The sequence below is a fragment of the Haemaphysalis longicornis genome, unplaced genomic scaffold, assembly GCF_048455015.1.
Source record: "Haemaphysalis longicornis isolate Haplotype H1 unplaced genomic scaffold, Haemaphysalis longicornis Haplotype H1 scaffold_4, whole genome shotgun sequence".
In the NCBI taxonomy this organism is placed as follows: domain Eukaryota; kingdom Metazoa; phylum Arthropoda; class Arachnida; order Ixodida; family Ixodidae; genus Haemaphysalis; species Haemaphysalis longicornis.
Genome location: NW_027526361.1, coordinates 134,493,351 through 134,637,529, shown reverse-complemented (window position 1 = coordinate 134,637,529; position 144,179 = coordinate 134,493,351). Strand labels below are relative to the sequence as shown.

Here is a 144,179-nt window from a genome sequence, read left to right as displayed (position 1 = left end):
TTTCTCAAGCTTACAAAATATTTCATACGCGGGTTTTAAACGCGGGAGCTACACTTGAGATACGAGGAGCACGTAGTAGAGGCTCGGGATTAATTTTAACAGCTCGGGCATCTTTAGCATGCGCCAAAATATCGACATATGACCGTTATCATTTTTCGCTTCCCTCTGAAAAGCGGCCCATGCTGCCGTGAATCGATCTCGCGTTCCTCGGCTCAGTAGCCTATCGGCTTAGCGGCTGAGACACACCGAAGGATTTTACTAGTACAGTCGAACCCCGCTGATACGTCCCCCGGACTTACGATGACCCGCTTCTTTAATTTATTCTAAGCGCTGTTCTCATTGGTTATATTCACCACCCAGGTTCGTACCTTGGAAGTGTAACGGTTAATTTAAGGGACTACTGTTGGAATATGTAGCAATCTCTCAGACACGCAGAATCGGCAACCATTCCGAAAGGTCATCATTCGCAAACGATGCGAGAACGGACAAGGATTTTTTATTGTGACAAAATCTGGTTACACAGTTTAAAGTTCACTAACTTCAAGTTGTGTGCTTAAATGCAAGCGTCTGATCTTTGTAACCTTCTTTGCAGCACAATGCTTAACTCTTTGCAAAAGTCAGGAACAATACAGGATTCGCTACTGGATAACTTACTTTCCGGTAATCTCGCTTTGGCATTCGGCACTCTTAGGATGGCACCATTGCTGCGTTCGAAAAGCGCAAGGCATCACTCTCCACACTTCAAAAGATTACAATTTCTTCAACCACCACAGGGCTAGACGTAATGCTTGTTCAGACAGAAAGGATATTTCTGTTATGAATAAATAATCTCACTTTTGTGTACGACCAGCCAACAACGATCACCTGCCATAACAATGTCACATTACAGCAGCAGCGTGAATAATATTACATAAATAGCATAAATACGTCGTTTTGGTGCACAATATCACTAGTGAAGTTTTACTTGGCAGCACAGAGACTGTAGCTGCATTCAAAAAGTCTAACTATTCCTCTGGGCCGTACCAGCAAAAGTAATTTAAAGACCGAACACCGGAGTGCCCAGCCTTCGGGCCATGAAGCGAATAGCGAGCTCCTGCGGCCGCCTCTGCCATTCGGCCACGACATGCTTGGGTGTATCGACCTGGTCTCCTTTAGTCCTGTCCAGGATGGTGGCGCACAGCACAGCACCTGCGTTGTAAATACATAGGAACGCCCATTTCTGGTACAGAACTTTAGAGCTATGAGCGTCACAAAACAAAAACTTTTCCATTCTGCAAGTAGTTACACCAAAAGGTGAACAAAGCTGTTATAAGCATATTCACGCCGGCCATTATTACGATACCCAATAAAGGCCCCGCAACCTTTAGCCCATAGGGAATATGAACACTATATACATTATTTTCGAGGAACTAGCCTCTCAGAATACATTGACAGAGATTTCGATTCCAAAGCCAGTTTTAATAAAAAATATATGTAGGATAGGGATTTCGTAGTACGATCTACACGACGTCAGAAGTGACAATAAAAGAAATATAAAACACAGTTACAAAAAGGTAAAATACACCTCAGCTTTCATGTGGTACAGCAAAACGAAAAAACAGACACGGCTACAAGAGCATAGCCTTGTTTTTGGGTGGCAGCTTTCATCGGGTGGGACCAATCGCGCTAATCGGTTCCAGTGACGCCAAAGGTACACGCCGACCCAGTGGCTGCTGAATCGACATTCTTTCATCTGTTTTCGGTCCTGATATGCAGCGTAGTTTTCAAAGTTGTGTTCAAATTTGCGTCAATTTATTGGGACAAGAACTCCCATGTAGTTTTTTAGGCGGAGTTTCGCAACTATCTACGTCGAAGATCTCTGGGTTTCCGCCGGCCAATGGAGCAGTTAACAATATGGAGGAGGCCGCGCGAAAGCATTAGCGCATAAGGAAGTGCTTCAACGTGTTCTTGGCACGTGGTTTGAATCTGTAACATTAAAAAGAAGGCATAAAACACTAACCTGAAATGAATGTGTGCCGCGCTATCAGCTGAGCACCCACACAAGCGAGACTTAGTACTTGTGCGACGAAAAAATCTGGTGAAAATGCTTTCTAGAAGACGTACTGCAACGTCGGTACGCGCAGCTGGCAAGAAAATGTGACATTATTTAACGTTCCCTGCGACACTAGACGAATCGAATGCGTGCTCTGCAGCAGTCCCCAACAGCAAATGATAGTGCTTGCAGTCAGCATTTCTGTGAGAGTGGGGGTGAGCGAAACGGTACTTTTCGAGCTTGGAGGGACAGTACTACTGAACGTCGAAGAGGTGCGCGCTGGGAAACGATGCAGTGCCGTCGATTTTACCATTGGCTACAGCACCCCAGCTAGTCCTACTAGCAGCGGCCAATAGGAAACGTCCCTGGCAGTACAGCACCACGAAATACAAGCAAGGTACCTGAGTTGCTGGAATGGATTACACTATAACGGCGAATACGCAGATGTTTCATCGCCGTCAATGACATTGCACAACTCGGGTAAGTCCACACACAAAGAAGCCGAGACGAAGCGATGTTGTCCAAGTCGCTGCGGTGCCCGATGATCAGGGGTTCTTCGGCGCGGGTCTAAACGAACTTATAACGATCGTACTCTCGCAGCTGTTTTAAGAGTGCAGGAAATCACGCGTTATGATCGCGTTGTGCGAGCTCGCACGGTGAGCTCCACAAACACCGTTGATTTGTCTACATGCCGCGGGTGCCTGCGAACTCCTCGTTTCGGACAGCTGTTGGTGCATGACGCCACCTGAATCCTAGGACGCTGCGAAGCTCAGTTATTAGTTCTGCTGTCCTTTCAATTAATGTTCTACGCGCGGCACCACCGACTTGATTTCACAGCTTTTTGGGCCGCTGTGTCCACATATAAAAGTACATCTTACACCGTGGCAAAAACCAACGAGAGCCGAGGACTTGAAAAATATTTACATTCACCATCTTTCTTTGGGTGATAGCCAACGCAAATGTCGGCAAGTGTTGGCGCGTGTGGCAGATTCGCCCCCAGTGATGTCTGGTAACATCGGGGAATGATGCCACTCAAAAGGAAATTGGCTCCAGTGGCCCCTAAAAGTGACAGATTAGTACTAAGTCGCTTCACTTTGCCTCACCAGCAGCTTTCCTTTGGTTGATTGCCAATACACCGCAGAACTTGCCAGCTGTAATACTAAACGAAGTAGCGGCTGGTCAGTATACATCACAGCAAAATCAAATCAGCCTATCGGCCAGCAACCAGATGACGCTCTGTACGCAGGACTGCGAGTGATACGGACCAGAGCGGACGCGTTCCCTCTGGGCATCTGGAAACCGAGTAAGTCGACAAAACATTGGCGCCTACAGAGCCAGCACAGGACAGTGAATGCGGAGGTTACACCTGCGCGCGTCTTTATTTGCGGTTCAGCTCTTGAGTCGGGGTGAAGATGCTTAGCAAGCTGCCCGGTGTATTGACTGTCCACGGCAAACACACGCAAAGCAGCTTACGCAAGATAACGGACAGAAATATCCAGGCATACGCTGTCTGTGCTTAGCTCTGCCTGGCAAATGCATGATATAAATGGATTGTTAGTAAGCTGGTAGGAGTAAGCTGGCAGGAGACGTGAAGACAACGGTATTTATCAAAGCAGACCATTTCAAGGCGTATCGGTGATAGTTGAAGCAAGCTAAGCAAAACCTAGGCGAACTTGTCTTTATATGAATGTAGAGAGAAAAGTAATTTCTATGAAAAATGACAAGCCCCCCCTTCTGGACGAAAAAAGTGATGTAATGCGGGCTTCTCTAGGGACCGCAGTTGCTACTCTTATGTGAGGAATAGAGGCAAGCCAAGCAGGTCGCAGGGCAGGTATTCAGGAACGTTTTGCATGTGGCAGATAGAGTTTCAATTCCATGGGACTCAAGCATCGCCAAGCGCAGTGTAGCTGCAATAAAAAATGTTTTAAAATTAGTGATGCCAATGTAGAATTGTCTCCTACCTTCTGTACCTTGGTAGTACGAGAAGGGTATCTATCGTATGAGACCGTTTAATAAATAAGTTTAAAGGTGTAGGTATAGATGGCGAAAAGGAGAGCGCAACTGGCCGTGTCGAGCCAAGGTTTAAAGCCTTCTGGTATTAGATGTTGGGGTGGCTTAAGTTGGACGTGAGCGCTTATTAAGGATAAGCAGAGGAATGTATAACGCGAAACATTCGCCACCTGTTATTCACACTGAAATATATTTGAGCCTGGCACTAACAGCAGAGTTAAAGTTTGAAAAGAAATGTTATGCAGATGCATCAGTTTCATCGGGGAGATGACCACTGCCATCACCCTGATACAAAGCAGAAACAAAATCGATCCGCCTCACCATTTTCGGCGCTGCACACTAGCTGGAAAGGTGTGCAAGCAGATTTACTCGAACTTGGTGGACGTACTCCGTTCCTCCATTTACATAACGCATAAAATGCATGTTACATGCGTCAAAGCTACACAAAGGCTATGAGGCGCGCTGTAGTGGAGAGCTCCGGGCTACTTCTGATCCCCTGATAATATTTTGAGATACCCCGAAATCTCCCCGTATCGGTGTTTTTACTTTTCATTTCAACCAGAAAATCGTCCGCAGCGTTTGGAATCGAACGGGCGTGCTTTGCAATTGGGCGATCTGCGCAACGCCTTAACCACGAAACTGTCTTGGTGGGTCACAATTTACCTCGGTCTACTCCGGTTAAGGCGCCTTATCACCTAAAGAAATAGATTATTTTCACTTGTATCAGGACAACTGGCGGAGGTGTGTACTGCAGCGTGAAAATCTCAAATCTACCTCACCAGTACTCATTAAAGATGTCTCTTTCTCTCCATTTTGGGGAACAGCGCGAACTAACAGGGGCACAATAAGAAAGAAGTGGACAGGACTAGGGCTGCTCTGCCAAATAAAATGTTGCTACTGAGACATCATAATTTCAAATACTATGTACAACTCATTTTGCAAAATATGTATCATGTTCTTGAAAACAATGCTGACTCACTAATTACACCTTTAGACAAACACGATACAAAGGACGGTAGGAGTGCAATAAGCATTGTCGTACGCTCCTAGCTGTTTTGGCTTAACCATTCTTCAAGCCGAATTTTGATCGTTGGAAATATGGAGCTAAAGTTCGCGTCTTTTTATTTACCACGTAGTTTCGACTGTCTTAACTTTTGATGTAGGAAAGCTAGAAGCCGGAAATATCTCTTATTGCACTGATTATTCTTCCAGATAATTGTACCATAAATATTATAACCACCAATTGTCAGTTCAAAACTTTTGCTGAAACCTTTAAGATGAAACTCTTCACAGAATCCAAGCTATCTTCCCTACATAAAATGTTACTTTATATATCTAATGGGCACACCACACACGATTCATATTTTCTTTACAATTTAAACTGTAAAAAGCTTTCACAAGCAGTTTCTAGTGTGTCTTAGCTGTGTTAAAAGTCTGCATTCTGATTCCGATAGTTGTTACTACATATTGCAGAAGCACCGTTCTTACCATCACTGGCGCCCAGGTGCTTATACAGCACGAGCTACCATTTCTAATAGTGGTAAAAATTTATATCTTGCACCAATAAAAATTTGCTGATTTAATATGATGCGCTTTCTTCCCACTAATTGCAATTACAAAGGACCAGTGTTGCAACCAATTCATGTAATTACAACCTGTCGCAAGTAAATCGTCTCAGTAAATATAAAGCATCTGCATTAAAATATGCAACCCTTGAGGAATAGGGAATCACTTCTCTCACGGCCTGCTATAGAGCGCGCCCCTGCCAATTGTTATTATGGTAGTTGAACTTCTCTCCATAACACACTATGAAAAATCAAAATACAAATCTACAAACCAATTATATTTAGATGGCTCATATACATTCCTTTCAAGCGGCAGTATGCTCCACGCCAACTGCAGTACGGAACGCACTTACCTAGAGCAACGAATTGTAGTTCAGCTGGATGCATGATATCATTTCTTTCGCAAACGCTCTAAAACAAATATAAGGGACCGGCGGAGCTATCTTGGAATTCAGAGAGATGCTCTGGTCATTTATAAATTACTGTAAATAAGGTTATTGGAATGGCGGGCACACTAATACTTGCGGTCGGCGAAAGCGGGTTGTCCACTGGACGTAATAATTCACAGTCCATTCTTTTTTTACACACGAGCCCGCCTTCACTCTTGACAAGATGCAAAAGGCAGGCTAACCTTTCACTCCAGCGTGCTGGCACATAGCTGCAAACTGCGATGACTCCATCTCTATGTTCACCACCCCCGCGGCCCGGAGTTTCTCGAGGAACTCGAACTTCTGCTCCTCTGTGTAGTCGCAAAACGCACCATCCAGCCTTCCTTGCCCTTCGTGAACAAGCAGTGGGGAAAGAACGGTTTAGTTTGTATCATGCAAGTATAAAAAATACAAATCAAATATATCTGGGAAACAGTTAGAGATATATTCGAAACCGGTGAAAGAATATATTGTGGAAACCGTCCTGCTACATCCACTGTCCTTGGGACCTCCGTATAAAGATACTTGTATAATTTCTAGAAACTAATAAAATGGTTCGGTCGGTCGGTCGGTCGGTCGGTCGGTCGGTCGGTCGGTCGGTCGGTCGGTCGGTCGATCGATCGATCGATCGATTGATTGATTGATTGATTGATTGATTGATTGATTGATTGATTGATTGATTGATTGATTGATTGATTGATTGATTGATTGATTGATTGATTGATTGATTGATTGATTGATTGATTGATTGATTGATTGATTGATTGATCGATCGATCGATCAGTTCGGACTTTCAAGTTTGAACTGGCACCCCCACACAGTGTTTTCAAAGCACACTGTTCTCTTTATTTCTTTGATCAATGCACAAAACATTACTATCAAGGCATTGATGGCTAACTGCTTCTACACAAGACCACATGGGCGTTGATTTTTTACGCATGAAAGTTGCCACGTAACACTATATTTGGCAAAACAGTTCGCCAGAACACCGTTCTAGTGTAATTATTATTGCGTCAAGTCGGTACGATAAAAGCCCTTACAGCCGCAGCATGCGTTAGCGAAAACGTGCTGCCAAACCGAAACCCAAAGTTGCGTTGAAGTACCCTCCTTTCCAAAATTGTAACAATTTTGTACGATGAATACGTTGACGTGGTGACCACTATGTTACTGAATATATTGGCGGTCAGATGTTTGAGTGACGCCCCCTGGCTCTGACGTCGGCTTAGGGACTCACGCCGCTGTCGTCTGCTACACCCCGCTTGTGAGGGGCAGCAGTGCCTGTGCTAGAAATCACCCGCTTTGGTGCATAAGTGCATTATTTCTAGTAATTCAGTTATGTTTGCCAGCTTCTGACACATCTGAATAATGTCAAGCTGTATCCCCCACAAGTTTGAAACACACGAGGAGAGAGAACATCTTTCTTCAGAGAATCGGTCAGAAGGTGGTGTGTAACTCGTTTTTTCTAGCTTATTCGTGAGGTTCGGCGCTCAGACCTCTTCGATAAGTATTCACAATGCGTTGGCTTTCATACAGTATTTTTTGCTCTTACGAAGACTCAACAGTCTAGTGTATAAGTACCAAGCAGCGGGTACCAAACACCAAACACGCACAGCAAACAGCAAACACCAAATACGTACCAAACACGCGCATTGCACAGCAGCAACTAAAGCGGCTTTCTTCTATTTATTTCGTTGTTCTTGAGTTGTATCAGATGAATGTTTGTTCATTTCTTATTTCTGTGCCCAACGCACTAATTTTTCTGCGCGGCCACAGACGTCTTATTAGTAGGTTTGGGGCTGTTTGGGAGACTCACAAAGATAGTGTGAATATTTTGCTGTGTGGCATAGATTCCCTTCTTCACAAATTGGCTTTCGTCATGGCTGCGTGCAAGAAGGTGCATATCCGCAGCGTATATTGTTTATTCACATGCAAATACAATGAGACTGTTTGTGCTGCGTCACAGCGATCGTGCCCCAGACAACGCTGTCCAGAGTACTCGAAGGCGGGTTTTGTGCTCCGAATTTCTATCGTAACCATCGTTATCATAAACAACTGACTCTCAACCAAAACAATTATGACATGATTACGGTGTTGAAGGTGTGATATACTCGCTAAAGAACGCTATAAATAGTGCACGTGCATATATTACAAGAATTGAAACCGATTTATATTACCGAGGAGCTATTTATTGTTTAACAACCTTTCCAGCCCTAAAGAACAAATCCTGGTCTACTCGGATGGCGTTCTATGAACTGATGAAAATTGTTCTCACTCTCTTGTCCTGGACTGAGGACCAGGCCCGCTTACCAGATTGATTTTACCGTTAAATAAAATTCTCTGTTCCTCCTGTTACTCCTCCTTTTGGGTGCAGTTTTACTGTAACCCACATCTGATTATTGGGAATATATGCCTGTCGGAAATGTACCCAATTTCCCTCCAGGTCTGAACAAACATAGTGTTACTCTATCTTTATCTTAGATGTCCCTCGTTTTTCTCAATAAACCTCTATACTGGTTAGAAGCCTGGCATAAAACCAGCGTGCGCCTATACACACAGGGGGTTATTTGGAGCTCAACCTACAGTTTTTGCTGCCCATAATACATGTCGGCATACGTTCATGCCATGACAGCGTAAAGTGATGTTATACAATACTTTCGATTGATCGGCAAGTTTGAAAAAAACTGTTTTACCTTACATATGATTACAGGGAATCGTAATGCCTCCTGCCAAAGCCGACAGCTCCGAAGGCCTGGTATTTTTTGACACGGCACTCCAGCTGTTGTCGGTTATTAGCAGCTGACTGCTCCCTTTGTCCTAAGATAGCTGAACACAGAAGCTGATGCTTACTCCGACTCTTCGCGCTGCCCACAGGAGCGACTTCGGAAGAATTGGGGCGACGCTGGCCATGTTTCTTCCGGAGCGGTATCGAAAATTATACTTTAAATCATGCATTTAGCTAGGGTATGCTATTTTAAGTGTTTTATTGTGCTAAAAAAGTTACGCACACGCCAATTCTGGTGCGGACAAGCATCAGACGTCAATCGAGCGCGATGAAACAGCAGGGAGAGGGAGCCCGAGTGAAGCAGACGACAAATGCGAGAGTCCTTAAGCCCACGTCACAGAGGCGCGCTTCGCAGCGCCGCCCATGGTCGCGCTCACCGCCAATACTTCACTTTGCTAAATGGAGCGGTTACGTCGTTTACGTAGTTATGTTGACGAGACCCAGTGCAGTCAGGTTGCTATAACAGTTTTGTATGAAAAATGAGCTACGATACGCAGTGAGACTGATGAAACACACCACTTGTCACCCAAAAAGGCACGCTATTGCAACCTGCTTCATCGCCCTCTTACGCCATGAACGGTACTGCCAGAAAGCATATGCAAGTCTGCACTTCAGTATCCCTTGTAAAGCGGCAGCCTAATTAGGAGGTTACAGAAGCGAATGAACCAGTGTAGGCCCACTGACCACTGTACTTCTTTTTCCACATGTCGGCTCGGTTTCCATTTTTGCGATCTATTTTTATCAATACAGCGTCCAACTTCATACCAATCAAAACTGAGAGCTTCCCAGCGCATACCCAAAGCTGGTCAAACATTCGAACGGTCATAGCGATGCAAACCAGGAACGTGTACTAACGATAATTCCGAATATGTCTAACAGCAAAACAATGGCAGATAAAGTGCAAAGATTTCGTCTGAAGCGGGTAAGGGGGTTATCATAACAAATGAGAGTTACTAAATTGCATTTCAATGAAAGAAGACCACCGCACTCACCTTCGTAAAAATCGTTGGTGCTTAGCGTTTTTCCTGCGACGACTTTGCATTCAGGCAGGCACTCACGTCCCACCTCCACTATCTCTTCTGCCAGCTGTGCGTCCAGCACGCACGGTCGCTGAACAACTTTGCCCAAGATGTGCTGCAGTCAAAAGAAGAATTTTGTTGAAGTACAGGCGCGACACGTTAGACAACCATTCCAACAATTATTGAATCCGATGGCCGTCGTGTTGAGCATTGATGTACTAACTCTGTCCCTATCCGTAACCTTCAATTTTGACAGCTCTCCAACTCCACGGTGTTGATGAAACGTCAACACAATGAATAAAGCCCATGAAGTCGCTCCGTTGAGAGCTGCTGTCTCGGGGCACAGCTAAACAATAAACAAAGCGAAAGTCCAAAAAAGTAAAATAATTTCTGAACACTTCTACATTTAAACAAAGTAGCACACCTCCATTTACCTTATCACACCATAGAACACACAGCCGCCGTGTTGTTTGTGGATGAAAGCGAATATAGTAGTGCCTAAACATAAATTCTTCATTGTAATATTGACCTAACTAATTAGAATTTTAGTTTTTGTAAAGGTTTAGCCGCTCTGTTTGTTCCGTTACATTAATTCTTATTAAGTATATCTTCTATAATACCACGTGGCGTTAGTGCATATCTGTCAGATTCGGTGGTCCTAAATGGTTTGAATTGGGATCTGCTGTCAGATTCTGTGATCCTAAATGGTTTGAATTGGGATCTGCAGCAGTAATCATTGCAGCAGATATCTGCGACTAGCAATGAACACGCATCATGGTTTTCATAGTAAGAGTGCGGCCGTCCAATTCAAACAATCATCTCCATTTAGTACATTTGGAAACTTCGGCAAACCATATAGCATTAAAGTGCAGCCTGCTTCCGTAGTGAAATTGCTGGAAATAACCAGTGCTAGCCCTACTTGTACTTTCGCATGTTTGCGCCCGTTGCCGTTGCTGCGCTTGTGCTGTCTTCACGTGTTCTTGTCCCCGTTAATTTGCGCGCACTTGGTTTTTTTTAAATTGATCATTACCAAATCGCCCAACTTTCAACCCTTTTACACTCCAAGAAAAGTATCAATCAATCGAATATTCAATCAATCTATCGATTAATCAAACAATCAATAAATCAATTAAGAAATCAATCAAACAATCAAACTGCTTTATGTTTAGCGTATACTTTCCCAGAAGTGAAAAAAGACAACGAAACCGCTGTATCGATGCAGCTTGACAGGACATCACTTGCTGACGTAATAAGAAGACGCTGCAATAAAAACCTTCATATAAAAAGCGTAGAAAGACCTTGATGTACTGGGGCGATAAGAACTACAACACTTTGAATGACACACGTAATAGGTGGCTATATAAGTGGTAAGGCCAACAAAGACATTTTGCCTCCGGACGGCAGAATATAAACATTGATTAGGCCCGTAGGCAATTTGCTATACTAAGATAACGGGGGTGTAAGTACCCGTAAAGTACGAGTTCGAACACTGACTCGATAGGATACTAACGAGCGCAATCTTAATGAGAACACACATAAGGGACCAACTGCATGTTCCTGCTTTGGGCACGGCGAAGTCGCGAAACAGTTTCCCGTGAGACAGACAGACTTAATGCACTGCTACCGCATAAAAGGGAATTGCGCAGAGGTGCACCGAATGTGTCACGTTTCCTTAAAGCTTAAATGCAAGGGAGAAAGTTCATGTTTCGGTACTTGTCAGCTCCGGTTCTCTTAAGCCCCTGCGACCAGAGCACTCTCTTATTTGTGCATAAGGCAATTGGAAGAACATAGCCGGCGCGTTGCACCATGTGGAATGCTAATGCCGACAATCTCTATGCCAACGGTGTGCCGACAATCCCTACGCCAAACCATTGGTGCTCACACATGTTAGGTTTCTTGCTAGGTAAACAAGCGTACTCCTTGGACGGAACGGTTTCTCTTCCTTTTCACCTTACTTCCACTAAGAAAACTGTGACCCTACGTTATGGCATGAACATACACTAAGTGATTAGTCTTTCACTCCTGATTGACTTGCTAAGAGAGAGAGAGCCAAAGTACTGCTAAGAGACGGAGTGGAGGTAAGCAGTCTACCACATTTGCCCTGCGCAGTTTGCCGCCCGATAATTTAGTGACCAGGGGTTTAACGCACTCCGTAATCTTGTTGCAGCCCAGTTCCTGGAAAAGTTTGACATAATGTTGTGCCCGCTGCAGACATGACAAATCATGGCGGTGATTAGGATGCAATAGGCAACGAACACCGGCTTCGACTGAGGTCGACAAAAGGCAGCCTAGCGGATGCTGACAGAACTAACCTCAAATAACTTATTATACTAAATGTGTTCGCGGCTGTATACGCTTTTATTGAACGTTTTGCGCATTTTATGGGGCCGTTTTCAAATTGTAAAAGGAGCGATATCAGAGCATGGAGAATCACGTGCTATTTAAACAAGGTGATGTTCTTCGACGGTAACAAAGTGGTTGACCATACATTCTTTATTTTCGTTAGACAGATTACCTTGGCGGTAGGGTCGCTAAGGCAGCACTAACGATTGCTCGCCTGCCGCGAAGCGCTAAAATGAGGCATCTCATAGTGTTTACCTGATCAAAGACATGGGAGCACGGCTTTGGAATACTGCGGCCACAGGTAACGAGGAATTCCTCTCTTCGAAGCATGGCATGTCGCGCAGCGAAGGCGCTCTTAACATCCCTCCGGAACACTGGACTTGACAGTGTGCCATGAACTCTCGGGCAAATGACTATATCCGCTGATTGTGTATGGGCTTTCAGTGTGCGTTTCGTGTTTGAGCATTCACGTCTGAGAGATCTTTTCGTACGTTTTCATCGCCCTTTCACCACCTTTTGGTGTAGCAAGTCGGGCGCCTAGCCTGGCTGGCCTCGCCTGCCTATTAAAGAGGCTTCTATCTCTCTCATCATCATCAGCCTGGTTGTGTGCACAGCAGCACGAAAGCCTCTCCCAAATATCTCCAGCCGCGCCTATCGAGTGGTAGCTGACTCAGTGCTTTTCCCCCGAATTATCGCATCTCATCTTTCGATCGAGTCCTCGGCCGACCCCTATTGCCTTTAAGGTCTTTTGGGAGCCACTCTGTGAGACGGATGGACGGGCAAGTACACATCTATTATTGATAAAATAAAAGCCGTCCGGATGAAACTTTCTCGCAATGAATCCAAGTTCGACTTCCAAAGTCCCGCGCTGCAACACCACTCGCCGTACCGATGGCAGCTACAACCAAAGATGGATTTCCTAGCACGAATGTCACCTGCGCACTGCGGCTCACATCGTTTATGGTTACCTATGTAGCATATACTGGTTCTTGAAAAAAAGTTCATTACGAGCTTAAACTGCATGTACCCATTCCAGTTCCTGCACCACGAAATGTTAAAGTGCCATTCTGGAGACGTTTTTTCTGAGTGTCGAGCTGTGAAGTAGACTTACGATTTCGACTTCTTCTTTCAGAAGACCATTAACAGCTGACGTACTGACGACTACGGACCCGGGAGGAAGGCCTGCAATGAAAAGAATGTTTCGCCTGCCTCAGATCACTGGCAAGTTTGATGTAGGACAGTGCGATAAATTTTACTATAACCATTGTTACCACACGTCCGATGTGTGCACGAGAAAGGTCTCCCCCAACAATTTCCATTTGCCCCTATCCCGTGCCGAAAAACTGATTTTATTGTTATCGGGTATTTTCAGCTCATCAACAAGCACTGGACTTCGTATGTTGCTCGTACCGCCGTGCGGTGTCTATTCAATAAGTCTGTCGACCATCTGTTGTTCCATCTCACATTGTAGTGTTTGCTCAACATAATTATTTTTCTTACGGCATAATGTGAGACAGCGTAGAGCCTTGTTTCAAATATTTCGGCGGTTGTTATCAGACAGCAATGACCTCTTTCCGGAAAGCGTAAACGTAGGCGAAATGAAGGGAATTCACTGATCCGTTTGAATTTGGAAATTCCAATTTATAAATGAGCCCTTCCTCAACCGTAATATGGTCATATAATGTTACAGCGACAGTCCAAAAGGGCATTCTACATGCTGCTCTGATGCTATCTACATGTACACCACGCTGTAACATCTGTGTTTGAACCAAGATAACCAAGTAGAATGGGTGGAGCGGATCTCGCTTTTTTTTTTTTTGTACAATTAACTCTGACTTGTGAGGGGAGGGCGGTTCGCCGTGGCGGTGCGAGCGCTCTCCGAAAGTGTGCGGTGGGGGAGAGGGGGCAGTACGCTGTGCCCGCACGACACGCTCGTGTGCGCGACGCTAGAGACAACGTGAGGCGGGCGTGCGCGTGACGATGGTGTGCGTTCCCCGCCCAAGGCGCGGCGTGGCCTCCGCGATCGGCTACGGCGGCGCGCCGCCGGCAGCAAATCGCGGAGGCCACGGGCGCGGGGGCGCACTTCGCGCCGCCGCCGCAGAGGCTCATCATCGCTGCCGTCGAGAACCGACGAGTTCTGCCCATGGAGGAAGGTTCTGCCCCAGCTCACAGCTGCTGTGTCCAAATATCGCATTAGGGAGTATCATAATCACCAGCGAAATTTATCCCCCAACCTTTGTCAGCATTAAGTAACCCGTTTGAGAAGCTCGCAAGTGTGTCTCCCAACATTCGGTCATGTAAGTGTAATGATCATCTCTACCTTATACGCCTCGAGCGCGGCCTGTAGGGGCGCCACTGAAATCCCCCTAGCGGCCCGTTTCGAAAGCAGGCGCGGGAGTCCCCGGCCCGCTCCCCCCTGTCGCCGTTGCTTTTGGGGCTCGTTCAAGACAGCGATTTACCGTTTGTCCGCGTTCGAAATACCGAATAACGTGGAGCAGGCACTCTGTTTGCAAGCGTGGTATGTTCACGAGCGTATAAACGTTTATGACGCGATCTTAGTGAGATCTATATGAGCGCCGGGCGTGTGTCACAGGCCGGCGTCCCGAAGCCAGCATTTGCATGCAGCTGATTGCAATTCCGCTGCCCTGAAATTTAGTGACTGTGTCTCCGTAAGCAGTGTTTCCTCCGATGGTCATGTTGCGGCCATACACACTATGATGTAAATCGACTTTGTACACTTACAAAATCTAGCGGAGCACTCATACCTGACAGCACGCAAGTTACGCCTGCCAATATCACATATCAGATATTGATCAGTTCCATGAACAAGCCAATGCTGCATAAATTTCGCAAACATTGTACCAAAGAAGTACGATGAATAATGCAAAATTACACTCTGGAGTCAGCACACGACGACAAATTTAATGCTGGGTCGTCTTGTCCCGAGGTGAGCGCTCGCAAAGATTCATCTGTTACATTTATCCTCCACGAGAAGCGCGAAGATGGGCTTATACAGTAATCCGCGTCCGTGACCAAACTCTTCTTCGAAACACCGTCATATGAGTCATGACACAGGGAGACTGCAGAATCTAGCATAAACCGAAATCGGAGACCCTTATCAGATACGACACTCTTCCAACGAGCCTGTGTGTACGAGATTTCGGCGCGCGTTAAGGCTCTAGGTGGCCAAAATTAATCCGGAGCCCTCCACTACGGCGTGCCTCATCGTCTCCGTTGCGTCAGCGCGTTAAACCCTGCAATCAATCAATCAACTCTTCCAACGACACTTCGTATCGCTTGTGAACTGCCTACCCTGTATTCTTCAAAAAATGCGTTCGCCGAGTGATCAGCCGTTCCTTGAAGGCAAAAAACAAACGAAAAGTGAACACGCAGCTTGTGTGTGTGATTACTAAAACGTTCAGTCGTTGATTTCGCTCCGCATTTGTAAACAAGGATAGTTGAGCGTCCTCCTCCTCAGCCCCCCCCCCCCCCCCATGTCTACCGAAATATCAGTGCATTTCGCATCTAGTTGGTCTGGTGAATCCCACCTTGCTCAAACAAACGTCTTTAGCACTTCAGAAGCTGCACTCGTTTTTTTTTTTTTTTCATTCCCGTACGACTATTCTATTTATTCCTTACTTGCAGATGATTCATTTTCCCGTGGTTTCATTAACATATACCTTGGTTCTTACTATAAGGCATGAGTGGGCACATACCTGACTTAACATTTTCTTTTCTGTACTTAACATTTTCGCGTGGCTTATATTCCCATAAAAGGCACAAGTTTTTGTCAGCTATTGGGTTATCACGTCCCTGAAACATTTTTCTACGACGTACATATTCGAAATAAAGCCGCATTTGTTGTCTGCGCTGCAAAACGAACCAACCTCTTACAGTGCCAATATCAGGTCTAAACGAGGCGACAAAAAATATAATTCACTTGTGCTGACGTGTTCGATGCTGCTGCCATCGCAGACGCCCGCAAGAGCGGCCAAGAAGCGCACAGAACCGCCTCCCCGGGTAGCTCTTGTTGGCGTGAGAGCGCTCTACCAAGACGCAGCTGTTTTTTTTTAAGTGCCCTAAACGTGCAGTTAGCTTACAGACGTCACCATAACAAGTTGTTTAGAGCGCGGAAAGGCAAAGAGAAGCGAAAGAAAACCAAAACACTGCATGACCACCTATCAGCCACGCAGCGCTAATCCCGCAAACGCCGTGGAGAAGCGGCGGCAGGCGGCGCAGCGATCGCGAATCTCGAGGCGTATAATGGTCATCGCGAAGCCGCAATCCTGCTGTGAGCGCATCGTCAATGCGCGGCTTCAAGGCGTGTGCCAGGCTTTAGGGGCTCGCTAACTGGATCCCGTTTCAACGGGCTGTGCCCTCTGGGAACACGTAGACACACCAGTTGTCAGGCGTATCCGCTCTCCGACCTCAGGGGGCGCCGCCTCACTGAAGCCTGTTCGTTAATCGTATGGATTGAATTTCGCGGCCAGTTTCCTCATAAAACCTTGTTTATCAACACTTAGTGACACAGGGAGAGTGAGAAGAATGCGCGTTCGTCAGAGTTGTTGTTCAGCAAAATATTAAAAGTTCTATATAATGCAGCTCAATTCGATTCGCCGGGAAATTCAGGCCACTCATCGCTCTATCATCTGTTACAATGGTGAACCTAGCAGCTCTTGAATTCGGCTGTCTGATACGGCGTCGGTGCATACGAGTGCAAGACGGCTAAAACGTATTTCCTGCATTACGGTATAAAAAAGTGCAGAAAGAGATAGAAAAAGAGAGGTCAGGTTACACCTATTTTGCACGACGGAGTCGCCAGTACTTCGCAGCTGCAAACCGCTTCAGGACGTGCAGGCTCGAAAGAACCGCGTTACATCCTTCAGTACTTTACTACAGCTTAGGAAGGTGTTGTGAATTTCAAAGCGTCAAATGAGACAGAGCGGCTGACCAGAACCTGCATTGTTCGTTTCGGAGATATCATCAACATTACGAGAGGAACCACTCAGTTTAACGTCATCGCTGTTTTCTGCACTGCCGATAATAAGATAAGCATCGGTATTTTAACCATCTTCATGAAACGAAAGTGACCACGATGAAACCGTTATTTGTGGGGTTGCCGGGCAATCTATGCATGCATCGTCGCCACCAGACACCACCTTTTCATTCAAAAACTGTGTTCCTGCCATAGGAAAAAAACAAAATCGTTAAGTGCTTCCATCTGGTAGGAGACCCGCAAAGGAACAGCCTACTCTGCAGGACAGGCTCTGCTCATCCAGAACAGTTTGGGAACGGCTTGATTAGAACGAGTTATGCTTGTCCTGAACATTTACCGGGTCAATAAACCTTTGCTCGGCGGTCGCACGTTTTTAAAGATGACAGTCTTTCTTGGGCTACTTAAACCCAGAAATTTTGGTCTGTCTGTATGTCTTTCTGTCTGTATGTCTGTCTGTCTGTCTGTCTGTAACTCGATTCAGCCGCCCGGCCGAAGTACAATTGATACTGCGGAACAGTCTTATATACTCACAGCCAAATGTAAACGTCTAAGCCCGGTTTATATGTTCGTACTTGTCAACTTTGTTGAACAAGAACAAGACATTACGCAAAAATAAGACAGGAAATTAGTACACAAGGGATATTTACAGTGTTCCCTTATTAAAAATCCATGTATGCTTGGTTTTTCGATAACAAATGAAATTCTACAACTACTGCAGAAAACCGCCGCCTCCTGGCGGCGTATGAAAAATCACGCGGCAACAGCAAGGAAAGGTTCCACTAGCTAGGTTCCGCGTTCTGCTTGCTACGCACGTTAGAGTGAACTAGAATACTTGCGTAGTGGAAAAAGCGGCCGCCGCCGAGTGAGGCACTTCGTGTCAACCCCGCGCGGTGGCGCTCGCGTGCCCCGCCCGAGCGCTTTTTCGCCTCGGGTAGCGGCGGGTAGGCGTGCGTTGGGGCATTCTCCCAGGGGCTACAGTTCTTTTTTCGTGTAAAAGCCGTTGATAATGCTATTAATGTACCAGGGTTTTTATGGGAAAGGTAGCTACGTCGTGTATTTACTGTTTGCTCATTTCTTCATCCCATTTAGCCAACCGAGCAGACCGCGCCGTGCTTTAGCGATCGAGCTCGTTATTATGCCGATATTTTTTCCTTCGTTGTTTGATGATTTCGCTATCGTATTGTGTCAACTGAGGAAATAGTGGCGTGCTTTAGGCTGGCCAGCATACGCCACTTCTGATTTTTTTTCTTTATTTTCTTGCTGATTATTCTATCAAGATCTGCATACCGAGCAAACTGCGGCGTGCGTACGCAAACGTTTCCCGATTTCCTTTTTTAAAATTTGACCCATGCAGCAGACATGACAGATGTCTTAAAACTTCAGTTAAGTCAACGGAAAGAGCACAAATCCAGGATTCGCAACCGCAATTCTCGGAAAAGCACCAAGTCACACGGCATAATTTTATTGCGTGATCATTTTATTTATTCAATAAACATAATTTTATTGCGCGTGCGTGTGCGCGCGCGTGTGTGCGTCCGTGCGTGCATGCGTGCTTGTATGTGTGTTCGCGTGTGTATGTGCATGTGTGCGCGCGTGTGTGTGCGTGTGTGTTCGCACGTGCGTGCGTGTACGTGCGTGCCTGCGTGTGTGTGTGTGCAAGTGTGCCTGCACACACACACACAAATTTAAATAAGCCTGAGCCCGCCAGACTGTTTCTAAATATCAGCCCGCGTCCGACAGAGTATGAGCCCGAAAAAAATTGGCCTTTTCAACCTAGAGCGAGTATATATACAGATATATCGCATTTAATTTTCTTAAACTTACAACACACAAACACACACACACACACACACACATATATATATATATATATATATATATATATATATATATATATATATATATATATATATATATATATATATATATATATATATATATATATATATATATATATATATATATATATATATATATATATACAGAAACATAGGTCGGCAGTCTACAACGCCAAAGGAGGCATAGGGGTGTTTGTTGTTAGGCTCTATTTTTTACTACGGTTAATGAGGTTAAGATTTTTTTGTTAATATAAGGAAGAAAGAAAAAAAAAACACGCGCCCAGAGTGGGGACCACTCTGGGCGCGTGTTTTTCTTTCTTTCTTTCTTCCTTATATTAAAAAAAAATCTTAACTTCATTAACCGTAGTAAAAAATAGAGCCTAACAGCACCCCTATGCCTCCTTTGGCGTTGTAGACTGCCGACCTATGTTTCTGTATTTCCTCAACGAGCCCCTCATTTCCTTACTATATATATATATATATATATATATATATATATATATATAGAAAATAAGGGTTGGCAGTCAAGAAAACCTCGGAAAGCAAAGGGGAGGTTGTGGTGGGTCATAGAAACAGATGAATTTTTTGAGTCACAAAGAAAGTGGTGAAAAAATGCCCGCCGGGTGGGATCCGAACCCACGACCTCTAGAATACCGGTCTGGTGCGCACCAGACCGGTATTCTGGAGGTCGTGGGTTTGGATCCCACCCGGCGGGCATTTTTTCCCCACTTTCTTACTGACTCAAAAAAATATATATATATATATATATATATATATATATATATATATATATATATATCCTGACATAGAAAATACTTTTTGAGTATAGTATCAGCGAAAGATATTTTTAACGGCGCCGCAGTGACCTCGCACTTTGATTTTTTTGTTTTGCATTTAAGCTAAATGATCAATGGGGAAACTTTTTGGCATCAACCATCACGAAGACACTGCATACATGCGCTCGGGCAAGCTCGTCCCAAAATATTTTTGTTGAAGCCCGAGCCTGGCCCGGGCCTGAGAAAATGCGTGCTACCTGGCCCGGGCCCTTGCAGTGCACTAATTCCCGCAACACACACGATACGTTTTAAAAACTTCACTCAAGTCAGCGAAAAGCATCAACATTCGCAACCGTACGTAGTTCTAAGAAAAGCAACACATGGCACACTTTATCGCGCGATCATTTTAAAAGTGCACAGTTCATTGGAACGCTGGTTACCCATTAACATAAAATAATTAGCGCTTTAGAAATGCACAAGTTCATGAAATGTACTGCCCACGTCTTGCAGACGTAAGATAATTATGCACAGTTAGGAACTCAACAAATAAAAGCAGGGTAAAACAAATTGCACATATAAAATATTTCTAGCAATCACATAAATTTATTAGGGGTGCAGTGCCACCCCACAATACTGCACAATCCTTTAAAACTGCATGAGCCATGGCCCTTCTGCAATTAGAGACCGTCGCACGCATAACACCCTGTGCGTATTACCAGAGTCCTTCAATGCTTTACAGGTCACGAAACTGCTCCGTAACTCAATGGGAGAGCTTCATATGCTGCGTTTGGCCGCCGCGCGGTGGCGACACCCTCTCACTGAGGTCACTTCTCGGGCGGCGATGCGCTGGCTCGAACGGCGGAGCCGCGGCGAGTTGTGTGTGTTTTGTGCGGGGGAAAAAAATGTAACGTGCATTTCGCGCTTTTGTGATGCGACTTAAGTAGTGCAACGACGATGCCGAACATGTGTTGCGTCCCGGGATGTCGTTCCTTACAACGATACCACAGAAAATGTTTCCTTGTTCTCTTGACCGAGCGACGGGCAGCTGCGTGAGAAATGGAGGCGCGCCATTCCAAAGCAAGCAATGGGAGATTTCAGCTTCGATTACAAATGTATGACAGTGTGAGGAAATGCACTGTGTGTGAGAATAGAAAAAGCAATGTACCCTTTTGAGAGCATCATGGACCTAGAATTGTAGAAGGCTAACTTAAAAGCGGATTTTTGTCATATCAGTCAGGTTGTAGCAGTGCTTTATTACCTGTTTGCAATCTTGTATTATGTAGGGCTCAGCTCGCGTGTAAAAAAGCTGTGGGCCGTCCTTGTGCTATTACTTTTCATATTTCCGTGAATTATCCCTTATGGTTCGTTTTGTTTGTTTTGTAACCGCGCGTGGCCGATTCCAGTTTTTCATCTGGCGTTTCAACCCGTTTGCTCTTTTTGTTGTACGTCCCGTCGGACAATATTGTTTGATATGGAAAGGGTGCCACCTTGTCGCTAACTTGATTTTTTGTTTCTTCGACAATATTCCCGATCTTATTTCCATGTATCTGAAATTAATAACGTTCTGAGAGTAATGCATGCATAGCAAACGCCGTGCAACTCGCTTTAGTTGACGTTCATCTGTGCACGTAACACTGCGGACTGCTTCTTCGACGTTTGTGTTTCATTCTAGTCTTCTGTAGAACAGGAGTTCGCTAGCTCGCTGCGTTCAGAAAAGCTTTGCGTCGTTCTTGGCTGCGTGGCAATATTCTGTTTCCTCCGTGTGCTCCACATCGCAGCGCGAAAAAATAAATTTTTGTACCCTGGACCACGCTCTTTTGTCTCCCTTCGTAACATTGAATTTTTGTTGCGTGTGGTAAAATCAGTTTTATTGTTCTTTTTTCGCTTCCTTTTTTTTTTCAAGGATTGCAAAGCGTGGAAGCGAAAAGGCACATGGTGCAACATATATCTCTTCGTGTTTTGATCTTTCGCGTTTCTGCAGCGTTTTTATATGTTCTCAAGTATGTACCGACTCATTGAGACGACAGTACTATTTGGCTATCTCTTTTAGTGTTCTGTGCATTCCAGAGAAATCAACGGATTCATTAAGCGTAGTCTGAACGACGCGTACTTGGTTTCTTTCAGTTTTTTTTATTGTATTATCGATAGGCCCGCAGCAGTCCGTGACTACGCAGCTACCGTATGTGTGGTATTTGCAAATTTTGTTTTAAGAAAAGAAGAAGTAGAGATTTAAAAAACATCCCCCTCGCGAGGGGCACGATCAAATGCAGAGCATTTCTGCGGGGGGGGGGGGCGCGCCTGCAAGTCGTATGGATTACGTATTGGTTGTTGTTGTTGTAATTGTTGTCTTCCAGCGTAGACATTGCCGATGAAGTCGATGGTGAAACGTGCCGTGAACCCCCTGCCGCGGCTATGACGCAACGTGGAGCGGCTATGACGCAACGTGGAGCGGCTATGACGCAACGTGGCGCGGCTATGACGCAACACAATCCAACACAATCCACTTTAATCCAATCCAATCCAAATCCAAGCCAATCCAAGCCAATCCAATCGAATCCAATCCAATGCCCCTCGCGAGAGAGTGTTATAGCGCCGAAATCGCCACCACGCGAACGCGTGATGCTGACGTCACGATCACGCCACAGATGTTAGCGACCGCAGCGCGCTTAAACGACATATGTGGTTTAAGCGCGAACCGACCGCGGCGAGAGAGCGCGATGCGAGCGCCGCACCTGTTCTTGCGCGCGAACCTAACGCGGCGAGAGAGGGTGTTGCGCACGTCCCCACCTGTTGTGCGCCCGAACCGAACGCGGTGAGAGAGGGCGTTGCGAGCGGAGAGAAGGCGAGGAGGACGCGGGGGAGAGGGCGCACCTCTGGCCGACGGTTGAATGAGTCAAGGATATAAGGCACGTTCGTAACCTTCTTGTTCTGTGTCGGCTTTGTGGCTCAGTTGGTAGAGTACCGTGCACCTTGCGTTCCGCCCGCAGAGTCGTAGGATCGAAACCTGGCGCCGGCAAGTATTATTTCTTTATATAGTGTAGGGGGAGCGATGCGGACGCGGACTACGGACGCCAACGCGGGTGACATCGTGAGTTACTGAAATGCTCTGCATTTAAAATCCGAAAACACGACGGCGCAGCACTTGTGCCAGAGCACGCAGAAGCCGTTGCCGTTCGCGGCCGAAGTCTACGGTAATTTACTACGAAAAATAAAACCCCATTGCAGGCAGGTGATGACTGGACTTATCATCGCTAACTACTACGAAAAAAAAAACACACTTAATCAGCGCGCAGACACCAAAAGCAGCGAGCGTTTGCACGCTAAGAGCCGGCCAATACGCCGCGAAAGCGGTGGCTGGATGACCTTCGTGGCGGTGGCGCCTGTAGTGGCGCGCGCGGTCCCTATATGAAACGAGCGCCGAAGTTTCGTGACCAGTAAAGCATTGAAGGACTCTGGTATTACCAATAAATGACAGAATCAAGAACACTTAAGGATCAGTGCAGTGCCTGCAAGGCTCCTCTTGTAATTACGCACAAAAAAGACCATGTGCAGCGGTTAAAAAACGTCAAAACACAGCGTGAATCGCCGAACAGCAGCATAGCGGCCCGTCGATCAACGCGCGCCGCTTCGGGATCTCCTCGGGCGGGGCACACCAGCGCCACGCGCGGCGGTTAACACGTTTGGCTTCAAGGGCGCCGTGGGGAGCAGCCGCCGCTTTTTCCACTACCCAAGTATTCTAGTTCACTCTACGCACGTGGAGCACGGCCACGCGGTTCTATAAACCTTGTAGTCGGCTGCCTCCATTCACGCTCGTCTCCGCCGTACCACAGCGCTGCCATCGAGGAACCCGGCCTGTAGCAGTGGAACGCGGTAAATTCAAATCGTCTTGCGCAAACCTTTAGTGTGTTTACCTCTGGATGAGCGCGACGGTACAGGAACAGTATGAGAGGTGAGCGGGAAAGCAAAGGGGGGCATTTCCTTTGCAAATGTCTACAAAGACTGTCGTCTTTTGACGACATTTGCAACGAAAGCAGCAGATACGCGGCCAATTTTTCTTAGTGATGAATATTACTCTCACCCGAGAAATGCAAGTGGTGGTCGAAATAGGAATAGAGCCAATGTAGAGTTAGTAAAAATAATTATATTTTGCGTGCTACCGGCGTTTCCCCGATTGTATTGAAGCCGTAATTTAATACTTCTGTGAAGCAAGCCGTTACCAATGAATCAAGTATTCTAGTTCCTATGCCACTTACGTACTGACATTTCTGAGTCGTTGTGAGTTATTAGAAGTTTGATAAAATCAAATTTCAAAGTACAGAAGCGTTTTCAAAAATGCGAAGCACCCAATTAGATCCAGGCCAATTATTTATTTATTTATTTATTTATTTATTTATTTATTTATTTTAAGATACTGTTCACCCTTACGGGAAAATAAATTATAAACGACACTCATACGCACAAGACCTGCACAAGCCACAGTGCTACGAAGAAGGACAAGAAAGTAACTCAGGCTAGTTTACAAATATTTCCAAGTATTTTACAAAGCTATCAGTGGTATTTGGCTCCACAAAAACTGGCGGGTCAAGGTTATTCCAGTCAACAATGGCTTTGACAAGAAAGGAATGCTTAAAAATATCAACCTTGGGGAAAAGGCACAACAGCATACGGGTGATTAAACCGGGCAGACACTCGTTTGGGAAATTGCAGATATAACTCAGTACGTAAGTTCAGTTTGCGGTTAAATGGTTCGTGAAAGAATTTAAGCCTTGCCATTTTTCTAAGCGAGCATAATAACGGAAGTTCAGCTTCGGCAAGTAAGGCAGCTACCGACTGCTTCGTGCGATATGCTCAATAAATAAACCTAGCAGCTTTTCGTTGAACTCACTCATGCTTATTCGTGTGATACTTCTGCTGCGGGTCTGAAATTCTACTTCCATATTCCAGAGTTGGTCCCACAAACGTTTTGTATGCGATTACCATAACTTCCACAGTTGCATCTCTGACCTTTCGTCCAAAAAAACTCAGCTTTATTCGGGCAGTACCACATATGTTATCAACGTGTTCATTCCAATTTAAATCAGTGACAATGGGGAGACCAAATGTATTTTAGCCTAACGCTTGGGATTGGGCTAGTTGGTTTGACATCTCAGGGGATAGAAACAGCGCATAGACGGGGACTAACGGACGAAAAGACAGTACAAGCGCTGACTAACAACTGGGGGTGCTTTATTGCGTTCTGCAATTTATACATGAGGAAAAAGTGACGTCACAACCCTAGGAAAGAAAAAGAACACGCTCAAATGATTTGCCCTGTGAGCGAACAATGAGTTTTTCAGAACCTGACAAGCGCTATCTGTCGATATACGCTATTTCTTTTTGAAGAAGTGCGACTGAAGCCTGACTGACACATTTCTTTCTTCCTTTTTTCGCTATTGAGTAGGCTTCGAAAATCTCGCGTGTGCGTGATTCCGTGTAGCGCTTTAGAACCTTGGTTCTATCTAAAAATGGGATGCACCCACATGCCTTGCAAGGAAGGTGGATTCGCAGTAGCCAGCGAGTCTGAGTACAAGGCAAGAGCAGACCAAGCCATATCGGGGAACTTCCGTGAAATCGTTAGAGCAAAGCCTGACCGGAAGGAAAAGGAAGCAATCGAGATGTGTGAGAGGTGGGGACTGTCAAAGTTAGCGTCAACACTCAAGAAGAGTAAGGGTGCCACCCTTCAAGTGTTCTTCTCAGCGAAGACTCACAAAGAAGGTTGCCCTTTTCGGGCGATTGTGACAGAAAGAGGCTCCTGGCAGCGCGCCCTCAGCCGCTTTCTTCAGGCCCCCCTTGCAAGGCTCGGCGTGGATGACCCGTTCCTTGTGCGATCCTCCTGCGAAGTCTCTGACTTCTTTCTCGAGTCACAGTCAGCAAAAACTCTGGACGCGTTTTCCATCGACATCAAAGACCTGTACTACAATCTCCCACGTGGCTCAGTACTGAAGGCGGTCAGCGATGCGGTGTACCAGTTCGGCAATGTAGGATTCCAAAGTGAGTGCGGAATCAGCACTGGCAAATTCCTAGAAGCCCTGAACTTCTATCTCGACTCCACGTATGTGGAATACAGTGGCAGCCTCTACCTGCAGAAGGAAGGTGTCTGCATAGGGTCGTCTCTTGCGCCGGTCTTAAGTGACCTCCTGCTGGCATCGTTGGACCGACAACTTCAGATGGCCTTGGAAGGGAAGAGCGTCGTGAAGACATTCCGTTATGTCGACGACTACCTCGTTGTCTTCAAAAAGAAATGTGGGGCAGAGGCGGAGCAAGTGGGTGAGCTACTCGATGTTTTTTCCTCAGTGCTGAATCCATTTTCACTCACCACGGAAGTGCCTGAGCGTGGAACCATACGTTTCCTGACATGAGCCTGACTTTCTGTGGCAACCATGTATGCTGGGAGTATGCCCCCAGAAGCCAGAAAGGTTTTCTGCCCTTCTCGTCCGCCCACACGAGGCTCGTTAAGTGAGGCATCGTGTGGGCAGCCCTGAAAAATTCTGTGCTTCGTTCAGTTCATGTCACCACAGAATGTTCCAGAGTCTGCAGGCGCAGGCCGAAAGGCTTCTCATCGCAGGCTACCCGCGGGCCATGCTGCTCACTGTCGCGGAGAGTGTGTTGAAGTCGACGACATCTAAGGAAGCACCTCAAACGCAGGAAACGAGGCGTGGGCGCATCAACGTCATCCCATATGTGCACAAAGTGTCGCACGGGCTCAAGAAGATAGCACAAAAGGCTGGAATAAGAACAGTGTTTTCCGCTCCAAACAAGCTAGGGAGAATGTGCAAAGCCGTGAATGACACGACACCACCTAAGGCGGACTGCAGCACTAATCATGCTACGCGCTTCGTCCATTGCCGCACCAACGTGGTCTACGAGATTCCTCTAGAGTGCGACGCTGTGTACGTTGGACAGACGGGAAGATGCATCAATGAACGCCTGCGCGAGCATGCGTATGCTCTACGTGTCGGCAGCGGGAGCCACCTTGTCTCGCATTGCAAGGCATGTGGGTGCATCCCATTTTTAGATAGAACCAAGGTTCTAAAGCGCTACACGGAATCACGCACACGCGAGATTTTCTAAGCCTACTCAATAGCGAAAAAAGGAAGAAAGAAATGTGTCAGTCAGGCTTCAGTCGCACTTCTTCAAAAAGAAATAGCGTATATCGACAGATAGCGCTTGTCAGGTTCTGAAAAACTCATTGTTCGCTCACAGTGCAAATCATTTCAGCGTGTTCTTTTCCTTTCCTAGGGTTGTGACGTCACTTTTTCCTCATGTGTAAATTGCAGAACGCAATAAAGCACCCCAGTTGTTAGTCAGCGCTTGTACTGTCTTTTCGTCCGTTAGTCCCCGTCTATGCGCTGTTTCTACCCCCTGAGATATTTTAGCCTAATCGATCGCTGCATTTCAGTGCCATTTATGAAATAGCTGAAATTCAAGGTGAACTTCTTCGGTTCAACTGTTACACAAACACTTTTTTCCATAATTTACGTGCGTATTCCACTGCACACACCAATAATGCCCAACTTTCAAAGAATCATTCAACAGATCCTGGTCCCGAACGCTCATGACGCGACAAAACAACAGTCGTCAGCGAACAATCATACTTCAATAGCTGGATATACAGAGTTTCCATTGTCATTGACGTGTAAACGAAACGAAATACGACCACAAACAGACCCTTAAGGTGTTCCGGATGTTGCGGGTAAATTGGATGACCGTTCGCAAGCAGTTTCAACACACTGTTGCCTGTCGCGTAAGTTGCCCTGAATCAGACGAATATTCCCCGGTTTAATTCCGAAATCATACAACTTACTGATAAGTTTAACATGACAAACTCGGTCAAAGGATTTTGAAAGATCAACCGAAACTGCGTCCATCTGCTCTTTCGAGTTGACGGCTTTGTGAAGCAATGCGAAATTTCGAATAATTGTGTTACAGTGTTGAGCCGCCTGCGATACCCATGCTGTTTCGCATAAAAACGTTTGCTGTTTCCAATGCATTCGACGAAACGTTTACTGATTATGGGCTCTAATATTTTCCACACTGCACGCCTAAACAAAATTGGGCGGTAATTTTCCACATGTAGTAGGTCTCCTGTTTTAAATATCGGCGCGATTCGCACCGGAAGCCATTCACTCGGCACAAGGGCTTTCTGCAATGACACAGCGAAAATTCTAACAAGAAAATGAGACACCTATTCACAATATCGCTTTAGAAATGCATTTGGTATCACATTAGGTCCGCATGATTTATTTACGACCAAGTTTACCAGCCACGCAAGGACACCTTCCTGCGACACTTAAATCTTTGGCTTGCTCCTCCGCGAAATTCATAGTTGCCTGCGCAGTTAAAACGGGCCCGAAAAATGTTTTGAAAGCCTGCCCAATGTCTTTCATCTGGCTACAGATGTTTCGGTTCACTAAAACTGCGTTTATTGAAGGTTTATTGCCAGATAGTTACCGCCAAAATTTCTGAGGCGAATCTTTCATATGCTTTGTGGATGTATTGCGAACTAATTGAGTTATAGCATCCTTTAACTCTTTTCGCACTACGGCACTAAGCTCAGCTATCAACGTATCATTTTTAGAAGTTTTTTTTTTTTTCGTACGAGCTTTAGCCTTCTCTTCATATGGATGAGATTTCGCCTGATACAGGGGTTCACTTTTTTAACACATTTACGTTTTAGGGGCACATATTCATTTCATTTCATTTTCATTTATTCAAGACAATCGTCATTACAAGTTTGTCTTGGGTGGCGTGGCTATAGGCAGAATTAAGGCCTGACGGGGCCATGACGCCCATTCAGGGCAGTGGCCAACGACAGATTTAAAATACGCCCAGAGCGAATTCCCATCATTTTCCTGCGGAATGCTGTCAAGAGCCAGGTCAAGATTGATATTTCATCAGCATTTTCGAGATCATAAACTTTCGCAAGGGAAGCTTTCGCTAATGATATTTCATCGGCATTTTCGAAATAATTAACTTTCGCAGTGGAAGCTTTCTCTTTCTTTTACTTTATGTATAATTCTGAGACCAGAAGCTTTTAATATGCTACCTACAATACAACCTGGCGCATCGGGCATGAGAAAAAAAAATGATCTTACAGCTACGCCAGCACAGAAAAAAAAGCGCGGAATCGCAGCAGTCAAACCCGCTATAAATAGCATCCTTAATAAGCCCACCTGCCGAAGTTTCGCACTTCTTGTAAACAATGACAGTGCTTACTCTGAACTGCCCGCAGAGTTAGAGGCCCAGAAGAATACGAACATGCCACAATTTTCTCCCAAACACGCGGCTAGCACCTGACGTGTGAATTCATATAGGGGGGGAAGAGTGAGCCACATGATAAAAAGTTTGTTACAGAAAACTTACCGATGCCACCGCTGGTCCCTATGCGAATCAGGACTACATCCTTGCAGCCAGCGTACTGGATGAGCTTGAGTATCTCGTGCATCAAAATCGACAGCGACGGTGCACCCATGCCGTGCTGCGGAAGCGCAGTGAATGGGGTCAGTCTCAGGTATTGGTTGGAAGTTGAGAATAGCAGCCAATCAGTAGAAACATAGCTATCTTTTTTCTTTCTGTCTATGTAGAAGAGCTGGTGGCCGAGAATGAAGACCAGACGTTGCATGAGAATTTAATATAGCCTCTATTTGCGAACAATTATACAGGCATGCCACAGGTCAAGGAAACAAGACGCCAAACAGGCGAAAACAATGTAAGAGGGGCGGATTGTACGCAGTTAGAAAAAAATCCATGAAAATGCTTCTTGCCTGGTTCACTACCCTCCTGCAGACCTGTCTTATCTCCGAAGCGTAAATATGCGCAGTTAGCAATGCGCGGCGAGAGAGAGAGAGAGGAAAGACAGAAAAAATCAACTTTGTCGGGCTTTCCAACTGTACTGCTTATTTGTCATCCGTGAGCCGTGACTCTGGCAGCGTCTTCCTCCAGCTGGACGGTCTAGGGTTGATCTTCCGGGTGGGAGCTGAGCAACACGATCTCCCTCTGCTCTCGGCGCTAGCGATTGTGTGGCCATTCGTGACCGCCTAAGGACATTACCATAAAATGTGCACTAGGTCAGCGTATTCTTGTCATCTATGAAATTCGGGTGAGTTGTGCCCTATAGCTATAGACAAGCGGGTTTGGGGGCGAGTGGGTCCGTTAAAGTCGCCGGACCACCGAATGACGCTTACTGAGGGATGGGTGCGCGGGTGGTATGTGGGCCGTGGCTAAATGATAATGACTCGGAATTTCACTTATGACACAGTCCCGTCCCTGCCCGACACGGGGACGAGGTCCGCGTCGGAGGTTCCATCCGTTTGGTCAGCAAAGCCTCGTGCGCAGTAGTGCGCGGACACGTTCCCTTCCTGGCTAGAGTGGGCTGGTGTACAATTTAAGTTGATCTTGCCCGTTCGGTTTTCGGGGTGGAGACCAGAGATTAGGATTGCCGACGCCTACCGCCATATTTGTCCTTGTGAGGAGTTGATAATTGTGAAATTTGTGCCGATAATGGTTGTTTTCGTTTTTCTGGAGGCAACCGTGTCTACAGCAATGGCTGCCACTTCTCCAACCGTCACCACACTGTGGTGGCTAAGTGGCTAAGCCAATCTGGTGCTGAGGGCACGGGCGCGGGTTCGATTTCCGGCCACAACGGCCGCTTTTCTGATGGAGGCGAAAAGCGAAAACTCCCTTGTGTTCGAGATTTCGGCGCACGGTAAAGATGCCCAGGTGGCCAAAATTAATCCGGAGCCCTTCACTACGGCGCGCCTCATCGCCTGTGAAGCGCTGGCGCGTTAATCCTCGTAATCAAACCAAATTCTCCGACCACCGGGTCTCTCGTGCTGATCGAGCGGGAGGCGATGGAGTTACCCCCGTTGTTGAACACCTCTATTGCCATTGCTTTGCGACCAGCGCAGTCGTACCCGTAAGCGTAGGCTTCATTCTCGTATATCGTATAGCGCTTTTGTAGGGCAGGGGCTCTGCCACTCGGCTCTCTTTGTTATGTATCGGATGCATGTTCCGCGGGAGCGGGGATATGTACAGGCTTTCCTTTATAGGTGACATGATCGTGAAACGGGTCAGCGCCCTCTAGGGGTGAGGGAGTCAACACAATGAGCAGAAGAAAATTTAATTTTGAGGAACTTCGTTTGCTTCTTCCGTGTGGGTGCGGAAGGCATGGGGGTGGTTTAGGGCAAAAGCCTTCAATCTCTCTACACACGATGTGCAGAAAAGCGTACAGAAAATCGGTGGTACAAGAAATAGAAACGCAAGCCGCGGAATGTGCGCAGCGCAACGGAAACAGCAACGTCTGATGAGGGGTTTGAGGAAGGGCGACCGGTATTATGACGTTCTAGACTCCCATGTGTACGCATGCGCGTGGGCTGAGAGCTTCCTTCCACATCGATATGTGTGGGCAGCAGGCCCCAGCAAGGGTGAGTCGCTGGCTGAGAAGGCCAAGAAATTACGCCGATGTGGAAGCGGCTAAGGCAGTTGTAAGTGCCCCTTGTAACCATGGTCGGCAGCGAGCCGACGAGAGCGAAAAGAAAGTTGAATTCCTTGATATACTTAAGCCTACGTACTTGCTTTGAAGACTAAAGCCTGGTGATACCTATTAGCTGCTTGCTGACTGCTACGTCGTGTTTTGTTTTTTTTGGGGGGTTTCGTTTCTTCGTCTTTTGGCGCTACGTCCTTCTACCGGTTTGCTGCACCGCCCTTGCGTCTCTTTCTTCGCCTTAGTTTCTTACGGCATGAATTACACCAGCAAACACCCTAGCACACGCCACAGCTTTCCTTGAAACAGGGTTCTGCGCAGCAGGCGTCCACCCATCCTACTTACGTGCAATTACGTTCAGGTGTCACGGTGCATGCACTGTTCTAGAACTTTTAAGTATCCAATACATAGTTTGTTAAGTATGTGAAGCAGGCGCATTGCCCCTCAAAGTTCCCGATGCCTGGCCAGTCCCCCAAGTGCGAATCAGCCACGAAGAAAGGAGCAACGTTTGTTTGGTATGTTTCACCAGTCATGTGTAAGACAGTTCTTTTCATATATTTTCACCGCACCGTCCCCCCATCTGGTGTAGCAGGTCGGGCGGCTAGCCTGGCTGATCTCGACAGCCCATTAACGGGTTCTCTCTCTCTCTCTCTCTCTCTCTCTTTCTCCCTCTGCCGATTGCACCCGCAGCCAGTACGGTATGTCACTCATTTCCACGAAATGCATCATTAGCGGCAGTAACACATTTAAACGTTATAATAGGCTAATGAATTATATAAAAATGCGAGTTCAAAGTGAACACTGAGAAAAATACTCCGAGGCTTTGAAATCACATACCTCGAACCTAATACAGTCATGCGTACCCAACTAGCCCAAAATCGAGCTTTAGTGCCTGCTCCAGGCCATGCACCTATTATATGAGTTTACAATTATTTTCGCCCGCTATACACGGATTCTTACCGAAATAAATGATCACCGCGGAATGACTGGGGCGAAACGTGAAAAGTACAACTTAAAACCCAAATTCAGAGCCACAAGAACACCTTTCATAATAATTTACATTATTAGGCAACTTATTCTAACTTTATGGCAGGACCAAGGCGTATAAAGGTTAACGAAAGGTTATAGGCGAACGGTATACATGCGTTGAGCGGTTCATTGATCAATGCGTCGGGAAATTTTGCTCAAGGCGTCATGAACTCCGACGAAAATATTGCACTAATAGATTGAATTTTTATTAAAACTTTACTGCAACGGCATGCCGCTACGATACTCAAGTAATATGAGTCGAAAATTTTATCTCGAAGATAGTATGGAAGTGATAACCGGGTTCCGTGTTGCTTCAAAAGATTTGGTTGAACACTTGGCCGAACATTCGGAATAACGTGGCCATATTTCAATCTACATTGTGTTAAACTTCATTCTGTCAATAGTGCAAAAAAAACAAAAATTGCAAATGAAAAAGGGACCGCGTGGTTGAAACACTCAATAGCGAAATACCGCACTGCAAAACTTACGCTGACAGAGATGACGGGGCCACACTTGTACATGGCGTAGCGGTACGACCGGTGGCTGATGTCGCACAGCTCTGCACCCGTCGGTAGCTGGACGTTGAGACGCAGTTTGACCAACTGCGCGAACTCTTGCATCCGTGCAGGAGTCCCACCCATGCACACGAACTGCGCCACCAAGAGAAGCACTCGTCTCTGTCGGGGGCGCCTGTGTCACTCAATTCAAGCTCTAACTCTAATAATAGCGACTGCTAATCACAGAGTTAAAATTTTGTCAAGAACAAGAATTTTCTGCTATGGGAAGTCAAATTAGCCAGTAATTGGGAGACGTACCTATGTTGTTCATAAGATTTTTGATAGTTCCAAGGCTGAATGGAGAAGAAAACTTGTGCCCTTCCACTCTGTGCACAAGGATGGGCATTGAAACTGGGCGAGGTAAAAGGAGTGAACGAAACATAACGCGTTTGTTTGTAATTTCTGATTGACCATGCCTCCTAGCCAATTAGCTAAATGAAACGTATAAGGAGAAGATTTTTACTCTCTGGACTAAAACATGGGGCTGTCCGTTTCCCTTCCGGGTCGCAAGAATCTTACTGTTTATGTAACACACCAACCCAAACTATCGACCACGGAGGGCAACAGTGAAGTTCAAATCTGGCCGCGAGACGTCCATGTTGACATCTTCCCCAAGCAGAAGTGTTATGTCAATGCTGAGCGCGTGAAGCCTGCCTGGGCGTGCCCCCTCCCCCCTCCGCCCCCCAAACGCAGGCATAAAAATGGCAGGGGGGAGATAGACGCCGCGCGTGGCGAGTAGTATGCACGGCTCCGGAGACAGGCTGACGTTGGTGAAGAGGTGTACAAAGTGGGGCTGTAACCTTACCCCGTCCATTGGTGGGCATGCCTCACTGCGAAACACAAAACGTGGGAAACTTAGTTTACAAAGACCAAGCTTACGCCGATCTCCCCTAACCCTCTGAAATCCTCTGAACACCTCTACAAACGTCTTACATCTCGGAACACCCACGCAATACATAGAAAAAATATTCCCATGGCCAATTTAAGATATCTGATGTGAAAACACAAAGTCCGAAGACGTTTTTTCTTACGCTGAACGTCCGTCTCCGATATTTCATTCCCCACGTTGAGTATTCGTTCTACACGGGCACAAGAACTGAAGTGATTAGACATACACAAATTTGTTGCAAAACGCGGTCCTCTCCTTTCAGCTGTGAAAATTGAAAAGTTTACTCAATACGGCGTAGTCGCCATTTTGTGTCCCTGAAACCTTGTCAGCAAAAAAAAAATTGACCACGACTTTCCCCTATTCCTCGGTATTTGAGAGTTCACACTGGTTTCCATTTTAATGTGTAATCTCGATGCATTAAATAAAACAAGTATCATACGACAGCTGCTGCCATTTACGTGGGGAAAACGGGGAGGTGCCTTAACACAAGTCTAAAAGAACGCACGACGCTGACAGAAACGTCGGCCCCTTCCCCTATAGCTTTGCAGGGCCAAGAATGTGGATGTCACCCTTACTGAAGACACAAAGGTATTGTTATCCCGCCATCGATCCCAACGCTGCAGAAAAAATGTGGAGGCCTTCCATATCAACAGGATGAAAGATGCATGTATAAGGAAGTCCTCCTTAGCTCTCAGTGCACCAGAGATAAGTTTCCAAAAGGGGCCATTATGGTGGTAAGGCCCATATGTTGGCTGTTTGTTCATGCCTTGTATCTGTGAAGAACATACCAGCATTCTGTCTCACTTTTTTGCTGACTCCACTTGCCTTCTGGCATTGCCCATGGTTGATTTTATAACACCGACGCTGTGAATAATTTCTTAGTTGGTAGCCAGCGCTGGTCCTGTGTGTTCTTCCTTGTTGTCTGGTTTATTGTGCTGCGCTCACACAATAATCTGTACCAGCTTGGCTGGCTAGTCACTTTACTTGTGCAAAGGCATTTGAATCACCTCGAAGTTGATGGCATCTCGCATTTCTCTATTGCGCTCCTCCACCTATTCCTCCTGTAAACCTCACTCGCTGGCACTCTTAATCAGCCTTCAAATTTTAACTCGATACAGGAACTATAAAAAATGTGAGGACTAGCTTAAAAGCTGCCTCAGTTAGTGTAACCAATCGCAGAATTTTGCGCACGCCTATAAAAGTTGCAAGAATGGTGAAGAACAGAACGTCGGAGACACATTAAGGCACGTATTTACAGGGTTTTAAAACTTACCGAACGGTATTTTTAGAACCCTGTAAATCGGCGCCTTGCAAGCGGACTACCGCAATTTATCTGCCTCTATTACCGTTCCTGCTTTGTGTTCACTTACCCATGGCATGTAGGGTGGTTTTATTGGGTAGTAATTCAAGCCACATTATACTTTTCGCAGCGTTAATTATGCCACGGCTCTGCTGTCTTGAATTGCTGGAAGTGCATTTTAGGAGGAGGAAAGTATTCTAATGGTATATGAGTTAGGGTGAATAATGTACGATTTCTTTTCGTGTGCTTGCTATTACTGTCTCCGTTGTAGGCGCCACTATGACCTATTCATACGACTACCGCAGCGCACCCCTGGTGACGGCTACGTGAACTGTAAAGCATCCTCCATGTACATGCTTATAACAACACATGGGGGCTCCGGCGCCACTCCGTACGAAACGGCGCGATCACATGAACGCTGAGGGGATTGCAATTCCGCGCTCCACGCGCCACTGATAACAATTCCCCCAAGCTTACATTTGGTCCTGGTATCGCAATAGCATTAGGACGTGGTGTATCCAACAAATGTCCTCGACAGGTCTGGTGCGTAACCTTGGCTTTGAAGGAGCTTGCATATTCTTTACAGTGGAGGTGTGTTGTGCTAGCTGTTCGTACATTTTTCAATGTCCCCACATCAAAAAACCTGAGGCTCCACATGTCTTCCATAGCACATGTGTAATTAAGCAGTGGCGAAAGGTTTCTATCGGGCGGCGCAGTGCATAGTAGACTTATCGAAACCGTTTGTAACCGTAAGGCGGAAGCAGATATCGAAGAAAGTCGTGTCAAGCGACCTGGGAGCGAAGCCATTCAAGAATGCGGAGTGGAAGCAAAGCGCCTCAGGCATTCAATTGCACATGAATGCTTTGAATTCGGAACCATTAGGGAGTGATTAAGTGTCCTCGCACTATAGGATAGTTGCCATAAAACTACCCTGTGATCGTGGCAGGGGATGTCGATGCATCTGTCGCAACAAAAAAGGCAGCGGTGTACACGTTTCTCGTTGGAGACATTTCGCTTGCGATGTCACACCGATCGGGCCCAACCGACCACCAAGGGGCGTTAATCTATCGATTTGTAGTTATCTAATAATCTGCCGGCCGTTGCGAGTAACCGGAATAGTGTATATCATAGTGGCAAAGGAGCCATTGTGACCGTCTTTACAAGTGATAATGACTTTTCAGCTGAACTTGTCATCCACATTTGGAGTGCGTAATTGTTTTCAATTGTCTGCTAGGTTGGGGATTGGATGTTCTGACTTCCTAATTAAGGGGCAGAAGGTTCCATCACAAATATTTGCCACTTGCTGCAGAATTAACACTGAGCGACGCTATTACCTGGTCGAAGTCTTCAGTACCTGGAAGACCAAAATAGCTTGGGGTGAAACCCTGGAAGTTCACAGGATTGGAAATGGCTCTTGTTCTTTTTATAACTACTCTGTCTTCGTCGGCCCTTGTTGCAAATTTCCTCTGTTTGTACCGCCAACACCAAAGACTATGCGTCCGAAACACCCACCACTCAGATATGCGCGATGTGATATTCTTTATTTCCCGTAGAGTACTTGACTATCGCACTCGTTTGCTGTTTTTTGAATGTGTATTTAATCACTTCACTTTCAACTAACTAATGCACACGGTTCACGGCCATCGGGCCTTTAAATCAGGAACACAAGATGACGCCTCCATATATTCCACATTTTGCGCACAACACAGGGTCTAATCTGTATAGACCCTTACTACTTGCTGAAATTAATTGTCACAAGTTACTGCCTATGGAGCTGGTTTCCAGCTCTGTAAAAGTTCCCGCGGTCGTTTCTTGAACCTTAACTTCAACATAAATCGAGGCTACTACCGCAAGAAATGTGTTCAGTCAATTCAGTAACCGCTGAGTAATTATTTTCTAGCAAAACAAATTGATGCTTTAAAATTGTACATGGGAAGTGCCGGGGATGAACGAATAAATAGGCTTTATTATGAAGAAGGCACGACTCCGTGCAAGGAAAAGGGGGTTGGTAAAAAGGTGAAGAAAGGGGGTAACACTAAGTTCATTGTGGGATTATAGGCCTTTCGTTGGCATTGTCATTCTTCTGTGCCGCCTGGAAGGCACGGGCTGGTTCGCCCTTGGTGCTTTGTAGAGACCGCTCTCTCGTGTGTATGGGACTATTGCATATACCCCGGTGCCGGGCAGATTTTTACGGCATATCAGGACGGCTACGTGCCCTATAAAATTTGGCACTTGTGAAGAACGATTTTAAATAGCATTATGCCAGCTGTGCTCCCCAAAGGCATTTGATGAGAATTTTCAGCTCGCTTTGACGGTCTATTTTTAACTATAACGCCTAAAATCATTTATGCCCACTAACCGGTACATCGACTACCCCGCGGAAAGGGCATTCGGCAGGTAGCACACAATAAGGGGTACTACTTCACGTACCTCTGGCAATGCCCTCCTTTCTTTCAGCTTGTTTACCGTATTTTCTTTCAGATACAGTGTGAAGACTTCCCTTTTGCACTTCCCGACGCACACTGAAGTAAATTATACAGTTTTAAATCAAGTCATGTCGCTGTTTTCAATGTGTCTACCCGTACCTTCACGTCTCCGAACATTTTTTCGAGATGCTGCGCTTCCGTGGACAAGGCCAAGTGGTATAGGTTGTCGGTAGCCATTTCGTCCAGGTGAGGATTGGGAAGGCGCAGACGCCCATCGGGTTTTGCCACATGGTCCTCGCGGTCATGTTTGCCGTGTCTGCATTTGGGGCATAAAAAACAAGTTTACATGATTCGCATTTTTAAAGGTGGTTCTCTTCTCTTGGCTGCGTGAACATAAACTGTGTGCGACTGATACTCGATACAAACAACCAGCCAAAAACAAGTGATATCAACGCTAGACAACGAGTACCCGTTTACATGCAAGACTGTCCCAAACTTAACTGTTTCCATGACTCATACATGTCCACATTGTTCAGCTAAAATGAAACATCACGCATATCTAAGGCAAAATTTAAGTATATAACCCAGGGTGCCAGCGTTCTTCCAATTGAGAATACATGTTCTAATGCAATTTACGATGGCAAACAAAGAACAATGCCCTAGAAACCTTGTAGAAGTCGAACAAAAAAATCCAGGAAAATACTTGCACTGTACTAACAGCTGGCACAAGAGCAGGGCAACTGCTGAAAAACTGAATTCAGCAACCCCTCATTGCCTTCATCGTTGAAAACAGAGAGGGGAGGAAAAGCTTGAGGTGCGGAAAAACAGGAAAGGCTGCCGCCTGCTTAGGGAGCCTGGAGAGTGTAATTGGTTGATTGGTTGTAGGGTTTAACGCGCCGACGCAACGCAGGCGATGAGGCGCACCGTCGTGGATGGCTGCTCTGGATTAATTTTGACAAGCTGGGGATCTTTAACGTGCGCCGAAATCTCGAACAAACGGGCGTTCTTGCTTTTCGCCTCCATCAGAAAAGCGGCCGCCGCAGCCAGGTATCGAACCTGCGACAGCAGCACAACGCCTTAGCCACTAAGCCACCACGGCGGGTCTGGAGAGTGTAATCTTACTACGACATCTACAGCGAACGAAGCGGATATGCTACGCATTCTTAATGTCACGCATTCCAATCCTGGTTTCAAACTTAAAAGCGGCTCCTTTTCCTACCTCCTATAGCACACGTGCGCTCTAAACAACTGCCGTTAGTGTAAGAAACGCTCTATGTTCACTACACACGCATGCACAAAGGCGTGCCCGCGCACACACAATTCATACCCTCATACACACTTCCACTGCTCGCACTAGTCGCACTCCCGCGAGTCGCACCACTTGCACTGCTCAAACTCTCACTGCTCGCACTCGCACTAGAGACTCCCCTCCCTGCAAAGCTTCAAGGATCTCAATGCGTGGAAGGTAAGAGCGAGTACTTCTTCTTAGCCAAAGCATGTTGCGATTGCAAACTTAAAGGCAATGCAAGGACTTCGATTCTGCCCGTACATTGCTCTCCTCGCGAAGAATTCATCGTGCTCGCATGCTTGAGACTGCAGTCTTCTCCTTTTGGTGCGCGGCGTGCAGGTTTCGCGCAATATACGCCGTGTACACTTAATAAATTATGCCCATCGATATCCTTTATTTTAAACATTGACCTAAGACTATCGTAACACTCCAGTGATTCTGCCCTTTATTACACATATGTGGTGGAACCCTTGTTATGGCTATGCGCCGAGAAACTCCGAAGACTACAAACTGGAACTGCGTCTCACAAATACAAGCGTTTGGCTGTCATCGAGAAAGATCCTATCAACAGCATTATCCATTTTATTTTTCAATCCTGTGGTCAAACTGTCCAGGTACCGATGCGAAAAGTTAAGTTGAAGTACTGATAAATAAATTACACACGTAAAACGGATTGATGAACATTTATTTTAAGAATCGTAAGACGTTATGACGTTTCAGCGGCCTTCCAAGCTCAACGGGTTACCCCAGTCTGCGGATCTCGCACCTACTGACAACATACTGATAATCGCCTTTCTATTTTGTGCATTCTAAGGAAGCGCCTGCACCCCTTATCTCATTTTAAAGTTCCGACTCCGCGCAATTTTTATGGAGGCATTCTGCGACGACTCACCATACCCAACTCCTTTCCGAATCCTGCATTTTACGCTACTTGCTTGATATGTATTCCGGTTGCTGTGGTCTCTCTTTTAAGCAATTAAGTTTTAAGCAAGTTTTAATCTTTTAAGCAATTAAGTATTTACACGTTTAAACTCGGCGGTTCTGCTTGGTGCACCGCAGACAATGCACCACAGCTCTTCCTTCCCGTTTATTTATTTATTTATTTATTTATTTATTTATTTATTTATTTATTTATTTATTTATTTATTTATTTATTTATTTATTTATTTATTTATTTATTTATTTATTTATTTATTTATTTATTTATTTATTTATTTATTTATTTATTTATTTATTTATTTATTTATTTATTTATTTATTTATTTATTTATTTATTTATTTATTTATTTATTTATTTGAATACCTTCAATGCCCAGAGGGCGTTGCAGAAGGGAGTGGTTATGGGCACAAACATAAGAAAATAGGAAGGGAACCTCCAGTGGGAACAAAAAGCATTAATAGTGGAAAACAAAAAAGAGGGTAGTAGAAACAACAGAGTTGAGAACAAAATGTAGTCATACCGAATAAAAGTCATTTTCACTTATAGCCTTATTTAAGTGAAGACACTTCGATTATACTATAAAATATAGGGAGCAGGAGATTCAGTTCATTAGCTACTTCGCGAAGGAATCAGGCAAAAAATAAGTTAGGGTTCAAATGGGCAATGTACACATTATAGCGATGGTCAATACAACATGATATACCGGGCGCGCGAGGTATTTGAGAACGCCTTTCCTTATCGCCATAGACACCAGCAGCCTCATCATATATATATATATATAGGCGTGCGGCTTCTTGTTCGTCGAGCCTTTAACATTCATACTGCACAGTTTCTTCAAAGATGGAAGAGTGGAAGTTGAAGCAGTAAATAAAACGTCATGCAGTCCTTGTCGCTCTGGCCGCGCACCACAGCGACTTGGAAATTGCCACCTTTCTGAAAGCAGCGAAGTGTTTCGTTTACAAGGCTCGGACAGAACTGATGTGTTGTGGCGGTGACGTGGCATCTGTGGCGAAAAGAAAAACACAGTGAGCGGTCACACATCGTAAGAACTCTTTAATTTCTCCGGCGGTGGTGTTATTCGTTGTCCGCAATGAGGGTGACGTCGTGCCGCCACACTTTCCTGAGGGATTCTGCGTTAATGCTGCCGGTTACTTGGATGTGCTTGCCACCGTTGTGAAGCCATGGGTAGAGAGTGTTCCAAAATGAAGACCAGATGTCTACACTCCTGCCCACATCACCTCCGTCACTGAATAGTGGCTGGCTGGCAATTTCTGCGACCCTGTCCCTCCCAACCTTTGGCCTCCTAGTTCTTGAGATTTAAATCCGCTCGACTATTATGTCTGGGGCGTCTTCCAGAGAGAGGCCAACAAACGGCCACATAATACAAAATACTCTCTTAAGGAAGCCATTTCTCACTAAATGGCCAATACCTTATTCGTGCATTCAGCCATTTGCGAAGCCGAATCGAATCGCTTATAGCTGCCGATGGCGGATTTATTGAGCGGTTATTGAAATAAAGCGTAGTAGAAGTACTTCACAAAGTTTGGTGAAAATATGTCTGATTTTACTAGAGATATGATGCTGCACCTGACGCCACTGTTCTGTTCTCAAATACCTCACGCACCGGGTACATCTCGGCGCAGAAATAAGTTTGGTTTGTGGGGTGTGCATTTATAAAATAAATTTTATGAAAGGCTAACACACCGGCAATCTTTCTGCGCAGGGCTAGGTTGGGAAGGTTCAAGGTGCGTTTCGTGGCAGAAACACTAGATGACCGAGCATAACTAAAGGATGAAACGTGCAGAACGATTTTGTACCATTTCCTACATGTTTAGGGGATAATCAAAGTGAGGATTCTACACTGAAGCCGCGTAATCAAGTTTAGGCTAAAATAAATTTTTTATATAGTAGTAGTTTTAAGTGTGAAGGCATCATACAGTAATAAATTTCGCAAATACCCGAGCACAATGTTAACGTTACAAACAGCAAAATTTACATGAAGTTGACAAGAAGGTTGTTGGTGATATGAATTCATAAATAGTTGAAAGACGCAACAAGTTCTAGTTCTCGTTCTAAGACGCCACATGTTCTAGAGGCAACAATTTCTAGTTACTTATAAAACCAGCGCTAAAAACGAAACGACAGAAAGAAAAACACTCTGCGCTGAACTGCAAACTGAGTTTTGTTTAGAGTAACAACAAATATATACTATAATCGAAACAAGAAACGAATCGAAACTAGAGTCGCTGATTTTCTGAGTAGCATGATGCACCAACTAGCCCGCCTTCGTTCACTTGTGAAGTTGTAGTTAATAAAGCTAGCTGCTTTTCTACCTTGCTTTTCCAGCCGAAACGTCACTCATAACGTCTTTGCCCCTATTAAACCGGACAATTCTGGTCCCGTGATAGACTCGCCCCCGTGTGATGTGCAAGACCAGCTTTTACCCAGCTTCCAAGAAAGCAAGAATTTCACCGTGCCCCTCTGAAACACCCTACGCAATTTATTTAAATTTTATTGATTTCAGGAGCCTTTAAAGTACTCGAGCATTTTTTTTCACTTATGCCTCGAACACGTCCTTCAGGCAGCCCTCTAACGTCCTACTGATTATCAACTCCAGTATTTACACTTTTGCATTTTACCATCAAGGACCTATGGCACTGATAACGTCGTTGACCAACCCTCGTGAGCAGATATTATAACTGCCGTCAACTGCATTATTGGGTATCCTCCGCACGTTTCTTGTGCTACTTATACATTTCTTGGACACTTTGCAAGCACGCAGGAAACCATCTAGTGGCCGCAGTAGAGGCATATTCCAAATGAACCCGTCTAATATAAGTGCAGCGCCCAAATCCCGCAGAATCGTTCTGAATAAAAAGGGCTGTATTGCAAGCCCCCTTCATCTTAGTGTAGCGGTTGCTTTGCCATGACCGAACGGAAGCAACCACATTTAGGACGAGTCAGCAAGTTCACAGCGTTACGTATACTCTGTATGAAACAAATTCACATCTTTGGGAGAAGCAGTATGCTACCGAGACTATGCGGCGTGCTGCATAGCAGTCTTAACTTGGCCAACACAAGCAGTGTAACATCCGGTAAAAATACTCGCCGTTATGACTAAAATGGCCTCTGCTACGAGATATCGAGTAGTTATATCTAACGTGAACGTTCTCGTTTACTCGGTACACAAGGGACCGCAGCAATACAACCGTTGCAATCTCAGGTGCGCGTCACCGCAGGACATAAGTGCTCCTTCCGGCAACCAAGGTTTAGGAAGCGGTGCAGAGGACACGCGTCAAAGCACACCCAAAGCCCAGCCTTTATCGCAGTGCGGCCGCTGTGAGTTTCCGCAACATTGCTGACGTGAACAGAAGATACAGAGGCGCGACGGGGCACGGCAAGTGTACTTGTCTTCCTGTCGTCTCGATGGGAGCGTCCTTTATGTCGCACTCGCATCCTCAACAATACGGCGAGTGCTATTTGGCAAACCGGGCAGGTGGGATCACCCGTACGCAAAGCAGAATGATAACCATATATTCTACTGACCCCTTTTTTTTAATATAAGAATGTCGTTTTCATCTTTTGCGTGTGCGTGAGTGTGTGTGCTCGTCGATCATCGGTGGCATCTGTATGCTGCGTTTTAGGAGCGAAATGGCACTCACAGGGTAGCAGACGGCAAGTCTAGGAGGTTAACGTCTCTTCATAGAAGGATGACGCATCTTCATAAACTCGTACCGCGGAAACTGACTCAATGCAGCCGGTTAGTTTCTTGATTTTGTTTTTGGCAATAAGAAAACTATCATGAAGGCATCGGGAAATTCTTCCGGTTGCATTTCGCCACTGCAGGTTCGGGCACAGCCATTATTTTTAGCGGACTTTGTTTTTTGTTTGCATCAATCATTCCGTATATACAGGCATTTCAACGCAATTGTGTTTCCGTGGACGGACGTTTCGTTGCTTCGAAGGAGAAAATCACTCGTACCTTTCGTGCAGTTGAACTGCCGCATTAGTCGGCGCGCATTTTAGTTCATGTCCATTGCTGGATTTTCTTGTACAATTATATATATATATATATATATATATATATATATATATATATATATATATATATATATATATATATATATATATAGCGAATCAGAAAATGGGAAATGAGGGGCTCCGTGAAATAAGACAGAAAATAAGGGTTGGCAGTCCAGAAAACCTCGGAAAGCAAAGGGGAGGTGCGGTGGGTCATAGAATGAGATGATGAATTTTTTTAGTCGAAAAGCAAGTGGTGAAAAAATGCCCGCCGGGTGGGATCCGAACCCACGACCTCCAGAATACCGGTCTGGTGCGATTTTCACCACTTTCTTTTCGACTCAAAAAATTCATCATCTCATTCTATGACCCACCGCAACCTCCCCTTTGCTTTCCGAGGTTTTCTGGACTGCCAACCCTTATTTTCTATATTTATATATATATATATATATATATATATATATATATATATAGGTATTTTTAACCCAGATTGCTGAAGTTAAAATTTTAGAATAATGTACAGACGAAAGTGAAAACAACGCGTCGAGTCTGGGGACCGACCCCACGCATTCCAAATTCCGATTATATCTCGGATGCCTTACCAATTCGGCTATCTTGGGGAATGCGTTCTCAGTCACTTTGCGGTGTATCGACATTTATCACACCGGCATCTTATGCTTGAGAGTGATAGCCAGTCTTTTGGTGGCAGCGGTGAGATAGCAATAACTACTTCCCTTTTCAAAAGACAATAGAGAGGCGAACAACGGTTTTTGTAAAAGGAGAAAGCCTAGACGTTTGCAGGAAACTCAACACCGACTGCCTAAGAGGCGGAGGAAAGGGAAAGAAGGACACAAAAGGCCCCACACGTAACAGCGCAGAAGCAAGACAGGAAGGTGAAAGGCATTGCAGAACCAGAATTAGGGCATTCGGTTAATATGAGCTGTTCGATAAAACAGTCCGAAGATCACCGTATGGTTTTTCAAGTGTTTCGGTACCAGGTCTTGAAGGTGCGTTTCCCTGTATGTTGGCTTATCACACCCGTATCTTATGCTTGAGAGTGGAAGCCAGTCTTTTGGTGGCATTTGTCTGGGCTTTTTAGTGTTCCATTTTAATCATGCAGCCGAGCACTTGAAGCACCTTGCGTAAGTAGCGACTTGAATGACTCGCCAAATTGATGCGCCTCCGCTAACATCAAGTGGCTCACACAGACGCCATTTTCTTTCCGTAACCCTGACACAAAAAGTTCTTTTATAAGGCTGTAAATTATTCCGAGCCATCGTATTTACTTGCCTGACCCCTTCATGATAGGGAACTTCTGAGTTGTGTGTTCACTCCCCTTTTGAATTGCGTGCGGCGTCTGTGTCTACACACTTTCTTTTGTTCTCGTCTGTGGCGCAGTTGTTCGTTTTCATTATGTACCAACTAGCCCAAGTTTGTGTTATGTTGAACTTCTGCATCCTTTGTAAAGAAGTATCGTGTCCGCACATCCTTCATTGGTATCATTGAGAACGGCTATTGGCCCCGAGGACATACCGTGGCGCCACCTACGATTAACGTCACATGAAGGACGCCGGGTGATGCTGTCGTCTGCTAGAACACATTTCCTGTGCTTATGCAACCGCACGTTTTTTGTTGTGGCCACCGTGTGCCCCCTCCTCGCGGTTTCGATCCAAATTACAGAAGAGTAGTCTACAGACCAAATAATCCGGGCAAGCAACCAACGGCTCGCTTGTTCCCGACAACACCGCCGCGGCTGGGTAGTCGCTACCATCGCCGCCGACAGTTCGTACGCAGCCAGCTAAAGCCAAGGACGATACAATTAGTGCCGAGAAAAGTACGCTGTTAATTCGTTATGAAATACTTGTGACGTGACATCTACGCGACTGTATGTGCAAGAAAATAGACCTTGCAACAGCGACAGAAACGTGCCGCTCAGTTGTGATCTCACCACGCGTACTGCCCGCATTGCCTGGTAAATGAATGACTACGTGAGACCGGTAAGCGAATTGCATCACCGCACAGGCTTAAAAGTGCTGGTACGATCTGCACTTTAGCTTAAGCAGTACCTATTTGCCCTGCAATGTTTTTTTTTTATTTGTGCCCTGATTTGATTACGATCACTAGTACTCTGAACTGCTGATATGTTTACTTTTCGCGACGACGTGTCCGAAATGTACGAATGGTATTAACGCTAGAGTTTAACGCCTTCGAGCGGGTTTAGACGTGGCTATATTGATTTTTAATTAAAACATCTGAAACACGGGCTTTTGTCTGTTTAAAATGAGCCTGTGCCTTTCTCTAGCATCAAGTTCGAGAACTCACGATCGCTCACAGAAGGCGCGGTTGCGTACGACGCGAAACACGTCATGGGGTAATGGAGAGTTTAAGAATAGGGGAACCAAGCGTTGGAGGCCCCCAAGAAGTTCGGGAAACCCAAAGCAACACGCTTGCGCGCGGCGAGTTTTAGAAGAGGGTCTTCTCCAACAGTAAGCTCGCCGCCGGTTTCGGATGCGCGGAGTCCGATGTAGAGAACTTTAGGCTTAGCGTCGCCGCAGATATTTCATCGCCGCTACCGTTACAGTCACGAATGACAGTACCTAACACAACTTTTCACCGCACTGTCACCCCCTTTCTCGTATGTGGAAGTTTGTATCCGTGATGACTGCCATTTAAGTGATCGATGATCAAGATACCTACCGATTTTTCCGCGAAGGTATCGCCACCCTTCGGCCGCTCGCCGCACCGTCCGCGCACGGGCCGGCGGCGCGGGGCCCGACATCCGCGGCCGGTCGGCGTAGATCGCAACAGATATTTGACCATCACCTTGAAAATCACAGCTGATGACACTACGTAGCACAATTTTTCACCACACTGACATCCGCTTCCGCGAATGTGGAACTCCTTTGCCGCGATCATAATGAGTTTAAAAAGCGGCAACGAGGCCTTGCTGTCGCGACCTACGTCGGTTCGAGCCGATGGCGGGCTAGCACGGCGGACGTGTGTGCGGAGCGTTTATGCGACCAGTAAAGGTTTCATGATTCCCTGCTTCGCTTATTTCTTGACAAGGACAAACGAAATCTCGAAATTTAGCTAGGTGGTCATCGTGGCCGAACTAAATCTTTATCGGGGAAACGAGCCGCAGCTTGCGCTTACACTTGGTTCGGTCGCATACGTCCGCATACGCTACCACGCTCAAGTGGTTTGCGGGCAGCCTCCCACGGTTATAAAGTCCCCATGAGGTCAAACTACGCTTCCCGCACTGATAATTAACTTAAAACACCGAACATTAGCACGAAAATGCACTTATTTTTTTTCTTTTTTTTTGGTTTAACGCGCCGACGCAACGCAGGCGATGAGGCGCGCCGTAGTGGAGGGCTCCGGATTAATTTTGACCACCTGGGGATCTTTATCGTGCGCCGAAATCTCGTACACACGGGCGTTTTTGCTTTTCGCCTCCATCAGAAAAGCGGCCGCCGCGGCCGGGAATCGAACCCGCGACCTCGTGCTCAGCCGCGCAACGCCTTAGCCACTGAGGAAAATGCACTTAGAAAGCGCGTTAAACTAAATGTCACGCGCTGCAAGCCAACTACGCGGCAAGGTAGGAACGGGGATCCTACAAGTGACGTCAAAGCGATCGCAGCGCCGGCCTCTCCAGTGGTGGCCCTCGCGGCCAATGAAGCGCTTCTAAACTTCTTAATCTCTGAATGATTTCACTACAACAGTGTTTTCCACTAAGTCAAACGCTTTTTCATAATCGAAAACACTGATAGGCTACACTGTCGCCGTTTTTTCCACCTGACTGACGGCATGAATATGCTGCACCGTTGAGCCACCCCTCTTAAACACAACTTGCTCTATTCATTGCCTAAAGTCCAGGGTGTGGGTTATGTGGTGAAGTATTACCCTCGTAAGTAATTTAAGTAGAACAAAAGTAGGCATATGGGACTGTAATTTTAAGGACCTCGTAAGTAATTCAAGTACAACAAAACTAGGCAGATGGGACTGTAATTTTTAAGGACTTTGATATGTTTACAGTATTTGCAGTTAAACAAATAACCTTATGTTATTATTGCTGTCAAAAAAAAATTACAGAAAAGGGCGATTCCTTTAGGGTGAGGAATTGGTGTTTAAGCTTTCCTGAGATGTATCTAAGATACCTCCACTAGAATTCTGGTTATGCCAGTAAAATGGAATCAAAACTAAAAACTAGTGAGGCCATTTCCAAGGTTCACTCGTAAGGGTCACAACAACCGTGTATGCGTTAAAATACGCCGCTAAATAGCTCTCCTGTGAAGAATACATTACTGATCAAACAATACTCTAGGCACATAGTGTTGAAAAATACTCTAGGCAAACAATCAACCGCGGTCACGCATAGAATGAAAATTCGCGGTTATGAAATAACGTGCGGCAGGCGAGTTGCATGTTATATTACAGCGTGCCATGGAGCTCTATCTTGCCCTCGTGTGGAATTTTTCTTTTCCTTCAGAAACTTCCGTAATGCACTTTGCTGTACATCACGGATAGGTTTTGCAGTAATGTATTTTTCACGCATCTACTTACCTTCCAATACCATCTGAAATAAATTTCCTGTAGATAAATTCTAGAATTAACGTACGGCTGTCACACATTTGTCTTGGCCTTTTTTTAAGCGTAAAATTGCTTCATATACAAACCCAGCCTTCGCAATCCATTCCTAAAAATTAGAGGCGTCGCTGCAACGCATGCTTTATACCAGGGCAAAAAATGCGGAAATTTCAGTGACGAGCAAAGCAAAATAAAGAGCATAAGATCAAACGTCATAAATCTGTGAGGTAACACACTTAGAAGAAAGTGTGTAATGCCTGCGCTACACGGCGACTTTCAATTGACAATTGAACGCTCGCCCACAAGTGCGCCCTATGCATTTACAATAGGGCACTGGATTGGCGATTGGCTCGAAGGCCTTCGGAAGGCCTTTGAAACTGCCGTGTAGCACAGGTATAACGTTATCTAGGAGAACAAAGGGCACTTGTTATGCACCGATCTAGGCAACAGTGAGTTGGCATTCCATCACATCTCACGCAACGCTGGCCATGGCCTTTGCAACAATGTATGGGCGGCAAGTTTCTGCGCACAGTACGCAGAAAAAACAAGCATTGCGCCGGCATAATCTTGCAGCTATCCCCTGAACGTGCTTAAACATCAAAAATACAAACTAAACAAACGGAGGTATGCCGAAGCCATCCAGCACGTCACGTTGCGGTCACGTTTAGACGCCGTTCGACATCCCACCGGCGCCGGGAGTGATATCGCGTACGTTGAACCATTCGCGCGCTGTCGGGGCCAATTTCAGACCGACTGTTGGGCCTGCTGCACTTTGCTTTTTCTGGCTACATTCTTCATTTCCGTGCATTAGTGTCACTTGTGATGAGTTTCCCTTCGTTGAGTCTCGGGATACCGTCCTGTCAAAATATCTTATTACAACTTTATGCCTCCGGAGGTAGATGTTACTTGAGCTATTTAGCGAGAAAAATACGATTACAGAAGGTCGCTTTGAGTCGGCCTTAGCGACTGAAATTAAATCAAATGAAAGGACGTCTTCATTTACAGACGTAGATTCTGGACGGTTCGCCGATAACAAACCGATGAAATGCCTCTACAAAGGCTTGGGAATAGTTTCATGGCGCAGCAGACAGCGCAGAATCACAATACATTAGTGAAAACATACGAACCTAACTACTGAAAAAAAGAAACGATGTAATACATTTTTTATGTGAAATGGACTTAATTAAAAAAAAACCTGCAATGATGCGAAAATGATACCTAGAACGTTACTTTCAACCGTACGTATATTGTGAATAACAACGCTGTGGTGTGATTGGCAAGAAATGCTTTGGTACTAATATAATTTGCTGAAAGCGAACTTGTGAACGCCCGGCTCTAAGCATTAAAGCGCTGAACAATGCATAGTTCGGTAAGATTTTCCTCGGGTTGCTTAGGAAACAGGACGATCAATGCGTCTGTATTGTTAAAAGAAATCGAACCCCTCAAGCAAACCATTCAATGTCCCGCGCTTCGGAAAATAAATCTAGCTGCATGAGGAATAATCGAATTTAATGTCCCCATCATCTCAATGATGAGCCATCGGCTCTGGCAGAGTGAAAACGTGCTGTACAAGGATATAGTTTTGCACAACGAGTATACAGCTGTACACTGAATATCCAACTGTTATCAAGGCACCACACTGGGCATCGCTGGGATGCTGGGCTGCGTCAATAAAAAGTGAGAGCCCGCACGAAACGAACGAAAAACGAGAGTAGCAAACCCTCCGTTCTTGCATGCCGGCAAGAGCCCGGCTCACCATAGTATGCGCCCATGCATCACTTACCGTGCAGCTCCGCTGACCCGGTTCGCCGGTTGCTCCATGGCTGACTGAATGTCGCTGCGCCGGCAGAGGCGGTGCGCTCGCTTGGTCGTCAAGTGACGTTGCGCTCGACGATGACGTCACTGGGCTGCGGATCGATGCGCCGGGCAACGGAAGGCAGGGCGCGAAAAAAAAAGTAGCGGTTCCTTGCAGTCCGCTCAATGCACCGCGGAGAAGGCAGCCGCCTTGAAAGGTCGGTGAAGTGACACTAAACTTTTATTTTTGCTTTTCTTTCTGCTTTTTTTATGTTCGGTAGGTGACGTGAAGTTAATTCCGCCGCAAAGCATGTTTTTAGTTCCTACAAAAAAAATCCGTGAGAGGACGACGTTTGAAATTTTCCGCCATGCGAACAAAAATGACTTCAGGAATTTCATCACTTCCGGAAAGTGGAAAAGCGCGTATTTCGGGCTGAATGCAATCCACCTTCGAAGTTATGAATTCTAGAGAGACCCTAATGGCTACTGCACTAATTTTAAAACTTTTAATCCCGTTTTCGGTCGTAACAAGCAGCCCGTTGTAAAAATCGATTCGGTTGTAAAAGTCGACGGGGATCGGTACACGTCGGTCCGCGCCATGGTGAAGTTGTTTCTCATCGAGGAACACCGTGTGGCTGTCTCAGTTGCGCCCACCTCAAAGCGACGCCCCGACCAAAGGATACATGCATTTGCACGTCGCCCTATTTTTGGAGAATTAGACCGCCGGCTTCTATGTTGGCCGTGGCTGTTTTTCTGATGGAAGCCAACAACTATTCAACCTGAAGCCCTCCACTACGCTACCGAATAGTGCAGCTTTGGGATCTTAAAACGGCCGGGTAGAAAAAAAAGAACAAAACTTCCCAACGCTAGGTTTCAAAACTGGAACTCCTCTTTGTCACGTATATCCTTAGAATGCCGTGTATGAAATCAGAAAGCAAATGTGAAACGCCCAAGGCAATGAAAAAGAAAATGAAAGAACCAAAGACCACTAACTAGGGAACAAAAGTATGCAAATAGCTAAATCCTTGTATATCATCAAAATCGTGTCGGCGAGGTCACAAAGAAAGAGTCATTTCACGATAATAAACGGTCGACAACACTAAAGGGCAGGCGGGTTGGTTGCTTAAGAACACGGATGATTACCGGGAGATCGGGTACACGTAACACAATCGTGCGTATGTTGGGAAAGAAAACAGGAAGCCATTATTTGAACTAACTCGAACGGTATCCAAACGTTTTTCAGTGACAGAGACGATAAGCTTTGGGAAAGTTTATGGTTTTAGCCTAATAACAAGTGAGTAGGAAAAGAAGAGAATCTAGTAAAATATCATTGCAGTGTTGACGGGAAGAGAGCAGAAAAGAAATCATAATAACATCATTTGTATAATATATCAAACTTACTTTTAGGTACATAAAAGTGTTGGACGTTGTTTGTGTTGTTTTTTTTTTTCTAAAAATGGCCGGGAAAATATGCAGATGCGTTACTAGTACAATTGCGTTAACACCCCCTTGTTACACAGGTAAGCCGCTAATCATGGTCATCATAATCGCCTTTCCTGTCCTGTTTCTTTCATCGTCCAGACGGAAGGCTTGAATACAAGGCCAGGCCAATCCGCGCCCGCCAGAGCAGACCTTTGCGCCGCAGTAGCTTGCCGAATCATAAAGGAAGGCAGGAGAGGAAAAACTGCACAAAAGGGCTCTGCCCGGCACACAAAACAAAATTTCCGTCTCTACCCTCCCCTCAGCATGCCGACCGCACACACGAATGTCTGCCGTGCGCCCCACAAGTGCGTCTTTTTAACTTTACCCGTTTAGCTCATGTCCAGAACGTGCGAAAAGCACAGTGGTGGCTACAGCGCTGTCGACAACGCCGCCCAAGGAGCCCGTCTTACTCCTTTTAAGGTGGCCAAAGAAAAACTACCACGGGCGTTGAGGCTTTGGAGGGACATTTTCTGTTCCCGTACCGCTCCAGCCCCCCTCCTCTCCCTCCGGAACGCATGCGGAGTCGCCTTTGTATCCCGCGTAGCTCGGACCTCGCTGAAGGGCCCACAGCCCTGCTCACTTGATTTCACTTTCCCCCAGTAGCTCTCTTCTCTCTTTCTATTCCCGTTCACTCTTTCTTTTCATTTTTTGTACTTTTTTTTCTCAGCTCTCTCTCTTTTCGTCCTGTTAAGGGGTCGGCTTCACGCCAAACGGTACAAGCCTCTTTCTCCCCATCCCAACCCCCAACAATGCCCTTCTTCCTGCGGCCGCCTTCTGAATGGCTACATCTCAACGGAAACGATAAAAATACGCACACCTTGAACCTAGGCACACGTTCGTATACGCAGCGCTCATGACTGGCCCTCTTGATCCAGGCTTAGAGGAGTGTGGGAACGAAAAGTTTGTTTTTTGCAGGAGGGGCATATCCCTTTTGTGAACATTCCCCACACACCTTTTTTCACAATTCGACAAACCTCCGGCAGCACAGGTGTGCAGAGGGGGAAAAGGCCCGGGCGGAGGGGCAGGGAGGCAGTAGCTAGAGCGAATAAGCGGATTCATGTCTCCTCACCTCGTATCGTGATTGAAAAGGAGAAAAGAGATATCGTGATAAAATGCTCCCTGTGAGCAAATACTTCGAGGCGGTTTTAGACTATAGTATTTCTTTGGCTATTTAAAAGCAAAAATTTCTGTCGGTCTGTCTGTCTGTCTGTCTGTCTGTCTGTCTGTCTGTCTGTCTGTCTGTACCTCGATACAGCGGCCTGGCTAAACGTTGCAAGTACCTTTAAAGGAGGCGCTTATATAGTCGAAACATTTCCGAACAGGTGAATGAGGAAGCAAATAAAGTTAGTATTTTCTTACATTCATCAGCAACAAATACTCATGGAGGATATTTTACGCAAAACAACGATACACAACTACTAAATGCAGCGTTCGTTTAATTAAAAACAGATGTGGAAGAAGTTTTGGTCACACCAACCGAAAAAGAAACCGCCTTGAAAACAACATTTTAGGTACGAAACATAAAAAGGGCGTGTACACAATCATTCGGCTCGTGGCCCTAGCCGTGGGCTTGAGGTTTGAGCTCAAGGCGTGAAATTAACAAACGGCCCAGAAACAGTGGAAAATGGAATTGTCTTGAGCAAACGTCGACCGCGTTTATCGGAAAGGGGGGGAGGGGAGGTTGTGGTTTGCGACGGGAAAAGGAAAGGAAATTCACTGGGGATATTCTGAGCTCTCCAGGGAGCTCACCTGCATACAACCCCGTGCAGGGGAAGGGAAGTAGAGGGGGAGTGATAGGATAAAGTAGAAAGAGAGAGAGAGAAAGGTATAAAGAGAGCTGTCAGTCCTAGAAAGCTGTCAGTCCGGGCACATCAGGACCGCGTTTATCGTGGAAGAAGTTGGACGGGTAGGAAAGGGGGCGAGACATGTGCGGGGAAGAGAGAAGAGGGGCATTTTCACGCAGAGGCGGCAAGAGACTATCGCCTTTCAGCGACATTTGCAGCGAAGCACGCAGGTACGCGGCCGTTTTTTTTGTTTTTTTTTTTTTAAGAGCTTGCTGCAAGAAACCCTGGCCTTGAAGCTTCGATTCATTGGTTTGCAGTCTTCGTCGCCTTATAAAAAGAGTCATTTCAATTAAGTCAAAAAGAGATTTTTAGTCGATTATTCTAAGAGATAATGCGAAAATACAGCCCTGGTGTGAAAACCCTATGGTTACGTTAACGTACCGAAACATTGCAACGATGCTGCCACATTCCGGTAATGACCGTCTAGAATCAATGAAACCGTACAAATCAAACGTAACTGAGACATTGTCTCATCAGTCGAGGTCGGGAACTTATATGGGTCTTTTGCAGGAGTGTCATCGTCACTTTATACCGAAAGATCTTGTGCTCAGCCGCAGTGACTTGAAACTACCCTACATTGCGTCGCTTGGACGAACGTGCAAACGAGCAATGAAGTCACTTTTCTTAAAGCACCCGTAGAGCGGGCCGGTTTCTGCTCCGCCTCTCTGTTCAATGCATGAGCCTCATGAACCTCGGGTAAATCGTGTGAGTGTGGTCGAAGGCGTCCGGGAGAGACTTCCAGTGTCGCGAAAGTTTCACCTCTATTTTGCTACGTTACTTCGGGTTTATTCGGTGGGTTATTATGGCAATGGTTACCGCCTAGTCGCTCTGACTTCTCAGGCCTACCATATGGTTCTCCCGCGTGATTCATAGGAGGAGGACTGGGCTGAATTGAATTGAACTGGAAAACGTTTTTTTTTTTTTACTATTGCATCGACTGCTACCGTAACGGGGGCTGGGCAGCCTAGTCCGGTAGTCGACGCTGTGCGGCGGCGGCCCGGGCGCGCGTCACAAGAAACTCCTAAGGGGAGAAATAACTTTATTGTCAGAGGGGGAATGAACAACGTGGTAGGGAAGGAGAGGGACACGGAGGGAGGAAATTATCCATCTACTGCAGAATACCAACCGCCGCCTGCTGTTGCCCGCGCCACCTACAGACGGCATATGAAAAATCACGCGCAAACAGCAACGAAAGGTTCCACTAGCTAGGTTCCACGTTCTGCTGGGAATGCACGTGAAGCACGGCCGCGCGGTTCTATAAACCTTCAAGTCGGACGCCTCGATTCACGCGCGTCTCCGCAGTACTGCAGCGCTGGCATCGAGGAACCCGGCCTGTAGCAGTGGAACGCGGTAAATTCAAATCGCCTTGAGCAAACACTCCGTGTGTTTACCTTGGGATGAGCGCGACGGTACAAGAACAGCATGAGAGGTGAGCGGGAAAGCAAAGGGGGACATCTCCTTTGCAAATGTCTACAAAGACTATCGTCTTTTGACGACATTTGCAACGGAAGCGGCAGATACGCGGCCAATATTTTTAAGTTTATGGTTCCGTGTAGATATAGCTCGTAGATTTCATTGACAGACTAAGCTCATGAACGTTTATGACAGGAGTCGGTTCAGGTTATCACACCTGCTTCTAGAGACCACTAGTTAGTGAATATTCAATTATTTTCTCTAGCGATGAGAGGTCTGCTCGAACGCGTTTCGAAGGCACTTCTTCGTCCGCAGGTTGGGCAACCGGGTTCCAGTAGGGGATCGCGATCAGCCGTGAAGTGTGCACAGTGCCTTATCAAATGGTATAGATTAAAGATGTATGTATCGCGTTACCAAAATAAAAAACCACGTTAAGAAAGCTGCCTCGTGCTGCTGCTGTATTCCTCTTTAATTTGTGGTCTCTGGGTTGTCGGCGTCAAAAGAGGAGTCTCACCTGGATCTTCCATTTATCAAATTCAGATTGTAGGGTTTAACGCGCCAGCGCTACGGTTGAGCAATAAAGGCGCGCTGTAGCGCAAATCTCCGGATTAATTTTGACCACATTGGGACCTCCCCCATCTGAAAAGCAGTCGTCACGGCCAGGATCGAACCCATGTGCTTGGGCTCGGCAGCACAACTTCTGAGCCCCCGAGCCACCGTGGCAGGTAAACGGCATTTATACCTGACGCTGCGAATATTCGTTCACTGCAAGAATAAAAACACAAATTCGCGAAGGGAACTTCTTCAGCCGTTATTTGTATCAACTTTGTCGCCGAGAGAAAAAGAAGCAGCCGCTTATTTGAGCAGAGATGATAAGGAAAAGGTGGCGTGACCAGGTAGGAAAGGAACGCCGCCTAAAAGCAGCTATTACGATGATGGCGGCTAAGTAATGGTGGCGAACGATTTCATTTTTTCCTCCTTACTCCCTGTTTCCTTTGTTTCTTGTCGTTGTTCTGCGGCGGTGCTCTTTTCATTCGTCGACTTCGGTGCCCTTGGTTTGGCGCTGCCCAGCATCATCCCTCCAGGAGTACTCGACGGCTTGCCGCCACGTGTTTTTTTAACGGCCTTAACGGCATTGTTACACCCGACGCCGGGAATTCCGAGTGGTTCGGCGAAAGGCGGCAGCAGAACGGCGCGGGAGTCGAATGATCGTGTGTCGTTATAGCGAGAGTGCTAGTTGTTTGTGTGTGGGTCAAAAAAGTTGTCAATGCAGCGGGTGAAGACGGCGCCAATCCGGCTCGCGAATGGTACATAAACGGAAAATATTCATTAAACATTTCGCGTTTCTTTGTTCTGTTTCTTCGTGTTCAAGTTATATTTCATTCATACCGAACAGAGGCGACCAACGCCACATATATTATAGCTAGACATGTCGGAACAGAGAAATTTCTTCTCGAATCAAATTCGGGTCGAACGCAGCAGAAGGTCGTTAATTTGAACCGCAAGGTGACGTCAGCGGCGGATCCAAAGGAGAAGAGGGGGATCGGTTGGGCAATCGTCCCCCCCCCCCCCCCTCCCCATCCAAAGCCGCTAATATCTTTCCAAACCCCTCGACTTTGATTTTTCAGCACGTGTAATTTTTTAGACTATGGCGGGGACCGTCGCTGTCTGCGGCGAGCAGAGCACCCCTCACTTCTTACTTTTTCTTAGGCGTGATATCGTCTAACAAAACCTCCGCCTTAGCGGCAGCGTGCTAATAGTTCTTTTCCCTCAGGAGATTTGAGATGCGACTGCATCTCATTCCCTCTCCTTGTCCCTCCATACGGTGTTGTGCCCGTCAACACCCCTCCCAGTACACTATAAAAAAAATAGTTAGCGGCGCCCGGTTCCGATCCCACGACCCTGTGGGCGGAACGCGAGGTACATAATGCTCTTCCCACTGCGCCACAAAACCGAGACAGAATCAAATGCTACGAACGCGCCTTATATCCTTGACTCATTCAAACTACGTCAAGAAGCTACTGATATAACGCATGATGGGGCAATGATTAACAATTGCAATAAAATAAAAGAAGCTCCCACTTACAGCAACAATGATGGAGTAAAGGTCGTTGCGACAGCGAAGCCCCAAGCATACCACTTAGAGAGATTGACCAAGATTGGCCAATAAAACATAATACTAATCATAAAACATAATAATCATACGCATTCCCGACACGTTTCACGCGATTTCAGAATCAATCCAACGGAAACACCAAGTGAACCCCACGATGCGTCGCATCTACACAGGGTTCCCCTCGCGGGGAGGTGGCGCAATTTTTCCTCTTGAAATAGTGTCAGCGCGGCAGTGGAGAGGGAGCCTTTTTTAAACTGATTACGTGGTTGTCTGCAGTATATTCATGAGAAAAAAAAAAGACTTGGTGTGCAACTAGACTCGGTTACAACTCAAGAACGGCACCACCTCATGTAGTGTATCACTCCACCAAAGCGCCGGACCCGTGACGTCAGTGCGCGCGTGTTTTGAAAGGGGTTTGCTATGAATGCGTGATATCGTCTGCCTTGTCTCACGCAGTTTGTTTGCCGCCACTGGAGTCGTTTATAAGCATATTAAGTCCAAAATATCACGGGAATGGCTCACGCCATGTTCAAAATATTCCCAGTAACGCCCTACTTGCGCCGCGCGGAGAAACATCCGGCTACGGTGATAAGGTACAGCGGCAACTTCCGGTGCCGTTCTTATGTTCTCACCGAGTATAAGAGCAAATCATGATATTTCGGTTGGTTGCGTCCTCCTCTCTCCCTCTCCCATCAGCGCTATAGGACACCCCCCCAATGTAGGCACCTGGATCCGCCCCTGCGGGACGTCATCTCAGTTCGCATTAACGAAAGCTCGAACTAATGAATGTGAACAACCACAAAAGTACACTGCACTTTGGAAGCCTACTTATTGAAAGGTCGAAAATGAATGTGAGCAATTACAAAAGTACACTGTAATTGGAAAGCCGTAGGGCATGTCAACACTTTGATACTTCCAAAAAGGCCGTGATTGCGGCCTCCCTTTTGACCCTGAAAGCGACAGTGAGCACGTTTTGCTCTAACAAAGAAATGTAGCAGAAAGCCTCATCTCCGTCTTTTTAAAAACTGAAAAAGAGAAGGACGGCAAAGCACCCGGCCATGACTTTTGAGCGCACGCCAGCGCAATGCGTCGCCCTGTTCCCCCTTGTCGCCATTGACAGGCACAGGTTCTGTACTTCTGACCTGAGATATGATTACCTCATGTGTCAGCGCTCTACGCAGACCACTGTATTCGTGTCCTCATCGGCGTAGTTCGCAGATAATGCGGCTTCCAAAACGTACGCCATGTGGGTTTTGCAATGGTTTTACCCTTCTTTTTCTTGAGTTCCACGCAGCCTTTGGCTGTCTGACCGTCTGCCACGCTCCAAAGCGTCGACGCGGCGGCGAGTAGGAACCTATTAGAAATCGAATTAACAGGCTTTTTGTAGTACTTGGTAGTGTTTTAATGCCAAGTTTTGGTGGCATGAGTAGTAGCTCCGATTTGGTATAGGTGGACAGGTGAGCCCAGCAAGTTTTGCTTCGTCCGCGTCTGTCTGGGCTCCAAGTTGGGGGGTTTCTTCAATGAGAGCATCACTACCTCCTGCGACCCAGAGGTAATACCTCCCGCGTATACACTAAAATGCCAGTGGGGGATCTATTCGAGCTTTCACAGAATGTTTCTTATGGCAAAACTGAAAATCAATGGTGATAGCCCCGCACCTTTTGGTGTTTCCATGGATGAAAGAGATATGGTACTTGATGTAACAGCACCAGTCTGAATGAAAGCCTTGGGATCTGTCAAGAAATCACGGATGTAGTTGCGAATGCGTTTGCCTGGATTTATTGATGTAACCCGTGAAGTATCGCTGCGTGCGATCCACTATAGAACGACTTGGTTACTTCAAGGGCCAGGGTCGCCGCTGTGTATAATGTACGCTGCTGAATACCGCCACACACCCCTCACCCTAGAGAGGCGGAGGAGGCGGCAATAGCGCTAGTGCTGCCACACAGGTCGATCCCGCGATTATAATCTCAGATTCTAAAACGGCAGTTCAAAATTTCGCTCGTGGCCTTATCTCGCCACTCGCCCTCAAAATTCTGGATCAAAATTCTCCAACCCCCCAGTAGAAGTAATTTTGACTCCGGCTTATGCCGGCCTCGGGGGAAATGAGACAGCCCACGTTGTCGCTCGAGGACTTGCAATCCGAGCGTGCCGAGCCTCGTTCCCTATAATGGGGCCAGGTCTGCCAGGGACAAGCTGAGAACTTACCACGACATTGTCTGTCATTGCCGCCTTGTCCGCCACAAAAATCCCCCCTACCTATGGTGAACTCACTCACGCGAAAAAACGCACATGGAGACTACTCCAGACTCCCACTCTCCCTTGCCGAGCGGTATTTAACCACACCCACCGCTCCCTTTACCCCTACCCCAACGGTCCTACCTGTGGTACATGCTGCACTGTACCCAATGCCGTGTGAAGCTGCCCTAATGACCCTTTCCCTCCAATTTCCTCCGACAAGCAGTGGGAAGCGGTGCTGTGTAGCTCTGGCCTGGGGACACACTCCCCCTTCTGGACAGGGCTGCGCTAGTCGCCGCCAGGCTGAAGCCTGCGGCCATCCGGACCTCCCTAAGCCTGCGCACCTAATAAAGTTTTTTTTCCTCTCTCTCTCTCTGATATACTTCGATGTACAGTTGGCGGGACGAAATCACACAGTTCTAAATATGCATAAATTAGAATAATCTAAGTTCGAATTAATGAGCTGTTACTGCAGTACCGAAACGTAGTAAAGAGATTCAGGGCGGGCAGGAATGTTTAATCGATAAATTGCATCTAGAGTAAACTTCATCGATTCGTGCAATTTTTTTCGTATGCCCATATCTGAACATTCGGGCCGCATGAACTCAGCGAAGAGGTAGTGTTTTACCTATTTTATACCACAGAACTCGTATTGACATGCGGAATGCCTTCACGGTTACAACTTCGATTCTCTCACATGGCTGTGGACGACAGGCGGCGTTGTTTCGTCGGTATTAAGAGGGACTCCGTTTGGCGAAGGCTGTATAAATTAATGGCTGCACAAATGTTTTTTGAATAAGACCACTCCCGCGACTGATAGCTGCGCGCGCTGTAGGGGCATATCATTGCACGTGGAGAACTCCCGCCTCCAAAAGAGGCTACACGCTACGGGACATCACAATGCACTGATTCCTACACGGCACCAATAGTATGTATGGCGACTACATGGGACTCTGGAGCTGCTGAGTGTGGAGCACTGCCCACTCAGAGGGCCCTAAACCGAAACCGATTCAAGAAGAAAATTACAATGGCTACATACACGTTTCACAGCTGTGTGACTGCCTCATGAGCGATTGATGGGTGGGGGCCCTTAAGTTATTTTTTCAGCCTGCCTTCTTTGTATGCCACATGCGTGGTAATAGGAACGTTACTTGGCTTGCGTTAAACTCCGTTTAAAAGCTTAAGCTTCACACATTCGCGTCTTTGTTGAAGAGTTATCTCAGTCCAACCCGGCCCGAACGTTACCTTAAACGTTAACGCTAATTAACACTCGCTACAAGCACACCGCTTTCTCCAATGTTACTCACACCATGTTTACAAGAAGTATTTAGAACATTCTATTGGGAAGAGGTGGAAGTAAGGAATAATGGAGAATACCTCAGCAACCTCAGATTTGGTGATGTCGTTGCCTTGCTAAGTAACTCGGGGAACGAATTGCAAAGCATGCTTTCCGCACTGAACTGACAGAGTAGAACCGTGGGCCTGAAAATTAATATGCAGAAAACTAAAGCAATGATCAATAACCTCGGGACAGCACAGTGGTTTGAGATAGGTGGCGAGGCAGTGGAAGTGGTAAGCGAATATATCTACTTAGGCCAAGTTGTGACCCCGGATTCCAACCATGAGGCAGAGATTATTACAAGGATAAGAATGGGGTGGAGGGCATACGGCAGGCATTCTCAGATAATGAATGTCAGCCTACCATTGTCCCTGAAGAAGAAAGTGTATAACAGCTGCATCTTACCGGTACTCACCTACGGGACAGAAGCTTGGAGGCTCACTAAGAGGGTTCGACTTAAATTGAGGACGACTCAGCGAGCAATGCAACGGAATATGATAGGTGTAACATTAAGGGACAAGAAGAGAGAGGAGTGGATCAGGGAACAAACGCGAGTTAAGGACATATTATTAGAAATTAAGAAGAAGAAATGGACGTGGGCAGGGCATGTAATGCGAAGGCAAGATAACCGTTGGTCATTAAGGGTAACAGAGTGGATCCGTAGAGAATGGAAGCGTAGCAGGGGGCGTCAGAAAGTTAGATGGGCAGATGAGATCAAGAAGTTTGCGGGGATAAATTGGTCGCAGTTAGCACAGGACCAGGGTAGAGATGAATGGGAGAGGCCTTTGCCCAGCAGTGGGCGTAGATCGGCTGGTGCTGATGGTGACGACAAGCACACCGCAACAAATGGCGATCTCATTACAGACGTGCTTTCGTTTTCTTCTTTAGTTCCTATAAAGACAAGCTGTTGAGGGCCTAGTCATCATAAAATGATTTGACGCGCCATGCAGGAAAATAGCTGTACCGATTGGATGTACCTTCTCCCAGGCTAGGCTAAATTACGTTCCCTCTGCGAATTCATTCACAGGCTCGTGGCACACTCAGCACACGAGCTTGTCTGTCCAGAATGCTGGGAATGTAAACATGCTGTTCTGCCAAACAAAAGTACACGTGGAGAATAAAACTCACGTATGGTAGAAAAGCGTGGTTGTTCGGCTACGTATTCGCGAAATTTATGATGCCACAGGCATGAGGACAATATAATTCTTTAGCCAACAACAGCGAAAGAGAAACGAAACGAGAACACACAGATACTGTCGAATGTCGTTGATGGCACGCGAGGCACGCCTCGGTTCCACCGGGCAAAAAAGTATCGTATCTTCGTGCGTATAACCCGCCCCTGCATATAATCCGAGCACCCACTTTCAACCCGCCGGAAACGAATATAAAATCCTCGCGTGTTGCCCGCACATTTGATACACGAAAGGCTGCACCAAAGCTACTGCAGAAGCAACACATCACATACTATGTAGACAGAAAGAGCGTATATTTAGCAAGCATAATACACTGACTGCAAGGCAAAAGTCACGATTCACTCAGTGTCACTGCTCGCGCTAGAGCTATCACATGAGCCACATTCCTCACTGTTGTACGCAATGACAATGTCATCTTTAGTTCCAGTCATGTTGTTTGTGTTTTTTTGTGTGTTTTCGTCCTTGTTTTTCTTCCTTCTACTAGTGTGTTTTGCGCAATCGCTTCTATGGATGTCTTAGTCAGTGTTACTGTGTAGAAGCTTCACGGCTTCATATGCCGCATGGAAAAAATGCAAAAAAAAAGAAACTTCACGGCACAACGCGCATTGCCGTGAAGCTGCAGTAAATGAAAAATCCCGCGTATTATCTGCACCCCTACTTTGCTTCTAAACTTTTGCATTTTTCATGTGGGTTATACGCGCGAAAAAACTGTATTTGCCAGCATTGACCGCATAGTTGTCTCAATGGGTATAAACCGCGTCCGCGTAATGTGTCAAGCTTAAACATTCTCTCACCTCACGACTTCAATCTCCGAACACGTCAACACAAAAAATGGGCCCACATCACCGCATAACTCCCCACAGGTATGAAACTAACCATTCAGTGAATTGATAACGCAGTAGGCTTCCTGAAAGTGTTTTATGCCTATTATATAATGTTGCTTCTTAAGCAAAACGTGGCATAATTTGCGTTTACTTACGTTCGCCAGGACAGAGTGGCCGCCATTTATCGGAAAGTCGCTCTTCCCTCTCCACGGAATGGTACAGAAAACTGTGCTTAAAACCATCATTGCTGTTGTAGTTTTAGTTCCACACAGAAAATGACCGCTGGTGTAACGAGTATATTACAAACCAGATTCAAGTTCATTGGGGATAGAAGCCGAATCTCCAAAGTATAGTAGCCGAGTGCATTACTACCGGCAGCTTCCAAAGCGGAACAAAAGTCAGCATAGTGCGGAACACGTGACAAGTGAACGTTGGGAACGTGATTAGAATAGGTTCACGACAGGCGCGCAGAGCTCTGATTCCAGGGAAGCTGTGGCTTTAAGTGTCATCAGTGTTCTTGATGAAATAGTGGCCACCGGAAGGCCAAGGAAACCTACGAAACCTAAGTAGACCTAAATGCTCCGAAGACTTTTTTGTCCCTAAAGCGGTACAAAACCAACCAAGTTTCCGATGCGAGTTTACTCAGCTGAACGAACCTTGGCCTGATATCAGATTTCCGCATTGTTTCACTCTACAGTAAGCACAAAACCTTCATCCCAGTAATCAAACCTCTGCATTTGAGCCAAACCAGCCAGCATGACTGGAAATTCACGCTGCCGTTCAAACTTACACTGGCGTGAAGCAGGTGGAATGCAGCGCCCCATTCCTCGGTAAGCTAGATATTTTAACTCTACGCGCGTCAGCGAAAGTTCTCTGACCCCGCACAATCCAATGAAGCTCGTCTTTTGGAGACAATTGTGCTTTCAAAAAGCGTTGCCTCAACAGCAAACGCGGTCGACGTTTCGAGCCTTCGGATTCATTAGGCCAATGTCAACCTGACGCGACCGTCAACCTCATGATATGAGGCCAGGAAATATAATAGGCCGCGATTTGGTGAGCTGCGGACTTCAGGTGTTTCAACCTGAACCGCTTCTGACGTGTTTGAAGTTGAGTGAGCTTGTGGCTGTAGCTCTGGTTAAATTGAGGGTCTATAATGTGCATGCGTATATTCCTTCGGGTCTACACGTTTACACTCCCTTTTAACGCATGAAGTTCGGCAAATGTGAAGCAGACATTTAAGACAACGATTGAATAAAGACCTGAATAGTAATGCTTCAAACAACCAGGGCTTGGAAAAGTGTTTCTCTGCAACGGTAGCCCAGTGACTGCATCTTTTCTGGTAAGGGTGTAATGGGTTGTTGGGTATTTATATCTGGGTAAACTGTGCAAACTAGTCGGTCTTTAGGTCAGCCTCCAAGCTGGCCAAATATCCCACTCGGGGGGCGGAAGTGGCTATAAGTTTAGCGAGAAATTCTACACGAGCCAACCACATAATCAGAGAGTCGAAGGGAGCAAAAGTTCCCTTCGCGAAAGGCAGAATCTCCCCGGCAATTGCCCCGCTGCCAGACAAGACCCGCCCCCGAAGGAAAAGCCTCCGCATATGGACTCTTGCCCACTCCGGTATAATGGGTGATGCACCGCCCACTCAACTGCTCGAGCTCTCGTTAACCAAGCGGTAATACCATCAACGGCGCCACTACTACCATCCCCATACCAAACGGGAATGAAACTCCAAGAACGAGCGGGGGCTACCAGGCCTCGCCAGGCATGAAATTTTTCACTGTAGCGACGGAGACATCCCATTCTGTGTCAAAAAATCTCCCTCCGCAATAATGTGTATAGCAGAGGCATAAACTCGGATTATCCTAACCTTGCGTAAAAACAAACGATGTCCGCAATAGGGTAAACTTTTTCGATATTGCCACTTCGCCACCGCGTAGGATATGCGAGCGGCATAGTGTTTAGGTCAATGGACGCATGCACTAAAAATGTTCCCTTTAGACAGGCATGCATTTTGGTGTGGGTTATACGCGCGAAAATACGGTATTTGCCAGCATTGACGGCATAGTTGTCTCAATGGGTATAAACCGCCTCCGCGTAATGTGTCAAGCATAAATATTCTCTCTCCTCACGACTTCACTCTCTGCACACGTCCACACGAAAAAATTGGCCCACATCACCGCATAATTCCCCACAGGTATGAAACTAACCATTCAGTGAATTGATAACGCAGTAAGCTTCCTGAAAGTATGGTATGCCTATTATATAATGTTGCATCTTAGGCAAAACGTCGCACTCCATGCAATTTATTTTTCCGTAGCATTTCTTTCACATTTTTTCTCCACTAAGAACTTTAGGCGTAAATACCGACGTTGACGTCACAAGTATCCTCGTTAATAAAAGTTGCGTGTACGTTCGTCTGCTCGTGTCGATAAAAGCCAGAGGATCTTTATGCAATTCTTCTTGGTTGTGAGAAACCATGGAAGTAAAACTGAGCGCCTGAGACGCCTTCTGTCCGCCTCGCGTTGTCGAACCTCCAAACAACGCAGCACAGTTGTCATTGTAGAAACTTTCGTATCATCATTGCTGCTGCACCGATCACAGTATCATCATCGATACCGATCGTCCCGTAGATGGCTCGCTCGAGCTGCTTCAGCTTCCTCCTAATCGCCATTAAACCTGGCATCTCCACGGTCGCATCTTTCTGCATGGAGGTCACTGTTCCTGAGCCTAGAATCTCACAGTCATGTTCAATGCTATTATTAAAGAAAAATTTAAAATCGAGACAATAAACGACAACAGGCCTACTTTCCAAAAAAAAAAAGTTCTGCAGAAATTCGGAGAATTACCTACTAATGCGTCGCATTCCTATGCCGCTTGTCTTCAGTGTACGTTTTTGACGGCCAAATTTTTTGGGTTTTTTTTCCAAATCCTGTCCGACCAATTGTCTACTTTACGTTATTATCATCATTCGAAGTGAAACATTCGCAAAATCAGCATTATTGTGGAAATGTAGGGCGTTATCTGGTTTGCCATTTTCCGTAATTGCTTAATAATTTTTCTTATTTTTTTAGTTTTTTCAAAATTTCGTTCGACCAATTATCTCTATTTACGCTGGTATGATGATTACAGGTTGAACTTTCGCGAAATCTGCATTATTGTGGAAATGTAGGGCGTTACACGGCTCGCCATTTTCCGTAATTGCTTAATAATTTTTCTTATTTTTTTAGTTTTTTCAAAATTTCGTTCGACCAATTATCTCTATTTACGCTGGTATGATGATTACAGGTTGAACTTTCGCGAAATCTGCATTATTGTGGAAATGTAGGGCGTTACACGGCTCGCCATTTTTCGTAATCATTTTTCATTTTACTTATTTTTTTAGTTGATCAGAACTTAGTCCGACCAAATATCTCCATTTAGGTTATATAACGATTACATTTGGAACTTTCGCGAAATGTGCATTATTTTGGAAACGCAGGGCGGTTCGCCATTTTCCCTACCTATTTTTCATTTTTCAAAATTTCGTTCGACCAATTATCTTCATTCACGCTATTATAATGGTTATAGGTAGAACATTCGCGAAAGTTCTTTATTCTGGAAATTCCATGCATTATACTTTTTGCCATTCTGCCTATTTTTTTGCAAACTTTTCTTATTATTTCAGTTTTTGAACCTTTCGTCCGACCAAGTATCTCCAATAGCGTTATTATAGCGATTACACTTGGAACTTTCGCGAAATCTGCAATATTGTGGAATTGCAGAGCGTTACGCGGTCCTGGCATCGGGGGTACTCGGCAAAGGTTGCTACGCATTCAAATGACAGTCTGATCCTATGCAAAGAAATAATTTAATAAGTGTGCAATAACAAAATTTTATTTGCGGCTCTGATCCTGAAATTAACGAAATAATATTCGTCGCACGCCCAGCCTTTCACACCTGAGCTGAAGAAATTGTACAGGGAATTTCCTGTCCGCTGCTGTATAAGCGTGATTGTGCTCTGAGCAATGTACCCGCAGAACAAAGAAGAGAAACCTGATCGTGCCTCCTCAACGGTGCAACGTTAGGAGCTGCCGCGTACGCCGTTTTATGATTGCGCGGCGTAAAGCCTTATGATGCACCGTTGCGCTTCCTGCGCACCATAAAGGCTTCAGCGGAGCTGCCTAAAAAAGCGCCCCGCTGCAAGAGTGAACTAAAACGTCACGCGTTTCCGCAACCTTCAAACAGCGGAAAACAGCAAGAATGAAGAATATATGCTCAGGCCTGCCCAACGGCACAGCGTAGGAAGTGCGCTTCTAATTCTGTATTTAATGCCGTTGGAATTCCCGGGCAATCGGACATCGCTTAAAGGTTTTTGTCCCTGTCTATGTTTTTACACCGTGTCAAAAAAAAAAAAATAAAGAGGCAGAAAAGCAATTCGACAAAAGTGCAAGTGGGAATCAAACGTCCGTCATAAGGGTTCGACTAAAGCCGAAAAAGTGTACTATTTTCTTCTTCGTTCAGTTATTGGCGGTAATAAATCAACAAAAAATAAGTGAAAGAAAAAACATTCACCGAAAAAGTGTACTATTTGCTTCTTTGTTTCGTTAGTGGCGGTAATAAATAGATAAAAAAAATAAGTGAAAGAAAAAACATTCAGAGAGGCACCTAACACTGCTCAAGTGTGGAGTTAAGAAAGCATTACGTTTTACTACAAGTGCTGCGTCTAATGGTAGGTCTGTCGTCACTTCATCTTCAGTTGCGACAATGTCTTCGTCACGGACGGTGTCTGCGCCTGGCCTGTAATCTTCTTTTCGTGACGCTCGCGAAGGTGTCTGCTGGGGGGGTTCACCTGCAGCGAGGGCCGGCGTGTTTGCTCACTGCGTAGCGTTCTTGTTTTTCCTTGCACCTTCGTCCAAGTCCTACCTCCGTGGAACACCACACATAACAATTGCCGCTGAGTTATCCCCTTCAGAGTCAGTCGCAGCATGGCATGGACAGCAGAGAGAGACAGAAACGTCCGCATTGGTGTGATTGACCTCTATTTAAATTCATCCTTGCACTCGTTCGTTCCTTCTCTGTGTTACAATGACTAGAAGTTAGAAGTTTGGTAAATCGGCCTTTTTAGCTAACCATATATAGGAGCCTCAATCTTCTTTGCAGCTTGGTAATGGCCGAGCGTCGTAAAAATGGGACGGAGAACAGGGGGTCGGTAATTGCGTACAGATGGCGAGACTGCAAGTTTTCATGAGTTCGATGCCGATGATGCATGTCCTTAGGAGCTGCCAATACGGCCTCGCGCGATTTCCTGTCAGCCTTCAAATCTCTTGTGTGGCGGCTGTCTTTCAGGGGTACGCGTCTACTGTGTCGGCAGTTTTATCGGATTCCCGCTCCGCAATATCCTCTTGTGATTAGGTTTCGATGCCGTAACGGGGCTGGAATCGCTTGATTCACGGGAGGTCCCAGGCCGACGACGCTTTCTTTGAGAGGAGCGCTTCCAGAGGTAAGCATGTCTTCATGGGCAGGGTGCACGCATGCCGCAGTATCTGGACCTGCTCTTTCAAGTAGTTTTCCTCGAACGCATGAGATACTGGTAGGCATACACTCATGGGTATGGTTATGAGTTCAGGGAAGCCTTCACCGTACATGAAGTCTGGGACAAACATTTACTCACACTGCCCTGGCAACGGCTCAATGCGCGTTTCCTCAGGTGCTTGCGTTAAGTCCGATTCGACAGGGACAGTTTTTGTTCCTCCAAGCTTCATGGCTGACGGTAGGTTCTCGTCGTTCCCTTTCGCAGACTCGGGCAGGCCTGCGGTGAACGAGTACAAGAAGTCTCTCAGCGTTTCGAGAAAGATTGTCATTTTGGAAACTGATGTAGATTCGATGTCTAAAAACTGCTCGTTTTTGAGCCACTCTATCTGGGTGAGGTAGGTGTTCCCTCTGAAAAAGCAGAGCACGTAGCGATCTCCCTGCTCAACCTCCTGTTCAATATCCTCTTCGATTAAGTAAAAAATATCACAATTCGATTCAATCAGGTCCTTTCTAATTTCATGCAGGTTTGTAAAGATAGAGTCCAGTTTCGATACGTGTCGCGATTCTGAAACTAACAGTCTGTCGCTTGTAGTCAGAATTCTTTTAAAGCCGGTACGGATATAGCTCCACAATGAACCCAGAGCGTCCAGATCACCAGCTTGCTCCGTGGTAGCTGTAGCGTTCGTGCCAAGCCTGGAGGGCTGGAAGGGACGTGGCTTGTCTGCGTCGACGAGAAAGTTGCGGTTGGTCTTCGCTGTCGGTGTTTGTCGAGTGGGGGTAATATGTGACCCTCGAGGCAGACGGTAGATACGCCGGTGTTGGCGTCGGTATCCTCTAGAGGTTCGGTCGTGTCGGTTCCGTCACAGTCAGCCATGGAGCCAGCAGGCTCAGAGTGAGTCGGCGGTGAACTGTTCTGGGTCTCACACGCTTGAAGGTGCTGGCATCCCTGCTGCTCTCCCTGTCGGTCGCTGGGCTTCTTCCCGGGATTCGGCACCCGATGTTAAGTACTTGTTCATATTAACAGCGCTACCGACACAGACAGAAAGAAGAGGGCACAAACACGGCGCTGTTTGTGCCCTCTTCTTTCTGTCTGTGTCGGTAGCGCTGTTAATATGAACAAGTACCAACTCGCCCAGTCTTCCGTTTTACCGATGTTAAGGCAAGAGGAGACAGGCAGCAGGGTTCGGTGTCATGGCGGACTGGAACTGGGTTCTGATTTTTAATGACTAATGTTTACATGATGATGATGATGTGGATGTTTATAACACATACCCAACGGAGGGGATTCGATAATGGTCATCGCACCAGACGTGTATTCTGGAGGTCGAGGTCGTGGGTTCGGATCCCACCCGGCGGTTATTTTATCTCCACTTTATTTCTGTCTTCCAAATATCTGCATCTGTTTCAGCGATAATAAATGACCTACCGCATTCTCCAAGCAGGAAACTCAAAAGAGAAGAGGTTACTCATAGCTCATTCGTACGAAATAAGCATTTTGCAGTGGGAACAGGTAATAGTTTTTGCAGGTACTTTTCATGGCGGCGCGTGCATGGAGAGCAGGCGCCATTCATTATGACCTGTACAACAGCGCCAATTGAACTTACTGCGAACGCCGTACTCCTCCAGACTACCTCTCGTGGTCCCAAGTTCTGCTGCGTGCGGACGGCTTCTGGTTATCGTCACTTGCTCTGCAGAATGTCCGATAAGAGCAGGTTTTGACTACACGTTTTCCAGTTAGCGACCGCCGCTCAGTGTCACAAATGTTACTGCGCATGCGCGACTAAAGACATCGTGAGAGGAGGGTATATGCTGCTTGTAGATGCCGGTAGCACAGCGCATGCGTCACTGAAGGCAAAGTTCGAGGTTATAGGACTCACATTTGACCGGTGCGGTCCAGTGGCAGAGCAGGAGCGTCGGAACGGTGTATAGCAACCTTGTTTCCTTCAACCAACCCTCTGGCAGCGTAAAATTGTCAGTGTACCAGATAGCAGGCCCACAAGGCAACCAAAGCTTTTGCCGAAGTTTATTCGTCACATCAGTGTGTCCTAGTCGCCACATCTTCAAGGAGACTGAGGTGCGGGCAAAATCTGCTCGAAATCGCCAAGGTCCTGAGGAGTCTCGAAGCCATGGGAACCGGGGCTGCGAACAAAGCACGAGTTCCTTTGAATTCTTTTGTCGCAAAGCATGCAAATGTTCATTAATCCGCAACGCACAATACCTCTTCATTAAAGCTGAACTCATTCCTTTACTAGCAGCGTTTCGTCGCATTCTTCAAGAACACAAGAAAATTCCCCGGCAAATAAACTGGTATGCCATTTTGTAAAACAGGCCTAAACAGGCCTTCGATATAACCTAGGCGATTTTGTTTCATTCAGATATCTTCCTTTATGAACCTGGTTTCTTTTTCCATGCTGTTTTGTTACATAGCAAATAAACCTGCGCTTCTAATTCCTTTAGGAGAAAAAAAATCCAAAGCGTGCATTAAGTTGCGTAAGGCTTGAACCACAGCGGAGCTGGAGGATTTCTTTCTATTTAAGCACTGAAGGACGCTCCACCACGCATTCCGTGAAATCGCTTGAAGTTTGAAATCGCTTATTTACACGCTCCCTCGTCGCTTTTCACTGTTTAGTGGAAGTCATCGTCATATCAATCTATATCGTCGTCTCCCTCATGCATGACTGGTGCGCCCGGATAGCTTTGACTGCGAGCTTTCACATTTCTCCCAAAGTGTAACGCGTGGGCATGCGCTAGAAGCGGCACAACCGGCTTCGCGAACTGGGCGTCTGTAGCGCGAGCTGCCTTGTACTTCCCCCTTGAGGCGCGGGCGTACGTGAACTGCTTCCTTGGTTTTTTGTTCCGAGCGCCACGCGCAAACCTAGATGGCGCCTTGCGCTCCTCGTAAAGCACGTGCTAAGGGGTGCGGTAAGCGGTGGGAGTAACGATGACTCGGTAATTTTTGATGGCGCCGCGCACATTACGGTCAGCAACAACAGCTCCGCAGTTAAAAGTCAGTTTGTCGCTTCCATATTCAAGTAAACTTAAATGCCAGAGACTGCAGAGAAAAGTAAATGCACGATCAAATTTCTCCATAATAGATACAGATACTATTTTGTGCGGTTATTTTTACTAACACGGCAACCAGAACTCCACCCTTTTAAAGCGAAGCTTTGTGCCCCTCACTGGTTTAATCCGTAGTTCACCCCAAAACGCGCGACAGGAAAGCCAACTTTTTCTGAGGATGCTGATGTTAGCGGGTGAATTGAAGTAAAAAATCCTCCGTCGCATGCCCCCGCGCGAGGGACACGAGTAAATGCAGAGCATTGGGGTCGTTTACGTGGCGTAGGGTTGGTGGTGGTGGTGGTGGTAGTTGTTGGTGGGCTTCCATCGCTTATCAACTGCGACCGCCGACGAACGCAAGAGAAGAGAGCGCAGGAGTTGACTGGAGTGGAGCCCGCGCCAACCCGCTTTATAGGGGGTGGTTGTATTGCGGTAACGTTTAGTGTTTGGGGGGTTGATGCTATCACGTGTACACCACGCAGCTATCACGCCGCTAGCACGCCGCTGACGACGTAGTTTGAATGAGTCAAGGATATAAGGCGCGTTCGTAGCCTTTGATTCTGTGTCGTTTTGTGGCGCAGTGGGTAGAGCACCATGTACCTTGCGTTCCGCCCGCAGGGTCGTGGGATCGAAACCAGGCGCCGGTAACTGTTATTTCTTTTTCTTTTTATAGTGTAGGGGGAGGCTGGCTGCTGCGGACGCCGACGAACGGGTGACATATGCTCTGCATTTAAAACACTTCCTGGGATCGGAAGTAAACCTGGGTCTCCCGCGTTAAGAGGCCGACGTCTATCGGATTGCGCCATTTCGGCACAGTCGAAGCCGTGTGAATTTTGAGATGGGTGCACGTACGTGCCAAATTAGGCAGCCATGGAGTGCCAGAACTGGTGTAGCACTGAAGAAAACAATCGCTTAAGGTTTGGTTCGTCGGGTGCTGGACTTGATTTTGGAAACCTTCACCCATCGTTGTCTTTTCGACAGAGAGGCAGTTTTTTTCGGCGTAATTCGAATTCAAAGTGTTAAGCCGTTCAGCGGGGCAAGTAATCATCGTCCTTACTAAGCTTTAAAATGTCTCACGGATGTTTTGTTGAAATTAACTTAAAAAATGGCACTTACACGCTATCGTTGTCAGTATTGTTTGTTCTCGTTTACCTTTATACTGTATTGGTGAAGTTGATTTTAGTATTCTTTCTTGTATAGAGTATTTATGTGCTTTAGTTTAATTGGCTGATTGTGAACACTAGGCGGTTGTTATTTACACTTTTGTTTCGATTAGTTGTGCTCATATTTGTTTGTTTTATTTTGCTGCTTTTTAAACACCAGTTTTGTATTCCTCTTCAACAGCCCCGATACAGCCTACGGATTATGAATAATTTTTTAGTATCTTTTGCGACTAAACTTAAAATAAATATTACTTTGTCCTTTACTTGTATTTTTTGCCCATTACAATGCGGTATAGAAGCATTTGAAGTACCACAAAGAATACAGGAAACTTTCCCTCCACCCGCCCCCGCCCCGCGAGGCAGCAGGGGTAATTTGTTTGTGAAACCAATCGGCACCGCACCGGATGTACAACGTTTAGGCATGATTGTAGAGGTAAAGGTTACATCGGATATATTTTTCGATACACGAGCACGGACTCGCTTAACATTCGTTTTTCACCAACCTTGTTAAGCATGAAAACGATGGAATGAAGGGATTGGCTTAGTCGCAGACGCTCTAGTTTTCGCGTGTACTTTGCTTTCCCTGGTGGACGCAACAACGAATAATGTGGCCACTGATCTGTAATCTGCTTAAATACCTCATATTTCGCATGTGTATCTCCTGCGAAAACCTAACCCTGAAGTCTGTGTTCGTTTATAGCCTACCGCCTGACCATAGAACATTAAAAAAGAACGGTTTTGTGTGTTCACGAGAACTGTAAAACTGCGCTCGAGTTTCGGAAACACGAAATTATTTCGTTAATGAAGGGGTGAGGGGGAGGGAGCAGCCATCGAGCAATACATTTTGCTTGAAAATAAGCACAAAAACAACAGCGGAAAGACGACCCAGTAGGTTGTACTATTACGACCACACCGGTGCGCGAACTTGAGAACGCATCCTTGTGGTCCTCATCTCAAAGCTTGAGCAGTCGTGTCAGGAATTCGGACCCAATTATAATTTTACGGGTGCTTTGTAGATATTACTCCACCACGCTAATATTTGAAGACTTCACTCATTTCACTCACTTCTAGTGCCATTGTTTTTTGCAAGAAGTGCACGAAAGTAATCAGAACGCTCATTGACACTCTTCCGATCACTCAGCTATAAAGTCTACCCTTACCTTCCCAGTGGTTTTCCAGGAGGCGCCACCACTTTCAGGACATCTTCTACGAGCGCTCGCTTCAACAGGGCGTCACTGCGCGTGCTTGACGTGAGGGACGGCGACGCGTTCACCTCCAAAAGCCAAGGCCGCAGGTCTTCATCAAGGAGAACGTCGTAGCTGCGTTTCGAAGAGAAAAAAACAAAGCACGAGAATCGATCATTCTTTTAGAAGTTCAAGAAGCCTCAACCTGTACAGGATATTACTCGGTCTCTTGCATATCTTATCCCTTGAAGCGGCGCAAGTTGATCATAAGGTTTCAGGAAAACACCAGTTTATTGTCCCTAGTGGCTATACTAAGGTACTATAGGACAAGGCACAGCTGTGAAAACTGGCGACCAAGAAGAACCGTAAGTTTTATTTGAACTTCGGCACTCTTTGGCATGGGCTTTCAGCTGTAATTGCTAACATTCTGATGCTCAACAGCATTCCTGCAAATAAACCCCAAAATTGCCTTCACAGTAAAAGCGATCTTTTGTTAATTCCTTCAAATAAAATAGAGATGTGGCCGTTTGAATCTACTCTGCTTTGGGTTTATTTTTATTACCCCGACCCACTTTCTACTTTTTTTAGTTGTTTGGGCTAATTTTGAGGGAACAACCTCAAAGGAGTTTCGGGCAGTTTAGTTTTATTTCCATCTGTGCTTTCCAATGCCAACACCTGGTACGTTTACATTCAAATGTGTTGGGTGAATTATTTGGGTCAGTTGTAATTTTCACTTCCCGGAATAAAAAGCCAGCCGCTGTGTTTTGCGCTTTTACCCCATCTTCACACGAGAAAACTAACGTTATATATTGAAGCTTATGTTGGGAGCTCGATATATTAAACGTTCAAGAAACCTTCGTAATTCAAAGGATCTTTCATGTGTACGCCAGATTGTATCTTCTATTTTTTTTTTCTTTTCAGGCAGCAAAAACACCACAACCATAAAAATAACCCCCTAAAGGGTAGAAAACCGTAAGCAAACACTGAATAAAACGCAAAATTTCATTCGTTTCACAAGCAGGGAGCTCTGTCGTCCAGTGCTTTCTTTTTTTTGTTCAAGAAGCTACATGTGTTTGTAAAGGCAGGCGCCTTCAAAGCATCCTGCTTTAACCAGGCGTCACTTCCCTTTACGTTGTTTTCCGCTTTGACGTAAGCATTCTCTCTGGCGCTTTTACTGCCTCGGATGGACCGGGGCTGGGGCCACACGGGATGTGATGTTGACGTCACGCAAAGATAACCTACGTATATTCGCCGCACTACGGTTGCGCAGCAGTCTTCGACTTATTCCAAATCGCTCGAAGTGCACTTACTTCTAGCTGACTTAAATATCCAGTGTTAGAGCATTTTGCCAAGGTGTCAAACGGGAACACGAACAGAACCGGTATTCCGGCCGGAGCTGAACCCGAACCCGAACCATTATTTTTTGAGCACGTGTAAAGTGAACCGAATGAAGAAATAACAGTTGACGTAACAGTTTACGTAACAGTTGACGTAATGACCTCTTTTATTTTTAGTTTATATTAATGGCCTTCCAACCTGTCTTAGTCCAACAACTTATTGCCTTTTGTACGCTGATGATACTACTGTCTTCACCGCGAAAAAGCAAATCAACCTGCTAACTGAACAATTAAATTACGACCTTCAGCAAACTGTGGCGTCGTGTAATAATAACCACCTAAAAATCAATCTCTCTAAAGCCAAATTCATGATCTTTAGCTCAAAGCCGAGAAAACAAGTACTATCCTACCGATTTACATTTCTTCTGACGCCATTTTTCCCAGTAGCCACTGCACTTTGTTGGGTGTTGAACTGTATAGTTTTCTTAAATTCGATATTCACCTAAATTCATTAGCGATTAAGACTGCCTATGGTATTAGAATACTTCTTAAGGCCCGTTCATACTTTAGTACTTTTACTTTAATTACTCTGTAGTATGCTTTTATCTATAGTCATATAAACTACTGTATAACATCATGGGGACTTACATATACTAGTTCTCATCTCGCTTCATTGAAACACGTTCAAAATTAAGCTGTACGTATCATTACGCACAGCCCCTATAACGCTCACGTTACCCCACTTTATAGACAACTTAATTTCCTGGCGTTACTAAGTCTTTTAAATTACAATATAGGAATTACGGCCCATCATGTTATAAACAACCCCAGCTTCATATATATTCTATACTCGCTGACAACTTAAGAACGGCACCGGAAGTTGCCGCTGTGCCTTATCACCGTAGCCGGATGTTTCTCCGCGCGGCGCAGGTAGGGCGTTACTGGGAATATTTTGAACATGGCGTGAGCCGTTCCCGTGATTTTTTGGACTTAATATGCTTATAAACGACTCCATTGACGACAAACAAACTGCACGAGACAAGGTAGACAATATCACGCATTCATAGCAAACCCCTTTCAGAACGCACGCGCACTGATGTCACGGGTCCGGTGCTTTGGCGGAGTGATGCACTACATGAGGTGGTGCCGTTCTTGAGTTGTAACCGAGTATAGGCAGGACGTCCCTTTCGAACCACAACAAAACACGTTTTGCGCTTCAAAATAACTTCTTGCTCCCCAAAATACGCACCAACTATGGTAAACTAACCGTCGAATTCAGCTCAATCAGATTTTGGAATGAATTACCGGTATCAATCAAATCAACCTCATCACTTCCTACTTTTAGGCGTCTACTTCGTTCATATTGTGTTATTAAATGCTGAAAACTGCCTGCCATTTTTTTTTTCAATTATTTTGTGTTTACTGTAGTTACCTTCCCTTATTTCTAACTGATGTTGCGTTAAGTAGATTCTGTGATATTAATTCTGCATAACAGGTTTTTGCGCTCGTTTTTGTTATTGCGGTCATCTTGTTAAGGAAGTAATTGAGTATTTGTAATTTTTATAGTCATGTGTTTGCCTCGTTGGTATTTCTGTGCTATAAAATATTAATTATTGCGACAAACGTTCCTTTTTCTTTTTTCCTTTTCTTCCTTTCCTTTTCTTTTTTTCTTCCTTTCTATATTTTCTTCCTTTTTCTTTTTTTGTCTGCTAATAACGTGAACAATGAATTAAACGCTGGTTCATAATAGCGTATAAGCTAATATTGTTGGGATGTATGTCTGCCGGTTTGCTACATATTTTAGATGCGAAGCATCTAATGCTCGGGGCTGTGTCCCTCTCGCCCTTGTTGTTGTCCGCCATCCGCACTCTACTGTGCATGCGCGTCTCTTCAGCACCGTCAGCGTTTAGGCTGACGTCAGCGCAGTTCACTATAAATAAAAGAAATAGTTAGGCGGCGCCCGTTTCGAACCCACGACTCTCTGGCCGCCACGGCAGGTACGTGGCGCTCTTCCCACTGCGGTAGAAACCGAGAGGGGCGCATGTTCTACGAACACGCCTCATGCCCTTCAATCATTCAAACTACGTCAAGAAGCGGCTGATACAACGAAGGCACGCGAAACTGAACGTCAACGGAAACGACGTACTGAAAACTTTAGAGGATGATGTTGAATTTCCCGTGGGAAAGCTGTGGAGGGAAGCGCCACGCGCCTTGCAGCTCAACCAGAGAAGAGGACAAAAAGGGCGGGCAGCGGGGTAGGAACGTGAGCACGCAATAAAGAAAAACGAGAACCAGGAGGTGTTCAATCAGGTAACGCGGGTGTCGGTCTCTCGCTGTCTCTACACTTCTCTACATCTCTCTGACTCTACATGGGGGTTCACTCTACGTTTCTATTCATGCTCCGATAAATGAAACATAACGGCAACACAATGGAACCTACACGGAACCCCCATGATGCTTCGCATCCTTCTCATGGTTCTCCACAGGAAGATGGTGTGATTTTTTGTAAATTGCACGCTTGTAATAAGGCTAAACCGCTGCTTTTTAATCACTTGTCATACATTCAATAATAAGAGGTCCCCTCGGCAGTGCTTCACTTCGGTACCTCTTTCTGTACTACTCCACTGTATTTGTGCACTATCGTGAAACTAATAAACTTTGAAACTCTGAACTTTGAAGTTACCGGTTCGTGGCAAATAGGTCTGGCCACCCATTGTTGATAACATACGCTGAATGTCATTGGGCGGTTTTTTTTGTTTCACGTACCACCAACCCCGTAACCTTCCACGCGCTTTTCATCTTCAAATGAATCCCAGCTCTAGCAACGCTCTATTCAGGGCCAACACTTAGAGTAAATGGTGTCCACTAATATTTCAATGACATGCTGGTGTGGTTCTTGTGTACAAGTTAGTTGGCTGGTCAAAACAAAAGCCACACCTCCGGCACCCTATAAAAAGAACAACTCTTCCTTTTTCCCGCTGTGACCATGTAGGCTGCAATTTTGCTGTTCTGCGCAACGACGAAGACCCACAAGCTACTGTTCCCGGATTTTGCATTCTAATGTGAAAGCTATCTTAGCGGGACCAATGGAGTCCTCTCCATAGACTGGTTCGTCGACCGAAAAGCTATCATAAGGTTACTGAAAACACGGCGCGTCCGTAAAAACCAGAATTCAGTCATGTCAAAACGGTCAGCTGGAAATCACGAAAAAGGAACGGTCCCAGATAAGACAATACCCGCATATATCATGAAGAAGGCGTATCTCATGAACCACGCACCGGTGTACATTTAGATCGTTCGTTTATGTGTTTACTTAGGGTGCAAAACATTATCGGATGGGTTCGAACTTCGCATCCGATTTGGGCCTTTGAAGGCACGATGATCGATTTGGCGCACTTTCAGCTAAGGTTAGACGCCCTTTTAGCGAACATTTTGACGCACATTTGATGCAGTTTTGATGTCCGAGATCTTTCGCGCTTCTCCCAACATTTTTGGGAATGGATGGTAACGTTTTCAGAATTCTCTGTGAAGTGTCGCACACCTTAAGAGCTTAAACACGCAACAAATCTGACCAGCCAGGGTGGCTGGGCGGTATAGCCGTCCGTTCTTCCTGCCGAAGAAAGGAAGTGTCTCTGGCTATTATCCCCGGTGGCTGTTTTTCTGAATAAAGACGAAAAACAAAAACGTCCATGTGTCGAGATTTTCGCACCAGCTGAGGATAACCATACAGTTTATATTTTTCCGCAGCCCTCCAATGTAGGGTGGCCTTATAGCCCAGCTGTAGCTCCGGGGCAGATTCTAGCAGGAAAAAAATGAAGTCCCGTACCTCGTTTTACGTCTTTCTTCAAAGAGGTCCCCAACGAATAATTTTTTTTGCCTTTCCTCTCTCTCTCTCAGCCACTGAATAATTCGCCCAAGCAAAACGCAGATTTTCTTTTTCTAAAAGTTAATTTCTTTTTTCTGACCTTCCATATATAGAAAAAGTGTCATTACTGCGAAGGTAGCGAGCTTCGCGACGCCTGGTGTAACTGTAAAGTTTTCAAGGTGTGTCCGCGGACTAGATCGCGTTTTCTTCCAGTGGACTAGCTCGCGTGTTCTTGTGACGAAGCAAAATAATGATGATAGGTATAGCAAATAAACATGTAATTTTGCAATACGCGTTGTCTTTTTTTTACAAAAGCTGTATCCGCTGACTTTGCAGGCGCTACGTGTTTCGTCTTCGGCAAAAAAAGAACAGCGCTACTCTAGACACATGAATGCATGCACACCTGTCCGCCACTGTCCACCCGTTTCCACAGCGCTCGTCCTAAAATCGGCGTTAAAATTGATTGGGTGTCGCTTCTGTGTCAACAATTATAGACGCAAACCATTCGTTTGAATGAACAAAAGCTATACTTTGCCTCCATTCTCCTTTGAAGTACAAAAGTATTGTTGTTCGCACTTGATGAATAACTCTATTCAGCGAACCCGATTTTTTCACCGGTCGAAAGCTTGCAAACTGGTTCAGTTCGTGATTTTGCCGAAACTGAACTGCACCGGGAGGAATTTAAATCCCCCAATCCGAATCCAGAATGGAACGAATTTTTGTTTCCAATCCGAGTCCAGCAAGTCAGAGAAAAGTACTGAACTGAGCTCGCCATAGAAGGTGCTCACACGTTGTCCTGTAGACACGCGAGTTTAAATATTGGTACTTGTTCAGACAATCCATGGACATGAGCCGCTTGCACTGATCACGCATTTGAGTCCCTCAAATGTGGCAGCTCTCTCCTACAACATTACTTGGGTAGGCATGTGCTTCGTTATGTGCAGTCCTAAATTTTAATAGATTACTCAGATATGCCGGCGTATGGAGACACGAACACTCCCAAGAGAAGTGTTGTGATGTGATAGGTAAATAGTTAGTAATGAACAATGGCTCACGGAAAACTCAAGGCGACAAGAAATTGCCAGGTTCAGTCACATATGTTACCTTCCCTGCTTGTCTGTCTCGCCCATCTCTCCTTTTTAGTGCTCGTATTCGTGCATACTTTTCCGTTTTTATTCGCGAATTTATTCTTCATATTATCTTGAGCCTCCGTATGGACTAACCGTACCAACCACGTCAATGTGCAGGGTGTGCCTCTTCAAATTTTAATACCTCAGAAGATAATGTTGACTAAGCACGCTTGAACAGGAGCGTCAGGATAATAAAAAAATTACACCATCTTCCCGTGGGGAACCATGAGAAGGATGCGAAGCATCATAGGGGTTCCGTGTAGGTTCCACTGTGTTGCCGTTATGTTGTTTCATTTATCGGAGCACGAATGGGAACGTAGTGTCAACCCCATGTAGAGACAGAGAAATGTAGAGAAATGTACAGACAGCCAAGAGACCGACACCGGCGTTACCTGATCGAACACCTCCTGGTTCTCGTCTTTCTTTATTACGTGCTCACGCTCCTACTCCGCTGCCCGCTCTCTTCGTCCTCTTCTCTGGTTGAGCTGCAAGGCGCGTGGCGCTTCCCGCCACAGCTTTCCCACGGGAAATTCAACACCCTCCTCTAAAGTTTTCAGTTCGTCGGTTCCGTTGACGTTCAGGTCCGCGTGCCTTCGTTGTATCAGTAGCTTCTTGACGTAGTTTGAATGTGTCAAGGACATAGGGCGCGTTTGTAGCACTTGGTCCTGTCTCGGTTTTGTAGCGCAGCGGGGAGAGCGCCACGTACCTTCCGTTGCGGTCAGAGAGTCGTGGGATCGGAACCGGGCGCCGCTAACTATTTCTTTTTTTTATAGTGTAGGGGGAGAGGTGCGGATGGACGGACGACGGACGACGGAGCCGAGAGCAAGAGATGCTTGGCATCTAAAAGCAGTTTTCAATCCAGGGGCCCTATTCTCGACTGCACAAATTCCCGGGAAATTTGCCATGTTTTGTTGCGTAAGCACGACGTATTCAATCAGTGACGTGATTCACCTATAGCTATGACGACATGCAGTGTAATTTGATGATTCACTCATAAAGATCGCCACCAAGGTATAAAATATTGCGCAAGAAAGATATAAAAACACTTGGCATGTACTATAAAAATTAAGATGGTAGCTGAGGCTGACAAGAAAAACACATTTCTGGAGGTCAAAATTGGCGTCAACACCACAAGGTGGTCGAGTAACGTTGATCCAACAGCGAGCGAAAGGCGGATGTCGAGCTAAAGAACGTAACACAATTTTTTACCGTATCTATTTATTTTTTCAATCGCTTTTAATAACGTAGTTGGGCTCTCTGCTTCAATGCAAGCTTTGTTGCGTTATCACCTTCCGACGCCGCCACGCTATCGTGTGCTGCTATGTCACAAGTTTATGGTGTGATCACAGAAAAAGACAGCGGCGACCATCGCTTGTATGAAACATAACGACCCCGAAGCGTTAGGCCTGATAACCGCGGAGCGCACCGATGTCGCCGATTCACTCATTCGTCAAGCTCGACTTCAATCTGAGCTGTAATGTACAAACGACACACTTTTCTGACTTTTCTTCGTTATTTTTCCCTTGAGTTCGATCATGTGACCCAGAAGCTTACTAGGAGGTGTGGACAAATACCATGCATTGGGTTCTCTTTGTCATGGAGAGACTAGTACTGCCCTCTTATGTTGCGGTTACGCCAAACAAATAATTTTTGTTTTTTTGCCAAACATAACAGCGAACTACGACACGTTATTTGTATGCTCGCTGATCGCTGACTTGGAAAACAGTCGAAACTATTAATTATTTCGGTAGAAAACTTGCTTTAAACCGCGTGTAAGGCGAAACTGCGTCTACTGCAAATTCGCGGGCATTTCGCGGCGCGCAATTCCGGGAAAATTTTCGTCCCTATTTGCGGCAAAAGCAGCCGCCATTTCTAAGCTGTTACGTAACATTACGTCACTTTTACGCAGGCTGAATTTGCAAATGCATCACGTGATGTTTCCCGCAAACTATTCGCTAAGGCAAACTTTAGAACTGGTGCCTGTAAACGTCATAAAACGTCGTAATGACGACAGCCCACACAACCGCTTTGTCAACCGGAAGCACGTGCCCAAAATTGAAAGCCAATCAGAAAAGACATCCGGCAAATTCCCAGATTTCCCGGGAATTTGTGCAGTCGAGAATAGGGCCCTAGGAATTCAAAACAGCGCTTCTGACTCTTGATGCTATCATCTAGCACTCTTAGTAGAAACGATTAAATTGGATTCAATATGTAGCTGGACTTGGTGTTCGTGCTACGCATTCGATATTAGTGCTGTGGTGTCACACCAAGGAAAACCGTCATCTGGCAGTTAAATAATGTGGGCGATTTGTGGTTTAGCAGAAGAAAACTGCCTGCCTCATTAAGGGGTATTCACACGAGAGAGAAATCCGCTGTTTCGCTCCTAGGAGTGCGCGCCACGTGACCCCTACGTCACGGTTTCTCTCCGGCGCACCGCCTCCGATTGGAGATCGGAGCTTCTGCTCGCGAGCTACAAACCACAAACCCTCCGACGCTCGGCGGCGGAGGAGGCGGGATTTTGTCTGCTCGTCGGGTAGCTGGCCGCGGCTGAAGTTCTGGAGCGGTTGCAGGCACTCTATTTTTATCGCTTCTTAATACATCGGACGCGAAAATGCGTGGCGCACATGACAGGCGCTCTGAGGGAGCCGCGTATACCACCAGCACGGGCGCTTGGCGAGCGGCGGCCGCGGCCGCGAAGTGGCGCAGGCTGGCGCCGGTAGCTCGAGCGACAGCGTGTTATTGCTCCCCAAGGCGCAAACAAAGCTGCGTATACGAGAAATGGGGTAATGATGTGATGGAAAGTTGCTTTAAAAATCGTCACCTGAGCCGCTTGCCAGAGCGCCGATCGAATATTCGCCGCAGTGTTAAGCCTAACATCAGTATGCGGGGGGCGGCCGGCTGCTACCACGTCGCGCGCCGTTCTCTGCGCGCGGCAGCACCTGCATCGCGTCGACGACCAATTTTTGGTCGGTTGACAAGATCAGTACGTATGAGCTTAACAGAAATTGCCGCCGTCGCAGAATCGGCGGTGCTACGGCAGCTCTGCTTTAGAGATAGGCGACTGCAAACAGTGATGTCCGTCCGAAAGTCGCATCCTCCGTGTGAGCGAAGGAGCTGGCCGAGCGCAACTCCGCCTGCGGTGACGTCACGACCTCCCTCGGATTTCTCCGCTGAAACGCTCCGTCCTATATCTGCTATTTGGATGCACTGCTGAACCAAATATACAAGATTATCGACGCCGGCAAAATGTCACACTGGTTGGAAGGCTTAACGTTGAAATTCTCGTTTGACCCGCCGCGGTGGCTCAGTGGCTAAGGCGTTGCGCTTCTGAGCACGCTGTCGCGGGTTCGATTTCCGGCCGCGGCGGCCGTTTTCTGATAGAGGCGAAAAAAAAAAACGCCCGTGTGTACGAGATTTCGGCGCACGTTCAAGATCCCCAGGTGGTCAAAATTAATCCGGAGCCCTCATTACGGCGCGCCTCATCGCCTGCGTTGCGTCGGCGCGTTAAACCCTACAATCAAAATAAAAAAAAATTCTCGTTTGCTTCATCTGTGATACACTAAGCAGCCGACCACAAAATCGTAAGCCGCGTAAATTATCATTAAATACGTTGCAGTATTACGCGCTGAGCTTCATTTTACTGCATAAACGTGAAGGATGGTTAAATCATGTGAACTCACCCGTAACACTCGAAGCTGTGCCAGTCCGATAGCATGGAAGGCTGAAATAGTATTAAAAAGAAGGCGTTACTCCTGATAAAGGCTCTACCGCACTCCACAAATCACTGCCTAACGGTTAACGACATTAACGGACACCGTATGCAAACATACGATTTATATGCACGCATTATATGAGATTATCTGTCTGGTTTTTGGTGGTTCTACAAACACATATATGTTTATTATTGTTTCTGCTATTACCAGGCCGGTGCACACCTTGAAATTTCTTTTAGTGAACGTATGCGAGTTGTACTTTTGTTTCCTAGTTTCACGGAGAAAAATAGTGTTGTTCCGTGTGATCCCACCGCTTCCTTGATTGTAACGGCTGGCTTAGCTCCGTCAGGCATATTTTCTTTTGGCCTTATCCATGCCACCAAAGACAGCCTATAAAGAATTGTCATGAAATAAACCCCTACAACAACAATAACGTCACGAATTTGCAGAAGGGGACAACGAACAACGCCCTCACGCAAGACTTCTCCTTCTTTAGGGGGTTGCAAGAGGGCACCTAATAGCAGACACAAAAGTCCTTCCGGATACTTCGCTATCACATAATCGCGGGCAGTTACCAGGCATAACACCGACACACCCACACCCTCCCCCCTCCGCAAGTGAATATCTTGATGCTCTGAAACGTTGGTCTTGTCAGTGCCCCTTCCGGGTGCGTTCTTTCACAACTTTAAGAAGGATAGGCACATGCGCTATCCCTGTGGAGTACTACAGCTGCAAGAGCCCTGATTTTACTAAATACCGATTTCACTAAATACCGATGTAAAATTGGGAGCAGGGAACAACGTTCCAGCGCGTGCGCATGTGTTTTTTAAATTCCTCCGGCTTGTGATAATTCATCAGGAACAAAATTCATCACCGTGTGGCAGGCTTTTCTTTTCTTTTATGTTTTTATATTTTGTTGGTCAACACATTTTTGCCCATTGCATCATAATGACATATCCGGATATAACAGGTTTCAGCCATACAGTACAGCGGGTGGCCGTGTAGTGAGGGTCTAGTGAGGGTACGCTGTATCAACGCGGTTTGTATATCATTGCCGATCGCGCAGCTGGAGATGGCGAAACAGTCGCTTTCCTTTTTCTCTCGCCTTTCATTCCCCGTTCGCTAGTCTTTCCACGTGCTGCCAGCCTGAGTACGGTCTTCCGGGCAGCGCGGCTTCGCGGAAACTACAGGAACCAACTTACAGGGTTTCAACAGCCTTCGCAAGGTGGCAGTCGTACTCCTCCATGTTTAGGGCCCATAGGACGTCTAGTTTCTCCAGCGATCCCTGGTGTGGGTGGCGCCGCCGGACATGTCCCAGGCATCCCTACTGCTCTTATCGGAAAGCGGCCGACGGTACAGGCGGTGTTATACAGGCGGCGTTGGCCGCGTTCTCGCTGTAACTCGCACAAAATTCCGACCCGCCCATTCAACAGTAGATGAAGCCGCTGGCCGGCCCTGAGCTCACCGACAAGAAAAAGAAGTTATGTAGAGAACTTAATGAACCCGTTGCTATAATTCACGCACGGCATCAGCTGTTGCGCCATGCCAGGCGATCTGGTCTAACAGTTTCTAAACTTTAGAGGGGCCATGAAAACAGAATACAACTACGAGAAAGCAATGTGGGTTAGCAATACACGCACTAATTTACTATAAACGCCGTGAGATCAGAATGTGCGTATCTATCTACTATCGTATGTATATTACTTAAAAGTTCGCCGAGCTCCTCTTCCTCTAAAAAGGGGCCATAAAGGCAAAATACCACTTTGCTGGATTTGAAAGGACTAGCCGTTGTTAGCTCGCTCAGCCCCATAACAACCACAGAAGACATTTTCAATCAAGATCGAGAGAAATACTTAAAGATTTCAAGTTTTGTTTTGCAATGGCGGATTATGGCCAGCAGCAACGCACTAAAGTTCAATTCTAAAAACATAGTTATCGGTGTGTTAACTGAAGGTTAGCATCCAAGCGATACGATCAGACGCTATCAAGGGTACCACTACAATCGTCCAATCCTGTTTCTTGGCGGTGGCTTTGACCGGCGTCCGCCAATTGCACACACAAAATTATGGGACGCCGTTGCGGCGTGTCTGTAAAGTGGGTGGGAAGCCGCCACTGGTTTGCATGCTTCTCTTATAACCTCCATTGCCTGTGTAAAGTTCACTATGATATCCGGAGCATTGCTATCCGGACAAAACATTCTTTTTAAAAGACCGAGCTCGCATTTTGTCTTCATGGCAACTGTACGGAGTCTTGCGTCGTGCATTACGTTGTTTTGTGTGCGTGGCCTGTTGCATTATTGGCTGCGTTTGCCTATGGAACCCGCGAGTAGCCCTAAAGTGTGCCGTCTCCCGTTGAGAAGTGTATTTGAGACTGTTGCGTAGCTCTACAATATTCCGTCGAGAATTCTTTTTAATGTATCTTGGCTGCTGCCTGTCTTACTAACCGTTACAACACCCTTGGAATGTTAGCAAGCAGGCATGCGAATACGCAATAAAGAAGACGCCGACCACAAGAGAAAATAAAACAATGATGTTTCGGCCCCCAGAATGGGAGCCTCGTTCACAAGTCTAATGTCATTGCCGACCAGACGAGCGTCCGTCGAAGCCTCGATTTCAAGCAGGCATGCTTTGTAGTAGGCGCTCTATTGAGGGCCAGCTCTCTTTGTTCCTCTTGGAAAATCAGTTACCACTTTATGGTTCTCTTCGTAATGTGATGTAAGTTTTTTTCTCCGTTCGTGGAAACAGTACCAGTGATTTGTGGCGCAGTGTAAAAGTTTGCGTCCGTGCTATGCCACAGCAGTTTATATTTACAGGGATTGTTTTGTCGTCGTCTTAATTGGAATACTGCCTGCATCGGTGGCCGAAAGCGATGACAGCTCCTGTGTGCCGAAATATCATGACAGTTTGTTCGTACCTCACAACGGATTGTTGTTATACTCTGTCCTGCAAGTGCAGTTACTTTTCTGTTCATTTACTTTTACAGACAAATGAAAGGCCAATCAATTAGGAAAGTTCGAAAAAATGGTATAGGAACAGCCCCAAGGACAGAAAACAAGTGCTCTAACTTAACGATTCCACAAATATCGACAGAGTACAACTTATTTTACTTGGGATACTTTTATTTGGCGCTTTTTGCCCCAGGTCGCCTTAAGCTATTTCAAAGGAATCATCATCATCATTCATTGGGACACGTGCGCTTCGACTTTTTATTTTCCTCTCCACCGCGTCGTCTGTCCGCCAATTTTAGGCAAACAATTAAAAATTGCACAACGAGAGTGAAAATGGCAGAGTTTAAAAATGAAGGTATGAAGAACATGTTGCGGTCCTAACACCATTATCAAGCAGTGTAAGATATTCATAGGCCTCAGGAAATGTGGTGGTGATTACAAAAATGGTGTGTAGGTCCGACTGTGATTTCCACATCTGCGTTGATTACGCTACTTAATCGTGATAGCACCGCAGACAAGACAAAACTACATGCTGCCCTCACTGAACTCCTTCTAGTTTTTTTGTTTGCTTCTCTGTTACGATTAATCAAAAAATGTTACCTCAAAGGTTCACACAAAACAAAACAAAAATAGCCGCAGCACTCCCACGCTGCACTTTGTTACTTCACCAACGAAGGCCCCACAATAATAACGAGATACCAGAAAAGCTTACGCGTCATCCTCGATATAAGACAATAACATATATTCGAATTACTGGTTACTACGAAAGAAAATAGCACTCGAAAGGAATAGAAACTGCGGCACGGTTTTCAACGGTTCCGCAGAAACAGCACTAGCTTTGCATGAACCTCCTATCTTCACAGGCTCCTGCGGCTTGAGAAAGACGTAGGTAGAGGATCGCATGATAGATACTCTCTCGAGGACAAAGAAATCATTAGGTCTATGCACCTTCCGAGCACAGCGACCAAAGGCGCGTTGAAAGATACATTTATTAGCCGGTCACGAACAGGGCGTACCGCGACCGCCATGAGAGAGTGCGCAACCAAGTCCCTCAAGTCCTTGCGCAGCCCAACTGCAGCAGCAGCACCCCGTGTTCCTCTCACGAACATCTCGAGACTGGACAGACTCCACTTTCCTCCGTGGGACTGGTTGTAGCGTCCCTGCACCAAGCGTACCAAAGCGCGACCCAAGTGAGAGAAGTTACTACAGCCTCGTTAAAGGGTGCGTGCTACCGATGACACCAGAAACCATTCCGACGTAGCTCGCAACAGGCGCTCAATAAGTCACAGAGCTGCCTTGGTGGCCTTATACCTATACTGGCTGGCGTGTGCTGAGCTAACACACAGCAACGTAAGGCGTAGTACTAATAGATTCTGAGAGGGGCATCAGCAAGAAGTTTGTGGTCGTGGTAACTGCTTACTGCTGGTGCCCTGTTCGCTAAAACTCTTTTGAGAAGGAAAATAGTTGAACATGGGCATGAAAAAAATTGTTACAGTAGCTTGTTTTTAAGATTTTACATTCTTAAAAAGTCGATGACATTCGAAGGAAAAACAATGTGGAACTCAAACTGTTTTAACACAATTTTATTCAGCCATATAATGTGATGATTGATCTTTCGTATTTTTATTAAAACCTTCTTCACCTACTCTTGGTCATATATGCAGCCGGTACTGAATCATCACGCACGCTCTGCGGTTATGAAATACCAATTTATACGTTTGCGTCTTTTCTTGAATCCTCGCTGCTAATAAAATTCTAATACGACTTTGTTTAATAAAGTTTATTTTTTCCAGAGCAACTGGAGGGTATTCTGGGCTAGTAGTCGCTCATGTGAACTGGTGTTCGATCAGGCAGCCCTCACGTAAGAGCCTATTGCAACGAAGCTATAACAAAATCTAATCGCTTTTACAAGATAAAAAACACGGATCTGCTGCGTTATAATACATAAATATACGCTGCATATACAACATCACGCAAGGACGCACTGCATCGAGATTGACAAGTTGTACAAATAAAAATAAGTTACGAAAAAAGACCACACATCACGTAAAGTGAATGCCAACATCTTACCAGTACCCGACATAAAAAATATTTCAAAAAACCAGTTTACGAAGAGTGGGTGAAGGTTTCCCTGGAAAAGATCTTCATGTTTGCATCCATTTAGTAAACCACAAATATTATTGGCTGAACCTCAATTTACTGGGTAGTAGGTATCGCCGCCATAACCACTGGTCTGCAAAGGCGCATAGATATGACAAATAGCAATATGTTTCAGTGCATCTGATGCGGGGACAAAAAAATTTCAAATAAAAACGTGGGCATGTGCTTCTTTCGTTATACCCTACGTTTTAAAAGAATCTCATGTAAAAGTGAAGAACACAATATTGGCAACACGAGGGTTAGTTTTTTTAAGCCATTTTTTTTTTAATTTCATGCTCCTTACTCGTTGTAGGCCACACAATACTACAATGACTACGATGTGTGATGCTACAATATGTGATGCAAACGGAATATTTTGCCGTGCAAATATTGCGTGGTAAATCCGAAGCTTCTCCGGTGTAGGGGTAGGCCCGACATCGCATTTAACATTCGGATGAATGACAAGTTATTTACAGATGTTAACTACATGAGTATACCAATAGGGAACACAACTTTGCGCTATTTCGATAACTCCCCTTTCTTAGAAGCTATAGTTTTGTAGTTTAGGTGTCTTATGTTGAGTTCACATTCAACTTTTAATTTTCAGAATCAACGTTGATTTGACTTTCATTGACTGCGACCAAGCTCCCGTTTCTAAAACACCCTGCTGGATTTTGGTATTAAGCGAGTTTACATAAGGACAAGAAATCAGCCAAGAACTACCCTCATCTTACATAATAAAAGTGAACAGGTTTGGTGTCGCACAAATGACAGGGGGTACGAGAATAGCAAGCCCTGTCGGAACCTATTTCAATACCGGTGTTTACGTAAAGGGGATGTGCGTCAGCGATTACTCCATCCGGGCCAACTGTCCGGGCCAACTGTTACCATGCGAATACGCCCCTTGATCGAGCTACGCGAATTCTGCTATAATAGACTATTGAACAACAGGGAAAAAAACAAGAGCTAGCTGTCTAGGAAAAGTCGAGAAAAAATGCAAGCACCTGAAGCTTCCCCTAGGCGCATACTCGCGCAGATTGAGAAAGCAGAAAGATTCAGTAAAATCTTGCTTGACTTCGACCAGAAAGATAAAACGTGATGAGGAGCATGTACAGTGCTATTTCGGATGCGTTGCTGCATGCAGATCAACAAAGTGTTATAAAGGCCTCGTTTTATACAGCCTTTACCATTCGAATATTTTCATTAGCCTTTTTATGACCACTGCGGTGGGAATATCAACGCTGTAAGCTTCAAAACCTCTCCTATCACGCGCCATAACAATATATTTTTTGTCCATTATGTTACTTTATTCGTTAATTACCCGCCCCTTCTCGACTTCAACCTAATTTCACCATAGAAATCCCGTATAAGAGCGTTTTCCGTATCCCTAATCCATATTTTTTTTCGTATACAATTTGCCTACCACCTTTCCTTAAAATTTCGTACCATTTCCTTGGCACTTTGGCAACGTAGTAAACCAATAATCAATTGCTGTGATAGTCTGGTCACTGCACGTAAGGTAACCTAAATCATGCAGATAAAATGTGCACAATTTATTTGGAAAGCATTGCTTAAAACATGTATGATTGTCTCGGGTAGGAGTCTGGCCCAATGGTTGGAGCCAGAGCTTCTACAGTAGAACCCCGATGTTACGTTTTTCACTGTTGCGTTTTCCTGGCTGTTACGTTGTGTGCCATCGGTCCCGGCATTGCTCCCATAGGTTATAATGTATTGCGAACCCCGCTGTAACGTCGCAACTGTGGGCCCATTCCCGTATAATGCGTCGCAACCTGACTCCCTGAAGCGGCTTGGGCACCACCTATTTGGCGTTTGATGAGTCTTGGCCAGGCTTTGTTACTGAACTGGCTACAAGAACCAGCAAGCGAGTTGGAGAGGCCGTCACTAGATGGCCATCCGTCTGAGCTTACAAGAGAGGTTTCACTGCGGAACGCCGGATGTGCGTGATGTTAGCGCCGCTGCACTGTTGTAATGGTGCCGTGCAGCGTTTTTAGATTAGTTCAGTTGGAAAAGAGCGCGGCCATCCAGTACCGCGGCACGGGCCGGTGCTGCCACCGACCAGGCGGTGGCGCTGCGGCAGCGTTGAGATCGGTCACGGTGCGTCGTCTGCTGCTCTTACCTTGCTACTCTCGGCTCGTTCTACACCACCCATACCGTCCCTTGCACCAGTCCTTCTACACCACCCTTCTACGCACTGCGCCGCTTTCTACACCACCCATACAGACGGTCGGAACGGGGAGCGAATGGTACGGTGATTTCACGACGCTTGATTTCATTGTCGACCTTCATGAGTAGGGTGACGGCGAGCCAGTAGTACAGTGATTTTACGACGACTAACACGACCTGACGCTTTCCTAATTGTTGTTGACAACACTAAATGTGCACATAAAAATGCAAAAAGAGACCGCTACATTTGGCAGAACGGACAGAAACCAAGTAGGCAACGATGGAGCTTTACATAGACGGTGATTTAACGATGCCAGTTAGACGCCTGCCCATTTTCGTGGCTTTCCTCACTCTTACCTTTTCCCGGCTGTTACGTTTTCTTTTCCCGGTCTTGTGAGAAACGTATTAACGGGGTTTCAGTGTACATTCAAGAAATGGAGTTCCAATGGGAGTCACTTTCTGCAGTTGGGCAAAAAAAGTCAGAATGTTGCTAGTGTTCAAAGTGATTCAGTACACGGCGCTAGGGGCTTGCAGGAAGTGCTACTGCTGAGCATCTTAGAAAACGGAATGCTACAATTTTGCTAAATACTTATGCACGAAATGCCTTTTTTGTTATCCAGCTAAGTCGACAATGATGCATATTTGCCGCAAGTACTCGGCTTCTAAACTGCCTCATAAAATCTGAATAAAACACGCAGAAGTCGTACTCCCGTAAGAGCACAATGGAATTACTATGATTTCCACTTGAAAGGCAGTCGAGCTAAACTCACGTGCCCATGCGTAACTAAACTCGTTTCTTTTACAGGGGTCGGTAGTGCGAGCCAAGGCCGTCAGCAGCTGCCAGAAGTGGTAATGTGGTTCATAATCTCCACACGAACAGGAGAAATTCTCAATGCCCATTACAAGAAACATGATTCTCACCCCGTTCCGTTGGACCGAGACATTGGTCAGGTGAACCAATGGGTTGTCCAGACCTTGGGTTCTGTAGTGAAGCTGGCAGAACCGGCAGAACCCGCGGCGGTACCTGCTCCCTCGAGTGAACGAAAAAGCAAGGACAATTATGGAACTCGCTCACAACACGCAAAAGGCATTTGCTACTTTTATTACTGTACTACATTTTATTACAAAGCATGTCTCGCGCTCTACACCTTTATGGTTGAAAATTGAGGTCTGTTCCACCACTGAATGCTGTTGTAGCGCTAGGACGATCAGAGGCGCGCGTACAACAACACAGAGATGAGCAGGGAAAAATAAAGAGGGAGATACAGAGGAGTGAAAAAAAGGGGACAGAACCTTTGTTGTTGCCAGACCATCCACTCTGTGGATGCCCGCCGCGACAGGGCATTACTTAGCAATAGAGAGGACCTCGCGTATCTTTTTCTGACCTCGCAGGCTTGCACTCAGGATGCTTGGCAGGCCTCAGCCCCTTCATACAGGCCCTTCCTGAGAAGTCTTCAGAATCGCGGCTTTTTAGGAAGGGCGCATCGGGTACGCCAGCCCTACTGTTAGTGGGGCTGACCTCTTTAGCTTTCATAAAGGTTCTCTCACTCTCTCTCTTTCATAAACCCATGCTCAATGGGTGAAGCGGCAGTATACAGTGGGGAGCCGCGGACAATGTGTTGCTTCCGTAACACAAAATTTGTTCTTACACAAAAGATAGACTGATCCCACCCTGAGACGGCCACAATAGACAAACCGAAGGTTTTAATTCTAGCGTAGCTGAAACTCCCATATCATCACATTTTTACATTCATAGAAATAAAAAGAAAACATGGACTCTAATAATGCGGCTTTATCTTACTGAAACGAACAACCCTGTTTTGTTTGAAATCACCCTGTGGGCAAAATTTCGAAAGTAAGAGTTACATTGAATGCATAGACGAGGATACACATTATAAAACCTCGAGTTACACCTCGGATACACACTATAAAACAGTACGACGAAAAAAAAATGCGCGATATGAACAGAAACGTGTGTTTATGCTTGCTATGAAGCTTTCTCCTGTAAGGCAACAAGATTTGTTCACTGAAATGCGGGCGACGTGTGCTGCTCTTCCGAGTTTACTTCAAGCCCGAGCGTTTAGCATACCAGTGTGCCGTACATCGGGTGTTAAAGGAAACTTTGTGTACGTCACCTTGTATATCAAGGTACGTGGAACTGTGTCATGCAATTATCCTAAAAATGGGCTTATTACACCAGCATCTGCATGCGTGCGCATGTACTCGTTTCGGCGAATGTACATGTTTCATTAGATGAGCGGCTTGAACAAAGGGGTACTAAGCATTCCCGGCCATAAAAAGGGCTACACATCCGCAGACACGGCACTTAAATTTCTACTTCTGGGAACTGCTGATGCATAATTAAGGACACTTTCAGAAATTATGTGTCTTATAATCTACATTAGCTGAATTTTACCACAAGCTACGAATATATTCCGTAATTAATTGAGCTTCACTTGTAAAGACAACCTGTGGGTAGAGTGACATTTGGCGCATCCTCACAGGTATGCTCGCAGGGGCTGGAAGGATGTGACCAGCACGTAGAGGCGCAGGTCAAACTTGCGTCCTCCGACAAGCAGGGGAGGGTCCACGTAGCGGCATACGACGTGCGGCTCCCGGTTCCCCTGGGCCTCCCAGCTGGCAGCCGGGCAACATTAGAAAAGAAGCATTGCGAACGACGGTAACAGCGTTAGAAGTGGCCGTCATTCTACAAAAGCAAAAATTTTGAAAGGGCTTTTTACTTTGTCTTCGTCGCACTCATACTACCTGAACTTCATTGCTTCATAAAAATCGACACTACGTGTTTAGACTGCAAAAAGAACTGCTTAATGGACTTAAGTTGTAAAATGTCGTCAGTGGCCAAAAACGTGGCCAACATAGAGTATGAGTATTAAACTCTGTAAATCTTACTCCCTAGTCACACGCAACCAAACAAATAAGTTTCGAGCCAGATAATACTTTTAAGCCATCAGCAGATTAGTTATATTTTTAGAGACACTCAAAGCCTATTCTGTGTGCTAAAATACGTTGGGATGATTGTGCGGGATGATAATATCCAGTTTTCTCTAGATGCCAGTTAAGACAGTCTCGACACCAGCGCACCCCGCACGTGCGATCTGCTGGGTTCCTCGGAGAATTACCCGGCCCAGCCACGATAGATTTACGTGTTAAAGGGACTAATTGTGTTCGCGTCGTGTCAGGTTCCGCGCTAAGAGATTCGATGTATACAAATAGAAGATGTAGGCTGGCCGGGAGGCGAAACACCGAAGCGTTTTGGAAAATCGTGGTTCTACTACTATGAGGAAACAAGCAAAACATAATTCTCCATAGCTTTGCTGCTAGTTTTAGTAGTAGGGCTGTTTACCATCATATAATCGTTCTCCCAAAATTTCGTCACTTTATATTCAATAAAACGGACAGTCCGCGTTCATTCACTCTTAAATCACGGTTAAGTACAGGACACTAAGGACGTCACACACAAGGACCGGTGCTCGACATAAAAGAGCCGGTCCTTGTAAGACATGGTCTATGTGTTTTTGCTGCGCTTAACGGTGATTTAACAGGGAGTACTGACTAGCTCTTACCCATGCATTGTTAAGTTACAGTCATACGTACAGTCGTCCTGTTTTTTTTTATGTGCACGTGATATCGCAACGAAATCAGCCTGCGTTTACTTAAACAATGTGGTTTCACAGTTACAAAGTTGTTACACGCGCATTTTGTATAAGGTAGCGATCTTGTCCTTAGCACACTAGCGCGTGAATCCGCTCTTCCGAACTGACCAGCGGGGTGACGAGTGGAGATTCGCAATTTCATGCCTCACTGAATTGCGAGCAGACAGGAGGTTCTCGTCATCTTCTCGCACGTCACGAGAAAGGTCATCTTCTCTGACTTCACTCCTAAATGCACTAAGGACAGGCACCGCGATTTCTTGCTTACTTGAAGGTAGTGTCATTTAACCAGGTTCCTTGCCAATATTGAAGGAAAGTATGAAGACAGGACTTGTCATCGTTCCCATCGCAACATAGAACTACGGCGTGCGAAGAAGCATGATCGCGGTCCACTTCCACACAAGGAAAATGGGCGTTTCGTGTGGAATGCCAGTAATTGAAGTACTATATAGTCGCGGAATAGTAATCGGACACCCAACGCTGTCAGGAAACGCGGGCGAATGAAAGCGCACTCATGAAACTTCTGGCACGTCTGTGCAGTAGTGCTACCATATTTATAATGCATTAGGTTAGCTGTTTTTGTTGAAAAGTCGACATTTCGGCGGTTTAGCGGGTTTTCAGCGAACTATGACAAACCGTCGCTTGCAACACGATCACACACCCCTCTACAAAAAATGCAAAAAAACTGAAAAGCACACCTGTTCATGAGCGCCTTCACTTGTGACGGCTTGTCAACCAGCTTGATTCCAATTCCCTGGGCTGAAAGACAAAATATTCGAGCTTGCATTTCATTCGCGTAGTTCAACCAGTTTCAGACAAGTAGGCGCATTATCACAAGAACAGGTACATTATTTATGTTTTGTAAAATAGATAGTCCAGGTAGGTTGTAAAGAATCACCATACACCCATAAATACACAAGGAATGGTGGACACTAGTATTTGAAACGTTGCTCTAGCGAAGCTGTGCATTTTTTGCTTAATGGTGACAGATAGTGGCCGTCACGAGATGTGGTCATCCCGCGCCTTCATACCTGTAGAAGTAACAACGGGCCAAAACCCAATGCTGCATGAGCTTTTATTGATACCGACGTATCATTGATTGCCACCTTCTCTGATGAAGAGCACTTGGCTTTTGACAGTGCTATAGTGCATGACTCGAAGATCCCGAATGACTGATAAACCGAGATGGTGGTGATACCGAGAGAATGGGTGACTGCACATCTGCAGCTTGGAGCAGGTGAGGAAACAAGCCGCTATGACTTGTAGATGGAAGAATGTAACCCGGTGTTTCGTCACGTGGGGAATATTAGAGAAAAGAAGTGCAGAAGAATGTACAAGCAGGTCATCTCTACCGCACTTGGCGACGCCGATGGCGCTGTGGTCCAGTGAAGGCATTCCATTTTTCCCTGGTTTCGTTCATTACTAATAAACGATCCTGTTAGCATTCCGGAAAGCAATGGCTGCTTCCATTCAGCTCAAACGTTTTTAACAAGTAAACAGACTTGTAGGGGCGTTAGTAGGATAAATGGGTGAGTTGGCTACAGATTAATATCTTGTAGAAAAAAATCACGCCATATCCACGGAATGAATGATGATAAGTGGGGCGAAGCTCGAGAGGGGGAGATCATCGGTAACCGTAACTTTCCCGTGAAAGTTCGCCCATTACCTCATTAAGAAAGACGTAAGACTGTGTGCGTACATTGTATAAATCAACTTTTATTTTGTTCTTTTATTTTGTTCTTGTTCGTTTGTTGTTTCGTTTCTTCGTTTGTTCTTTTCATTTCGTCGTTGTCATGACCGGATTGCGAGGTCCCTTCATTAGGACGGCTTTATGATCTGTGAAATGAAGCGAGAGAGGTTCTTGTACTGGCTGTAATGGGAAGTTTGCAAACACTAAGTCTATACACGTTCCTCGGATCGTGGTAGGGTTCATATGGATACATCTGAGTGCGTATTTGAAGAAAGAACTTTTATTTAGGGCGAACTTGTGCCCGAACAAGACGAGAGGAAACGAGCAAAGGTCCTTGCGTCTCGTTCGATCTCCGAGAACGACTGCCTGCGTTCGTGGCGTGATCTCTTGCGTGATCTCCCCCTCGCAGTGCACGTGCGCTCGTGCCTCCGTTGGCGAACACAGACAAGCTCGCGCTCCCGGTGCCGAGTTTGCGCTGCCGGTTGCAGCCGGTTCTTGCGCGTGCAACGCGGCCCACTTTGCGACATCTCCGAAAGCATGCGGCGGTCACGTACCACGAGACACAAGGGATGGACAGACCCATGGCTTTAGGAGCTTCACCCCTAAAAGTTCAGCATCTTCTGTCACCTGCACCACATTTGATGCCCACTAAATAACTGCTTTTATGTAAGGACTGAAATAGAAGATGTAGTAGCAAATTGATTTATTTGTTATGCCGCTTCTTTATGGTTTAAATTTACGGTAAAACGCACATTTAATCGGCCACGCAGCCACATGGTACGTGGCTGTGGTTTCGCTTTAGCACTCGTGGAGAGAGGGCTTAGGTATGGTAGTCAGCATGTGTCGTTATTATTTTGAGAGAGAGAGAGAGCCACTTTATTAAGTTTCCTGCAGTAACCCCTACCCCACCCTCTTCGGATGGAGTCTTGGGTCGACGAGGCCGGACGTCTTCTTAGCGGCGAGAGTCGCTCCCGGTGGGCTTCGGCGTACTCGGGTTCCGCCTTTCTGCCTCCGGCCCGTCCGGTCGCTGCCTGTCGACCGCCGCTAGAATCTGCTGGACGGCCTTGCGTTGCACGTCGTAGTCGTTGGATCTCTCCGCCTCCTCTATGTGGGGCGGGAGAACGTTGGCAATGTTCGCGCTTATGCAGTCTTTTAGGATGTGGGCCAGCCTGGCCCGCTCCTTCCCGCACAGTCTGCATACATCAGTCACGTAAACCTCCGGCCACAGGTGCTTGGCTAGCACTGGGGTAATCACTGAGTTTGTCTGTAGTTGACGGAGCACAACCGCCTCTTCCCTAGTCAACCCGGGGGGAGGCAGGGCCATCGTTCGTCTTCTTAGTCTATACCATGAGATCACCTCACTGTAAGTGGTCATGGTGTCCTTGTCGGTGCGATCCACTTCGTCGGCGACCATCGTTCCCGTGGCACGGCCGGCTAATCCTCGCGCCACGGCGTTGGCCGTCTCGTTGTGGTTGGCGAACCCCAGCGAGCTCGCCACCCCTTCGCCCGCATGTGCGGGGAACCACTTAATTACCACACCGTCGTTGTCGCTGTTGGTTTCTGCCTTGCGTAGAATACGCGCGGCCGCACAGCTCACCCGGTTCTTCGCAAAATTGCGCACTGCCGTTCGCGAATCACACAGCGCCGTCTTTGTTCTTGGGTCCGCGATGGCGAGTGCCACCGCCACTTCCTCGGCTTGGTTCGGCGACTTGCTCTTCACACTTGCCGCCAGCCTGGTCTCGCCGGTCTTGGCTTCGACCACGCTGACGCTGAAGACGCCGTTGATGTTTTTGTAGCTGGCCGCGTCCACGAATACCGCCCCTTCATCGTTTGAGTGAAGTGCTATCAGCGCTTTAGCCCGTGCTTGTCTTCTTTCCTCGTTGTACGTTGGGTTCATGTTCCGTGGGATCGGGCTTACGACGATGCGTTTGCTCGTCTCCCGCGGTATCTGCTCCCCCGTCTGCAGATCTTCTCTGACGCTGACGACTAGTTGTCGTAGTATTTCTCTGTCAGGCTTGGTTGCCGATAGTCTTGTGAACTGCGCTGTCTGCTGGGCTTCCGCTATTTCTTCCAGGCTGTTTTGGAGTCCGAAGGCTTCGAGCTTCTGCGTGCTCGTGCCTCCTAGGAGCCCCAACACCGACTTGTATGCCTTGCGCAGCATCGCGTCGATTTTCTTCCGCTCGCACTGCCGCCAATTGTGAAAAGCGGCGACGTATGCGACGTGGCTGACCACGAAGGATTGAACGAGTCTTACGAGTCTTTCTTCCTTCATCCCACCTCTTCTGCTCGACACTCTTCTTATGAGTCGCATCGCCGCGCCGGTCTTGGCGTCGAGTTTGGACACCGTCTCTCCGTTGACCCTATTGCGTTCGATGAGCATTCCTAGGACTCTGATCCTGCTTACTTAGGGAATGGTTTGTACCCCCTGTGTTCTCACTGTTATATTGTCGCCGTCTCTGGTGGGCTGCTTGTTGCGCCTCGCTCCCTTAGGCGGGATCACTAGGAGCTCCAACTTTGCGGGGGAGCATACCAGTCCCGAGCCCCTCAGTTGGTCTTCTACTGCTTCCAGTGCTTCTTGCAGTTTGCTCTCGATGTGGCCGTCGCTGCCGCCGGTAACCCATAGCGTTACGTCGTCGGTAGACTGTATGTCGTACTCCTTCGACGCTCTGCAGTCGGTTGGCGACCCCGATCATTAATAGGTTAAAGAGCAGCGGTGAGATTACCGCTCCCTGCGGCGTTCCCTCGCTGCCTAGTGTCTTCTCTGGTAGTTGTAGGTCTCCCGCGCAGATTCGGGTTGTGCGGTCGGCCAGGAAGTCTCTGATGTAGTTGTACGATCTTTTTCCCAGATTCAGGCGCGATACCTGGGCAAGGATCGCCGAGTGCCGAACTTTATCGAAGGCACTCTGCAGGTCCAAGCCCAGTATTGCTCTGTTGTCGTTGGTGTTTGTGTCGCAGTCTACGATCTCTCTCTTGAGCTGTAGCATAGCGTCTTGGGTCCCTAGCTTACTCCGAAACCCGATGAGCGAGTCCGGGTATAGTTCTGCTTCTTCGAGGTAGTGTTGCCACCTGTTCATGAGTACATGTTCCAGCAGTTTGCCTACGCACGACGTCAGCGATATCGGTCGTAGGTTCTCGACGCCGGGTGGTTTGCCCAGCTTCGGTATTAGAATTGTTTTGGCTTCCTTCCATCGGCGCGGTAGCTTTCCGGCCCTCCAACATGTGTTGAAGTATTCCGTCAGTGCCGCGACCGTTGCGTCGTTCAGGTTTCGTAGTGCCTTGTTGCTTACTCGGTCGGGTCCCGCCGCCGATCTTCTATTGAGGTCTTGCATGACGTTTCGTACCTCCCATTCTTCTATGTCGCGGTCTATTTCGGCGTTTTCCGTTCCCTGATATTCTGGGTGTTTTTGTTTCGGGGAAACCGGGAGGTATCTGGCGTCGAGTTTTCTCTTCACCTCGTCCTCCCCGTCCTTCGCGATCGCCTTGAGGATGATTTTGCCGAGTTTATGCTGCTGTTCCCCCTTGGTTTGGGTTTCGTCCAGGAGGTGCCGGAGCAGTCTCCACGTTCTACCCATGTGGAGTTCTCCGTCCGCCTCCCTGCATGTCTGTTCCCACTGTTGTTTGCCGAGCTCCCTGTTGGGTTTTTCTATCTCTGTTAATTTCGGCGATCTTTTTTCTGAGCTTTCTGTTCGTACGTTGTTGGTTCCATTTTATTTTTAAGGCTTCCTTTGCTTCGATGAGGTGGGCCAGTCGGCTATCCATCGTGTGTACATTTCCGTCTGTCTCTATCTCAATCGTTGCTTCCTCGGTTGCTTCCACGATCGCTTTTGCCCACGTGTCTATGTCCTCTATTTTCTCGTGCTGAGTTGGGAGCTGGCGCCGAAACTCTTCCCAGATCGTGTATTTGTGTTTTTTTTCTCTTGGCTTGTGTCGTTTCCGAGTGGATCTCGTATCTCTATGATCATGTGGTCGCTGCCGAGATCGGTCTTGGTGTTCTTCCATTTCGCGTCCCCTCTGCCTTCGATCCTTACGAACGTCAGGTCCGGGGTGGTGTCTCTGGCGACCGATGTGCCCGTTCTCGTTGGGGTCTCAGGGTTCCTGATCAGTATTAACCCTGCGTCCGTCGCGTCTTGCATTAAGTATCTTCCTTTTTCGGTGGTCTTGTCGTAGCCCCAATCGTAGTGTGATGCATTAAAGTCGCCCCCGATTACTACCGTTCCTTTCTTTATCGTTCTTAGCGCTTTCTGCATGAGCGTGCGAAACTTCTGTTTCCTGTGCCTCGGACTGCTGTACACGTTTACGGCGAGTGTGCTTGTCTTCATCCTCCTCCCAATGATCACCTCCACCGCGCAGCTGTCGGTCCAGTTGCCGGTGTTCAGCTCGTGTTCGACGAAGACGATGCCCTTGCGGACGAACGTGCACACCCCGCCGGTAGGCCTGTGTGCTCCCGTCTTGTTTTCGTTCGGTGTCTTTGCAGCTTTGGCGTGCTCTGTACCCTGGTAGTTTTGGTGTTTCTATGCAGTGCGTTTCTTGAAGCATCAAGATGTCTGGTTTCCTGTCTATCCCTTCTAGGTGTTGTATTATCGTTGCTCTTTTACTTTGGTAACCATTACAGTTCCATTGCCAGATTAGGAGGACCGTGTCCGGCTTCTGGTCTTTTACTGTCTTTCGGTCTGGCTGGGTCCTTGTACTTGGTGTTGTTGGGTCCATAATTGTTGCAATTTATTGTTGATTTGGGTCTCCACGTTTTGCATGAACGCTTGCGTTTGGGATTCCATAGCAGGGTGGCGAGTTGGGCGAGTTGGTGTAACTAACTTATAAAACAGCGCTATAAACAGGACTACAGAAAGGGCACACGGACGTCCGTGTGCCCTTTCTGTAGTCCTGTTTATAGCGCTGTTTTATAAGTTAGTTATGTACCAACTGGCCCGCCTTCAATCTGAGTTGGTGTACTTGCATCTTGGGGAACAGCGCGAACTAACAGGGACACAAAAAGAAAGAAGTTGCTAGTCCTGTCCACTTCTTTCTTTTTGTGTCCCTGTTAGTTCGCGCTGTTCCCCAAGATGGGATTCCATGCTCTGCATGAATGTTTACAATTGGGTTTGCATCTGCCTCATTCCGCTCTGCAGATCCTGCAGCGTTTTCTACATCTTGCTAAACTTTTCCTTCGTCGTTTTTGCTAGCTGTTCGCGCTCCCTGTCCATGCGGTCGAGACGTGCCATGAGTCTTCTTTCCTTGATGTTTTCGATGATCCTTTTCTTGTTGCTGGGTTCCGTGGGGTGTTCTTCGTCGCTCTCGATGTTGCTCTTGGTGGCTTCTTCTTCGGTGACGGCTGTTTCCTCCTTCCTCATCGGTGCTGGTATCTCTGGGGCGGCTTGCTCCTCTTTTTGCGTTTGGGTCTGAGCCATCGGCTGGATGTTGGACCTCAGTGCCTCTATTAGCTTGTCGATCTTATCGTCTATCATTTTGAGCATCCGTTCGCTGCTTTCGCTGATCATGTCGTAGACTTCCTTTCTCGTGGGCTTTTCTTCGCTTCGTTGTTGTTGCTGTTTGCCCCTAGGCACTTCCTCTGCTTTGGGTCCCTTCACCGCGCCCGACCACATCAGCTTTCCTTCGCGCTGCGGCGGTGGCGGGGGCTCCTGTCGGCTAGCATTTCTTCCGCAGCTGGTACTGCGCCGTCTATTCTCTCTTTTCTCCTTGCTTGCCTGCATCTGCGGGAAGTCTGACGTCTTTGGTGGCTTTGTCTTCTGCAGCCGTTGTTGTTCTAACCCTGCCCTTCGCTCCCATCGCCGCTTCGTAACTACGAAGGGCACCTTGAACTTGTTTTTGCACACACTGTCTCCCGTCGGGTGCGGTCCCCCACATTATTTGCATCGGGGCTTACACACTCCTTCGTGTTCCGCGTTAGGGTTAGCTATTTCACATGCGAAACATACTCTCGCCTCCGGGGTCGGGCAAACATCAATTCGATGTCCAACTTTGCCGCAGCATCGGCATACTTCGTGGTGTTTTCTGTAGAGTCCGCATTTTATCAACGCCGCTCTATATTTCACGTATCTCGGTACCCTATGTCCTTCGAAGAGAACGATGACTGCCGTAGACTTTCCGATTCTGTGCGCTTCAAGCGCTAGCGGATTGTACTTCGTCAGAATTGCTTCGTTAATGTCCTCTGTTGTTTCGTCGATCGCAATGCCTTTAATTACTCCTTTGACCGTCCCTTCGGGCGCGGTTCGGTATGCATAGACTTCGTACTCCATGTTTCCGAATTCTATGGTCTTGACTCTGGCGTACACTTCGGCTCTTTCTTCGCTTGGGGTGCTAACTACAAGAATGTTCTGCGCCGCGTTGACGCACACCGTATCTTCCCCTTCGTGTTCCCTCACCGTACCTGCGGCCACCATGATCGCGCCCATGACAACCGAGGTCTCGATCTTGGCCATGTTTAGGCCTCCCCTCGGTCTAATTACAATCTTGTGGTCTTCCCTGGGTATCGTTGCCGGCATACGGGCAGCTCTCTTAATGTTTTCCGTAACGCGCTTGGTGAAGTTAGCCCTCTCCTTAGGTCTCGATTGTCGTTCCGAGGCAAGAGTTGGTCTCTCACCTTGCAGGTCCTTGTTTTTACGCATTCTTCTGCTCGCCGCGATCCATCCGCTCGACTCGCCGGGCGTCGCGTCACGGCCTCCTACTTGAACGCACGTTCTTCCTTCGACGTTCTTCCTTCGACGTTCCCACGGTAGTTGCCGGCATGGTCTTGGGTTCCTTGGCCTCGCACACCTCTATCGCCGGTGACGACGCCATCTTGGTCGTACGCGTTGTTAGGCCTGGCTCCGGGGAGAGTGCCCCGGGGGCCGTACTCGTGAGCTAGGCCTAAGGCTTAGCTCGGCGTGCACATGTCGAACTTTTAAAGTCCAGAAAACGGTGAAAGTTCACGTACCACTTGGTCCATGGTAGTATCTGCCTGTTCCCCGTACCGTACCGCTCACTTTGGTACCAAACAAACTTTCGTCGCTGGCAATTACGCTGCATTAATCGTCACAATTGCAGGAGCTGCAACGAGGCACGTCCGCTCCCTTCGGCGATCGCAGCGCCACCTTATTATTTTGAGACAGCTTTCTGAAGGCTCTCTTTCGCAGACTCAAAAGGAATGTACATGCGTCTCATGATACCGGTGACGATCATTCGTATGGGCTAAATATTTTATTCCACGTACTCAGTCTGTCTCGGTCGAAAGCTATTCATTTCGTACGTTCAAAACATTTGCATGACTGAGGTATCTAAACAGTAAAATCTCATTATAGCAAGCTTGAACGACAGTAGGATTCATTAGTTCAGGGGCTCTCAAGGTGGCCCCTAAGCATGGGACCCTTTTTTTCGGTGTAACGTTATTTATGAACCGCACAATATTTTAGACACTCGCTAATTAAAGACAACTGAAATGAAACTTACAAATTTGATATAAGTGGACAATTTTTGCATTGCCCCTGAAACAATTCAACAGAAATGTTTGTCACCGGGAATTCGTTTTAACAAACCTAGTCCAACCCACATTTTTATTTTTAGTAAGCACACTGTAGCGGTTCACGAAACACGTTCCAAAATAGATCACTGGATCCATATGAGTGTTTTGCTTTTGCTGGGAGTGGTGTATTGAACTGCTTCTGCAAAAGTGTGTGCGATAAACGTGCAAAATCACCAACAGTGTTCAGAGACGGCGCTTGAATCTAGTATGTCCACCATACAACGCGTATGAAGGCGAAGCATTCATACGTGCACGAATGCTTCGTCCTCAATCCACTATGAGTGACGTAATTTGTGAGTGTTGCGGCTCTCATAGTCTGTAAAATCTCTGTGTGCAAAAAAAGGTACACTTGTGGCTGGAAAACATTCGCGCATGCTGGGGAAATCAATGCGGTGACACTATCGCTGCCAAATATTTGAGAACAAGTCTGAGTTTATTTGTGCGATGATGCCTGCTACAGATGGTAGTTTTGCCCCCGCAGTCATGGCACTGGTTCAGTTGCAAAGCCGTTTCTGATGTATAACACGAGGACGCGGGTTGGACTCTTGGCAGCGGTGGCTGTTGTTCTCATGGAGGGTAGATCAAGAACTCTTGCCTACAGAAAATTTCGAATGAGGTTAAATATCCTCACTTGGGTCCAAATGAAGGCTTAGCCCTCTAGTGAAACTCGCCTCATAATCGGGGCGTAGCTTCGGCGCCTAGCACATCAACTTGAACGCTTGTGTTTCTGCGAGTCTATTGGGTAATATTATTTCTCACATCTGTATTTATTTATTTATTTATTTATTTATTTATTCATTCATTCATTCATTCATTCATTGAGGAACTTGAGGTACTTTGAGTGCTACAAAGGAGAGTTTTTACAAACACAACGAAACCGCGGTAGTGCATTATACAACGCAAAAAGGATCCTTCTTATGTAATATTATACAAGGCGTTTTTAAATAGGTCATGACCTTGGATGGTGACCGTTAGTGCGGGAAGGTGGCTCCACTCAATGAATGTTCGAGGTATGCACGACTGAGAAAGGCTTTAAGTTCGGAAAGATGGCACTCCCCTTTGTGAGCATGATATATTCGAGCTGATGTATACTATGCAGATAAAATGAACTCATCAAGCAGGAATGGATCGTGAGATATTCTTTGCACGCTGAGACGAATGGACGAATGATGTTGCGTCGAGATTATAGTTAGCGAGTACAAAACGGACGGGGTTGTTCTGGATCATTTCGAGTGAATGTACAAGGTTGTGTTGGTTTGGGTCCCATATGGAGACGGCGTATTTTAATTTCGGACGAATTGGTGCTTTATTTAAGAGACGTATAACGATAAAGGGGGTATGGCAAAATTACGGCGCAATAAACCCTACATCCTCTCCGCATTATTAATTACATAATCAGTGTGAACACCACAGGCCACGTTGGAGGTTATATGAACGCATAAGTATTTACCGCTGTAAACACATTTAAAGCAGCGTTTTTAAGGAGTGAGGAGGCATGTGCAGCTTCTCAGTGGCTCATTAGCATCTGGGGGTGTAGCTCAGTGGTAGAGCGTTCGCTTCGCATGTGAAAGGCCCCGGGTTCGAACCCCGGCACCTCCACATCGGCGTTTTTTTTTTTCTGGCTGCGTAGGACATGATTAGCCCAGTGCATCTTTGTCGCGCTATAATTTTAGCATAGCTCCGCAGTGAGAGTATCTCCCAATTGAAAAAAATCACAATTTCGCCTCCGGAATGCAGCACACCCCGGAAACCCCGGAATGCAGAACACGTCTACTTAATCAGTTGCGAAGGACATTTTTGTTCATGCCTGGCGGTTGTTATTGCTTCGATGGAGGAAGGAATGGACGGATGCCACTGGCGCCGCATGAACATGACGACATACGCAAATCCCGTCTCGTAGCGTTCCTCGAATTTCCCATCGGCAACGTTTTGGAAGTCGAACCTGTAGTGTCCATGTATCTTGATTTTCACGTACTGCAGCGATGCGACACTAACGATTTTTTACTTCAAATAGGGCAGATATGGGATATTTATCATGTAATATAATTTGATTATCAAAGAACTACTAATGTCCAGAGGGCAGTTCGCGTGCCAAGAGCACATCGTTGGCATACTACAAACGAAAATTAGTGCATGCACAGTTTTTATATATATTATTTACGTTGCTTTGCCATCACAAAAGATTTATTCTGCGCTCATAAACAAAAAAACCGTATGAATCCAAATTGGGCCGTCGGAGAAACACGGAAACATACCGCAGTTAATTACCCACATGCAGTGGCTTACCTTTTCCGCATGGTTTGACAATCCATAGGCTCGGGCCCACCCTCCTGTATTCGTCCACAAACATGCTGTAGTCGCGTGGCAGAAGGAACGTGGCGGGCACCATGACGCTCGGAAGAGCCGCCAGGTCTTCCTGTTCCCCGCGGCCTCGCCGCTGGCGCTGATAGCGCTTGATGTGCTTGGCCAGGAGATCTTTGCGCGTCAGCTCAAAGTGCGTGGCGAAGTGGTTTACCCTCCTGCAACACCAGTGGTGCCAAGTATTTAACAATTTCAAGAGTACAATTTTGTTTTATTTCGTGCGCACGCTTGCCGTGCAGTCACTCACAGTGAAAGCTACGTGGATACGCATTTCAGAGTTTCAAAACGACATTGTCAGAGGAGAAGAAGCAGAAACAACTTTATTTGACTGGAGAGTTGGTAGGTGGGTGGAGTCCTCGGTCCAGGACTCCGTTGGTTCTACCCGCCGCCTTCGCCCTTTTGGTTTGCAACGGCTTGCTATTCGGTTCAGAGCTTGCAAGTTCACTGCTCCTAGGGAGGAATCGCAATTGGACTTAAATTGGAGTTATTCTGTCACTCCCAGGCAATGTGATAGAGAGTAGCGCATTGGTCGCAGTGTCTGCAAAGGGGAGTATAGAGTTTAGCAAGAAGTTTGTTTGGAGGCGGCAGGGATGATTTCTCGTTATTTTAACAACGGGTCAAGTGTTAGCGGGTAAGTTCGTCAGGATAGCCTGTAAGGTTGTGCAACGTCGCCGAAAGTAGGGGGAGCGTAGTATGTCCGGCCGCCATCTTTTTCAGAACAAGACGGCAAGAAATTTGAACCCACTCCCTCGCGCTGAAAGGCTACGTTCCGTAACAATAATTTTTAAACCACTGCGATGACTAAGTTTACAAGAAGGGAATGTTAAAAAACACGATGTGCGTGCACGAAAGCGGAACCAGCAACTTACGAGCGCTTGCATCCGTGTATTTTAGGCATCGTTCCTGTAAACACGGTCAGCGCAGTGTTTTAAAAATGACTTGCACCAACCAGCCCCCAAGCGAGCTCTCGAATTCCCTAACTCTTCGATGCCCAGTGTTGATCGGGAGCAATAGATAAAACAATATTTTTTTTTCTCTCGCACTTCATCCTTTTTGTCGACATTTAACACCACCTATCCACAGACAAAGGAACCCGGACACTAAAAAATTAAAGAAGAGGTAGCAGCACGTTCTTCCATGCGCTAAAAAAAATATTGTTTACGTGTGTCAACTCGCATCACGCCCGGGTGGTTCAATGGGCTAGTGACAGGTAACTGAAATTGTAGACTTTGGTTGTTACTCTAAATGATGGCAATACAACTTTTACGTTATTGTCTTCACTTGAACCATAAATCATGGTGATGAAGGTAGCCCTCTGTTCAAGTGATATATGGGCAGCCAGTGCCCAGTGTTCCGCAGTGCCTAATGTGTTCTAGTGTTCATCCCAATGAACCAATTTTTTCCTGACTTCATGGTTGTGATGTCGGAAGACCGCTTAGGTGATAAGAAACTTCTTACACGCTTGAGCAAAATAATAAAGTTTTGGGCAGCAAAGGGTGAACATGCCGGCCAGAGTCCGTTGGTAGACTCATACAGTCTATACGTGCGTATAATGACCTCCCGTGCAGGTTAACGACGGCAATAAACACTACTGGTAAAGTATCAACTAAGAAAAGGGCTTGATATGATTATATAGATTATATATTAGGATGCTGCTTGGCGCTGAGTGCGCTCCAGGCCTAAAATATAATATTTTACAAGAAGGGGTTCTTAACCTCTTATAAAGAAAGACGGCATAATAATTGTGTTCAGGTTTATGAGGCATTTTTTTTATATTCTAAGAAAAAAATATTCTAGATGGGAACAAAAGCTGCAAAAAACCGTTTAGGGAGATTTCTGACACGTAATTAGCGATGAAAAAATAAACTAAAGCACCATAAAGGACATAACAAGAACACGCTGAATGTTCAAACAACGTACAAAAGTTAAACGCCGATCTATCTAACACTGTGAAATAAATTCATGCTCTTGATGTAATAAAAACCAGGGATGGATACATTTATATTGAAGCCTGTTTATTGGACCGCTACCGAACAGTTAGAGGTGCGAAGAGGCCCAGGTGCGTCGTGCCAAGCAAGCGCTGTCCAACGCAGCGATCGATCGACTCGCGCGCCAAGCGCGCTTTCTGCCTTGTCGTCGTCGAGCGTATACCATGCCGAATATTCCCAACGGGGGAATTGTCCTCACATGAACTACTGTGCCAATCGCGGCCATAATCAACCCTACAATATATATAATTTTGTACAAAATAGGCCTTACACAAACATGGTCATATAAGGATCCAACGGGCTTTTACCACTTAATTCTAAGTTGCCGGTATACTTCCCTCGGAATACTTCCCTCGCCTAAGGCTCAGAATATGTATTGAAATACATACTTATGCTTTCTAAACAGTTTAAAAAATGGGTATCAAATATTTTATTCTGTACAAGCGCTGAATCGGCTTTAAAAAATTGCAATGTGTTACAGTGTGTTTAATCAACTGTAGAGAGCATTTTTTCTATTCATAGGTTCATTCAGAGGTTCTATGTTTAAAAAATAAATTATTGAGCTGTATCCCAGTGGTAACATTACGGCAGCATACAGCTGTTTTGTATGTTCTATACAACTAGTTTATCTAGTTTTGGGCACTAAAAATAAAATGATATCGTACGGTTTATGTGCGTTACTCTAAGCATGGCCTCCGAGATCACCCCTAGCGGTTGGGTGATCTCGGAGGCCATGCTCCAAGGAACATTGTTTAACTCACACGAAAAAGAATGGGTTGTAGATACATAGTTCGACTGTCGGAGACATCATCATTTCTGTGAGTCTGAGGGGCATTTCGTGAGCCTAGCCTGGCTTCCACGTACCCGTTCTGTCCGAGGCTTCCCAAATTAAATGTTGATTGCCAGTTGCCTCCTGTCTCTCGACATGCTTCACAAGTTTTATTTTTCGGTTGAAGAGTTGACCTGCAGGCTCCGGTCAATCACCTTTTCCCATACCAAAACGATCTTGCCTTAGTCTTTAAGGTTGGTGTCTGGAGAGTTTTGTATGCAACAACGAAGCGGCTAATATAAAGCGGCGGTGGCCAGATTTTTGGTCTGCTCAATATCATTGCGAGACTGACCGCAACAACAAGGGGCGGAGAACACAGACTCCAAAATGTCAGAAGTGCTGAGGCACCCGACTTGTAATGGTCAGGCGTGGGTTTGGTCCGCGCTGTGGACGCATGTTAACAGCAGATCCTTTAACAGCAGAGCTCGTTAAGCCTTGAGTTCGGCCGCAGAGGGTTGACAGAAAACTCAGCCCAGCCGAGCGCACGGGAGCGTGAGCCTTGTGAGGAGCGCAGGCTTGCGCGCTGGTTTGCGCCGTGCGATGATCTTCCCAAAACATACCGTAAAAAAATACCGAGCGAGAGGGAGCGTGCGCGTCCTGAGGAGCGCCCGGCGTCAACCAGCTGGTCCTTCAAGAACACTCTGCCCAGCGTTCCTGGCGTGATCTCTCGCGTGCTCTTCTCCTCGACAGTTCACCTGCGTTCGCGCCTGAAGTGGGGAGCACTGACGCCAAGTTCGCGTTATAGACGCCGAGTTGACGGAGCCGGTTGCCGCGGGTTCTAGCGTCCACTTTGGGATGGATGGGCTGCGGACAAAACGATCCGGGCCTGCCAGTCATGAAGAACTTCTAGCGGAAAGTTCGGAAATCCATGTGAGGTGCAAAATCCGGTTCTCGGAGGAAGAGAGAGGGGCCGCCAGCTCTGCGGTTTCTACAGCCTTGCATTACTAGCGGAAGCAGCGCCAATTTTTTTTCTCGTGCAAGTACACTTGTAAGAAAATGTTGGCACGCTGGATGCCCCCAACTACCCTTGTGGTACGAAGCACACGGTATACCGCATGGCGACGAGTGTTTTAGGCCACTTTGATGACGAAGGTTATCTCACTCAAAATTAGGCGTCACAATAGGAGAATATCAAGCATCAGGCATCGCAAACGTTTCGTTCACTGATTTGCGAGTAACCAGATCACGATGCACTCACTTGGGGCGCACATTGTCTACCGATTGATATGTTGTTCGCTCTATTTACCATTCCTAAATTCCCGAAAAATAAAGTAGCCTAATTTAAACTCGGATACACATTTACACAAAAGGGCGACTTACTGATGCTCCCCCAGCCTGGCTGTAGAGTCGGGTCCAAGAAGACTTCGAGCGTTGGCGACTGATGTCCTAAGGAAAACACAACGTGTTGCTGTCGTGGGAAAGTGGGCGGTTGAACATATCTGAAACAACCTTAGCTACTGCAGCATTAGCTGGAAAGCACAAGCACAGTGTTTTCGTCTTTATTAGTTTCAGCACTAAGAGCACCTGGTGTAACCACGCCCACGTTTACACAAAAAGAAACGAGTCTGACATTGTATGGATCCGATGATGATCAAGCCAAGGATCAACTAATTGTATTTCTCTAGTCTTGCGTGTAGCCGAGCACTGCGGTGACATTATTGGACCTACCTCAGTCGACGTATAAATGACAAGAGTGTGACAAGCTTTGTATGAACTTATTTCAGTTTTCGCCTTGTTTATTGCTGCCTCACAAGATAGGTTGATTTCAGTGCTGCCACTTGCAATATTTGTTTACGTTTTTCTAAGTGGTACATGTAAAATACGACTGTACGCTGGTATTAAATGATGTATCGAAGCAAAGTAGGCTCTCGCCATGACCAAGTCCTCCGGATAGAAAGCTGTCTTTTTTATGAGCGATATTCGCTAAATGCGGTGATGAAATGCCTCTCATTTCATTCAATAGGGGTGGGGACTTCAAATAAAGCGAAATTTTATATAGTGAATTCGTTTTAGCAATATCTTAGGGTAAGTGATTTCTGAAGAGAATCTTCATTGATATGTTCCCGGGAGTTTCGCCTGCGGTATCTGTCTGAGTACTCTGGCTGAAGTATTAATGTTCCTACACGGATTAGGGCAGATGCTACTTTGCCAGCCTCTGTTGATAAGCTTCTGCTAATTCTGGTGTGACCTACGCTGTCCATTCAACATGTGGAACGGCCTTGTCACTTTTCTCCTAAGAAAGCTCGTGTCTAGAACACAGACTCGTGCACATCTGGCCTTCTAATACCGTGACCATAAAAAGTTATTAGGAATCATCAGTGTGAGCTGCCAGCCAATCACTTTTGTCTCAAATGTCTTTTGGGAGAGTCTGCATAAGCCTTCTTCCGAAGCAGCCACCTAAAGCAGACGGTTTTTAGACAGGTGTGTTGACACTGCAATATTTCTGCTAGTTTAAATTCTTTCTACAGCAGCGGTTTCTTTATTGCTAGCAATAGTTTTTACTGCGTGTTATTAAAATATCATACCTTGTAATTTTTAACATGATAACTAGACCTGCACTAAACTGAGCTTAGCACAAGCAAGCAGATCTTTTTTAAACGACAGGGTTCTGTTTAGTCTTCGAGTTGCTTTATGTTGAGCCCAGAGAGCTTGGTTAGTTATCTGCGGCTTCTGACTCACACTGAGGCCATTCCAGAACACCCAGATACGGCTGCGAAGGCTTTCTCCTCCTGGTTATTTCCGCCATCTTTATCGTCTACCCTGGAAGGGAAATTGCGCAAAGAACTTCAAATGGCTGCTTTCGCTCAAAGGGGGGATGGGGGGGTCCGAAGAGCGTTTTCTGCTCTACTCTCATGTTGGGGGAGTGCCCAGAACACGGGTAGTACAACCTTCCTGCTCGTTCTCTTTCTCGCGGCAACTTAGACAAAAATGCAAATCAGCCTCATGATCAACGCTGTTGCCTTTTCGTTGGCGCAACGTTGCCCAGCAAGCAATAAAGGATATTAATACTGTTGTAAATTAGTTGTAGGCACATTATATTACAAAGAGATAAATCATAATCCTCCCAATCACCCACGTCGGTAGGGGATTGGGCAACAAGCTAAATACGGCATGGCTATGAGTCGGCCAAATACTGGGAGATCATCGAAACAAAGGTTCAGGTATGGCAAGGAGCAGTTTTCTCGTGTTTGACAGCGCGTGCGTGAAAAGAGAGTGGTAGATGAACCTAAAAAAACATCTTGGCAACCAGAATTCCAGAAACTGCGCCGCCAAGAATCCTTCAGTTTTCTATTGCGAAACTAGAGGTAAAAGAACGACATAACAAAACCAAAATTGAGGACACAGTCTGCGCTACTTTCGACCGGTTCGTTGGTCTAAACAATGCGCCTGGATTTTCGTGGAGCATGTAGGCCCATCTTTGGCTCCAGAACGCTTGCACTTTCACTTCTTACAGTAAACTTTGAGTCCATAAACTTCACGAATACAATTCAGGATAGACTGCAAAAAGTTGCTGCATACGCCACAGTCAATCAATAATTGAAATCGGTAAGTATTGATGCCCAATCAATTTACATTATTAGTAAGTTCAACTAAAGAAGAAATCAGAAGCCTTTATATGGTCTGCATTGAGTCCCTAAAATTTTAGAAGTATTTTTTTCTAAAAGAGATCACGTTTCCATCCTAAGAAGCACAATGGGATTTGCCTGATTTCCTGCGTTGCTCCATGCTTCCCTCTGTACGCAATTCTTAAAGCATAAAGGGCGTTTATCCAGATCAAACCCAATTTCAAATACTTGTGAGTTCATGGGTCTGTTCCTGCGTGTACTCGTTCACCACAATTCACGGAGCTCACCAGTAGATGTTCCAGTCCTGATGTGCTTCAACCCTGGTCCAATTTCGCTTGGCGAACGCTCTCCAGACGATCGGTAGCTCCATGTCACAGCAGTACCTAGTAGCAGCTACTGTCACCCCTCGGCCACTACCATACTTGCTGCTAAAAGCCATGCATAAGCCGAAAGGGTATTTTTCCCCAGACGCCACCCGTCTTGGTGCCTGTAATAATTTTTGGTCAAGAACTCGGCTAACGTTCTGATCAGTCAGGCGTGTTCGCAGTGCAGGCAGTGGTCTCACCAGATGCGGCGGAAATTCGCCACACGGAGGGAGCGCGAGGGCGTTTAATGTAGTGGCGCGCACTGCCATACTTTACGGGATCCACAGAAAAGAAGCTAGAAACCTTGAACACAAGCGAAATATATATAGAGAGATAAAGCAGGGGCCGTTGCTAGGGAAGGTCCGGTTTGTGAATGAACGGATCGATGTGTTGACCTCTAGGGCGCCACCTCCGCTCCTGCAGTGACCTCATTTTCTAACAAGGCTAAGCTGATAATTTATTCGGTCAGTTTTATTTCGAAGGATATAATCGCACAGTAAGCGGAAATTCCGCCGTCTGGGATATGTAACAGCAAAATTTCCTAATTTCCCAGAGAATGTTTCGTGGCGCAAATTGAATAAAACTTTGTGTAGAACGCATTTGAGTTGAAAAGCAAAAATAGAAAATCTTGGCACTGGATGGAGATCAAACCTAGGAGATACGAAAAGCTACTCAGTGAGGCATTCCACACTCCACTACGTCTTTAAGGCTTTAGCTTATCGAAGAGGGTTCCAGTGAAACGGGGGTGACGACTTTGAAAATATCGACAACCGGTACACGCAGCTTAACGAACAATGGGACTGACGTTTGTCACAGAATTGAGCGAGGTAATAATTTCGTGGCCGAGGCCTCGGACGGGAGGAGCGACAAACAACTCCCCCCTGGATACGAATATAGGATGTGGTTCGGACCTGCTAACCGGCGATAGGTCCACGCCTGATTGGCCGCTGGCGTGAGGCACGAGACGGGGCACGGGAAAACAGTTTCAAAACAACGGGCATTTACTTCACATTCACAGGAAATTCAAAACAGACAGACAGGGGGGTTGACGAGTTAATACACACTGCAGTTGACACCCCGTTGGGGTCAGAGCTGCCAAGACACCGACACACACGAAGTATATTAATCACAATGAAAGAAAAGGTACACGCCGTTACGAGCCCGAGGAGGAGGCGACAGCAAATGAAGGGGACAGTAGATTGTACAATAGGCGGGGTTGGAGGCTTCCCCCAACTACTAACAATAGGCCCGCTAGAAACACATACAGCGTGGTGCACTAAAGGAGGCGGATAAGAAGCCCGTGCCGTCCGCTTAGGGAAATACAACACAGAAGATGAATAGGAAGAGTCCGAAGGAAGATGGAGAAGGGGAGAACATCTTAGCTGCGGTCCGGCTGATGGTCTCGCCGGGGTGACGGAGGCTGTCGGTCGTCTGTGGTGGGGCACCGCTGATCAGCGACGCAATTTGGGTGAACTCCGGCCGCGCACTGTGGCCTCCTTGAGGAATCTTCGGGGGCCCGAAGTTCACCGCCGTCGTCGCTCGGCCTCCCCAGCACAGCCCTCAAGGCCGACGCCGCGTCCCGGCCGTACGTCCGGCCACCACCAGTTCTGAGCCCATTCTCCCCGGAAACCCCGCGCTGCACCACGCACACAGTCCACCGGGCCGCGCGTCTTCCGAGAATTCCCGGGGCGCAGCCTTCAGTAGGCCGCGGCACTCTCGCCCACCTCTCTCCCCGAAACGCATGGCCAGCCGACCCGGGTGCGACAATGGCGGCGAGAACATTCCTTCGCTTTGCGGTACGGCTCCTCTCGGCGAACGGCAAGAAATGGCGAGCGGCAAGAAAACCCGTCAAGGAGGGACATGAATTTCGCGACAACGTTCCTTGGCGGAAATGTAGGCTCAACATTTTGGTGACATGTTCAAGCTGAATGTAGGCATAAGGGAAACCAGGGACGATAACAGAGGCCGTTAGATGTCCAAGACTATTTACCCAATTCCACTATCTCAATCTCGATCTGAACGCACCCAATCTCAACGTACCTCAATCGACCTCAACGTACCCACCCAGAAGCACTCACATGCCTAATTAAAGTTATTGCAAATGGAGATAAAGCCTGTAGTCAGACATTTGTGGCCCATTCCGCAATTGCGAGTTGGCTGCAACCCCAACATGCTCAGACACAGGTCCTACAAAGCAACCAGAAAATATTGGCAAATAGAGATAAGAGCTGTCGTCAGAAGGTAACGGCGCGTTCACAAATTTGTATTTAGCTGCAACATCATAATTAGGAACAGAGGAAACCCGCCGCGGTGGCCCAGTGGCTAAGGCGTTGCGCTGCTGAGCACGAGGTCGCGGGTTCGATTCCCGGCTGCGGCGGCCGCTTTTCTGATGGAGGCGAAAAGCATAAACGCCCGTGTGTACGAGATTTCGGTGCACGTTAAAGATCCGCAGGTGGTCAAAATTAATCCGGAGCCCTCCACTACGGCGCGCCTCATCGCCTGCGTTGCGTCGGCGCGTTAAACCCTACAATCAATCAAATCAATCAAGGAACAGAGGAAGCAGTCTGTGGCGTTCAGTTGGACATATCACTGTCCTCGCATAGCCGGGCTTTTTGTGTGAACTCAATGAGAGTCTTTTTTTGTTTTCTTTTCACTAAGCGGGAGGGGATACGCATGCTTTGAATTTTACGAGTCGCGTAGCCTTATCAGGTATACACAACAAAACTTCAATAAGGCATTTCGATTGGCGGATTTCTGAATTTTGTTCCTTGTGTACCCTAGCTTGCTTTTACATAATGCACTAAGCAGTGCAGGCGTCAACGCCGCGTGTACGTTAGTCTGGCACTAACAATTGCTGCTCCTCATGAGCGTCCTCCGCTTTCAATTTACTGGTATAGGTAACGCGTCACAACAACCGTTTATCTTCCATTGCTTTTCGCGTCCTTCTTTTGCTGTTTAACTCGCCAAGCGGAACCGCCGGTAAAAGGACACCCCATCCGCTTGATAGGACGCTTCAACGACGGCGAGATTGTGGCGCCGACATCGCCGGCGGATCCTGGTTTCCTATTTATCTTTATGGTTTGTGGCGCGTTTGATATTTTAGGTCCATGCGGAGCGGAGCCACTACGCCTTGGCGGCCATTTCTCTTCTGTTCTTCCTATCCGGCCTTCCGGGTGTGCTCCGTCGAGGCTTTGAAGGCCCGACAGCGGCTTCGAATTTCAGCGAAGCAACGATGGGCGCAAACAACCCAGTGACGCTGGGAGTCAGTCAGTTGTGGCTTGGCCTAGAGGCCTCCCGTCTCAAGTTATTTTGTCGAAGTGCGCTGGTGTCTACATCGGAAAGGTTTCGAGCTCGCGCCTCTAAACCGTCGAATTCCTTTCTTCTGCGAACTTGTAAAGCCACCTACCGAAAGAGTTTGTTCCACAGCAGGCAGTAGGCATTAGCCAAAGCCGAGCCGGTACATTGGTGGACAATCAGTTCCAGCAACCACACGAACATTGCATCACCCGAGGCATTAGTGCAGGATCTCTTGGTGTAAAACCGTGAATCAGTGCACCCAGGTTACACTCAACGCTTGTGCAAGTGCTGTAGCGTTTGTGGCAAAACAAGTTTTTCAGCCTGCGCAGGCATGAGAACGATTGTGCCGACAGTAGTACGGGGCGCCCTACTCGCCATTGCGGCCATTCTGACGTTGCTGAGTGTCGTCACATCGTCCAGCCCACGCTGCGAAAACACCAGTCGTCCCATGCAACCCATCTACACCTGCGTCGGATTCACCTCGGCAGGGCACTTCGCTGATCTCATCGAACGTTCTTTCTCAGAAGATCCCCAGCTTACCTTCGTTCTTACGGACAGCGTGCTTTCGGAGATTCCGGCAGAAGCATTTGAGAACGTTCCCGTCCACATCCTCGAATTGAGCAACGTCACAGTGAAGTCTTTCGGGTCAACTGCTGGGGACGCCAGTGGCAGCGAAGATGTTTTGTTGTCTGGAGGCCTCGAAGACACACTCGAGAAGCTCGTTTTCAGGGACCGAAGCAGCCTCCCCGCGACGTGGGCATCCATGAAAAACCTCAAGAAGCTGAAGATATTGAGGATGTTCAACATGGTTTCGCTTCAACTTACTGCAGACTTCAATGCATTGGCAGACAGCCTGACCGTTGTTGAAGTCCTCCAGTCAAGCATAGTGCGAATGGACGAAGATTGGCTTGCGGGTGTGATTGGCCTCGAGTCCCTGGTGATTCGCGGCTGCAACCTGAAAGTCTTCCAACGATCAATGTTGCCCAGGCCAGCAGCAAATCTCTGGAATCTCGATTTCGTGTAAGCTCATGCGTACATGGTTTCCTTCCTCTGAATTCCGATAGATTTTTGCATGTCGTGGTGGTTGCCGTGAAGCCTCTTTGTTTCATAATTGCCAAAAAGGTCGCGAAGAACAATATATTATTTTTGGTGGGGGACACAAGCACGTGATCAAAACTAGAACGCACAATTCCTGGCGTGTATTTTTTAACACACTGTTGTGGAATGTCGCACGGATAATTGACCGAGGTTTTTAACAGGTTTGTGAATGATTGCAGGCAATATTAACAGGCGCATTAAAATACTCTACAACAATGAATAAAAACTTCGGCGATTTATTGTAATTCCTGCACAAGTTAACAGTAGGAGGCAGTCAATACAATCTACTGGGCCCCTTTTTAACGCCTGAAAGCCAATGGTTTAGGCACCGATTAACAATCCACTATTCGCGTTGTCCTATGGTCCCCGCATGTTGTCAGGTCTAATGTTTTTGTTATGCATGGAAGAGTATGAACTATTGCTGATGAGGAACAGTACCGGAATCACTTTCTGCAATGAAGACCAGATCCACATAAGGAGGCAGTTTTCGTAATACGTCATAGTGACAGCCCTTCAACCGTTTAAATGAAAATGTTTCGAGCGAAGTTAAATGAATAATATAGCTCTCTAAACATTATTATGGTCCTTTACTTGCTGTTCGCCATTACTTGCTGTTTTAAACAGACGCAACCAATAGAACTGCCAATAACGGAGTTCAAATATAAAAGAACCAATGTGAGCCACCACCCTAAAACGAGCTGAGTTCTTGTTTAAACAGTCCCACGTTTCCTTGCATAAAACGTGATAATAAAAAAAAAATTCTTGGTCAGTTTTTTTAACTAAGTAGAAGACTTGTTGAATTGCTCAAGGAAGCTTTCGCGGTCGGTAGGTTTACGAGCTAACGCAGAGATTACAGCTGTGTGCAGTTTGGAGCTTGGCCTGCTGCTATGTGATGCAGCTCCTCTTCATCAGGTATGTGAGCTCATATAATGTTTGCCTCCTCACGGGTGACTCCACGAGGCAACGAACATGCATGTACACCCGCATTTTTTGTCTTTCTTTACCTCATATTTTCATGAGTTATGCGCAAGCCAGAGAATAGCTTAAATCTCCAATCCGTGTTTCCTCTAGCGCGCGTACATCGCTAGAAAAAAAAATCGGAAATGTGGCGCTGGTCCCGCGTGATTCCCGGCGGCTGCAGTTTTTTTTTTTTAACTTTAAGGTTTTGCGCACGGCAAGGTTTGATCATTCTGACTAAAATGTATCTTAAAACAACAACTACACCGAAATGACAAACAGTTCAAAAGAAATTTTGTGTTCTGCAGTGAAGTAAAAAAATTTCAACGAAAATGTGAATTCGCGCCAGACGCTAGATTGTCGCTTACATTGATGCCCACATCTCTGTATCTATAATTGTGACAACCTTGTAGGTGATAGGCAATATCGACCGCATGTTTGCAAACATATAGGTAAAATATCGCTTCTCTGCATCACTTTTAAATATACCCCAAAAAAAGGTTGACTGCTGCACTTTTTTTTTTAAATTTGTACCTTTAAAAATCAAAAATAAAAAAAAGCCCGATTTCGACTTTCTTCAAAATCAGCGAAAAGGGACTCCTTAAGAGGATCAACAATACTGCTCTAAAACATGTTGCCTCATTTTGTTTGTACCGAAGTGATAGGCATGTCACGCGTTTGTTTATACCGAAGTTATAGTCACGCGTTCGAGACAAGTCTCCGTGCCGTTAGATCCGCTACTTCGGCCGCTTTTCTGGCTTCCCGCATTGATAAAAATGTGCCTTTGCGTTTTGTGGCCCCTCCAGGGACTTTCCAACCTTTGAAGTGGTTCTTAAAGAGAAATGCGGGTTTGTATTCTTTGTAATTCGGGATGTTTCACCGAACAGGCGCTAGCACAGGTACGCCTGTGGCGAAGACCGGCCAACAAAGCGCGCCTTTTCGGGCGTAACTTATTTTTAGCCAGAAACAACGAGCAGGGTAACAAAAACGTTTTCTTGGTGTTACGACTGCCGTAACTGACCCCATTCTTGCCACTTGTTAAAATGCAGAACCTATTTAAAAATGGAGCACGTAGAAATTATAACAAATTAGAAAAAAACCTGACACTTATTTCGATGTCGAGAACCCACCGATATTTACCAGAAAACGCCCATAACGTGAAAAATCCCGTTGTTAATTTCGTTATAACAGAGTATAATAACAGATTATAACTACAATATTCCCCTCGTAATATTTATACGTATACAAGGGTTAATGTCAATTATTGGCAAGAAATTTAAAGGAGAAAACAAAAAAAATATGCGGATTAGGCTTAGCACTTTCTATGAATGTGAAGGCGAAGGCCTAGTTCTACTGCCTGTTCATTAGCTGTTAAACTTTCATGTTGCCCTCCTCGTGCCGCAACCGCAACTCCTTCCATAGCACCCTCCGCCTAACGGCGGTTACGGCGAGTGGCATTTCTAGCTTCTCTGGCATTTTACCACCGTGGCGTACTTTCTTGTTATTGTCTGCCCGCAACTATGGCCCGGCGCGTCGTCCACCCATAGCGATGTGGAATGAAGCTACGAGCCCACGCGGCGACGTATACAAGTCACGTCAGAAATGTACTGCGGTTTGTGGCCCTCCTCTATCGTTGCTGTTTCCCTTTCCCGAGCAGCGGTCCCCGGCTCGCGCTCCGGTTTTCGGGCCCCTTTACTGTACTTCACGCGTTGCATAAAACACACAAAGTTAAAGACTTTCGCCATATAAATGCAGCCTAATGAAATTAATTTTGTCCGGTGTCACCATGTATTGCCCAACGTCAACAAAAAACGTCGAAATGTGGGGCAATTAGGTACGTTGTTGCTAAACACGGCTACAGAAAAGCTCAGAGTGAAATAACGAATCCACGAAGGTCGCGCTGATCCAGCTGCGTTACGCGATTGGCTCACAAACAGAGCCAAGGAAAATTACTAACCACGATGCGCCGAAGAAAACGTGCGGTTGGCGAAACAAAGAAGCGGCGTAATAATGCGTCAGCATTAGTGAAATACTCTAAACATTTTCGCACAATCCGTTACTGTCTTCCCTTTCAATTTCCCTCCAGTCGATGAAGTTTTCTACTCCAGATGCTTTATTTGGGCTGGGATAAGTTAACTTTAACGCGGGAGGAGAAAAAATATGCGGGACGTGTACCGTCACGGGGATGGTGCGGACCGAGGACCCAAAAATAAATCGTCCCCAAACTGGCCGGCGTCGCGCATGATGCTATTACCGTGCACTCATATCTCTGGGCACGTGTTTTACGCAGTTTTTTATTTCTCCTACCCAGGGTATTTTTCAATCTTATAAAAATACCAACACTGTGTCAATATTGCCATTGCCAAGAGAGCACGGGAGATGTTTACCGTATTTTCGCGCTTTTAACCCGCACCAAAAATGCCAAAATTTTAGAAGGAAAATAGGGATGCCGATAAAAAGCGGGGTTTTTCATTTAGTGCACATTCACAGCAATGCGCGTTGTGCCGTGAAGCTCCTCCGCAGTAAGACTTACTAAAACTTCTAAGCCGGTGATTGAGCAAAACATACAATGACAAGGACGAAAAAAAATCAAGGACGAAAACAAGAAAACTACCAACACAAACATAATGGCAGGAACTGAAGATGACCTTGTGCCCAACAGTGAGGACTGCGGCTTAAGTGATTGCTGTAGCGAAAACAGTCACACGAGGTAAATTATGACTTTCGCTTTGCAGTCAGTCTATTCTACTTGCTAAATATACGCTTTTTTTTGTCTACATAGGGTGTGATGTATTGATTGCGCAGTAGCTTCGGTGGAGCCTTTCTTGTGTAGAATGTGCAGGTAATACACGAGGATTTTTTTTTTTCCGGCGGTGTGGAAGTTGGGGCGCGGATTAAATTTAGGGGCGGATTATACGCGCGAGAATACGGTCCCTTAAAATATATTTTTACGGCCACTTCTGGGTCCATCATTATGTTAAGTCACCCCTTCACTCTATCTTTGCACATTATAGAGCATAGAGAGTTTTGTGTAAATAGTGCCTAAATGGGCGGGACGCACGAATGGAACAGTGATGCCGTTGAGGCTCTATGATTTCAGTTTTCTTTGCCTTTTGCTGAAGACAGGTTGCACGCAGAATAAGGACAAACGTGACGGGAGGTGGGTCAATAACTGCGAGGAAAGTGTGGAGGAGAATAAGGGAATGTCGGCAAAAATTTCCGCCATTGATACGTAGAAACAGCACGACATAATAACATAGAACGAAAGGCTCACGCTGACACCCGGTGGCGACGTCGCTGCGGTGTCGCTGCGTTCGGGCCTCCGACTCGGTAATCTGAGAACAAGGTGACCGCGACTCGAGAACGTTTTCTGTGTATCAGCATGTTTGGAACGGCGCGTAGATTCTGCTCGCAAACAGCGTGAGACAAAAGCCAAGTTGCAGCCTCCTGAAGCGAGAACAGCTTTAGCGGAGTGTGGACGCAGGAAACACCAAATAACACCATTTGTAGGCGCTAAAAAGCTCATTTGGGCGCGAATCCTCAAAATAGTCACTTGCAGGCACAATAAAATATTGCTTAACGTGTTTCAGTACCCTTAGTACATGCTTATATGTCAAATAGGCTTGATACCGACTGGCATTACAAAAGCCGAAAAGGCAGGATTGTAAGTACGTTTTGAGCCTAGTTTTTTTAAGAAATGCAGAAGCATCCTATCTTACCCATTTCGCGCACCGTTCTGGGTGACTACTTTCTTTTTAACAGCACAGCTGTTGAGAAAACCATTGGTGTATGGTGTCCGCAGTTAAAAATACCGAGAAAATGCCAAACGCGCTCGTGCATGCGTGCCTCGGGCGTACGTTTGTCAAGCCAAATATACCCCCTTAAGGAGATTGGCCAACACTGGCCCCCAAAAAACTCCAGTGTTCACCGCATTGTGACAACACTTGCTTGGAACAAGAAAGACACGTCATAGCATACGCCCCTCGTTCATTCATCCTCGTGTCCCGGCGTATGTGCTGTGTGCCTTAGAAGAGCCGCGACGTGAATGTCGAAGCTGCTGTAGGTAATCCTCGACTCCACGTGGCCCGGCCACGGATAGTTCGCACACCCGTCGAAGAGGCGGCGCTTCGAGAGGCTCTGCGTGCAAAGCATCCGCTATAGACTATTAGTCGCGCTTGCAGAGTGGCCTACGAAAACCTCGACCAAATGACGAGCGCACTTGGTCACTATAAGTTCATTGAAATGTCATGTCCCGGACGTCAACCACGACACCACAAGAATACTAAAACTCAACTTTGTGTCCGTCAATTATCACATACAACAGCTTCGCCATTCAAGTCTTGCGTGTGAGTGCAAGCATTCCGGAATTTTCTTCAGTAGAAGATATGTCCAAATAGGACGGAAAGCAACACAATGCAAACTGTCGGCTACTGCAAGCAGAAAAACCCCGTCGTAAGCCTATTTTGTATATCAAAATATTCCTTTACATTTCACAATGCCTGTAACTGATCGGCAATCCTGTACCATTACTGCGCAGACCACGTTTCCATCAAAAGTACCTGCAGGAAGTGCAAGCGAAAAGCACTTCTGGTGCGTATTTCTGTTCTACGTTTGCCCGCAGCACACCAAAAACCGTAAAGGGATTTCGTAGGGCTTTCTTCCTAATCGGCTGTCTCAATGTTATCTTATATAATAGAAATGTAGTCGTGCACTTCTAAACAACGGCAACAAAAAAAAAAGATCGATACCCCTGTCTTTCAGAATTATCGGCTTGGTTGGAAATATTTTTATTAAGAGGTCCAAATGCCGATTCTTTTCATTGCCCACAAATGCCGCCACAAAAGCTCCGACGACCTTCTACATTGAGGCTAATTCTAGAGACGGTGTTGCGACAGCGAATTCTTGTGACGCAGGATCAACAATCTTACCACGCTTCCTGACGACTTCGGCGAAGGCTTTCCTGCCCTAAGGTTCTTGGACCTCGGCAGCAACTCCCTCTCAACCGTGAGCAAGGCAAGTCTGGCGGCACTCATAGACGCACCGCTGGAGGCCATAGAACTTGGAGGTGAGTACAGTCGAGCGCGTTTATAACGAAGACATCGAGAAACCGAAATAAGTTCGTTATATCCGCTTTTCGTTATATCTGGACACAAAATCTATGTATACTATTGGTAACGGGAAACGAAGATTTGTTCGTTATAGCCGCTATTTCGTTAAAACCGGGTTCGCTATAAGTGGGCTATACTGTATATGACGATTAACACTCAAAAGATTTTCCCCGTCTTCAAGAGCGGCAATAAAATTTGCCAGAAAGCTTCCAGTAAGACTGGAACTTTCCGATGTTCAACAAATCACCCCGAATGTGCTAGGCAACGTCATGTCTACTGCAATCACCAGGCAGAATTCGTGGGCTTTGGGCAGCCAGCTCTATGTGTTATAAATATTCTACAATATCGGGCGCAGAACTTACATTCTCGTTAAGATGTGAGTAAAAAAATTTATACTGCTATAATTACCAATTAAGTTTACATTTCGTATTTCGAACCTTCCCTGCAAACATAAACTCGGTGGATCATCTAGTTAGAAAGTTAGCAAGACACAGGAAATAAGAGAGTAAATTAATAAAGATGCGCCAGTACCATTTTGTCAAAATTAATAATTCGCTGAAGCATGTTAAACTTCGGCGACAAATTCACGTAAATGGTTCCACATTTTCTGAATATTGGAAATGCCGCTAGTATTGTTTTATGACTGTGGAAAAAGATTCTTCACGCTTAAGAAATTTCTGATAAGTAGAAGTGAAAGCTAGCGTTTAGTAATTTTCATTAAAGCGACTCACAAAACTGATAACTTTGGAATTTTTCTCGCGTATCAGCCCAAACATAGTCCTCATCGCTCAAGAATATTATACACTTTGTGCAGCGTTTAGTTGTCCCTGCAAAGCAAGGAATATACCGATAACGTTTTGTTGTTGCGCATGCATATATGCTTTAGCCTCAACCTGCCATTTTCTTCCGTACTTCAAAGTCTTCCGACACGTCACCCGTAACGTTAGTCGCCTTTTGAACTTTCCATTCACTGACGACTTCAGCTTGGTCGAACCAGTAGGATACATGCTTGTCAGACCGCTTCTTGATAAGGAGAGCGCGCCTTTACTTTAGAGAATAAGAACCGTGATGCCAAATTTTTACCACCGATGCCCCTTGATTTACCCCAACTCGTCAAAACGAAATTCACTACTTTACTTCCTTCTCGAACGTCACCTGAATACTAATGAGTAACATTTTCAAACATTTCCAGCAGCGTTAAGAGCTCATCCACCACATTTTTAAATTTCACCTACACTTTGCAAAAGTGCCACTATTGGACAATATTCGCTACTGTTTTCGCAGTCCTTATAAAGCTGCAGTAACAGGTTTGCCTCATTTTACATAATCAAGTATTACGTCTGGACTTCCAGTAAGGTGACAAGAATAACATATCCCTTCGAATTTCCATATGAATGTTCGAAACTTCTTTGAAACATCGAACCATGATTACTTCACAACGTCTTTACATCGAGAAAAAGTGTATAATATTCTCATACTAATATATATTTTGTATATTCAGTATGTTATATTAACGAATATAATATACTCGTGGCAATATTATAACCGATAAATATTTTTGCCCACTTTATTAGTAATAGATACACGTATTCAAAATATTACCCATGTGTGACTGTTACGCTAAGGCACGTCTAGATGTAGTGGCGTCATTGTTGCCGGCTATTTCGGCATCGTAAGTGCAATGGAAACCTGAGACAGCAGATGTCTTTATCGAGCCACTAATGTTTTCTCTTGTCAATGCAGGCAACCCCCTCGTGTGCGACTGCGCAATCAAGCACTTGCGTGCCTTTCCTTCGCAGCTGCTAAGTGCAGACTGCCACGCACCAGAATCCCTGCGCCGAAAGCTGGTGCACACCCTCACCGACGAAGACCTGCAATGCGATGCAGTGGACGGCGCAAGATAAAAAACTGCAAGAAACGGCCCGCTATAACCACATCAAATCAAGGAAAACTGATTACCTGGGAACAACTAGGTTTAGTTGACGTTAAAAGCAGTCGGGTCGCCCAGTCGTAGGAATAGAAATTGCATTCATCGCATTCCACAAAGACTCCACGCAAGACTAGCGTAACCAGATGGCTTGGCAAATTGCAAATTGACGTTGTGTATATCACTCGAGGAAGTGGCTACGCTATTCGGGTTCTATTTTTCTTTGAGATGTGTGTCATCACCACAAGCACGATAGCCTGTGGTGCCTACGGTGCACGATAGCCTGAAAAGGCACCCAAAACATGCTTCATTGGATCATTTCTATAAGAAGCTGGCTGAGATTCATCCGCGATATTAAAGATGTTATGCCATGTCCAGTCACTTAATAAAGGGTTGTTTCTAATCTGTAGGACATGTTTTTTTTTAACTTTCAACCGCCCTGTTTTTCGCAATGTCAAACCAGCGCCTCCAGCTCTTGCATAGTGAACACGTGTAATCGCTTATTCGTTCCAAGCGGGGCGGTGTGGAGACGGGGATAGGAAAAAGAGTATGGACAAATTCCACCAATATCAAGCTAGCGCCGCCTGTGGTTGCGTTGTCCAAGCGTCTAATCGCTCATTTGTTCGTAGGAGGGCGCAGCGGAGAGATTGATACTGCCACAGAGAAAAGGCGGGTGCCATCGTACGAAATTTTCCCATACTTTTCGCTTGAACTATTTGACATCCCTATATCGGGTGCTAAAGAGCTTCCCTGGTCACATAGTCACCCACTTTCACGGATAGGAATGGCTCATTATTTTCTTACGCGTACCTGGCTAAACACCTCTAAGATTATTAGCACGCATACGTGGCCTTTCGGCAATCGGTAAAACAAGTCGGGGCATGGCTGTTTGTAATCCTCTATATCGTGTGCAATGCTTTGCTGATCATCTGGTCATTCACCTTCAAAGATAGAAATGGCTCATTACTTTTTATTCGGAACCGGCTAAACACATCGAAGATTATTAGAACGCATACGTGCCCTTGGGCAACGGGTAAAAACGTTGGGAGCGTGGCGTGATCGCTGGATGAATGATAAACGTTAGGCTGGTATGAGTAAGACCATGTGCAATAGTGATTTATCGTACAGGATAGTTTTTATCCCGTTTTTTCGAAAGCAGTAGTAGCGTAGGTTCCAGCAGCTTTCACTTTTCGTTCATCTGAAACGTCCCTCAAGAACCGCGATAGGGATAAAAAAAAGCAAGAACGCTTGTCTCCACCCGCTCTTTACGGCCAAGAAGCAAAAAGATGGCATGCATTCCGCAGTAATCGCCGGAGATAAAGGAACCTGGCAAAGATGTGCAACGAAGCTTCTGCTAAGGTGCCTCCAAGCCATCCAAATTGACTACCCGTTTCTGACAGAGGACTCCGAAGAAGTAGCGGCATTCTTGGAGACCTCTCTACCAGTGACATGCTTCTCGGTGGATGTCGACGCCTTATTATACAACATTTCGCGACCCGATGCCCTTCCGATAGTGCACAAGTGCTTAAACGCTAACGAAAATAGATAATTTTAGATGAGAGCTCTCTGGTGTGTACCTTGCATCGCTTTACGTTATATTCCACAAAGTTCTGCACAGACGGAAAGATGGGATCTCTATAGATACCTGCATTGCGCCCACCCCTACTTATCTGTACTTTGCCAAGGGCAACTGGGAGCGTGGATACCTGTTGAGCAATAGTGGCGTTTTGAAGTGTTTCCGATATGTCGGTGACTAGGTTGTTTTCCCCCCATTGCACTAGGATCTCGAAGCGGAGCGCACCGAGATCGTTGAACATTTTTGTACTACCTACAAGGGGTTAAAGTTCACGTATAAGACAACGAAAATCCTATGGCTCCAGTACTTAGCTACTCCAATTCAGGCTGGAGTATGCCGCAGGGACCGGTCCTACAAAACGAGAGGGGAAAAACCCATGTGCAGAAATTTTCCTACTAACACCGCTGCTGCACTGATGGCATTGTGATCATCGGTGCCCGTCATCAATCGGCGGCTAGCTCGAGCTGCTTCATCTTTCTTCTCTTAGTCTCCAGTAAAGCGTGCGATCTCCACCGTCACCTCACTCTTCACGAAGGCATTCATCCATCGAGCCTGGCTCCCACACCATGCTTCGTTTTCACAGCGAAGCTGTTTAGCAAATCGTAGTTTCTTCTGTCCGCAGTTAAAAATACCAACAAAATGCCGAGCGCGCGCGCATGGAAGCGTGCCACCCGACGACCATTCGGTATTTAAAAAAAAAGGTAATCGCCTATGCCAGCAGTGGTCTGTCGAAGGAGGAGAAACATCCCCCTCGAGAGGGGCACGATCAAATGCAGAGCATTTCCGGGGGCGCACGACATTAAGTAGTTTGCGTTACGTTAATGTTGTTGCACTTGTTGCTGTTGGTTGTTGTATTGTAATTAAATGAGCAGCCGTAATTACGTGGTCACGTGACATCATTTATTAGCAGGTGGGTATGATTATTGTGGCGCAGTGGGAAGAGCACCATGTACCTCGCGTTCCGCCCACAGGTAGTGAATGCGTTGTATCACCAGCTTCTTGACGTAGTTTGAATGAGTCAAGGATATAAGGCGCGTTCGTAGCCTTTGATTCTGTGTCGTTTTGTGGCGCAGTGGGTAGAGCACCATGTACCTTGCGTTCCGCCCGCAGGGTCGTGGGATCGAAACCAGGCGCCGGTAAGTATTATTTTTTTATATAGTGTAGGGGGAGGGGTGCGGACTACTACGGACAACTAGAACGGGTGACATCGTGAGTTAAAGAAATGCACTGCATTTAAAAAAACAATAAAATGTCGAGCGCTCGCGTGTTTGTGCCTTGCGGCGAAATCCCAGCGTCACCAGCGCACGTTCGCGAAGTCAAGCATACCCGCTTAGGGAGACTGCCAAACATTGCGGCGACCGCCCGCCACTTGCAAAAATCAAGAAAATGCCGAGCGCTCGAGTTTGCGTGATGCGCGGCGACCACCCAGTGCCCGCGGCGCACGTTTGTGAAGATAGCATACCCACTTCCAGGAATTCGCCAAGATTGGCAAAAAAAAAAAAAACACTCCAACGTTCGCCGTAACAGTGGCAACACTTGCTCGGAACGAGAAAAACACGTCATAGTGTACGCCCCTCCAAGGTGGTGGCCAATGATTATCACTTCCAAAGAAGTGCAGGAAGCTCATACTTATAGCAACAATGATGGAGTAAAGGTCATTGCGGCAGCGAAGAAGCAATTCGGCTGCAATCCTGGACTTCAACATTCGTGATGGTCGTGAAGGTTGCCTACAGCTTTGCTACCTTGAAGTCTTACGCATTAGTGTGAGCTTCCATCATCTTTATAAGTGCGAATGCACTTTATAAGCGACCCCGAGCCTTCCGCCGTCCGCATAGCAACAGCTGCGGGTGCGCGCGCTTTTCGTCTCTCCTCGTCTTCCTTGGCAACGGGGGGAGATGGGCGCGCGCTGCCTGGCCGCTGACATGGCACATACCCATGTGGGGGATTGGTCAGGAATGCACTTTATAAGCGACCCTGAATTCCGGTGACCGCCGTCCGTCCACATAGCAACAGCTGCGGGTGCGCGCGCTCCTCGTCTTCCTTGGCAACGGGGGGAGATGGGCGCGCACTGCCTGGCCGCTGACATGGCACATACCCACGTGGGGGATTGGCCAGGAATCTCCTCGTCTTCCTTGGCAACGGGGGGAGATGGGCGCGCGCTGCCTGGCCGCTGACATGGCACATACCCACGCGGGGGATTGGCCAGGAATCGGGCGTGAGAAGGGCTAATGCACCCGCTTAAAGGAGTACTGACACGAAATTTCAAAGCTGAGATCCGCTCTAGCAATCAAGTACAACGACAACACAAATAGGTGTCTGTGAATAAATGCATCTTTCTTTCTTTGTAGTTGTGTGTGTGTGTGTGATCTCTCTTTCGCGAACATTACCGAACCGCGCAAATTCAACTCCTGCATTCGCACTTTCACATTCTTCCCCTCGGGAAAATGCGGGGAATTTTTTTTTTTTTTACTCTCGACGGTCAAAGATATTCAAGAGAGGCATTGCTGCCAGTTTTTTTCTGCAAGCTTTAAAAAGCGCTGTTACATCGACACAGAAAACGACCTCCGTAAACAGTGGGTGCTTCTACGATCGAGCGGGTTTCATGCGCAAGTTCGTGCGTCCACAGCCGAAGGCAATAAAATGATCAGACTCAGGAGGGAAAAGAAAAAAGAAACATGAAAAGAGTGGGAAAGGCAGAAAAAAAAGGCTCACGGTTACTGTACTCCCTGATGCGAAATCTGTGCGCGGCGAGCACTGCATTCTTCTCGGTCACGACGCATAGCTGCTACGTCTCAGGAAGTGAAAGCGTGATCAGCGAACGCATATGGCGGTGCGCGCTTCTCCGCCACTATCTCGCAGCGCGTCGCAGCCGCCGAGCATGTTGTTGTAAATTGTGTTTCAACCTCGCGCAAAAATGTCATGTTGTTCGGGTGAGCCACGCAACGTGGAGGTAAGACAGTTGTTTTATTGGTGTCGCGAACGCGACAGAGAGATGAGCCGAGACACGTCCGAACGCTAAGCCGTGCACCCAAAAACCGGGGCCCCGTTTAATGCCACGCTCGTGGCGTTCGTGGCTGCTTGCGCACCGGCGCCGCGTGTCCCGCACTCATTGCTTGTCACTCAGCCCCAGCGCCATTGCTCTTGCAGCGCCCGGCTGCGGCAGCAGGAGACCCGAGCGGCTGGGGCGCCACCGCGTAGCCCCCTCCCCTTGAGACAGAGCCTGGAGGAGGAGTCCTTGTAGAGAGAGAGAGAGAGAGAGAGAATAAACTTTAATTAATCCAGAAAATGCTTCAGAGAGGTGTCCTCATTCCAGGATACCTTGAGCTCGGGCCGCGTCGACAGCCCTTTCGATCAGGTGCAGCTGATCTTCGATGCCGGAGCGGGCCAAGGCTCTCTCCCAAAGCTCTGTGGAAAGGTGGATGTTAGGGGGGTCTAGGGTGGACTTGTCGCAGCCGCCCAATATGTGTCTGAGAGTCCCAGGCTCTTCGCAGAAGCGGCAAAGGGGAGAAACGTGTGTCCGGTCAAAGAGGTGTAGTCTGGTGGGATGCCGGAAGGTGTTGACCTGTAGGACACGCAATAATCTTTCCTGATCTCTCGGTAGCGATTTTTCGGGTAAAGAGTAGTTTTTACAGAACAGCCTATAGTGCTGCGTGATTTTCTGGTAGGTGACAAGACGTTGCATGCGCTCGGGCTCTGCTTCGGCTTCATCAGCGCTGGCTCGGCGGGTCAAACCTCAAGCCGCGGCCGTTGACGCGAATTGTAGACGTCTCGTCAGAGCGTGAAATGACGAGATGAGGACCGGTGTATGGCGATTGAAGTGGTCGGCGGGCACTGTTGACAAGGATGAAAACGTATTGGCTGTCAGAAAGGTTTGGATGAATAAAAGTGTGCTTAGTAGAACACGACCGTGGTGGTTGGGGACAGACATTGCTGAAAAACCGGGTTACATCGTTTACGTAGGACAGGCCAGGGGAGGAAAGGTTGTCTTGCGGCTGCGGAGGGACCAGGAAGTCTGCCGGTCAGATCAAAGACGTGCCATAGACCAATTGAGAGGCGGCACAACCAAGATCGTCTTTGATGACAGTGCGTAATCCTAGCAGCACAAGAGGAAGGTGAACTGTCCACTGTTCAGGTGATTCATAAGCCATCAGTGAGGCATTTACCTGCCAATTGAACCTGCCGACCATGCCGTTGGCTTGAGGATGGTAGGCCGTTGTTTTCATGTGAGTAACACTAAGTAGGCATGTCAAACGGTGAAAAGGCGTGGACTCAAATTGGCGGCCACGGTCTGTGATAATCTCCCAGGGCACGCCAAAACGGGCCATCCACGTGGACAGAAGTGTGGAAGCAACAGTCTCAGTCGTAATATCGTCGATTGCAACCGCCTCCGGCCAGTGAGTAAAATGGTCGATCACTGTCAAGATGTAACGGTAGCCATTAGATGGTGGTAGCGGGCCAACAAGGTCGACGTGAATTGTGGAGAACCTACAGTCCGGCAAGGGAAAAGGGGCCAGAGGTGATGTGGTATACCGAGAGACCTTGCATTGCTGGCAGGCGAGGCAGGAACGAGCCCATACGCGTACGTCAGTGTTCATGCCAGGCCAGACGTATTTCTCGGCAACTAAACGCCGTGAGGCACGACCTCCAGGATGAAAGTGACGGTGAACAGAGTTGAAAGCAATGCTCCCGAGAGAAGCAGGAAGGTACGGTCGTCTGCTGCCTGAAACCGGGTCAATGGCGCAAATGATGCTGATTCCCGAATCAGGGCAGATAATGTCCTGGAGTTGCAGATTTGAACTGTTTGAAGAACGTAGAGTGCGTAGCTCCCCGTCATCTCGTTGGGCTTGCGCCAACTCCTGAGTACTGAAACCGGACCGTTGTATGGCCGAAATACGGCTAAGGACGTCGGCTGGGATGTTGTTAACTCCCTTGACATACTGAATGTCCGTCGTGAGCTCTGCAAGATACACCAAGTGTCGCGCCTCTCGGGGAGAATATGTAGTCTTCGATGACTTTAAGGCGTTCATAACAGGCTTGTGATCGGTGAAGATCATGAAGCTGCTGCCCTCGAGGAAAAAACGGAAATGCCTAACAGCGAGGTATGCCGCCAGGAGCTCCGCCCGAAAGTGTTGTAACGTCGCTCAGTTGGAGGAAGCTTCTTCGAAAAGAAACCGAGCGGGTGCAAGGTGCCATGGATGTCTTTCTGAAGTACACCTCCAACCGCAGTGGGAAGCGTCTACCATCAGGCTCGTGGGAGCGTTGTGGCGCGTGTGCACAAGTAGAGTAGCAGAAGCCAGGCGCTCCTTAATGGTAGTGAATGCGCGATTGGCAGTTTCAGGCCATTCAAGCCTGCACTCGGGAGGCTTGGAAGCTTGAAGGGAAATTTCGAGAGGGTGCACAATGGCCGACACATTGGAAAAGGAAGGGCAAGGAGGTGGACGCCGAAAGACCTATGTACGTACAGTGGTGAGCTCGCTTAGGGTGAATACGGGTGCGCATTGTGGCCGATACTATCAGAGCAGCCTACCGTGGGCTGCGCGAAGCATCACGCATGCGCTGTGCGTGTCGGGCCAGAATTTGCGTGTCATTGGAGCGTCTCCTCGTCTTCTGCTATGCTGCTTGTCGTCGGCCGGTCGTGTCTCGCTTTGAACCTCGAATCCTCGATTCTTGTAAGAACATGCCTAATGAAAATCAGAAGGGTGCTTTTACACAGTAAATGTAATCGACGTTGCAGTGACCAACAAGCTCTCAATTTATTTATGATAAACATTGTGCGCATGTGTCCAATCGGTTAGAGGGCAAATCACTTACAAAAAAAGAGCTGTTGAAATGAGCATCATCTTTTTACAGAGTCTGCTTGAAGCAAGCTGGTGAGCTGCGATGTGACGAACTGATTGCAATACACTCAAGCTATTGAACGAATAACCGCTCACTCAAACATTTTTCTTCGGACTACAGATTTCAGTTATTTGTACAGCAGCCGATTGCTCCATCTCTACAAGCAAGACTAAGCAGACGGCGCTCAGACGCTCCGATGACGCGATGCGCGTGCTCAACGCATAGGCTCGCTCGGCACGCACAGAGCATTCGTGCTGCTTCGCGCATCCCACAGTAGGCTCCTCTGATAGTAGCGGCTGCCACACAACCCCGTGCTCACCCTTAGCGTGCTCACCGCTGTACGTGCGTCGCTTCGGCGCACTGCCCTCACCCTCATACTTTCACCGTAACTTAAAGGGAAGGTGAAGCGGTTTTAGAATTAAAAGAAAAGTTGACTAGCAGCAAGTACACATTGAATAGTTCATGTGTACGAAATATTTTCGCAATACATGCAATAGAAGCGGCGCAATGAGCAAACAAAAGTGGCCCGATGCCCCGCCCCCATCTCGCCGCGCGATGCCGGAAGACCGAAGAGCGCCGGCGAAAACCGGCTGAAAAACGTCATACCTGGACTTCCGGCCGGATCGGCCGCCTCGGCCATGCTCTTTTCGCCGTGTTTCCTTGTGAATGATACTTGTTGTTGTTGTGGTTGATAGCACTAATTTGCACAATTTTCGTGTTCAAAAAGTATGCACGAACGCCAAACGAGGCATACGTTATCATGCCGTATTCCTAAGGAGAATAATTCCACGCCGGGATGCTTGATAACATACGGAAGCGACAGCCGAGGTGGCTGTGCTTGATGACAGAGAATATACTACACTACGTTAAATACTTTGTAAACCGCTCCAATAAGGCGGTTTTTTTTTACGCGACGGACGTGAATGTTCACATTAGATTCTAGATTTAGGAAGGACGGGGAATACTGCTGTACTATGGCCGGGGATGTTTCGTTCCATTCCAGAAACCAAGTCACATTTGTTCAGGAAATACTTGTTTCGTTAAACGCGTCGGTTTTCTTTCCCTATGGGCTCAGGACAGTGTTCAAAAAAACAATTTTTTGGCGAAACTAAAACAAGGGGCCAATCCTGATAGAAGTTCTCTCCCGGCTAAGGGGTAATTAAACAGTATTCCTACAAAGTAAAAGAACCAAGACAACCAAATTACTTATTTTGCCAGTATACATGTCACGATAGGGTGATGTTTGTCTGGAATTAAAAAAAACACCACTCCGAACCACCACCGTGCCATAATTTGTGTTGACTGCGGGGGCCTAATTTTTCGCACAAGATTCCGTGTGGCTGCATATTATAACCTGGCAAGCACTTGTTGTCACTGAATCTCAAGTGTGCTCCAGTGATAGTCGGTGATATATATAATGATGATACTAAAAAAATGTGGAGCGAGGAGCAAATATACGGCCTCTGTCCGACTAGCGCGGTAAATGCTTAAATCTAGAAATGCTGAAACAGGCCAACGATTCATTATCACAAACGTTTGGTGATTGTTACCTAGAGTAAAGTAACTACAACGTAACTGCCTTGTCCGACTGGTCAATTAATTATAACGAGGTGGCCGTAATATTGTAGCAGAATGCGCAACGCACAAGCGAAAATCAAGCCCTACTACAGCCAATAATGCTGAGCAGGCACTAGTATGCTGCAGTGTTTTCAGAATAAATGCATGTGAAGCAGTAACACGCCACTCATCGAAGTGCAGCTAGCAATCGCGGAGGCGCCGTAGCGCCGCTGCCGAAATGACGCGCGCGTGTGGGCCTGTGTACGGGGATGAGTATGGTGGGCGACAACGAACAAAAAAAATGCGGAAGCAGAGTCTGCTTGTTGGTTTATGCGTGTACCGGCAAGACGTGTCTCGCATATACGTTTACAGCGCATGAACGCAATTTTTTCGCGCAGTGCACGTACGTGCTTTTCGCTGGTAGATTTTTTATAAAACGCCCATTAATGTTCGGCATAAATGGTTTTGTGTATAATAAGAAATAGTTAAGGCAGTACCTAATATTAACATAAGGTATAAAATTCCCCTATGCTGGTTGCCTAATTCAAAAATATTTTGATGGAACCCACTGGTCGACGTCACAGTCACTGTTTTGGGGTTCTCCGTCGTGTAAAGCAAATTTAAGCTCCAAGATAATTGAACCAACAGCACGGGAAATCATAAAACAAACTTCCAGTCATGTGCGAAAATTAAACTGCAAGCTAAATTGCCGCCGCAACCGTGCGGTCGTTCGCAATGCTTCCGACAACCCGCGCGGCCGAAGGGTGTCCTCCTTTGACGTCATAACGGGCGCAACCAATCAGGGGCGTCAAAAGACGAAAAGCACGCGTCTTTCAAACGGGGCCACGCTTTTTGCAAGATAAATGCCACTTGGACTCATGTACGATAAATTTCAATGTGATATTTGGAATAAGCGCGCAAGAAACTATATAACTGTTAATCTAACTCACATTTTTTGGAAAGCGCTTCAGCTTCCCTTTAAGTGGCTGTGAAGTTGGGTAAACCAGGAGGAATACGTGGCGCCGAAAGATCACTGTGATACAACGCACAAAAAATTGAGGATGGTGACGCAGGCCATGAGGCGTGCCGTAGTGGAGGGCTCCGGATTAACTTTAACCACTTGGGGATCTTTACATGCACCGAAATCTCGTACACACACGCGTTTTCGCATTTCGACTCGAACAGAAAAGCGGCCGCCGCGGCCGGGAACCAAACCCGCATCCTCAAGCTCAGCAGCACAACGCCTTACCCACTGAGCCACCGCGACAGGAACCAAAAAAATGAGTAAAGTGCTCTGTTACCGCTCAGATCTACAATATACGCAGACGACATCACACTATGGGTACCCCGCGCCAGCGATGCCCATATCGAGAAAGTCATCCAACTGGGAACCACGGCAGTCGCACACACAACACAGCAAGCCCGTCTCATATGCTCGGTGCACTAATCGGAACTCTTACTCCTACACCCTCATGATTGACAAACCAGCGCGGAAAAAACACTGCGCTGGTTTTTCCGCACTGGTTTGTCAATCATGAACGTTCACAAATTCGCCCAAATTACAGTCCTCTTGTCCTACACCTTCTCCGAAGAAAATCCATCGCCAAACACAAAATTCATATAACAATTACTAATGACCTCATTCCGAATGTAAGTTATGCATCCTAGGCCTTACAATGCAAACAAATAGAAGCACAACCTTCACACAACGTGACCTTCGAAATTGTACTCTACAGACCATCAGACCATAAAACGAATAACAAACAGACACCACAGAATATCAGAAATGGAACGCTTCAGGCGTGTGCAAAGCTTCATAATAACCCGTTTCTTGTGCCATCTACGATACGCGAATCTACCGAAAGCCAACAGAAACAACTTAGACGCGCTACTCCGAAAAGCCTACAGAGCTGCGCTGCTACAGCCGTCCCACGTCCACACTGCAAGACTACATGCCCTGGGTGTCCATAACACCGTAGACGAACTTGTCGGGACCCACGGAACAGCTCAAATAAAGAGACTGTCACAATCCCTCCCGGGACGAAAGATCCTCCAACCCAGTTAGCTCACCAGTACCCCTCAACCCTACCTCATGTCATCCCAAACGACTTAGGTCAACTCATCACGATCAGGCCGATTCCTCGAAACATGCACCCAAACGTCCATTTGGACAGACGACAAGCTAGAGCAAGAGACCACAACACACACTACCCACCCTCAAAGCACACGCTGTACGTGCACACAGCACAGTACCAATCCAAAGAAGACTTCACTGCAATAGTACTGTCGTCACTCGCGGATGCACCAACCAACTGCTTAACCATTCTCATTAACTCCCTGGTAACAGCGGAGGAATCGGCCGTGCCCTCGCCCTCACACAGCCCCCCCCCCCATAAAAATTCTCACCGATTCCCAACAAACACTTCGCAACTTTGCCAAGAGCACCGTGTCTCAAGTAGCCCTAAACATCTTGCGGAATAAGCCCCCCCCCCCCAACCCAACTCGTGTCGCTGCTGTGGACCCCGGCCCACACAGGCATAGGCAGTAATAAGGCGGCCCGTTATCAAGCTCGAGCTCTGGCCACCCTAAAAGGCCTCTCTCTTCCGCCTAAAAACGGCGTCCCAACGCCTTCTAGGTATGCACTTCTAACAGATTTAGAGGTCGCCCAGCACTACCGAATCCTCCTCAACAGTCGCTAAGGCATTGTAAGGTCCACTGATGAGGTCAGCGGCCAGGCGCCCGGGCTGCGCGTGAGAACCCACCACTCTGTCTGGTGGCCAAGCACTGTAGACTCTACGCTGCAGTCGTCGCCAATTCGTCACGGCGCCCATGGGAGACGGATTGTCTGGCCCACCGCATACCCCAGGGATAATCCCCCATTGAGAAAGCAGAAGGCGCCGCCGGATTCCGGGGGCCGTCTGCATGACGCGCGGAGGTGGTGGGATTACCGGCGTCAAAGCGCGCCGCGCAAGACACCATTGTTAACGCGCCCCGGCCGGTACAGTGCACTGTCGCCGTCTTTTGCTCTCACCCCACGGGGTCGTACGCACCTGCTCGTCTGCGAGCGTGCCGTTGACCCAAAGATGGCGGCGCCTCATTGAATATTCCGTGGCGTGCTGAGTGACAGCTGTCTACGTAAATTTCGGCACTTCCTTACGCGTGTACGAACGCTACAGGGGCGTTTCCGAGAGAGGGTGACCTCGAGGTTTTATGAGGCCGAACTTGGCCGTTTGAAATTGTTCTTGCCTGAGCGCCGAGCTGGGCAGTTCCCGGCGGGACAAGGAGTCTCGACCATTGAAGCTAGGTTCGTATTTGTGAGCCCCCTGGGTTAGAGGTTAAGATCGCGTCGGAGGTTAAGAGTGCAGCGCCATACCGGGCAACTAGACAGATCTTGCGGCGAGACAGAGTCTCGGCCGTCGTTTCTCGAGCGGTTTGTGTACGCTCGGAGAATAGGAGAGTTAGACGAAGTTGAGGAGCTCGAGTGATTTGTGCACACTCGGAGCTAGCGTCTAGCTGAAGTTCGAAGTTTTTTTTTTCATTACTCATCTACCCAGTTTTCCTACTGTAAATAGCTGTATATAAACTCTTCGTTTCACTTAATCAACCCCAACGCCTCGAGTTCGTCAATTCGACCGCCGTCTTCAAGAACTTCAACACCATCGCCCTGCCAGCCTCCTGCCAAATCAATCGGAGCCCGGGCGATTGGGTTCCTGATCGACACCGGACTTCGGGGAAACAAACTACAGGACCATATTTACTGGCATGCTGCCGCCAACATGTGGCGAACCAAACTAACTCCTCCCCCCCCGGAACTATGCTCACACTCACGCACCCACAGAAGTTTCCAACACCACACTGCGCTCATTGCCACCAACGTGATACCCGCTATGTGAGCGTCCACACGACTCATTTCCCTCTCCCTCCTACCCCACGCCCCGCCACTGGGAACAGGCCTTGGGGAGATCGGACCTAGCGGTTCAGGAAACAAACCACGCGGGCCCTTGCGATCGCCGAAGCCATATGGGCTTCCGCCATTTCTCTCCCCCCCCTCCCCAAATTCCAGTTGTAAAATAAACTGGCTCTCTCTCTTGATGCGACCCTACAGCGTACCCGGGGCACGTTTTTCAATAAAAGCATACCTCCTAAAGGGGGATTGGCAAATATTGGTTAAACAAAGCGGAAGCCTTCGGTAGACGTGACAACACTTGCCAGGAAAAAGAAGTACTCCCCTATTTCCCGGAACCGTGGCAACACTTTATGTGAAAGAGAAAGACACGCCCTAGCGAACGCCCTTCAAGGTGGTGTCCGATGATTGACACTTTCCAAAAATGATAGAAGTTCGCACTTATAGCAACAGTACAATTGAAGACTGACACACTTCGCCGCATAAATTACTGAATTATACACTTTCAAGTACTGTGAAAAATTCTTGTTAAGCTACACAAAAGCAGATAGTGCTGTCGGGTTTTAATAATTTACCCTATAGTCCGTTCCGCGCGTTGACAGAAGCTATGTCTCGAACAGTTTGGCTGAATTCCGCTTGTGGAACAGTTTATTGCTTTTGTACCTTTACATTGAAACCGTGACGAAGATGGTCGCATATTGTACCTGTGCACGGTGTACCCGTGCATACTCTACCGCATACGTTCTACGTTATTCTCCGTGTCTGACGCGGAAGTTACTGCCCCAGGTTCTCTATGTGGTTCTTGCACCGGCCCCTGGGCTAAGAGTATGACTAAATAAATTAATAAAAACGCCGGAACGCACGGCAAGTGGCGCATATACACATGGTATTTTCGGATATCACACCCGAAGGCGCAACTCGTCGGACAGGAGGGTCACCCACAGCCGTTCAATCGTTGATTGTACACACATGTCTCGTGTCGAATCTCGGAATTTTTAGACTATAATTTAAAGCGAGAGCTCGACGCCCACCCGCGGAAATATGGTAAATACTGCTTTAAAAAACATCTTCGGACTTGGAAGTTGGCCTGGTTACAAGCGATGCTTTACAAGTGCACAGTTGATTTGCTCTTGTTGTGCCACAGTGCAGACCATGAAACGTTTCGAATAACGCGGCTTCGTCGTAAATATGGTTTAATCAATCATTCCTGCACAACAGCCAATATTCTGTAATGTTGCGACTACAGCTGCCGCCGTATGACGTTTCATTTTGGACTTTACGTCGCCATATTGTAATGTTATTCGCTTGTTCTACAGAACTTTTGAATATGCAAAAAAAAATTAGGTTGGGGTAGCCGGAGCCTCAGCTTGGTGCGAAAGTATTCATGAAGGGCAGTAATATGCATCCTTGCCGCCACTAGGCACGATGGCTGTGAACAAGACTACTACGCGTACTGTGATCCTATTTGCAGCTTTTGGTTGTTCAAAAGCACTAGCCACTCTTATATGAGGCAAGCATTTTGCTTTCGACAATACTATCCCTGTGGAAGCAACATATCGCGTTCTTTCGTCAACGTAAGAGAATGAACTTACTGCGCGCAATTCGTAGCGCGCAGAACGCTTTGGAGTTTGTACATTTGCTAGATGCCCCATTTACAGCTAAACATAGATCAGATTTATTTATTTATTTATTTTTCTATTTATTTATTTATTTATTTATTTATTTATTTATTTATTTATATATCATCTATTTATTTATTTATTTTGGTACTCTAAGGGCCGAAGTAGGCATTACATAGGGGAGGCGAATGACTTGAAAGCCGACACGACATGCAACATCGTAAAAAGAAAACAATCAACACAACAAAAGCGACATCAGAATGTCATAAAGGCCACAAAGTATAGAACACAATTGCAAAACACAGCGTTCAACATTATATCCAGTCAGCGGAGTTCGCCCCTTCGTGCCGCTGCACAAATACGCAGCGCGTGGCTTTTACAGCCACCTTGTTGCATTAGGTGGAGACGTTGCAACTTCTGGTTTTTTCTGCCACAACGCCTCATATCTGGTCGGTGGGAGTTTACCGCGCATCTAACGAACACCCTCAACGCCCCAAGAGACTGGCCTCTATCTGAATTCTTGGCTTTCCAGAACACAGCCGGCTGCACCTCAACCACGTGGCCTCCTCCGGAGGAAGTGCTTGCTCACACAACAGTCGAGACTGGAAATGTGCCTGTAAACAGTTCAGTTTGCTACTTGAGACCTCTACGAGTGGTCGTACAGGCGCGCCTCGCCCAGCTCTGTGTCCCGAACGGCACGCAACTTGTTACCCTCACGACTTACTTTTCTCTCCAAATGCTCCCCGATGTTTGCCGCAGGATGAGCCTCGATCACTCGTGGATGAACTCTGCTCCAAAATACTCCTTACTTTCTCCTCGAAAGACATCTCGCCTATGCTCTGCCAGACGGAGTGAAGGAGGGCTGATTTCAACGAAAAACTGCTGCTTGCCGCAGTGTTCTCTGCCATGTGTTTAGTGTCCATTCTCGATTTGCAGGGCCTTCCTAATGTATCCAGCAAACTCCATCCCTAATCCAGATGAGAGGTATTCAGGGCGTTGAGGGAAAGCTGGGTGAGCGTGCGGGTTTCTTTTTCTCTATGAAATGGTATATTGTTCAGGCCGTTCAACATACACCTTCCTAGACTTTACGCTTAAGCAATTGTATCGAAGCTGTAATTATTTTTTTTTGTTGGGGGGGGGGGGGGGGAGGCTTCGGCACACCCTTCTGCATTGAACGTTCCAAAAACTGTGACAATGCGTTCCTGCAGCGCTGTTTTGCAGTTCTTTCCAAACCGCCACCTGTAATAGACGCAAGACCTGTTCAACTGGAGCGCCTTCGGAATCATATATTTTGACGCCACAAAAATAGGCCGTATTTATCTCCACCGTAGTGAGAATCTACAAAAGTAGTTTTACCATTCTTCTGCAGTTCATGAATTTGTTGCATTGCTGTATTTTAACGCTACGTAACAATTACGCGACAGCATACTGTGTTGCTTGCGTGTGCAAAAGAATCTAAGTATTCTTGAACCCCGTTGCGAGATTCAAACGCTTTCGCTTTGTTTCATCGTTGACTAGTTGTCGGGGGATGTCATTTTAAACAGCCAGTACGCTATTTGATTCCCTGTAGTAAGTAGTCTTTTGTTAGCATGCCGTAATATATTTTGCCAAATTTGGGCACTTCTATATTAGTCAGGTTAACAAGAGAAAAAGTGTGACTCAAGATTAGGAGACATACAAACGCAATATCGCAGAGTTTTCCTGTGTGATGACATATTTAGCAGCGTTCACCTAATGGGCTTCTATAGTCCTGGGTAAGTCGACTACTGGTAGCGACCGGAAGCGCATGTGCCATAATAAAGGTTTTTACTGGTAAACTTTGCGAAACTGTGACGCGGTGCGTTTGCTCTTCCTGAAGGCTATAAACTTGGCACCTCCCAAACCTCAGCCGGGTCGTGGTCAGGTATTCAGAGAAGAACGTCGCCGTAAAATTGTTCAAAGAAGCCCAGAAAGTCACTACCTTGATGTGAACTTTAGCAAAAGAGGCTGAAAAACACCCATCTTCATTAAGGCGATTCTGCCAATTATTTTCACATCGCCTCACTAGAAACACCGGCACAGGCTAAAGGAAACACTGCTGATCGCAAATTTTATTCATTAGTCAGAGTGCCGTAAAGCAACACTTCTTCTTTATTGTCTACAAAAAAAAACATCAGATATATTTTTGCTGCAATTATTCAAACATAATTCATTATCACGGAACGTTTGTTTGCTGCACACCGTTCATCGTCAATTTCGCTCCGTTCTGACGTTGCTGGCTCACTTTTACGGTATATCATACCTGCTTAGAACCACTCTACATGCTATCCCAGGCGCCAGTGAACTGCTTCAATGTTTAACATTAAAGTGATCGTGTTGTTTAGTGGTGTTCATTGCTTTGTACTATGCCTGCGTGCGTTGCTGTGTATGTTGCGGTGTGCTATAGCGGTGTACATTGCTGTGTCTTGACTCACTCGGATTCCTTGGAGCCTATTCTCGACTGTGCCAGATCACCGACATCGTATAAAAAGCTTGTTCTGGTTAGCTCCCTGTTTCATCTCGCCAGCAAAATTGCCCTGATAGTTAATATAAGGCTGGTTTGGAACGTAAAAGTACGAAGGGAGCGGACGCGTGTGCTGCACCAGTGAATCTACATCACACAATATGTGTCTGCCTCCTAATTAAATTTGCCTAATCACCTCTGAGGGCACTGTGAGGAGCCACGCGAGAGTTCTTCCCCTTGTAGGTACAAGCCCGGTATTTCCGGTGCGCACAACACTCTTCTATTATATTATGCTACTATATAATAAAAGAGCCCTGCCGTCGTGGCTAGTAGCCTGAAGGTAGTTTTTTTTTCTTATTACCTTACACACACACACACACACACACACAGACGCGCACACACACACACGCACGCACACGCACGCGCGCACACACGCTAGCAAACACACGCACACGCACACACGCACACGCACACGCACACAAGCGCAAACCCACACACACAAGCACACCCACACACACGCACACACGCTCATGCACATACACGCACACACACACCGACGCCCACACACTATCACACGCACACCAGCACAAACACATGCACGCACACACACACACACACATGCACACACACACGCGCTCACGCGCACACACGCAAGCACACACACACGCGCGCAAGCACACACACGCACACGCACACACCTGCACACACGCATACACCCACCCACCCACACTCACACATACACACACACGCATGCGCGCGCACACGCAAGAAAATACACGCACACACACACCCGCGCTCACACACGCACATGCACAAACACACGCACGTGCGCACACACACAGGCACGCACGCACACACACACGCACACGCACATACACACACAACCACGCCCACACACATGCATACGCACACGCACACACGCACAAACACATGCACGCACGTTTTTGACGCCACCGTTCTTTTTATGTCGACTATTACACAGCATTTGTACATTGCCCAAAATTTAAGTGCAGTTGTACTTGAAGAACCAATATTTTCTAAGAAATAACTGTTCAGAGAACATTCCTTTTGAGTTCTGTGCATGCACCCAGCTGAAGTTGTAAGTTAAAAGAAAAGTGCTGCGAGATTTAAATTGCAGGCTAACTTCTCGCTTTTTGTATCCATTAGATTCATTTGTGTACAGCAAAGACGACGAAAAAATGCTGATTGCCTGCCTATTTACAGCTGCAAATATTTCCAACACTGGCTCAGGAAGGGAGGGAAAAGAGAACACCACAGCCGCAGGAACACCTTTCCTCCAGCAGAAGAATCTGGTGTTGGTCGCACCGGCATTGCAACTGCTAAAAGCAGATACAAATGAGGATCAGGCTTATTATACCCTAACAGTTCAAATACAAACGTACAGGCCGAATACAATGCATTCAAAGCCCAGGTAGCTTCCTAAGAAAACTGATCAGCCGTGTGGTTAGCTGCCTGCTCCAAGCTATGCTTTTATGGGAAATAATTTATTGTCGAACTATGCAACAGAAGGTACTAATTATCAGGGCAGAATTCCAATGGATGCTTAGTAGCATATTCTACTGTCACCACTCATCAGCGACCCATTTATTTGACATGAAAGACCTGGACACAGGTGCTCAGTCCCACGACTAGCCTGACACAGACAAAGATTGTTTTTCTGTACTCCCTCATTGGTAACCATTCCCTTGCAGCGTGGTCAGCTTCACACATGTTTGTATAATTCTTCGCAAGCTTTTTTTATGTCCACATGCACAAATTAACTCGAACTGTCAAACAAGTGGGGAGGAAAAGTGCAGGGCTGGAAAGCAGCAACCACTCTCCAAGCACTTAGATGAGAATACACATGTTTGTTTAGATGCCCAGGACAACCTGACATAACCAGCCAGGAGAGCACATGCGGCAATCGTTAATGAAGAGAGGCCCGCTACAAAAACCAAATATGGTGGGCCATCTTATGTTTTTTTTTAAGACGAAAGTGTTTTATTCC

The 144,179-nt window shown here is 46.7% G+C and overlaps 3 protein-coding genes and 1 non-coding gene across 5 annotated transcripts; 2 read left to right on the top strand and 2 right to left on the bottom strand.

The window, feature by feature from the left end:
- Nucleotides 1-378: 378 nt before the first annotated feature.
- On the bottom strand, nucleotides 379-50,221 carry LOC144179404 (uridine phosphorylase 1-like). The gene is made up of 8 exons (XM_077707749.1): nucleotides 50,130-50,221; nucleotides 37,671-37,827; nucleotides 32,828-32,989; nucleotides 29,192-29,306; nucleotides 13,291-13,361; nucleotides 9,810-9,951; nucleotides 6,239-6,385; nucleotides 379-1,188 (listed from the first exon to the last, which is right to left on the bottom strand). The coding sequence occupies exons 1-8, from the start codon at nucleotides 50,165-50,167 to the stop codon at nucleotides 1,037-1,039; spliced, it is 984 nt and encodes a 327-aa protein (XP_077563875.1). The 5' UTR covers nucleotides 50,168-50,221; the 3' UTR covers nucleotides 379-1,036.
- Nucleotides 50,222-70,120: 19,899 nt separating this feature from the next.
- LOC144179402 (polyglutamylase complex subunit TTLL1-like) lies at nucleotides 70,121-113,023 on the bottom strand. Of its 2 annotated transcripts, XM_077707746.1 has the most exons (10): nucleotides 112,731-113,023; nucleotides 110,198-110,263; nucleotides 105,986-106,218; nucleotides 95,192-95,252; nucleotides 93,325-93,459; nucleotides 91,744-91,846; nucleotides 87,516-87,659; nucleotides 83,520-83,560; nucleotides 73,484-73,642; nucleotides 70,121-70,242 (listed from the first exon to the last, which is right to left on the bottom strand). In XM_077707746.1, the coding sequence occupies exons 1-10, from the start codon at nucleotides 112,880-112,882 to the stop codon at nucleotides 70,164-70,166; spliced, it is 1,173 nt and encodes a 390-aa protein (XP_077563872.1). In that variant the 5' UTR covers nucleotides 112,883-113,023; the 3' UTR covers nucleotides 70,121-70,163. The 2 variants fall into 2 exon arrangements, with proteins under 2 accessions (XP_077563872.1, XP_077563873.1); XM_077707747.1 differs by lacking the exon at nucleotides 70,121-70,242 and having other exon boundaries at nucleotides 73,490-73,642; nucleotides 91,744-91,853.
- On the top strand, nucleotides 105,227-105,298 carry Trnaa-cgc (transfer RNA alanine (anticodon CGC)). Its single transcript has one exon. It is a non-coding gene; the product is annotated as a tRNA-Ala (tRNA).
- Nucleotides 113,024-115,985: 2,962 nt separating the features above from the next.
- Nucleotides 115,986-125,691, top strand: LOC144179403 (uncharacterized). The gene is made up of 3 exons (XM_077707748.1): nucleotides 115,986-117,125; nucleotides 123,074-123,225; nucleotides 125,012-125,691. Exons 1-3 carry the CDS (start codon nucleotides 116,437-116,439, stop codon nucleotides 125,170-125,172), a joined length of 1,002 nt encoding a protein of 333 aa, XP_077563874.1. The 5' UTR covers nucleotides 115,986-116,436; the 3' UTR covers nucleotides 125,173-125,691.
- Nucleotides 125,692-144,179: the final 18,488 nt, after the last annotated feature.

Excerpts from the sequence above, each read along its gene's own strand:
- LOC144179403 (XM_077707748.1), top strand. The coding sequence starts at position 116,437 with ATGAGAACGATTGTGCCGACAGTAGTACGGGGCGCCCTACTCGCCATT. Across the intron at positions 117,126-123,073 it reads CTCTGGAATCTCGATTTCGT|GATCAACAATCTTACCACGC; the intron begins GTAAGCTCATGC and ends CTTGTGACGCAG. Across the intron at positions 123,226-125,011 it reads GGAGGCCATAGAACTTGGAG|GCAACCCCCTCGTGTGCGAC; the intron begins GTGAGTACAGTC and ends TTGTCAATGCAG.
- LOC144179402 (XM_077707746.1), bottom strand. The coding sequence starts at position 112,882 with ATGGCTTTTAGCAGCAAGTATGGTAGTGGCCGAGGGGTGACAGTAGCT. Across the intron at positions 106,219-110,197 it reads GCCAGGCTGGGGGAGCATCA|GAGGGTAAACCACTTCGCCA; the intron begins GTAAGTCGCCCT and ends CTGGTGTTGCAG. Across the intron at positions 73,643-83,519 it reads CACAGCTTCGAGTGTTACGG|CTACGACGTTCTCCTTGATG; the intron begins GTGAGTTCACAT and ends TTCGAAACGCAG.
- LOC144179404 (XM_077707749.1), bottom strand. The coding sequence starts at position 50,167 with ATGGAGCAACCGGCGAACCGGGTCAGCGGAGCTGCACG. Across the intron at positions 37,828-50,129 it reads CGGGTCAGCGGAGCTGCACG|ACACGGCAAACATGACCGCG; the intron begins GTAAGTGATGCA and ends CCCCAAATGCAG. Across the intron at positions 1,189-6,238 it reads CCAGCACGCTGGAGTGAAAG|GTGCTGTGCTGTGCGCCACC; the intron begins GTTAGCCTGCCT and ends TTTACAACGCAG.